This window comes from Rhipicephalus microplus, unplaced genomic scaffold (genome assembly GCF_043290135.1).
Source record: "Rhipicephalus microplus isolate Deutch F79 unplaced genomic scaffold, USDA_Rmic scaffold_21, whole genome shotgun sequence".
In the NCBI taxonomy this organism is placed as follows: Eukaryota; Metazoa; Arthropoda; class Arachnida; order Ixodida; family Ixodidae; genus Rhipicephalus; species Rhipicephalus microplus.
In genome coordinates, this window is record NW_027464594.1 from 1,465,353 (window position 1) to 1,609,531 (window position 144,179).

At 46.7% G+C, this 144,179-nt stretch overlaps 3 protein-coding genes across 4 annotated transcripts; all 3 read right to left on the bottom strand.

Annotated features, from left to right (window-relative positions):
• Positions 1-11,501: 11,501 nt before the first annotated feature.
• On the bottom strand, positions 11,502-16,156 carry LOC142785359 (uncharacterized). Its single transcript, XM_075883835.1, has 2 exons — positions 16,062-16,156; positions 11,502-15,978 (listed from the first exon to the last, which is right to left on the bottom strand). Exon 2 carries the CDS (start codon positions 15,937-15,939, stop codon positions 14,281-14,283), a length of 1,659 nt encoding a protein of 552 aa, XP_075739950.1. The 5' UTR covers positions 15,940-15,978; positions 16,062-16,156; the 3' UTR covers positions 11,502-14,280.
• An 837-nt stretch (positions 16,157-16,993) lies between these two features.
• On the bottom strand, positions 16,994-58,835 carry LOC142785360 (sulfotransferase 1C2-like). Of its 2 annotated transcripts, none has more exons than XM_075883837.1 (3): positions 58,623-58,835; positions 44,895-45,231; positions 16,994-29,741 (listed from the first exon to the last, which is right to left on the bottom strand). In XM_075883837.1, exons 2-3 carry the CDS (start codon positions 45,224-45,226, stop codon positions 29,117-29,119), a joined length of 957 nt encoding a protein of 318 aa, XP_075739952.1. In that variant the 5' UTR covers positions 45,227-45,231; positions 58,623-58,835; the 3' UTR covers positions 16,994-29,116. The 2 variants fall into 2 exon arrangements, with proteins under 2 accessions (XP_075739952.1, XP_075739951.1); XM_075883836.1 differs by lacking the exon at positions 58,623-58,835 and adding an exon at positions 49,772-49,938.
• A 5,646-nt stretch (positions 58,836-64,481) lies between these two features.
• On the bottom strand, positions 64,482-77,498 carry LOC119170095 (sulfotransferase 1C2A). The gene is made up of 2 exons (XM_037421137.2): positions 77,382-77,498; positions 64,482-65,942 (listed from the first exon to the last, which is right to left on the bottom strand). Exons 1-2 carry the CDS (start codon positions 77,394-77,396, stop codon positions 64,950-64,952), a joined length of 1,008 nt encoding a protein of 335 aa, XP_037277034.2. The 5' UTR covers positions 77,397-77,498; the 3' UTR covers positions 64,482-64,949.
• Between the last annotated feature and the right edge of the window lie 66,681 nt (positions 77,499-144,179).

Consider the following 144,179-nt stretch of genomic DNA (forward strand, 5'->3'; position numbering starts at 1 on the left):
GGGCGAGGGCGAGCCAATGCCAAGCACCACCGAGCACAGGGGTATGACATTGGTGATGACGTCATCTCTGGTAAAAGGCGAGATGGTAGATCGCAACAGATAACGTATTTGAATCTTACTAAATGATGCACTATGCTGTGCGTTATTTTGCACTCCATCATTGAGGCATCCCATCAACACTGCTGTACCTTGCTTTTTCGACGTTGTCAGTTAAGACCGTGCTCATTTTTTGGTTAGTAGTTAACTTGGCGGAATGAATTCCTAGTACCATTGTGTTCTTAAGCACCGCAATCTTTGAGCTTTTGATTGAGTACGAATAAAACCAATGGTTGCCCCTTCTAAGACTGTTATTTGATTTTCTAAATGCCAATTTTACCGTTTTCATATCATTGCTCGGTGCTGAATGAAGGCACATCACTCGTAGCAAATTCTAAGGCTAGATTCTGGCCTTTTTAGAAGAGAAACACTCGTTAACATGTAAATAAGCGCTGCCTTTGTTGGTGCGCGGGACACGAAGGTGTATATTGTAAATATTTTGAGTGGTATTATGCCCTACTATTTCACTACGTCCTTTTGTTGTTGTACTTTTGTAACAGTTCTGTCGACAACGCTCGAGAAAACGCTTGAAAATAAGTTAGAACACTTATTGAGTCGTATTTTATTGCGCTAGCAGTTATTATGACAGTGTCGGGTGGCCTCTTGTCGTCGCTGCCGCTGCCAACGGCATTCACCGTACATGTATACTTATCTATATTTATGAAAATTCAAAAAAAAGCCCTTACGCTTGGTGTCCAGCTTGTGACGATCCGCCGACGCCCGCTTATCTTCCACGCCTACTTTGCCCCTTGAGGAAGAAGTGACGACGAAGTGTCTCTTCATAGAACGCTTCTGCTTTCGGCTCCGAGCATAGTTATCAAGTTTTTCGCTTTCTACGGGAGACGCTGCTCCCTGCCCCAAGGCGACGGACGCGGAGTCATCCACTGGTCCGCCCAGCCAGAGGTATGCTATGGCGAGCTCCTCGGTAAATCAGCGCGCCTGGCCCAGAACCAGTGAGGCCAACGGTGATAGTCACTGCATCATGGCTGTGGACGTGGAGCCTTCTGCGGCTCTGTCCGACCATAGACCACCTTTGGCAAGCTCGTCGCGGAAACGAAGCACCTGTTCGAGCACCAGCGAGGACACGGAACTGTACTCGGCCACTGGCGACGACTCGTCGGATGACGACTTCGAGACCGTAAGAAGCAGGAAGGCCAAAAGAAGAAGTATCAAGTCATCTTCACCAGCAGGGACATTAACGTCTCAGTCAAAAGGAGAATGCTGGCCGCACACCATCCTCTTCATGCCCGAGGACTCCACCATCAGCCTTCGAGCAGTAAACAGGCAAGCTCTCTCTATGTACTTTGAGGGGGTAGCACCAAACGACATTAAGGATATCCGGGTGAACACGCGGAAGAATATTCTAGCTGTGGACACAATGACTGCCAGCGCCATAGACAAGCTTCGCAGAGTATCAGATTTGGGAGGCATCAAAGTACGACCGGTTATTCCAATGGACGGTGCCTGCACGGCGGGAGTAATCTACGACATTGATTTGGCCATAGCAAACTCGGACCTCCCAACTCTCATAAAACCAGCGAACGAAGGAGTTCTCATCGCGAATGTACTTCGCCTCGGAAACACCCGATGTGTAAAGATAATGTTCAAAGGAGATTCCATTCCGTCGCATGTCAAAGTGGGACACTTCCGACATCCTGTCCGACCATTTGTCCCTAAACCACTCCAGTGCCATAACTGCATGAAAATTGGTCACATCAAGAGTGTATGTACAAACACCACAGTATGCCCCCGATGCGCTGAGCCGCACACTGCAGACGCATGTCGGGCAACAAGTCTGAAGTGCAGAAACTGTGATGGTCCGCATGATGCTACATCCAAGGAATGCCCTCGGATTAAGAAGGAAATCGCCATTATCAAACAAATGGTTAGGGACAATTCAACCCACAGAGAGGCTGCTGAAAGGGTACGGCGGCGACGTAGTCGCCGACGGAGGCGTGTAGGACAGAGTGTCGCGCATAACCCATTTCCTCCGAGCACGAGTGAAGTAGTAAACACGAAGCGAAATGAAGTGGAGAAGCTCACAGCTGCGGATGAGTGGCCTACGCTTCCGCGTACACAGCCTGCAAAGGAGCCTCCTGCGAGGCCTCGCCGCCCTACACCTTCCACCGAGTCTACTTCCGTTGAGGATGTGTCAAGGGTCGATCGACAGATCATCCCGATGTTACGATCCCTCGTCGCTGTCATGGCAGACATACTAAGAAGCCTGGGAACTCCAACCGCTCGAAGCGGGTTACAGGTGTTGGACGCGCTGAGCCCAGTCCTCGCCTCCCTCGCGTAGAGTCATGGCAGGAGATCAACAATCGTTCCGCAAAGACGTCAGAGAAGCATCAGTCATCCAGTGGAACGCAAGAGGACTTAGATCACGGATTTCCGATTTTCGTCAGTACGTGTTTTCTAACCGTTTCCCAATCATCGTAATATGTGAACCGAAATTATCAAACCCGATCAGGCTATCTGGCTACGAATCAATCCCGTCCAAAACCCGAAACGAAAACAGCAAGGTCATTGTGTATATTCGTCGGGAGCTTACTTACATCATTCAACCTGTGTCGCCTCATGATGAGAACCAATATGTTTGCCTGACTGTGAAGCAGAAAACCCTATCCTTCACATTAATAGGTGTCTACTTATCTCCCTCAGCCCGTTTTGATTGCCAAAGACTGGATGACATTCTTTCGAGCGTCCCGGATCCGTGGATAATTATAGGGGACTTCAACGCCCACCACCCAATCTGGGGAAGTTCAAAAGTCAATACCACGGGCCGGAGGCTGGCTTCATTTGTATCGACTCATGAACTGTCTCTACTTAATGATGGGAGCCCTACATTTCTGCGAGGATCAACGTACAGCAGCTGTTTGGACTTGACGTTCGTGTCACGTCGCTTCGCCACAAGCGTTAAGTGGTTTTTAGACATCGAGACACATGGTAGCGATCACATCCCCAGTTATCTCACCATCGAAGGCTTTGCTAGCGACCACCCGCCGAAAACCGTACGGAGGATCGATCTTTCAGCATTCACAACCAACATTGAACACGCTTGTGAAAAAGGCTTAACCTCTGGCATTGAGCAAGCGATCAAACAAGCAGCGCAGAGTGCGATGCGCACGCTGGCATATTCTTCAAGGCCCTCAGAAACGGACATGGAGTTAGAGCGACTCCGTGCGATTCGTCGGCGTGCGGAGCGTAGATATCGACGCACAAAATCCATTCAAGATCTACGGATGGCCAGGCGCATGCAAAAGAAGATCCAGCGTCGTATAGACAAACTGGAGTTTCAACGGTGGGCGAAATTTTGCGCGAGTCTAGACCCTCGCAAACCGCTTTCTCAAATATGGCGAACCGTGCGAGGCCTACGCACATTTCCCCAACAACGTTTTCCGTTTAAAGCCTTGGCCCTTTTCCAAAATAGAAGGGATATAGAGGTAGCGGAAGATTTTTGTAGGAAGATTGCGGGCCCGCCAAATTGCACAGAAGCCCTTACTGCTGATTACACGCCACATTCACTTGACCCGCACCTGGACCTGCCTTTTTCAATGGAAGAACTGAATGTGGCTCTTGCTTCATGCAATCGATCGTCATCGCCTGGGCCGGATGGCATATCATACCGCCTATTATACAATCTCGGTGATCGAGCACGAAGTGCTTTGCTGGAAGTATTCAATGAGTCTTGGAGAGATGGAACGGTCCCCAGAGAGTGGAAAACAAGCCGGTTGGTTGCACTTCTCAAACCTGGAAAATCGGCTCTAGAGCTGACATCATACCGCCCAATAGCGCTGGCTAGTTGCGTAGGGAAGCTGATGGAGCGAATGATCCTTGCCAGAATCGAGTGGTTCCTAGAACGCCATAGAATATATCCAGACGCCATGGCCGGTTTTCGTCGTCTTCGGAGCTCCATTGACAATGTCATTGACCTGGTGACCTACGTACAACACCAGAAAATGAGCAGACGGTTATCTGTCGCACTATTTTTAGATGTCAAAGGAGCATATGACAATGTTTCTCACGAAGCCATACTTGACGCCCTCGAGTCAGTTGGTTTGGGAGGGCGAGTGTACCGCTGGATCCAATGCTACCTACATATGAGATCATTGTTTATGCAAACTGATGATGGGCCGACTTCTGAACATTATACACACCGTGGTGTTCCTCAAGGTGGTGTATTGAGCCCCACACTGTTCAACCTGGTTCTGATCGGTCTCGTTGAACGCATACCAGATTCCGTGCAGATATCTCTCTATGCAGATGATATTTGTGCCTGGACATCAGGTGTAACACGTCCTCAGGTACGTGCGAGACTCCAGAAAGCAGCGAATTCAATATCGGCGTACCTTAGAGAACAAGGCCTCGAGATTTCTCCTGAGAAATCGGCGCTGGTCGCGTTCACGCGGAAGGCAATGACGTCATATCCCATCGCCATCGATGGACACAGTGTCTGCTACGCCAGGACCCACAGGTTTTTGGGGGTCACGATCGATCGAAATCTCTGCTGGAGTCCCCATGTGGCCACTCTAAAGAAGCGCCTAACGGCCATCGCACAACTTTTCAAGTTCCTCGGAGGCAAAACGTGGGGCACATCAGTGCACGCGATGTTGCATTTGTACAAAACGCTGTTTCTGGGGTACCTGCGGTATAGCTTGCCGGTTCTGACGAACGCTTGCAAAAGCAGTATACGCACAATAGAAAACGCCCAGGGCCAGGCACTCAGAGTTTGTCTTGGATTACCACGCTGTACATCAACAGCGGAAACCATCGCAATCGCCAAAGATCATCCGGCCACAGTGCACATTACTTTGGAGGTGCTTAGAGCTCATATTAGACACCTTGCTCGCGCCCCTGCCCACCACCTAGCTACGCTTCCAGAAGATCGACCGAGTGCCTCCTTCTGTAAGAGAGTACTGACTTTCCGTGAGTGCCTTCCAACAGTCTACACACCTCCGGAACGGATACTAACACCTCCTTGGTGCTTGGACCGACCAAAACTGCGCTTGACAGTGCCAGGGATTCGCAAGAAGGCGGAGCTCTCGGGGCCAGCTTTAAAGCAGATGATTCTACTCATGCTACACGAAGAATACAAAGATCATGTCAAACTTTACACGGATGGCTCGACAACTGTTGGAGGATCTGCAGGAGCTGTGATCTTCCCAGCAAGAGCCGAAACCATCCAGTTCAGAACGTCACACAAGACGACATCGACAGCCGTGGAGCTCGCGGCACTCCGCAGCGCACTCCGCAGGATTGACCAAGAGACACCACAAAAATGGAGCATTTTTACTGATTCGAAACCAGCTCTCCAATGTCTACACAATGCGCTACGTCGTGGACCTCAAGATCAATTGGCGCTCGAAATACGACAACTGTATCATCACCTAATAGACGAAGGACATGACATATCTTTTCAGTGGTTACCAGGCCATTGCGGCATCATCGGTAACGAGCATGCTGACAATGCAGCTAAGAATGCTCACGAAAATGGAGTGATGGAACCTATTCCACTATCAAGAAGCGACGCAGCAGCAAAGATTAATACGCTTGCGCAGGATGTCGCAAGGTCTATGCGGAATACGCCCGGTTTTCTCCACACCCGTCTTCACCGCCTGGACCCATGCCTACGACTTACTATTCCATCTGGCCTACCCCGATCCGAGACGACCCTTCTCTGCCGTATGTGGCTTGGGGTGTCTTTCACGAACGCTTTTGCCTGCCGCATCGGAATGAGAGACAGCGCTACATGCGACCATTGCGAAAATGACGAAACAATTGAACATATTTTATGTCAGTGCCCCCAGTACAGCTCTCAGCGACAGTCCCTCTCAGCAGTGTTTGCTCGCCTCGACGACCAGCCATTTTCTGAGCAGTCAATCTTGGAATGTCGGAAAGATCGAACTTCACGCAAGAAAGCAACTAAGGCGCTGATGAAGTTTCTGCGAGCGACCCGCCTCGTTGAACGATTGTGACACTACTGTGTGCGAGTGTGTGTATGTGTGTTTGTGCTTCTCTTCCTCCCTTTCCCCTTACCCTTTCCCCAGTGCAGGGTAGCAAACCGGACATGTTTTCTGGTTAACCTCCCTGCCTTTCCGCATTAAATTTTCTCTCTCTCTTGCCCCTTGACTGGGGCGGGGAGCAGGAGAGGTAGATATTTGTGTGCGCGCGCTTACCATTTGTTGGCGACAATCGTGTGCCTTTGGCTTTCTTAACAATTGCGGTCGTTTCCGGGATCACAAAGGTCACTTCGCTCGCTGCCTAGGCGCCGTTTCCGAAAAGTGCGCGCTGTTCATACACATTAGGTATAACAACTCGGACACTTGTCAGTTTGGACTCATCTGTACTTGTGATTACGTTTCGTGCATCGTTTTTTTTAAACAGCACGTCTTGTGTAGAGAGGTAAACGTTGTTAGTTCTCTCTCGTCCTTTCTATGTAGTTTTCGTGCGTCAATTGTGCGTGAGCAACGCGCTGCATGTTTTGATCTGCTTGCTGTTCGCAGCAATACAGTTTAAGTGGTTGCGGTCGCATTCATTGCTTCCCCTCAGCAACGAAAATGTAATTTCTTTAGCGGCGACTTCCTTACAGCGGCACCCGTTCGTTCCTCGTAGCCGTTGTATTATGTAACAAGTATAGCATTTTGACTTCCAAAGTGGTGCCGGTGAGAGATTTTTTCTGTGCGTTGTTGAACAATAAAAATAGTGCTCAATGTGCATGCCAAAGGCTGCTAATGGGGAATGAGAGACAGGAGCATTCGCCTTTTTTTTAACACGCACGCCGCGATCCCCATTAGCAGCCAATGGCATGTACATTTAGCACTAACTGATAAGGAAGGGTTGCTACGTTATACTTGCTGGTTGTAACCTCCTTAGTTTTAGAAACGTTTAGCGAGTGTTGAGCCGCAGTGCCATGAATGCAATGAACTAGTATATACCATGAATGAACTCGAGGTGGTTAAAGGTGGGGAGTAGGGTTGTATATCGCACGCAAGAAATGCATCGCGAAGGTCAGCTTCGGCGTCTGCAAGTCGCATGTGTTTTTCGACCACCTGGAAATTGGCCGCCATTGGCGTCGGCCACCCGTACGCTTGCTCATCGAGTGCTCGCCTGTCTTCGCCGCCGCGATGAGCTTCGGGCTGACGATGTTGGGCTGAGACCTCGTCGCTGTGTTGGGAGTCGTAGAAAAGACGTTACGGGTTCATGTAAGCGCTTGGTTGCAGTAAGTCGTGCGCTGTAAGTGCACCAGCACGGGCTGGCGGGGCTTTCGCTAGCGTCGGAACTCACTCAAAATTGGTCCCCATTGCAGTTGGCTTTCCCGCCAGTCGGTCGCAAGAAGTTCAGCACCGTTTGCTGGCCGCGGCGGCGGACTCACGTTTGCCTGCTGCACTCGCTCGAGTTTGTGGAAAATGGCCGCATTACCGTCGATTTATTCGGCGCTAGCTCCAAACTAGCTCGGCGCTGTTCGCGGTGGCGGCCAAGCGTACGCTCGCTCTCCCGTTCGAAGTTCGCTGGCAGCAGACACTCCACGTGCAGCGCCGTGTTTGGTCTCAAGTTCGCTTGCTCGAGCTGAACGACGTCGCTCGCTTAGAACTCGCCGACTTGTTAGCGGCAGGATGGTTTGCGGAGTTGTGACTGCGGCCGCCGCTCCTAAGCTGTTGCGCTACGGGGATCGAATGGAGTTTTTGACAATGTGTGCCATCACGGTGAAATTATTAGCATGTCATATCTCACATACGTTTTCATTTCACCTTGCACGTATTTCTCATATGCATCTGTATTCATCCTCTGTCACGTGTGAATTATTATTGTACATACTTATCGTGCAGCCGAGGGCACACACCATGCTTAAGACTGTGCGCTGGAGTCTTTGATGTCCATCATGCATCTCTTTCGTCAGAGCAGCTTCAGAAGGACTGTGCGAGATGTGAAGGTATAGTTATTTGTGTGTCATATTTTAACCCATGTTTTTATATTAATGTGCACGTACTTGTCATAAGCGTGCATCTTCATCTTCTGTGACGTGTGCCTAACTATTTTTACTTTATTGTTGTACGTGCAGCCGTGCGAACACAACAGGCAGAAAGCTGCGTGCGCTGGCGTCTGCAATGACTGTCATCCATCGCTTCCGTCGGAGGAGCTGCCCAAGGAGTGAACAAGGTTTGACAACGAGGCTGGACTTGTACACTTGACCATGAATTCTTTTAATAGAATAGGGAAACTTTATGCGTATGTAGAAAAATACAAGCTTTCGATGTCTAACTTTTGTCTTTCGTTGTTGCCGTGACTGTTAAAGCAGTTACAAATAGGTGGCTAACTACTTTTTCGCGTGTTCTTTTCTGCGGAGTTTGTTGCTCACTGCGCAGAAAAATAGGCGAAAAGAGTATTAGGCCTGGCAGGAAATAAACAAAAAAACAATGTTTTCAACTGGGGACAAAAATTCATCCGATCGAAGTATTTGAGTGGATCAACCGTTCGTCCAGCAAGGTGCAACTGTTAGGACTAACGGTTGCCCGGTAAGGTGTAAATGTGGTGATTAACAGTTGCTTTATTAGGTGCAAAAGTGACGACTAAAAGTTAGTCCTTTCAGGTGAACTGAGGGACTAACGGTTACCCACTAAGTTGTAAATGTGAGAACTAAATGTGAGTCGGGACTAACTGTTAGACCCAGTGCCGTTAGTCCTTAAAGGGATTAATGGTTGTGGCAGCCCAATTAGTCCCCAAAAGGACGAACCACACACCCTTTTAACACCCTTTTGCCTTAGAGTGTATATACCATAACTCGATGTGGTGAAAGTTGGGAAGTAGACCCGAAGCGCAAGTCGTAAGAAAGTGGGCGTGTGCCACCTCTCGTTTAGTCCTTAAAATGTCCGCTGGATGACGGTGCTTCTATATGGGGAATATATGATGAAAAGATGCGAGATGGTCGTACTTGGACATGGACGAACGGACAGACAGACGCATGGATGGACGCATGAACGGACGCAGGGGCGGATGCATAGACGAACGCAGGGCCGGACGCTTGAACAGACGCACGCACGGACAAAAGGATGGACGCATACACGGTCACACAGACGGACGCATGTACGGACGAAAGCAAGAACGAATGAACGGACGAATGCTTCGCCCCATTCTCCAACATTCACTCGGTGGATATCCTGCCAATTTTTTTCTTGTGCAAGAACACCAAAAAAACGTTTTGTTCCTTCGCTCTCTCTATCGTCTTTCGACGACATTTGCAGTGTATTATGCGGATACGGGGCCAATTTTCTGTTCTGTGTCGAAAATACCCTCTCCACAAGAATTATTATTTTAGAACCATGCCTCCTAGAAAAATTTTTCCGCCCACAGATCGCGTCCTCGTACACCGATGGTTGATTCAAAGTTGATATGCCATTGTGCCACCCAGGCACTCCTCGTCACTTTCTTTGCGAAATCAAGATGTACCTGAAATAACATTGTGATGAGTAAAAAAAACGACTACAACGATGGTGCAGAGGCGAGCACGTGTTTTTTCGTACCAAGTGTGTGCGTGAAGCTAGCATATCAGCCAATGACCTGCGATGGCCCATAAAGGTGGCGTGCCACAATCGGACCACGCGTGAGCATTTTGTGGTGGTAAGCTTCGTGGCTGTAGACGAGCCGAAGCTGCGGCAGACGGAAGACAGCGGGCCGGAGCCTCGGACGCAGATAATACAGGTTTCGGCCAGGGAACGTGGCTGCCCACGCTACTGCCATTCAACCACCAGCTGGGGCGGCGTTGCCGGCACGAGTACGGCATCTCGGGGCGCGGTCTGGCCTGCAGTTCTGTTCCTTGCCAAAAACATCGCGGATCTCGGAGAGGCGTCTCTGCGGTCAGCCGTTCTGCACGGCAATGGGCGTCCCCTGGCTAAAGGTCCGGGTTGCGCCGACCATCGCGCCTCGACGCAAGCTGTTCGCTTGCTCGTCGGGCAGGCCAGCCCCTGCATGGAGCATCGCGTCTCCGATGCAGATTAACTACTGTGTAGGCGGACACACGCGTCAAGCGCTGTCGCCACCAGAGTGTAGCACGTCTACACGTGAGATTGTGTCACAGCGCCTTTTAGGGGCGAAGCTCCTTAGGGCGTGGGCTGTGCGTCCCCTGTAGCCTGTATGTAGCCACCTCTAGTTTAGTTCTTGCAGTGTTCACTAGATGGCGGTACCGTTCCCTGTATGTAGCCACCTCTAGTTTAGTTCTTGCATTGTTCACTAGATGGCGGTACCGTCTCCTGTATGTAGCCACCTCTCGTTTAGTTCTTGTAGTGTTTACTAGATGGTGGTATTTGTAGCTGATGATGAAAAGATGCAAGATGTTATAAACTAGAAAGCGGTACTTGTAGTTGATGAAAGACGCGAGATCTTATAAAATAGGAATGATGTCACATATGGCACGTGTCATTGGTTGAAGGCAATCGTTCGATTTAGTGCGGCGACGTACGCTAGGAGGAGCGTTGTAATAAAATCCGTTCGCTGTTGGCGCGCGCTCGGAGTCGCCGGATGGATAAGGCTGCACAGCAGAGAGAGCGCGAGGCGGCAGCAGCGCGCGCTCGCAGACAGGTAGGTAGGTATAAACTTTATTTTTCCTTTGTAAAGGAAAGGTGCAATGGAAGAGAGATGAGGAGAGATTGCTACGCTCGATAGTCCTCCGCAACCCTCTCTGCCCAACCCAGGATGGCCTCCTGGACGTCGGGTTTCAAGCTGCGCATGGCAGCCTCCCACTGCTCCTCATTACTAATTAGTTTTCGAAGGGACGGTGGAGGGGGGTGCTTAGGGCACCCCCACATGATATGATTAAGATTTGCTTTCTGTGCGGGGCAATATTTACAGGAGGAGGACGGGTAAAGAGAAGGGTACATGAGGTGAAGAATGTAAGGAGAAGGAAAGGTGTGAGTCTGCAGCTGTCGCCACAGTACTTCGCGCCTTCGTATGGATTTCGACGTTAGCGGCGGTAAGGATAAACGACCAAGGCGGTAGTGACTACAGATGTGAAATGTTAAAAGGCGATCCCGCGCAGCAAACGGTGCCGTTGTCGAAACGGGGCCTGGCTCTTCCAGCGCCTGCGCCCGGAACGTAAATCCTCGGGCGCTGGCGTGAGCCGCCTCGTTACCGGCAAGGCCCGCGTGCGCGGGAGTCCATATTAAAGCCGTGTCTTGTTGCGGGGGATGGGCCAAAAGGAGGGAGAGGGCTGTTTTGGACACCCTACCCGCTCCAAAATTGTAGATGGCAGTTTTTGAATCACTAATAATAAGTGAATAATTTGGAACTGTAAGGGCCAGAGCTATGGCTGCTTCTTCCGCCTCCTCAGAAGAGGAAGCAGAAATAGAAGCAGCAGCAGATATCTGACCTAGCGAATTCACAACTGAGAGGGCGAAAAAAGGACGAGTACTGTATTCGGCAGCGTCAACGTAGAGCACTTCTTTAGAAGTAGAAAATCGTTTTTCGAGAGTTTTTGCACGCTGTCGTCGACGTTGCTCGTGGTGCACAGGGTGCATGTTTTTAGGGAGCGGCGGAATGAGTAGATTCTTGTGTATTTCACGCGGAATAGTGTGTTTGGCGTTAGTGGTTGGAGTTGGCCTGATACTGAGGGTATCGAGTATGTATCTTCCGGTCTGTGTGTTGGAAAGACGAGCATATTGTGAAGTTAAGTGTGCTTCAATAAGTTCAGTTAAGGTGTTCAATGTGCCTGTCTCCATGAGCCGTGCGGTGGACGTTCGAATGGGGACTCCGAGAGCGAATTTGTAGATTTTACGTAACAAAGTGTCTACGTTATTTTGTTCTCTTCTCAGAAGGAACAGATAAGGGAGAGAATAAGTCACTTTATTGAGGACGAAGGCTTGGATGAGGCGGAGGAGCTCTGCCTCTCGTAGCCCGCCATGCTTATTAGATATCCTGCCTATAAGGCGTAGAGTGTGGTCCACAGTTGTTTGAAGTGCTTTAATGGTGTGTGTGTTTAGTCGATTTCGTTGTATGTGTAGTCCAAGCACCCTGAGTCTGTCAACTTTAGGCACGGGTGTATTGTTCAGTGTTATTTGTATATCAGAGATGTGCTTTTCAGAGCCCCGATGGGCAGGAAGGAGGAGCAGTTCAGATTTAGTGGGTGAACAGGTCAGATTCATGTTACCCGCACAAACCACCACCCTGTCAGCAGCAGTCTGCAGAGTTTCCTGAATGTGACCATCGGAGCCGCCTGTCATCCAGAGGGTAATATCATCTGCATAAAGTGAAAATTTGAGATCTGATATGGATCTCAGCGTTCGAGCCAGCGGCATCATCGCGATGTTAAAAAGGAAAGGTGATAACACTGATCCTTGAGGTGTGCCGAAACTCCCCAAGGAGTAAGAACAAGAGTGTTCAGACCCAATGTAAATAGTTGCCGTACGGTTCGAAAGGAACGCAGATATGTAATCATGAATCTTTTTACCAACGCCTATAGCGCTCAGTTCACTCAATATGGCAGTGTGGCTGACGTTGTTAAAAGCCCCATGGAGATCGAGACTGAGAATTGCTTGAGTATCGAGGCTAGAGTTAGGGATAATGATGTCATGCTTCAGTCGAAGCATGACATCTTGACTGGAAAGGGATTTACGGAAGCCTATCATTTCGTGAGGGTATAAGTTGTGTTCTTCTATAAATTTGCTAAGGCGGTTGAGGATTACATGTTCAAGTGTTTTTCCGATGCATGAAGTGAGGGAAATCGGACGTAGGTTGGCTGTGTTTATGGGCTTACCAGGTTTTGGTATGAAAATAACTCTGGCGTCCTTCCACGCAGCCGGCAAGGTAGAAGTGTCGAAGCAGTGGTTAAAAAATTTAGTGAGGGCTATAATTGAGTTTTCATCTAAGTTGCGGAGAAGTTTATTATTGACGAGGTCAGGGCCTGGTGCAGATGAGGTGCGAAGGTTCGCAAGCGCGTGTCTAACCTCAGCCTCCGTTATGGGGCTACTGAGATCATCATTTGGTTGTCCGATATAGTCAGGTGCATCGTATCGATACGCGCTGGGTAGGTGTTTGTCGCGAAGATCATTAAAAAGAGTGTTTAAGTTACCTTTGTGCGAGTGAAGTAGTTTGTTAATGTGATGATTATTTGCGGTACGTGATATGGTAGGGTCTAATAAATGCCGCAGGAGCTGCCATGTCATCTTGCTGTCTAGGTGGCCATGCATGCTTTCGCATTTCTGGGTCCATTGTTGACAAGCAAGCTGTATGGCATAGTCCTGAATTTGCAAATCGAGTCTCGCAATTCTCAGTCTCAGTCGGCGATTATGTCGCCTCTTCTTCCAGCGTTTGAGGAGAGATTGCTTAGCTTCCCACATGTGAAGAAGTCGGGTGTCAACTATTGTAAAAGGCGTATCAGGTGGTAACATGGTGGTATGCGTTTTTGTGTCAGTGTGCAATTGCTGTACCCATTCCGAGATATCATCTATCTCAGTAGGCGCCGAGCAGTGACGGGCCTCGCGAAACTTGTTCCAGTTAATAAGGCTCAGGCGCTTGGGAGCTAAAGGTTTGTGTCGGAAGTGTATGGTAGTTTGAATAATGTAGTGGTCACTACCGAAGTTAATGTTCAGGTTGGTCCATGTGACAAAGTGAACGCGATGGCTGAGTGTAAGATCGGGAGATGTATCTTTAGCTACACTATTACCTAATCTAGTGGGCATGTCTATATTGTTGTGGAGGGTGAGGCGGTGATCCTGTATGTGAACCCACAAAGCCCTACCCTTGGGTGTAGAAACAGAGTGGCCCCATACTTGATTTGGTGCATTAAAATCACCAAGTATTAGGAGAGGGTGATGTTTCGCGGCCGCAATGGCTCGGGCAAAGAGAGTATTGAAGCGATGGTGTTTCGCCTGTGGCCTACTATAGACGTTTAATACGTATAAAGGCGATTCTTGAGTTTTACAAGGAAGGACCTCCAAAAAGTTGTGCTCCACATCGACGCCGTCGAAATTAGAGTGAGTTACCGTCAAATGTTTTTGCGTTAATATTGCAGTATCGGGAGAATTTAGAGATTTAGTTTGGTGTACACTGTAACCGGGAAAAGTTATGTTTCCGTGGGTCTCTTGTAGGGCAATGACTGCAGGGGGTTTGGGGCAGGAGGCCAAATATTGTTGAAGAGTCGCTTTCTTTTTGCGGAACCCCCTGCAGTTCCATTGCCATACTACAAAGTTCGAGCGATTAGGGTTTGCAGCCATTGTCGGGAGGGGGTGTAGGAGAGAAGGCGGGTACGGCTATATTTGGATTATTGGCCGTGACGGCCACAATCCATGCAGTGGTCTGCTGCATTTGAGTTTGTACAAAATCTAGAAACTTGTCAAGTTTGTCATTTATGGCAGCTTGGCCCGTCTCCTGAGCTGTGAATCTGCTCTCTATGTGAGAAATCTTACTTTCAATGACGGCGAATTTCTTCTGTGTTTTATTTTCGAGGGCGTTTATCCTATCGTTAAGAGTTAGAACTGTGTCGCTGAGAGATTCTTCTTCGCGTGGTGTGGCAGGGGTTTTGCGCTTATTTGAGGGTGGCAGCTGGGAGGTGTCTCGAGGCATTGTAGTGTCCATGTCAGTAGGAGGAAGAGGTATCGTGGGTTCAACAGCAGGGGGCGATTGAGCAGGAATGAAAGATCGTGGTTCGGAATGCTGCGAAAGATTGCTAAGGGGCATTCGGGATTGTAGCTCGAGCTTTAACTTTTGAATTTCTGCCTTGAGGCTAGCGTTTTCAGCTAGAACTTTTTCTAGGCTAATGTTTTGAGATAAGGAGCAGTTAGAGGAAGCTGCCTGTGCCCAGCTTACCTTTAATGGGTTTGGCAGATGACTGGTGGAATGGGGGTTCGTTGACTGGGTCGGGAAGTCAAGTTCTTTGGGAGTCGAGTTTGGGCCCCGCCTCTTGCTCTTGCTGCGACCCCGCTGTGGGCCACGCTCTTGCGAGCGATTAAGGCTCGGTGTCCGGGATGATGGAACTTCTGAGGGCTTAGGTGTCTGGTATTTAGGTGTCTTAGTCTTGTAACGCTGTTTGCACAATGGGGAACCGGTGATGTGAGCTCCACCACACACGACACAGACGGGTTCACATTCATGGTCCATTGAGGAATCCTTCAGTCCGCACTTGTGACAGATTGCATCGGGAGTAGAGGGGCAGACATCCTGGCGATGTCCAATTTTTCGGCAACGGGTGCAGGCTTCCACCTTCAGTCGGAATGGGCGGCAGCGAAGCGTGCAGCCTTCGTAGTTGATGTAAAAAGGGACGTGCGTGCCACGGAAAACAACCAAGATGGTTTCGGTGGTGCTCAGTCGGCGAGCGGCCCCAATGGTCATGGCTGGATTACATCTTTGGAGGGTTGGAAGGATTTCCTCGTCAGCGTAATCCAGAGGGAGATGAAACCTTCCACGACAAGAATCTACAGGGTCGGCAACGTGGGTGACGACTTCGTAGGGGACTCCGTTGAACTTTAAGGTCCGGATGTTGTGGTATAAATCTGCTCGGTCCATGCTTGACGTACTCACGAGCACTGTGTGACTGGTGGGATTGACCCTGATTTGATCAGGGCTGCTGATGGGAAGTCCAACTGCTTTGAGAACGAGTTGTCGTAAGACACAGGGGTGCAACTTGGTACAGTCGAGACCCCCGCGTATCCGAAGAATCACCTTGTAGTCCGCATCGGGCAGTGGTGGAGGTTTAGGCTCCCATGAAGATGGTTTCTTCAGATCCGCTGCGCAGGTGTCAGCCGATGAACCAGTGGGACGAAGGTCAGCATGTAGAGCACGCCATGAGCGAGCGGCGTCGCCTCCAGCAGCGACGCCCGCTGCGACGCTGGCCGCGTCGCGCTGGGCGCCTCCACTCATACTAGGCCGGCGGTTAGGCCTAGCGCGGAAGCGGTCGAGCTGAACAATAAACAGTCAGCACTGTTCTCAAGGAGCATTATCACATCCCAACAAGGTGTCGAATGGGTGCCAGGTCCACTTACAGTTGGTGTGATGTGTGATCCAGGGTCCAAGGACCTGAAGAGGTGGTCATAACACGGTAAGTAGCCGGAGCCAAACGTACACACGTCAGCGTTTGATCGGGATCAAGACGCGTCTCCTCGCAGACAGAATCCCGATGTGCGAGCGCGCGAGGCAAGGGACATCGCAAGCCATCCATCGTCTAAGAACAAATAAAAGTTGATTTGTGTATATACACACACAGCGTTTCTCACGTCTTTACATGATGATCGACTGGGCGAATTACACGGAAGATTCACAGTTTACCGATAAATCCCTCCGGAGCTTCGCCCATTCATCATCATTCACCCCGTGAATATGCCGTAATTTTTACCGCCTCCTGCCCTGCACCTCATCAGCGTCCCTCGTACCGCCAATCCTGCTTTCATGTTTTTAACGTTCTTCTTTGGACTCACGTTCATTGGTATCCTCGTTCGGTCAGACAGTTATGTTACTTATAGTTGCCTTAACGCTTTGTGTGATTCTGTGATATAGCTTTTTTGTGCGTTTATTGTCATAAACGTCGTGGTTGTCTTTTACCACATCATCTTAGAGATAATTTTTTTCTTCAGATGGCACGCACAAGAAGTGTTCACGAAACTTTGTACTGATGAACATTTTCGTTTTAATATATATTCATAGAGACAAACGGGGCGTAAATTCATTCTTTACAAAGATTAATCACCGTTGAGCCCGTGTCGCTGTATCAAGAGATATATTCCTGTTGAAGAAGGAGCCTAAGATTTTAACGTTAAGCCACTTTTTCATTACCACGCTCAGCGTCTGTCACTGCATCAATAAGTGAACAAACGAAGGCATAACTAAACCTATGGATAAGTGAATAAAACTACTTGATAAGACATGCGTGAGGCTTTGCATTTCTTCCTAGTGGGATTACACGAAGTGAAACACGATATGCAATTTCTCTACAGTTTATTGATAACAAGAAACGTGGTGTGGTTTTTTTCAGCGAACGATGATACACAATGTTGAAAACATTCAACGCCACACCAATACGTCACGTGTAATGTTCCTAGATGAGCAGTCTAAAACGTCTACCAAGTACGTCTCACTAGCGCCCTACAAAAGAAAAAAACCGCGTGTATACCTATTCTTTGTTCGCTTTATGCAGAACTCCCCGAGGTAAAAAATTTGTATCAAGGCGTTTTAATAGGCGAGAAAGAGGTCGACGTGTGGCTAGATTGGTATACTGCTTTATTAGGTGGGTCTTGCAAATTCTCGGCCTTATTTTTGACTGATGACTGCGTGCGATGGTACTCCACGCTTTTTTATTTTGCAGAGAAACAGTTAAAGCCAGCTTATTTGCCCTGATGTTCTAAGTTATGTGCCACCGAAATATGGTAAGCCCCACTACTCAACTTTAGGTTATTAGCTACCCACCACCGCCATGCTTGCCACATAGCCAAGGCTACGCATGAGTAAAGAGAGAGGGACAGCATGGCATAAGGCAAGCATAAAAGAATCCAAAAGCGAAGCGAGGGAGAATAGCAGTGAAATAAAGCAAAAAAAATCACAGCATATCCACGGAGTAAATGATGTTGAGTTGTGCGCAGCAGCCAACCGCCCGCCCATCCGTCAGTCCATCCATCCGTCCGGCGGTCCCTGTCTGTATGTCCACCCGTCTATTTCTATGTCTGAGTGTCTGTTCGTTCCTCAATCCGTGCGTGCGACCATTCATCCATCCGTGCGTCCATCCGTCCGTGCATGCGTCAATCCGTGTGTATATGTGTCTGTTTGTCTGGCGACGAGCGCGAACCACCGAGGTGCTCCCCTCTGCTTTGTTTATGCCCCACCAACGATCCGCCCCCCACATACAGCGATCATTTAGGAGGCTTAGAGAGGCACTCTTTCTTTCCTCACCCGGGCACTAACTGCACAGCAGACAATCAGAAAGTAGCGGTACGGCGCCATATAGAGTATACTGACTCAACTGCAGTTTGTGTGTGTTTCTATGAGACAGCGCCATTTATTACAGCGTTCGGGAGATGCTGCCTTTCTTTTTATTGTTTTTCTCGGTTACGTCTGATGCAGGACAATGTAAAACGAAAGGCAGCTCCACCCCCCCAAAAAAAGCATGGAGAGAGTAAAGCTTGACTATGTAGACAGATGTCAGGTATGGGAGGAGAGAACAGATGTTCAGGAGAGAAGCCGAGAACGGCAGGAGGTGAAGTAGAAAGGAGGTCAATAACGAAAATGAAGCGGTGGAGCAGGACCTGGGGCAAGGGGGAGCCAATGCCAAGCACCACCGAGCACAGGGGTATGACATTGGTGGTGATGTCATCTCTGTTTGGTAAAAGGCGAGATGGTAGATGGCAACAGATAACGTCTTTGAATCTTACTAAATGATGCATTAGGCTTTGCCTTATTTTGCACTCCATCATTGAGGCTTCCCATAAACACTGCTGTACCTTGCTTTTTCGACGTTGTCAGTTGAGGCCGTGCTCAGTTTTTTGTTTAGTAGTTAACTTCGCGGAATGAATTCCTAGTACAATTGTCTTCTTAAACACCGCAATCTGTGAGCTTTTGATTGAGGGCGAATAAAGCCGATGGTTGCCCCTTCTAAGACTGTTATTTGTTTTTCTGAATGCCAAATTTACCGTTTTCTTATCATTGCTGGGTGCTGAATAAAGGCACATCACACGTAGCAAATTTTAAGGCTAGATTCTGGCATTTTCAGAAGAGAAACACTCGTTCCCATGTAAATAAGGGCTGCCTTTGTTGGTGCGCTGGACACGAAGGTGTATATCGTAAATATTTTGAGTTGTAATATGCCTACTATTCCACTACGTCCTTTTGTTGTTGTACTTTCGTAAATGTTCTGTCGACAACGCCAGAAAAAACGCTTGATAAGAAGTTAGAACACTTATTGAGAATTATTGTATTGCGCTCGAAGTTGTATTAACAATCTCGGCTGGCCTTTTGTCGTCGCTGCCGCTGCCAACGGCATTCACCGTACATGTATACTTGTCTATAATTATGAAAACTGAAAAAAAGCCCTTACGCTCGATGCCCAGCTTGTGATGATCCGCCGACGCCCGCTTATCTTCCACGCCTACTTTGCCCCTTGAATGGGGCGGGGAGCAGGCGAGGTAGATATTTGTGCGCGCGCGCTTACCATTTGTTGGCGACAATCGTGTGCCTTTGGCTTTCTTAACGATTGTGGTCGTTTCAGGGCTGACAAAGGTCACTTCGCTCGCTGCCTAAGTGCCGTTTCTGAAAAGTGCGCGCTGTTCATACACATAGGTATAACAACTCGGACACTTGTCAGTTTGGACTCATCTGTACTTGTGATTACGTTTCTTGCATTGTTTTTTTAAACAGCACGTCAAGTGTAGAGAGGTAAACGTTGTTAGTTCTCTCTCGTCCTTTGTATTTAGTTTCCGTGCGTCAATTGTGCGTCAGCAACGCGCTGCACGTTTTGATCTACTTGCTGTTCGCAGCATTACATTTTAAGTGGTTGTGGTCGCATTAATTGCTTCGCCTTAGCGACGAAACTGTGATTTTTTTAGCGGCGAAGCTCCTTACAGCGGCACCCGTTCGTTCCTCGTAGCCGTTGTATTATGCAAGAAGTATAACATTTTCACTTCCAAAGTAGTGCCGGAGAGAGATTTTTTCTGTGCGTTGTCGAGCAATGAAAAATAGGGCTCAATGTACATGCCGATGGCTGCTAATAGGAAAGGAGAGACAGGAGCATTCGCCTTTTAGTTAACACGCACGCGGCGATCCCCATTAGCAGCCAATGGCATGTACATCTAGCACTATCGGACAAGAATGAGTTGATACGTTATACTTGGCGATTGTAACCTGCTTAGTTTTAGAAAAGTTTAGCGACTGTTGAGCCACAGTGCCATGAATGCAATGGACTAGTATATACCATGAATGAACTCGAGGTTGTTAAAGTGGGATGTAGATACGAAGCGCAAGCCGTAAGAAAGTAAAAGCCGAGAGCTCCTGTCTCTCATTTCCCATTAGTAGCCATTGGCATGTACATTGAGAACTATCTGACAGGAAAATGTTGCTATGTTATACACGCTGGGCGTAACCTCCTTGGTTTTAGAAAGGTTTACCCAGCGTTGGGCCGCAGTGCCATGAATACAGTGAACTAGTTCATTCTAAGGCAAAATTACCCGAAAAAGGAGTAACGGTGCCCAATAGGCACGCGCGATTAACGGATAGATCGTTGAGGAGCAACCACAGAGGGAAGCGTGGAGCGAGAAACCAAGGGATGAACCGCCCGGGCATTGCAGGCAGTGCGAAAAGCGTTGCCAATGTGTCCAGGCCTCCATCTCCTCCTCTGCTGGCTCAGTCTTTCCCCGTATTTTGCCGGCAACGGTCCGCGTTGCGTTGCACTTGGAGTGCTCGACCACGGCCGCATGGATTCGACGATCTAAGAATTACGACGTGGTGCTTGTGTGTACGCTTGGATGAGCGTGGGCTGTTGCTTTTGCGTTTCGCTGCACCCATGAAGTCTGGAGCAAGTCTCGACACGTCACCACGCCACGCTGTATATCTATGGCTCCAAGATATCCACGACCAACACAAGACAGCAATAGTTGGGAAGGCCAATATGGCGGACGAGAAGAACAGGCCTATCGGATAAATCCTTCAGTCTGACTCAGGGCAGAAAACAGCGCTGGATTCTAAGGCAAGTAGGTTATCATTCTTTCTTCTACTCTACTTGTCGCGTGTGCAGTACGGATCGCGCTTGCCGGCAACGGGCTCGGTCGTGTTGTATTTCGCACGCACAAAATGCATCGCGAAAGTCAGCTTCGGTGTCTGCAGTTCGCCTGCATTTGTCGACCACCTGGAAATTGGCCGCCATTGCCGTCGGCATTCCGTAAACTCGCTCATCGAGTGCTCGCCTGTCTTCGCCACTGCGATGAGCTTCCGGCTCACGATATTGGGCTGAGACCTCGTCGCTGTGTTGGGAGTCGTCGGAAACGCGTTGCGGGTTCTCGTAAAGATCTTGGTTGTAGTAAGTCGCACGCTGTAAGTGCACCAGCACGGGCTGGCGGGGCTTTCGCTAGCGTCGTAACTCCCTGAAAATTGGTCGCCATTACAGTTGGCTTTCCCGCCAGTCGGTTGCAAGAAGCTTGGCACCGTCCGCTGGCCGCGGCGGCGGACTCGCGTTTACACGCTACACTCACTCGAGTTTGTGGAAAAGGGCCACATTACCGTCGATTTCTTCGGCGCTAGCTCCAAACTAGCTCGGCGCTGTTTACGGCGGCGACCAAGCGTACGCTCGCTCTCCCGTTTGAAGGTCGCTGGCGGCAGACACTCCGCGTGCAGCGCCGTGTTTGTTCTCGCGTTCGCTTGCTCGAGCTGAACGACGTCACTCGCTTAGGACTTGCCGACTTGTTAGCGGCATGGTGGTTTGCGGAGTTGTGACTGCGGCCGCCGCTCCTAGGCTGTTGCGCTACGGGGATCAAATGAGTCTTTGACGATGTATGACCACACGGTGAAATTATTAGCATGTCATATCTCACATATGTTTTCATTTCACCTTGCACGTATTTCTCATATGCATCTGTATTCATCCTCTGTCACGTGTGACTCACTATTTTACATACCTATAGTGCAGCCGAGGGCACACACCGTGCTGAAGACTGTGCGCTGGCGTCTGCGATGCCCGTCATCCATCTCTTTCGTCAGAGCAGCTTTAGAAGGACTGTGCGAGATGTGAAGGTATAGTTATTTGTGTGTCATATTTTAACGCTGTTTTTATAATAACGTTCACGTACTTGTCATATGCGTGCATCCTCATCTTCTGTCACGTGTGTCTAACTATTTTTATTATATTATTGTACGTGCAGCCGTGGGAACACAACAGGCAGAAGGCTGCGTGCGCTGCCGTCTGCAATGCCTATAAATTATAATCATCAAACACCGGAAGAAGAAAAAAGAAGACTGCAGCCTGGAGCGAGCGCACGCTACTTCACTTCTTCTAATAAATCGTATTCGTTCGAAGCTGTCCCTGGTCTCGATCGTCTTAATAACTGTGCCGTGAACCAGGAGACTACCTCCTCACCGGCAAGAAAGGTCAACCTGCCACAGAGCAGCAGAGAATAAAACGGCGGAGAAGCAGAGGATCGACCTGGATCGAGCGACGAGACCTCGGTGGACAGTACGAGCATCTGAACGAACGATTGACAAGTAAGGAGTCATTGTTAACCACCTCAATATGAGCAAAGAAGTGATAACGAAGAAAAAGAAAGCGCTTCACTCCCAGATCACGCGACTTATTAACGCAGCCGAGCAGCAAATTAATGGTGGAGCTAACCTGGAGCAGCTGCTTACAACGCAGGCGCAGATTAAAGCAATAAGCGACAGTCTCAAGAGCGCGAACGAGCAAATGGAAAAGTTTCTAACAGAAGACAATGCCGAAGCTGAATTCGAAAGCGTCATAGAGTACGACATGAAATTAACGACGATCTTACCTGCGATAGAAATCAGACATCGACAGCCTGAACAATCGGATTCAAGCGATAGGACAAGGCAAGTGACGCCCTCAAGTACAGGACAAGAAGCAACGAAACTAGTTAGGCTACCAAAGCTTGAAATGATAAAGTTTGGGGAGAAAACTTTAGAGTGGAACTGCTTTTGGTCTCAATACGAGTCGGCAGTTCATCTGAGACCGAACATGAGCAAGGGACAGAAGTTCAATTACTTGTTAGCATCACTAAGCGGAAAAGCTGTGGCTGCCATTTAAGCACATCAGTACTCGGCAGAGAAAAATTATGATAACGCAATCAAAATACTGCAAAAAACGTTCGGCAATTGAGAACATTCCATTGAGATGCACATGAATGAGCTATTGAGTTTGAAGAAAGTCAGGTCTGTTCAATATACCGATGACTTAAATAGGCTAGTACAGAGTGCAAGGTAACATATTGTCACTCAAGTCACTAAAAGTGGAAACTGAAAGCAATGCGCCGATGTTGTTTTCGGTATTGAAAAGAGCAATTCCACCAGAATTATCAGTGCAGTTCAAGTCAAAAGAGGCTATGAGAAACAGCTCAGCTTAACAAAACGGCGAGCAAAACAACGCAACGGGAAAAGCGTGCGAGGAAAAGCTGGACAGGCTTATGTTATTCTTAAGAGAGCAAGCGGCTTTTCGTGAAGAAACCCAACATGAACAAGAGAGGATAAATGCAAAACCAAGAGAGAACCGCAGACGGATGCGCACATCTTCAAGCTTCTGTAGCTCAGCGGACAGAATATGCATATTCTGCAAGCAGAAAACCTACGCAGCCGAAAACTGTCGTAGGAGCATTCTAATGGATGAAAAGAAAGCCATGCTTACCGAAAATAGAACATGCTTCAGATGCACGCGACCAAACCACACTGCACGCATTTTCAAGGCCCAAGTAAAATGCAAGCAATGAAAGGGACGACATGCCACGTCAGTATGTAGAACGGTGATGCAGAAAACAAGGACAGAGCTGGGTCAACAGCGCGAGCCGAAGCGACGACATCTACGCTACACGCAACCGAAAATATCAAGCATAAGTTTGTGCTTTTGCAGACGGCTGTAGTGTGCGTAGAAGGAGAAACATGTGGCCGAGATTGCCGTTTGTTATTAGACAGCGGAAGTCGACGTTCATTTATTGAAGCGGGATTAGCGAAAGAAATATGCGCGAAGGTGTTGCGACAGGAAAGGCTGGTGATTGGTTCATCTGGAGGAGACGAAAAGGTCAAACTAATGAACGTGGTGCCAGTGACGGTAAAGTCACGAGAAACAAGCACGACAACAGTGATTGAAACGTTACAAGTCGACGTTATCTCGCACAGTTGTATACCCACTCCAACTAAGAAACTCAGCGAGAAAATGAAACAGCTAAATATGCAACTGGCTGATCGCAGGACCAAGACGACTGCAACAGATTCTGTAGAACTACTGATCGGCTCAGACTATTATTGGGAATTCTTTACTGGTAGAACTCAAAGAATCGAGGACAGACTGATGGCTGTAGAAACTATACTGGGATGTGTACTGCAAGGGCCGTCAGAGCAGAGCAAGACAAAACTAACACATAATCAAGCAGTCATGGTTCTGAAGGTCGAAGCTGCGGAAACAGAACTCCAGCAAGAGCTACAGAAGTTCTGGAGCCTGCAGTCAATGAGGATCACAAGAAATACTTTGGATAACATCAAAAATGAAGTGGTCGAAGAATTCGAGAGCAAGATTGTACAACAAAACGGTCGCTATGAAGTCAGCTTGCCATAGAAACAGGAAGTAAACTTGGAAGGCAACAAAGAAAATGTGATAAAAAGACTACAGCAACTGACTAAAAGGCTGCAGAAAAATGAAGACGTGCTGTATCGCTACGACTAAGCTATATCAGAGTATATGGCATTAGGAGTCGCAGAGGAGGTCCTAGAGCCATCAGAACAGCCAAATGCACTTTGCTACTACATGCCACATCATGCGATCATTAGAGAGGACCGAGCCACAACAAAGGTTCGAGTAGTGTTTGACGCCTCATCACATTCTCGAAAGGGCATGTCTTTAAATGAGAACCTAGAGGCAGGACCCAATTTGAATGAGGACATGCTATCACTGCTCATTAATTTCCGAAAAGAAAAGGTGGCGTTAATTGGAGATGTTGAAAAGGCATTTCTACAAATCTCTATACATGAAGAGGATAGAGATGCAATGAGATTTCTGTGGTGGAAGCATGACGCTGAAGGAAGGTTAATGAATGAAGTGCAAACATGGCGCATAACAAGACTAACGTTCGAAACAACACCAAGCACGTTTATACTGGCAGCTACAATTAAACACCATTTGAAACAAGTGGAAGACCAGTTTCCTGATACGACAACGACACTGCAGAAAGCGATCTACGTGGATGACGTCATTTTGGGAGCAGCAACGCTTGATGAAGCAGTTAAGTTGTACAAAGAGACAAAGCAAGTGTTCAGAGAGGCAGCGATGAATTCGAAAAAATGGACATCCAATGAAGAGCGATTAAACAAAATAATTGATGAAAACGAAAGAGACGATTCTCACATAGATATTCGATCTAGAGGATTTACAATGCTTCTGGGCTTGATATGGAAACACTCAAAGGACATGATTTTCTTCCCTATGGAAAAGTGGAATTTATTAACAGATACAACGCACTTGACAAAAAGGGCTGTGTTACAAACCACAGCGAAGATATTTGACCCCCTCGGTTTGTTGTCGCCATTCACAGTACGCGTGAAAACAGGACTGCAGAGACTGTGGAAAATGAACGTCACGTAGGACGACCAGCTCCCTGAAGATAAATGCGACAAATTGAAGAACCTTATGTCTGAAGCGGCGGACTTTCAAGTTCTAGAAATTCCACGATGCTACGCAAGCAAGAATCAACCAGTACAAGTATACAAGCTGCATGTATTTGCCGACGCGAGCCCATTAGCATACGGAGCGGCAGCATACTTGATAGCAGTATACCACGATGGAAGCAAAGAATCAAGGCTGGTAACAGCAAAAAGCCGCGTAGCTCCAACTAAAAAGCTGACATTGGCGCGACTTGAACTGATGGCAGCGGTGGTAGCATCAAGATTAGGCGACTACATGAAAGGTCACTTCAACGAAAGTTTCAGGAAATACACTGCTGGACGGACTCGATGATTGTGCTGCACTGGATCAAAGGAACAAGCAAAAGAGATCCGTTTGTTGCCAACAGAATCGCAGAAATTAGAGAAAAACACTTCAAGCAAGCTGGTCATTCGTTCAAAGTGACGACAACCCTGCTGACCTACTTACACGAGGTATAAGCGCAAAGGCATTGATAACGTCAAAATTATGGTGGAACGGTGCCGAATGAATAACATCACTGGAAAAGAACTTAGTAAGTATAATTGGCACAAATACAGACGTGGAAGACCAGCATAAAACACAAGGTCACCACTGCATGGGAAGATCCGAAATTGAGCCAACGTTGGAAATGGAAAGGTATTTATCATACGGACGGCTTATAAGAGTGACAGCATGGGTGTTCAGATTCATAAACAACACAAGAAAGGAAAATCACAAAGGGCTGTTGACAGGAAAAGAGGTAACAAATGCAGAGAAGTACTGGATAAGACAGACCCAAATATCACTGAGACAAACAAAGGGTGAGGCCTATTCAAACACTCAATCATTTGAAATTAATGGACACGAAATCTACCTTGATGACGATGGAATCATCAGACAGAAGGGACAATTGCAGTGAAGCCAAGAATTCAATAAGCACGTAAAACTAATTCCAAATAATGAGCATTTCACGGAACTGCTGATACGTCACGTGCATAAAATGGTATCACACGAGGAGTTCAAGTGACGCTAGCGCAACTTCAAACTAAGTTCTGGATATTGCAGGGTAAACAAGCAGTGAAAAGAATTATAAATGAATGTGTCGTCTGCAAGAGGCATAACACCAGACCGGCAACTCAAGACATACCTCCACTTCCTGCAGACAGAGTCACTGAAGCAGAGCCATTGAAAGTTATGGAGTTGACTTCACAGGACCTCTTCACGCAAAGGACAAGTACCAGATTGTGAAGCAATATGTACTGATATTCACCTGCGCGGTAACAAGAGGAGTACACTTGGAAGTTACCAACGATTTGTCATCGTCAAGTTTTCTAGAAGCATTCCTACGATTTACAGCTCGACGGGGAATGCCAGCAGTAATCTACTCGGACAACGCCAAAACATTTATAAAAGCTGGAAAGGAAATCAACAGAATGCTCGAAACAATTGAAAACGAGGTCTTAAAGAATTACTACAGTGGCCAACAAATTCAGTGGAAAACGATAGCCGAGTGCGCGCCATGGTAGGGAGGGTTTTACGAGTGCATCGTAAGAAGCTTGAAGACGTTGATGCGAAAAATAATATCGATAAGCACAGCTTCGGTAGAGGAGCTACGCACTATTGTAGCAGAAGTTGAAGGAACACTCAACAATCGACCATTGACTTACGTATATGGAGAACCTGACGAGCCAATGCCACTAACGCCGGCAGACATCATAGGTGGACGGCGACAGCTTCAAGACGGAAAAACAAGACTGTACAACGGTGACATTGAAAACGCATGGCGACGCAGATGCGAACTTGTGCGCGCTTGGTGGAAAAGATGGCATCAAGAATACATCAAGGAAATAGGAGCTACGGTCAAAGCCAAGACGCGGCAAGCAAAACCACTCTCACAGGGTGACATCGTGTTGGTTGAGGACAAGGCTCCAAGAACATTTTGGAAAATGTGAAGGATTGAAAACCTCTACCCTGGGCGAGACGGAATAACAAGAGCTTGTCTCTTTCGCACAGGCAAAAAAGAGCTTCTAAGAATATCGGTGAACCACATATACCCTATGGAAGGTTGTTTCAAATAGCCCGCGAGAGCTTATCAAATTTCAACTTGGGCGGGCGGGAGCCTATAAAATATCATCATCAAACGCCGGAAGAAGAAGAAAGAAGACTGCTGCCTGGAGCGAGCGCACGCTACTTCAGTTCTTCTAATAAACCGTATTCGTTCGAAGCAGTCCCTGGTCTCGATCGTCTTAATAATGCCTGTCATCTATCGCTTCCGTCGGAGGAGCTCCCCAAGGAGTAAACACGATTTGACAACGAAAGTGGACTTGTACACTTTACCATGAATTTACTTAAAAGAATAGGGAAACTTCATGTGTATATAGAACACTTAAAGCTTTCGATGTCTTACTTTTGTCTTTCGTTGTTGCCGTGACTGTGAAAGCAGCTACACGTAGGTGGCTAACTACTTTTTTTGCGTGTTCTTTTCTGCGGAATTCGTTGCTCACTGCGCAGAAAAACGGGCGAAAAAGTATTAGGCCTGGCGGGATATAAACAAAAAACAATGTTTGAATTGGGGACAAAAAGTTCATCCGATTGGAGTATTTAAGTGGATCAACCGTTCGTCCAGCAAGGTGCAACTGTGAGGACTAACGGTTGCCCGGTAAGGTGTAAATGTGGGGATTAACAGTTGCTCTATTAGATGCAAATGTGAGGACTAAATGTTAATTCTTTCGGGCAAGCTGTGAAACTAACAGTTACTCACTAAGGTGTAAATGTGATGATTAAATGTTAGCCCATAGAGGGGACTAACTGTTAGACCCGGTGCCGTTAGTTTTTAAAGAGATTAATGGTTGTGACAGTCCCATTAGTCCCCAAAAGGACGAACCACACACCCTTTTAACACCCTTTTGCCTTGAAATGCATATACCATGAACTCGACGTGGTTAAAGGGGGGAAGTAGTCCCGAAGCGCAAGCCGTGAAAAAAAGGGCGTGTGCCACCTCTCGTTTAGTTCTTGGAATGTCCGCTGGATGGCGGTTCTTCTATATGGAGAATATAGGATGAAAAGATGCGAGATGGTGGTACTTGGAGTGTTGAATAGATGGGCGAACGGACACACAGGCAGATGCATGGATGGACGCATGAAGGGACGCAGGGGTATATGCATGGACGAACACAGGGACGAACGCACGAACAGACGCACGCACAGACGGCCGGATAGAGGCATGGACGGTCACACAGATGGACGCATGGACAGACGGAAGCAAGTACGAATGGACGGACGAATGCTTCGCCCCACTCTCCATTATTCACTCCGGGCATATGCTGCCATTTTTTTTTCAATTTCCATTTAGCAGCAGCTTCAGCTGTTAGGAGAGCTACTTTTAAAAAACCTGCGGTCAAACAACACGTCTGCACCTGAAAATAAGTGCAGCTTTGATAATGCTTCTACAAAAGTAAATTTCCTAGTTGAGGTTGGTTGCGTGATGCGGCTACTTTAACTGCATAAATATTAAACGTCATCAACAAAAAAAGTAGCCTTGTAATACTGTTTTTCTCAAAGCTCTAGCTTTCTGTTTTAGTTTAATTTCCCTTAGAGAGCTTGCTCATGAATAAGTGGGCAACGTGATACGATACGCGTTTGCTTTCAACTGAAAGCTAATTTCGCTGCACGCAGAGCCTACAGTTCTGTGGATCGTGGGCTGCTCCACTCTTGATAGTTCAAGGACAACTACGTCGTCTGTGAGCCTGCTACTTGAAGCGCTTCCCCACGAATGTCAGCCCACAAATGCATAAATGATGCCTTTTCTCCTTCAGCCTTGATTTTCGCCTCGAAGCGCTCTAGCTGGTCGGGCTTGAAGTAGTTCTTCCAGTCACCAATCTGAGCTCTCCTTACTATGCCGTACTTGGTCGAATCCCCACCGTAACCGTTCTTGCAGGTCATGTTATTCCTTTTCGTCATGACTTCCCACTCCTTGCTGCTCAAGTTCATCACCACAACGCTCTTCATGCTTTCCGAGGAGGATCTCTCTAGAATTCGGTCCAGTAAGTCGTTATCCTCCCCTTCGAAAAGCCTTCCGTAGCTGTCACCGAGAAAGTGTGCGAGCTTCAGCACTGTAGCACGAGGCGCTCTCTTCAGTTGCTCGTACGTTAGAAATAGCACGTTCGGCTTATCCTTCAGGGCGTACCCCGCGGCAACGTGATCGAAGTAGGAGCCATAGCCAAAGTCTTTGTCTAGGAACCACTCGAAGAACTCGTCGAACGTGGCGTCCTCGAAGCAGTAGATGTTGAGGTTCGTGACCATGTGAAAGAAAGACACGCACACGTCCCATGGATTTCGGGCCACATAGACGTACCTGCATGAACAGAAACACGGGTGTTGTGAAATCAAGTTTCAGAAACCTCCATCGTCATGGTTACAAAGGCAGACGCGCTTAACTTGTTGGATATCAAACAACTTCAATAAATTTCAAAAAAAATGTTCACCGCATGCATACCAACATAATAAAAGCGATTGAACTTATCAGTAATATTGTCGTAACCGGCTTGCGCAGGAGAGAAAACAAATAATGAGGAAGGTAAGACACGGAGGTTAAGCAAATAAGAAAGGCAGTTGGCTGCCCTATACATAGGAGAAGGGTGTGTTATATTGAAATATGAAGAAGAAAGAGGAAGACAGCAGGTAACACAGCACAAGGATGATCACACATTCCATAGCTATTGCATGTTGTTTGACATCGCTGTCGCAGCCGCTTGTACGAACTGGCTTTTTGGTAGCATAAGCAATGCATCAATTAATTTGCGCGGATATCGAAAATGGGAGCAGTTTCCTTTCACAAGGTATCACCAGAAGCCCCTTTATTCAATAATTAAATACGCTTTGAGTGTTGCAATGATGCAGCATTAGTAGCAATGATATAAGGACAACACGATAGTTCTCGTAATACAACCATATTAAAATAGTAAGGCATAATGTTCGGCTTGACGGTCATGCGCTCAACAATTATTTCTTCAGTGACAGATCATAAAGTTGTATACTATATTTATACCTAACCTGCCCATTGCAATGTTGGGCATAAAGATTCACCGCCAGAAGTGTTACTTTCTTTCAAACCTGTAGTGAGACTAAGGCATAAAGAAAAGTTTAGCTTCACAAAAAATATGAAGGAGTTGATTTCTCATTGTAACCGTGTCAGTTACATTAGAGCCTGTGTTATAGAAGTCAATTGCTTCATGAAAGCAAATAAACTGGAAAGATATTTGGATAAGCCGGTGGGCCTAATGAGAACATCAATAAGAAAAAGCGGATAAATAAGAGAAAACAAGAAGAAAATGTCTTGCACACGCCTTGTGTTGTTCTCTCATGTCAAAGCAGCAGACGGTAGGGTGCATTCCGCGCAGTCCTCAATTTCCCAATTTAGCAGCAGTAAGGAATATAACTTCACAGGGCTAAGTATGGTTAGAATAGTTAAAACGTTTTGTTTTTTTGTGTTCCTACCAGACCCGACTGATTCAGCAGGAGCCACAAAAAGTTTGCACATAGTACCACACCGTATCAAACTTGTGAATCAGACCCGACTCCCTGTTATTTCTCTCTCTGCGTTACTGGAAACTTGACCAAAATATGTTTAGTTCGAGGTCATAGAAGTTGTGACGCCACAAATTTCGACCTGCTGTGGAAGGTGGCATTCTCTATACTTTTATAGGTTGAATTGCAGTTGAGCGCTTATATGCACTTTTTATTTCATTGAAAACGCCCCTACAAATGTCTCTAAAACATATCCTATGAATAACTGATCACAAGCCGCACTCATCCCACATTAATGAGTATTTATGCAGAATATTTAGACATGCAAAGTCCTCAGGAGGCTATGATCTACGTGATGTGCAGTGATTCAGTTGTTCGCTCGGAGGTGTATGATGACATCAAGGACTTGACGACTCTACATACATTATAACAGCAGAATTGTGAGAGCATAACGTTGGAAGAAATCTAAGTATACTTCGCGGAGAAAACACGGACGGGAAAAAGACAAGGATGAGCTCAGACTATCAACTAAAGGTTTATTGATTCTATATATATACATATATATATATATATATATATATATATATATATATATATATATATATATATATATATATATATATATATATATATATATATATATATATATAGTTATAAACTTCGAGAATAGTGCAGTATAGGAAACAATAAAATATTTATTTAATCCTAACAGTTTCGGCTGGTGGACCAGCCTTCTTCGGAGTTTTTCACTTACATCCTCCGAAGAAGGCTGGTCCTCCAGCCGAAACTGTTAGGAATAAATAAATATGTTATTGTTTTGTTTCCTATACTGCACTATTCTCGAAGTTTATAACTTTTATTACGGTAGCCGGAAGAAACTCTGATCATCTATTTCATCTATACATAAATATATATATATATATATATATATATATATATATATATATATTTATATATATATATATAAATATATATATATATATATATAGATATATATATATATATATATATATATATATATATATATATATATTGCGATATGTAAAGTTCTGTTTATGCTAAACAGCTTCGTCGCAGCTGATTCTCGCGTTCACTTTTTTATGCATAGTGTTCATCTCATGTGTTGAAATATTGCGAAGGCCGGTCCCACGGCCGAAACGTAAAGAAACATTTCTGTTTTTCGACGTGTCTTCTTTTTATTCATATATATATATATATATATATATATATATATATATATATATATATATATATATATATATATATATATAATTATATATATATATATAAGGGAAAGAAGTGTATACCTAAGGGCTCGTTTTTCCGTGTTTTACCAATGGAATGTAAATAAGAAATAAAGAAAAGTGGATGAAAAAATAACCAGCTGTGAGCAGGAATCAAACCTACGACTTTCGAATAACGCGTTAATATATATATATATATGTGTGTGTGTGTGTGTGTGTGTGTGTGTGTGTGTGTGTGTGTGTGTGTGTGTGTGTGTGTGTGTGTGTGTGTGTGTGTGTGTGTGCGTGCGTGTGTGTGTGTGTGTGTGTGTGTGTGTGTGTGTGTGTGTGTGTGTGTGTGTGTGTGTGTGTGTGTGTGTGTGTGTGACGCAGGAGACGGGATGGCTATACGTTGAACCATTTATTTGTCTTCCTCCTTCTCTACTATTCCACCAACACCGTTCTTGTGTGGTTCGTCACGCTCTTCCCTCCTCCCCCGAGAGAGACGTGTATGCAGGGGTGGGTGATATTGTTTAAGTCTCCTGACTTGAACGATGTCAGTCTGGCGACCGATTGGGGCCACGCTGCGGTCGATCTCGTAGTTCACTGCCGAAATCTTGCGTATGATCCTATAGAGTCCTTCCATGATTGCGCTGAGTTTGCCGCGGTTCGGGTGCCAGGGTGTTTCTTATAGAACAAAGTCTCCGACTCGAAGCTATAATGAAGGAAACGTCTTGTCATATGTGATCGTGTTCCTCCTTCTCTAATTGGCACCAACCTCTCCTTACATACATTTAATAATAATAATAATATTAATCGTATTTTTCTCGTGATATGCCACTGAATTTCGCACTGCGTTTGTACGAGCTTCTTGCAGATTTTCGGCAACGCCTGAATGAAGATAGGGACACGATGGTGTGCCTTACATAAGAAAGCAGGGTGGGTAGCCTGTGACTTCGTAAGGCGTTCTATCGTACTCGTCGACAACGTCAGAGAGGAGACGCGGCCACGGTTTTCGGGGTTGGTCGTTGATCTTGCATCGGAGGTGAGTAACGATCGTTTGATTAGTGCACTAGTTTAAGCCAGTACACTGCGGGCGTTGTGATCTTGTTAAAAGCTGATGAATATTGTTTTGCTTGAGGAACTGCTTAAATTTGCCGGCAGTGAATCCTGCGCCGCGGTCGGAAAGAAACTTCCGAGGCTTCCCAGCAGCGAAGATACTCTTCAGGCAAGAGATGTACGCATCGCAAGTCTCATTCTTTTGTGCGAAAGCCCAGACCTAACGGGTGGCATGATCAACGGCTAAGTGAATGAATCTTAGGGATGAGCCGTAGTTACCAAAACCTGTGATAGTGGCCATGGCCAGAAGATCAAATGGTTGTTCCGCTTGTGGCAAAGACTCCAAGGAACCAAAGCGTTTGGTCTTCGGTTTCTTGCAGCGCTAGCAAGTATCGCAGTGGCCTACGTACTCGCTCACTTCGGTGATGATGTTGAGCCAATAGTACTGTGGAGATAGAAGCCGCAACGTCTTCTTTACCCCGACATGACCGAAAGCGTCATAAGTTTTTGGAGAAGAGAAGGCCGGAGGGCGAAAGGCACATACGCTTCTCGTATTCCTTGGCGTGTCACTATACTCAGTCCGTTCTCAATGGTATGCTTTCCGGGTGGTTTGTTGTTTTGATGCTCTCGCAGTTACTCAGCAGATAGGAGTTGAACTATCGGGCTTCGAGATAGTGCATCAGCTTCAATATTGGCAATGTTTTTTTGGTATTTGATGCGTACGTCGTACATGGAGATTTTCATGGACCACCGGAAAAGTCGGCCTCGGAGACTATTGATGCTATTAAGCCATCGCAACGCTGCGTGATCCGTGATCGTAGTGAAAGGTTTCCTGCGTAAATAGCAGTTCCATTTATCAATAGCGTCCATAATTGCTAAACATTCGAGTTCTGTGATGACGTAATTTTGTGTTTTAGTAACTTCCGTGAATGATATACAATATGGTGTTCGTTACCTTCATCATTAGCCTGCTTCAAGACGGCGCTTGATACCGCTGTTGGATGCATCACAGTATAGCACACAAGGCTTAGAGGCATCGTAGATGTCAAGGATTGGCTCTTCTGTCACGCATTTCTTGAGCTGAGTGAAAACCAGTTCAACCTCCGAATGCTAGTTCAAGGTGGCGTCTTTACTGAGCAGGCGTGTCAGTGGGTTAGCAATTTGACTGAAGTGGTCGATGTACCGATGGTAAACATTGACAGTGCCGAGAAAACGCTGCAACTGTTTAGGACGTGATGGGGCCGGAAACTATAGGAATGCGTCCACGTTGCTTTGTTTTGGAGGGACGGTGCCATGCGAAACCTTGTGTCCCAGGTACTCAATGAAGGTTTGAGCAAATTGACGTTTCTTCGATTTCAGCTTGACGCATTCGCTTTTGAAAGCTTTTAAAACACCCTCTAGATGCCTCAGATGGTCTCGAAACATGTCAGAGCAGACAACAATGTCATCGAAGAAATTTCGTACGTTCTGCAAACGGTGTTTTGCCAATATGCATTAGACAGCCCATTCTAAGGTGGCTGGAGCATTCCGAAAACGAAAAGACATGACGAGCCACTCTAGTGACCGGTACGTGTGACAAACGCCGTTTTCGGAATGTCTTTAGGGTGAATCTTGAATCTGCTAGTAACCTGACGTTAGGTCTAACGTCGAGAAGTACATGGATTTTCCCAGAGAATCAAGAACGTCGTGGATATGAGGGATGGGCTGACAATCAGGCACCATCAATTCATTTAGCTTGTGGTAGTCAATACAGAAGCGTGTGCGACCTTCCCCTTTTTCCTATGCCAGAAGGGCCGGCGCAGTGAATGGGGAGGTAGATAGTCGTATGACACCTTGCTTGAGAAGGTCCTTGATTTGTCAATCCATTTTAACGCTGTCGGTGTCTGAGCATCGATAGGGAGCTTTACGAATGGGAACATTGTTGGTGAGATGAATGCGATGCATTTCGCCACTGATGCACACAATGTCGGTCTGTGACTTAAAAATGCCGTCGTGCTTGTGGATAAGCTGCCTCAATGCCAACTGTTGATTTTTATTTAAATGTAGTACATCGCAAACTTCAACACATCATAAAGACGCGGCCATGTTAGCCGTGGTATGGTTTTGCGTACGAGAATGGAGAATGTCAGTCTCTTGGCATAGAGTCATGGCGTCAAGGTCCAGTGACAAGTTAAATAGGCAGGCACTATCCAAGCCAAGAGCTAATTTGCTCTTCATGCCTTGTAGAAAATGAGCCTGAATTTTTCTTGTCCCTTTTCCTATCTGTATTTAGATTAACGCGTCCCAAAATTTTGGTAGATGATGTGACTTGTTCAACAGGGATGGGTGAATTCCTCTTTATTTGCAGGTGAAGTGCCTTCAGCACTGCTTCGCTGATACAGGTAATGGTAGCTCCGGTATCAAGAGTAGCGCTGACAGGTTACCCTATAATGAGGGCATCACACTCCTTTTCATGAACTCTGGGTCGCCCTCCTCGTTTCCCTAGTCGGTGGAAAGGGTGAAAATGCTTGCGCGTCGTGGGCATTCATTGTGTCCGTGAATCTGTCGGGGTAAGTCAGCCATGCGCAGTGTTCGCACTGGCGCACGGGTGTTCGTACCGGGGTATTATGTGGATGCTGCCTAATGCTGTCAATTGTTACGCTAGTCGGTGTATTCCGAGCTAGTGGAAGGCTATGTAACTTCACTTTCTGCATGGTTGACTCTACACGAAATGCAGCTGTAAGCCATGGCGCTGGTATTTACGAGGTAAGCCCAGCAAGCGCCACTTCCATATGCACAGGAAGGCCGCCGCCGAGCCTTTTTATAAGGTGCGCGTCGTTTAGTTCGGCGAGGCGTCCAAGAAACATTTTTTTTCATTATAGTGTACCTTCAAGCTCTGGCCTGTTCGCAACCGGCAATGAATGAATTGGCGAAAAGTATCCATGATGCCGCTCGTATAGCGTTCCTTCGTGCGTTCAGATAAGCTCTCCCAAGACGCGTCAGTGTCGAAAACCTCGGTGAGAAACCATCGGAAAGCCTCACCTTCAAGGTAATCGGAGAAGTAGCACAGCTTGTCTCGCTCCGTCTATGCTGCGGCCGCAGTCGTCACCTCAAAGAACTGGAGCCACTTGTCAAAGAGGACATCCTGAGATGCTCCCGAGTACTTCGGGCTGTTGATGACTTTCTTGGATGTCGCCATGATGAAGGGCACGGCAGATCCTGTCGACTAGTGTGACGCAGGAGACGTGATAACTATACGATAATGAATCATTCATTTTTCTTCGTCTTCATTCCTCCTTCTCTACTATTCCACCACACCGTTCTCGTGTGGTTGGTCATATTTATCTATCTACCTATATATATATATATATATATATATATATATATATATATATATATATATATATATATATATATATATATATATATATATATATATATATATATATATATATATATATATATCAAAATCAAAAGTGATGCTGGGTCCGGGAAAGATTATTGGTATAGGAAAGAAGACGCACGTACGAAGTTATTTTATTGACGTTTCGGCCGTGGGTCCGGCCTTCATCAGAATACAGTTTATGGCACGAGTGCTGTTTATATACTTGTGCATATCAGTACGATACAAATGTGAAAACTGGCATAGAAGGCGATCTATGGGCATATATATATATATATATATATATATATATATATATATATATATATATATATATATATATATATATATATATATATATATATATATATATATATATATATATATATACATATATATATATATATATATATATATATGTATATATATATATATATATATATATATGCAAGTCACACAATATGAAAAGCACCTAATCTACGAGTAAAAAGATATTGCTTCCATGCGCGAGCACGCTGTTTACAAATAAAAGATGAAACGCATAAAAGATAAAGCACATAACATGAAGAGTAGTCCGACCGGTAAAAGAAAGAGAAAAAAGAAAAATACTATAAAATAGTAATAAAAACGACAAGGACGTTAAAAAGCTGCTACGTAATCAACGGATACAGACAATGTAGTTCGACTTGCTGAGCAAGGTTGAAAAAAGATGGACAGGGTGATACAGGTTACGCAGATAGGCAACTAAGTTTTCCTACGTTTTCATTCAGACCAGATGCGACGGCGTTGAACTTATAGATGAGGAATGATTCACGGGCTTCTCTATCATAATTTGTGTGGAAACCAAATTCTAGTAATGTGACCTGTAGGTTTTCAAAAGAGTGGCCAGGGAGGTGCACGTGTCTTGAAATGGGCAAGTGGGGCAAGGGGTTAGCATCAGATTTATGGTTGTTAAAACGCAGTCTAAAAGGCGCTTCTGTTTGACCAATGTACTGTATTTCACATAGCGCACATTCTATCATGTATATCACGTTCTTAGAATCGCAGTCTAGATTGCCTTTGATTTTTAAAGAAAAGTTGGAATCAGTACTGGTGACCTGTTGGCATGTGTTCATGTAAGGGCATACTTTGCATCGCGGTTTTTGACAAGGATGGCACCCGATCGTGTCAGGACTGTCTGCTTTCGATGATGATGACAATGAGAGTATGTCTCGAATAGTTTTAGCTTTGCGATACACTGCTTTAGGTGGTTCGATGAAAATGTTTCTTAAGCGTTCACTTTGCATTAAAATATTGTGGTGCTTTCTCAGCACATTCGAAACACGCGGAACTGACGCAGGATGGGTAAGGACAAAGTTTGTCTGCGGTGAGGAAGTCGAGTTTTTAGCAGCGCACAACAGCGTTCTACAATTGTGCATGTCGGCACGTTTTATTGCATCATCAATTAATTGCGGCGGATATTTTTGTTTGACTAGAACATCCTTTAGTGTTCTGCAATTTTTTTGAAACTCTCATTGCTCTGAGCAGATTCTTTTAAAGCGTAAGGCCTGACTGTAAGGGATGCTAGTTTTGCACTGTTTCACGTGGCTACTGTCAAAGTGCAAATACTGTTGCCGGTCTGTAGGCTTCCTGTATAAAGCAGTGGATAGGTTATCATTTACAACTGAAATGCTTACATCAAGAAAACTAAGAGTTGGTGTGGAATAGGTATGAGAAAATGGTATGAGTGAACGCTTAAGAAACATTTTCACCGAACCACCTAAAGCAATGTATCGCAAAGCTAAAACTACTCTAGACATACTCTCATCATCATCATCATCGAAAGCAGACAGTCCTGACACGATCGGGTGCCATCCTTGTCAAAAACCAATTAATTCATTACAATATATATATATATTGTAGTGAAGAAGATGAATGCTACTCAGAAGGGCAGGGGGTATGACTCAGTCGGTGAAGAAGACGACGTTTTGGTTGGCTGGGGACTCAGGCTAGTTCCGCCATTACCACTTGACGTGTCGTGACCGCTCTCCTGTTTTATAAAAGAGTACCACTCTAAAACGCCTCATTATAATTGGTGGAGAGTGCTGGGTAACGCCTAATCCTGGAACTGCGAAACCGTACGTTGCCTCCAGTTGCTACGATGTCCACGGACGATGATCAGCAGTTGGCCGCCTCGGCTCCAACTACTGCAGCTCCTGTCTGTCTTGGCTCCTTTCGGCAACGCGATCCACCTACCTTCAGTGGAACCGATGACAAAGACGCGGAAGACTGGCTCGACGAATACGACTGGTTGAGCAAGCACAACAAGTGGGACGATGCACACAAGCTTACTGTCGTCCAATTTTATTTGACCGACGTCGCCAGTCTGTGGTACCGTAATCACGAGGGAGACCTCCCCACCTGGTCGGCCTTCCGAACGGCGTTTGCGGACTTGTTTGGCCATCCAGCACTTCGCAAACTACGGGCCGAGCAGCGCTTGCGTACCAGGGCTCAGCAGAATGGTGAGCATTACACCAGTTATATCGAAGATGTGGTCGACCTTTGCCGGCGTGTCAACTCGGCCATGACAGAAGCCCAGAAGATCAAACACATCTTGAAAGGCGTGACTGACGACGCAGGTCAGATGCTTGTCGCCAAAAGCCCGCAAACGGTAGCGGAAGTGATCCAACTGTGTCAGAGCTATGATGAGCTCTGGAAACAACGTGACACCACTCGTCGTGCCACCGCGCCATGTGCAACAATCTCCGCTTTAACGTCGGCTGGCACTGCTACAGACCACACCATTTTGCTTCTCGAGATCAAGCAATTTGTACGGGAGGAGGTCGCACGCCAGTTGTCCCTCGTGCCTTATACCTCCGAAGGTGCCCCATCTACATTAGCGCCATCAATACAGCGAGTAGTCCAGGGGCAAGTGTCCGAGGCGCTACCAACAGCTCACGCACCACCTGTGGCTGCTCCATTGACCTATGCCGAAGCACTGAACGGAACTCGACGTCCACCTGTCACGAACGGCCACGTTTCTTTGTCGCGAACGCCTACGTCCACGCGTCCCTTCGTCGTACCGACTGAGCCTATGTACCAGGCTGCCCGTCCTTTCTCCCGACCACCACCTCCACGCTTTCAGAACCCTTGGCGCACTCAAGACAATCGCCCCATATGCTTCGCTTGTGGAATTGCGGGTCACGTGGCACAATTTTGTCGACGGCGTGAGTGTTTCTTGCGTGACGACGTCAGGCCCAACAATTGTGATTTACCCCCACGACCGGAGCCGGCTGTATATGGCCAGACTACCACCATGGACACATTTGCACCTCGCCGGAACTTCAACAGACACCGGTCGCCTTCACCTCAACGCCGTTCCCTTTCCCCTATGCTCCGTTGACCTCGCCCTGTCCCTGAGGAAAACTAGGAGCTGCGGTTCCGGGGCAAGAACTGCGGATCTTTCGAACTCCACAAGAGCTTGTTTTTCGCCGTCCAACGTCGTTGCTGTCTCCGTTGAAGGTATACCTGTTTTTGCATTGGTCGATACTGGCGCCGCAATGTCTGTAATGACTGAAAAACTTTGCCGTCGACTAAAAAAAGTCACAATGCCTCTACACGACTTCGTTTTAAGCACTGCGAGCGAGCAATGAATTCGCCCTTTTGCTGCATGCACAGCACGTGTCATTATTGCTGACAATATGTATGTCGTCGAGTTCGTAGTGCTCCCGCAGTGTTCCCATGACATTATATTAGGCTGGGACTTTCTCTGCACTCGTCATGCCGTCATCGACTGTGCTCGCGCGGAAGTGCAGTTCGCGCCGTTATGCGACGCTGCTTCACTCGACTCGTCCCTTTCACCTGCAAAAGTTTTCGTTGCCGCCGACACTTTGATACCCCCGTTCTCGTCCGCCCTAGTTCCGCTTTCCTGTGACATCTCTAGTGGCTCAACTGTTCTTTTTACGCCTTCTGAAACCGCTGTTCGCCGCAAGTGCTTCCTGATTCCTTTCGCCGTTCTGAATATTCACGATGGATCAAGTGCAATTTATGTATCAAATCCGTTTCCCTCGCCTTCCAAGTTACTGTGCGGAGAGTGCCTGGGCTTTGCCGATGACATTGATCCCTCGAGTGCACGCGTAATTCCTGACCACTCGACTACGCTACCCATTGATGCTGTTGATTGCTGCGCGTCATCCTCTTCCCCATCATTCACCGACGCAATTTCGCGCTGCATCGACCCCAACCTTACGGCTCGGCAGCGCACCGACATCATCGCCCTCCTCGAGCGCTTCCGCGCCAGCTTCGACCACCAGCAACTGACTTTGGGCCGTGCTTTCACAGTATCTCACGAAATCGACACTGGCCTTCACGCTCCTTTACGTCAACGTCCGTATCGGGTATCGGCATCTGAGCGTCGCATAATCGCATAACAAGTTGACGACATGTTGAAGCGAGGTGTTATTGAGCCCTTTAACAGCCCGTGGGCCTACCCAGTTGTTCTAGTAAAAAAAAGGATGGCTCAATAAGATTCTGCGTCGACTACCGCCGGTTGAATAAGATCACGCGCAAAGATGTTTACCCGCTACCTCGCATAGACGATGCCCTTGACTGCTTACAAGGCACGGAGTTCTTCTCGTCACTAGATCTGCGTTCAGGTTATTGGCAGGTTCCCATGGCTGAGGCTGATCGCCCCAAGACGGCTTTTGTTACCCGTGATGGCTTATATGAATTTAACGTCATGCCATTTGGGCTCTGCAATGCGCCTGCCACTTTCGAGCGCATGATCGACAACATCCTCCGTGGCCTGAAATGGCAGACATGTCTGTGCTATTTAGACGATGTCGTAATATTTTCAAGCGACTTTTCAACGCACCTTCAGCGGCTCGAGACAGTGCTTACTTGCCTCACCGCCGCCGGTCTACAGCTCAACTTGAAGAAGTGCTCCTTCGGCGCTCGACAACTCCTAATTTTGGGCCATGTTGTATCTAGAGATGGCATTCTTCCGGATGCGACGAAACTCCGTGCCGTTGCCGAATTTCCCAAGCCGAAGACCTTAAAAGAACTTCACAGCTTCCTCGGTTTATGTTCATATTTTCGTCGTTTTATTCGCAACTTCGCCTCCATCATATCGCCCTTGACTGACCTTCTTGCCGGCAACAAAGACCTTTCTAGTTGGTCGTCAGCTTGTGATGATGCATTCGCCACACTCCGCCACCTTCTTACGTCACCTCCTATACTGCGACATTTTGATTCTCTTGCGCCGACGGAAATACACACGGATGCTAGCGGATTTGGCCTCGGTGCTGCGCTCGCCCAGCGTAAACCTGGATTTAATGAGTACGTCGTCTCTTACGCCAGCCGTGCACTCACAAAAGCAGAAGCTAACTATTCAGTCACCGAAAAAGAGTGCCTAGCCATCATATGGGCCATAGGCAAGTTTCGACCATATCTTTACGGGCGCCCATTCAGCGTGGTTACAGATCATCATGCATTATGTTGGCTCTCCTCGTTGAAAGATCCCACCAGCCGGCTTGCCCGTTGGGCGCTTCGGCTACAAGAGTACGACATCAACGTCGTTTACCGATCTGGCCGAAAACATTCCGACGCAGACGCTTTGTCCCGATCACCTCTACGACGTAGTGACAAGCCGCCGTCTTCGCCTGCCCCCGACGTATCTGCACTTAGTGTCAGTGACATGCAACAGGAGCAACGAAAAGATCCTTGGATCGCTTCACTTATCAACTTGTTAAATCGAACTCCCTCGCAAAATATCCCTAGAGGTATGCGCCGCCAAATACAGCACTTCGTTATCAGAGATGGTTTGCTATACAGACGCAATTATCTCTCCGAAGGACGCCAATGGCTTCTAGTCATTCCCAGAAGTCTCCGCTCAGACATATGCGCCTCCTTTCACGCCAACCCACAATGCGCCCATGCTGGAGTGTTAAAAACCTACACTCGCCTGTCCCACCGCTACTACTGGCGTGGAATGTATCGCTTCGTCCGTCGCTACGTACGTTCCTGTCTCGCTTGTCAACGCCGGAAGAATCCCACTCCAACTTCTCCAGCTCCACTACAACCCTTACTTTGTCCTGCCCGACCGTTTGACCGTGTTGGTATTGATCTGTATGGACCTCTTCCGATTACACCGGCTGGAAATCGCTGGGTAATCGTCGCTATCGATCACCTTACGCGCTACGCAGAAACTTCACCACTCTCTTCTGCGTCAGCCAGCGACGTCGGTCGTTTCATACTGCATCAGATCATTTTACGTCACGGTGCACCACGTGAACTCCTGAGTGACCGAGGGCGTGTGTTTTTGTCAGACGCTGTCGAATCGCTTCTCAAGGAATGCAAAGTCATTCATCGCACTACCACCGCGTATCATCCTCAAACAAATGGCATTACAGAAAGATTCAACCGTACATTAAAAGATATGCTGTCGATGTACGTCGCAACCGATCACACCAATTGGGACAGTATTCTCCCTTTTGTAACCTACGCGCATAATACTGCTGTCCAGACAATCACTGGTTTCTTACCATATTTCTTCCTTTATGGTCGCAAGCCCTCTTGCACTCTAGACACCATCCTTCCTTACCACCCGGATGTTGCTGAGTCGACGACGATGTCACAAGCTGCTAAATACGCGGAAGAGTGTCGTCAGCTTGCCCGCTCCTTCACAAGTGCTGAACAGCAACGTCAAAAACACTACCGCGATAGCCCGATGCCTCCGTCTTCTTATGCATCGGATGACCTCGTCTGGCTTCGCATCCCTTCAACCAGCCCTGGTCTCTCAACGAAACTGATGTACAAGTATGACGGACCTTACCGTGTGGTTAAACAAACTTCACCCGTCAATTACATCGTGGAGCCGCTTGAGCAGCGCTATGATCAACGACGCCGTGGACGTGAGACCATCCACATAGACCGCCTAAAACCGTATTACGATCCCTCTATTGTCTCCTGCCCATGAGTCGCCAGGATGGCTCTTTTCCGGAGGGGAGGAAAATGTAGTGAAGAAGATGAATGCTACTCAAAAGGGCAGGGGGTATGACTCAGTCGGTGAAGAAGACGACGTTTTGGTTGGCTGGGGACTCAGGCTAGTTCCGCCATTACCACTTGACGTGTCGTGACCGCTCTCCTGTTTTATAAAAGAGTACCACTCTAAAACGCCTCATTATAATATATATATATATATATATATATATATATATATATATATATATATATATATATATATATATATAAAATTGTCAAGTATATCTTTCGTTAGCGGTCACAACATGGTTTATTTCGACGTTTCAGCCTAGAGTCTGGCCTTCATCACGACTGAAGGTACAGTTTGTTGGTGCTCAGCTTTATACAATCTCAAATCAGGGGAAAAGAGGGAAAAAGACACAAAAAATAAAAAATAAGAAAAAAAACAAGAAAAAGGATCGTGATAGAATAAAGAATAGGGAAGGAAGAAAGAAAGCCTTCTGTTGTATTGGCACCATGTCTTTTCTAACATTTCGCCTGGTGAACCAGACTGAAGAAGTGATTTTCACAAAGTCTGGGCCACCAGACAGAGTGCTAGTGAATGTATAGGTCCAAACGTCAACAAAAGTCTTTATTACCTAATCATATATAAACAATATACATTGGGTGACTATAGCCACCTGTTATAGTCACGTAAGAGGGTGGCGCAAGGTTAGCCCCACACATTGACAGAATACAGAGAGGACACTGCTACTAGGTGGGGTGGGGGGTTGTTAAGGCAGCCGCATGTATTGACATAATAAAAGGGGAGGTCTCTAACACCCCCCCCCCCCAAGGACATCCCTGCGTATGAATATGATTACGGCTGCATGAGATATTTTTTACAGGCGTTGCACTGCTGGCGCGTGTCATTGGTGGCATTCTTGGCTGCTACATGGTCTGGGTTAACTTCCAATTAGAACCCTAGTTTTCATTGATTTATTTATTTGCTCGAGGCCATGAGAGATTTTCTACCATAATATATCTTTCTCAAAGCAAACGTATGTGGAGAAAGTTAAGACATTGGCCTTAAATTATTCTGTATGTTCTATTCATCTACATGCGTTTAAACTATGCACTCTCCTGGCTCTCTAATTTCTTCAGTTTCTAGTGTCCAACGAGAGCGCCTCGCAGATTTCACAAAGTATGTTTCTCAGAGAACCTCACTTCGGCGCTGTTCCCGAGGGCTGTGCAGCGAAACAATTCAGTCACTAAGCCCCATACTTCACAGCATTGTCTAGACATTAACTCAATAAGAGGAGAGGAGTAGGGTGCTCTGGGTGCCAGGCAGTTCTAGCTTTCCGCGATATGCAGGAATTAACCCCATACACCTACTCACTTGGCTTCGTCGCTGATGTTGTCTGGTTGGGGTGGCAAATGGGTTACGAAGCATCGCAACGCCAGCGTTGTTCTGAAGTCATCCAAGCCGACGTATTCCATCGGCCGTGTGTTTTTGGCGAAGTCCTCGTAGCTTTCCACGACTTCTCCTCTTTTAAGAATGAGCTGTATTACGTACTGCACCCAATGCGTGCCGCTCTTCGGATACGACCATTGCACGATATCGCCTTTGCCGGCCTTGAAATTAAGTGCTTTCCTCACCAGGATAGGGTCCACGTTAGGGCACCGTGGTATGCCATCCATTATTTTAAAAAAAGGGCCTCGTTTCTCCATTGAACCTGCAATGATATTAGGCATACTTTTCTCAAAAAGGTCACACAAGCAATTACACAATATTTAGGATTGTGATGATGATGCGTCAATGTGAGGGTCATGTCCCAGAAGTTTCTGAGCTGTCGTGACATATCTTGATGCTTTGGAAAATAGCTCATGCATGCTTCGTCACTGCATTATGTTACCTTTAGCATTGTGTTGGGACTGGAGTTTTTTCAAAGCCCACTGGGTGAGATGCGAGTAATTTTGAAAGCATGACTTATTTATAGATATCGGAACCCAACAAAAAAAAGGATTGTTGAATTGGTTGCTGAAGGACCACAAGATATGCAACAATATGTAGTAGCTGCATGACTTCCAACTCAGTAATAGGAAAATATATTCTCATTCACGCAAAATAGTTCTGGTATATCTATTGAAGAAATTTAACAAACTCAGTATCAGTCATCATCGTATCGAAACATTTCTAGAAATATAGTTAGAAAACTGGCGCTTCAACTTGACGTCTGCCTCAACTCATGCGCTTGTTTGTCCAATTTAATACGAAACAGCTAACACAGCTTCCAGAATTGTTAATAAATACATTCTGAAGCATTACTCTCCCAAGCCATAGCATCATTACAAAACCCACAGTGCCCAATAATTACGACAATTTCAATAGTAGGGCTTGACAATATCTTCGAATTGCTTAGCTTTATTCTCATAAAGTCATTGTTAATTCAGTATGAAGTTGAAGAATATTCTTGCTTCTACAACTTGCCACATTTTTAGGCACCAAACGAAAATTCATATATCCAAGATGTCGAATGTGAGTCGGTTGGAAAGTTTGGCTAAAAATAGACTTTCTCGTAAATTCAGAAAATAACCCTTTACTGTATTGGTTTTCAAATCATTAGTAACAAGTGTATCGTTAACCATGCTACAATAATTTGAAATCACTTTATATTTATCCTAAATTGAAGGTATTTTTAGAAAGTGTAGGCATTTAATTCTTATCTATCTATCTATCTATCTATCTACTTATCAATTTATCTTACTATCTATCTATCTATCTAATTTTTTTCTATCTATCTATCCGCATACGTCTTGGTACTCTCGTGATCACCTCCTTTACTTGAGGTAAACCAAAATGAGCATCTGAGAGTAAGACACTTTGACGAATATTATTATGAGGTAGATAACGTAAAAACCTCGTCGCGTACATCACGCAACCCTTGCTTCCAGACACGTGTGACACATACCCGTATAACACGGACCGTGGTATGCGGATATGCGCCACAGCTGATTGAAAGTCTATACATATACCCTCTTACCCCCCGAATTTGTGTTCTTGTATTAGTCTCCTTTTATATATACATTTACCCTGGAATCACAAAAACAGACGTTCGTAATTTCAATCCTAGAGCGTTAAGAGAAACATCATTCACCTGATAACTACAAAAATTAAATATCAGGGTCCCAAAAGGAACACAATCTTGCGATAGTGCATGGCCATCAAATATTTTACAGCAGAGCCACGATAGGTCTCGAAACCCCTTTGGAAATGGACCCTATCCAGGCGTAATGTTGGTGAAATATCAATAGTCGTTATAGTGCTGGTTACCTTATCAACATTACATATGAGCTTTTACACGGGTGTCACGCCTTGTGTATCGGTTGTATGTACTTTAACGCCATCCACTGAAAATGATCTTTGTATAACACTACCCAGAGCTACCAACTTCGCAAGTGAAGCCACTACTTATCCACTTACTGTTTTTGGTATTGTTAATACACATGTTGCTGTTGGCATCGTTACGCAACCAAAAACAACTACTTATATGAAACATACCTATCTAGTCATACTGCCGAGGCAAGTATTGCCGGCAATTGCAGATATACGCTACAGTCATACGGGTGATCAGTTTTTCAAGTTCAAAGTTATTCTAGTTGACTTCCTATATGAGCACCTTTAAACACGAAGCGATTACCTATATCAGCGTTCTTTTAAACGTGAGATGACTGTGGGTACTACATATATAAGTACCTACGGGAATTTGGCAACCAACCAATCATCTTGCCTAAACAGAAACACCGATTAGTGGGCAGTTCCACGATCAAGCACCAACTATGGTGTTCAAAGACTTTTCTGTTGTCTTCCCTCAACACTAAACAAATATAAAGTATACGAGATGAAAGCATTCGTTATGTTTCTAAAAACGCATTGCTTCAACTGGTGTTATAAATGTAAACCTTGCTTCCGTGCTCATTGTTGATTTTAGAATCTTGTTCGCCAAGCTTCTTATGGTCGTGGCATGTCCCTTGATTGATTTATTGATATGCGGGGTTTAACCTTCAAAAACCACCATATGATTATGTGAGATGCCGTAGTGGAGGGCTCCGGAAATTTCGAACACTTGGGATTCTTTAACGTGCACCCAAATCTGAACACACGGGCCGACAGCATTTCCGCCTCCACCGGAAATGCAGGCGCTGCAGCCGGGATTTGATCCCGCAACCTGCGAGTCAGCAGCCGTGTACCTTAGCCACCATACCACCGCGGCGGGGCGCATCTCCTTGGCGCGTACGCTATAAGGGCAGCTGTAGAATGTAACCCATACACGCCCACCACAACTGTCCGGAAGTAGGGAAGCACGCACTATGCCACTATGTCATTCGTAATTACGCCGATAAGAGAGACACCCGCCACACATACGTGAGGCGTTATGTGCACTTTGTGCGGCGACAAAGGCTCGTCGAGATGCGGACCCCGAAGTGAGAGCCCGCGAAGCAGAGGTGGCACGCAAGCGGTGGCACAAGAAGCTTGACTCCGGACCTTCTGTCACTTTCAACCAGAACCTCTAATTTATTACACCCTCGCCACATACTTCACTGAGCACAAAATTGTAATCACCAAATAAAAACGCGTTCCAGAAGTTTGTTTTTACTGATGTATTTCTTGTATATAATTACATGCATATGTAATGAATACATCTTGTATATATATATATATGTGTGTACAGGCAATCACCCTAATAACAATATGACACGTTTTTATCTGGTGGTAGGGGACTTGTACGGAGGATTCACGGCTTCAACAGAGCAGTTTTGAGTGAGCCCCTGCATCATCATTCACGTCGTGGAGATGGCGGGATTTTTTACCAGTTTGCTCTGTGTGTTTTTATCTCAATATTGCAACAAGTGGAAGTTCCGGTCAGTCATCGTACGGGCAGGTGAGCCTATACACAGCTTTTATCCCACTATCTTCACTGTTTATGTTTTGTACCTATGTGGCAACAAAAAAAACAAAATTGTGAATTCAAATATGCGACTCTAAGGTATAACAGCGTCCTACGGATAGCAACGAGCAACGACATAAGCTCTTTGTCATCCTTCTTTGCATTCTGTTCCTCGCTATTACGCCGTTCCATGCTTGCACTGCAAACACTTTTGATATGTGCTTTAGCCAACTATACCTAACAGCCACTTTTCTCCTGAAGTACTAACCAGTTTCAGTTCTCTGTGCATGGCTTAACCATGTCGTAAAGAAACGAACGACTGTGCACCAAACATTAACCAGTTTAAATAATAATGAATACTTACTGCAAGCACAGTAAGTGCCCGCTGCACTATAATTATTTTTTACAAGTCCTTCAAGGGCTCACCTCGTCTCCGTAGGGAAACACACAAGCTTGCGCAGCTGTACATTATGTTGATAATTTTGCTGCTCAATATGATTAAGTTTGTCTCAGTGCTTCGTAATTAGTGGGCCTTTAAAACGCCATCTCGTTGCTTAATTGACAGCTTTCGCCGACTGACGTGATTCTACGTTTCTCCTACACAATACCTGATGCGTTCAGATAACTGCCATTCATATACTGTTTTTTTTTTCCAATAATTTTCCAGAAATATCGTATGCCACGTAAATGGCCTGGGTTTCATGCTCACCCGGACGCAAAAACTTTATTATTGATTCACTAGCATCGTTTTCAATTTTTCGGTCATTGGCAAGATGATAATTTTTCACTCAAAACCAACAAGCCAACACTGACGCCGGCACCGAAAATTTCGCAAAACGAGCTTTTCAACGCTTCCGCGTAAAAAATTTACATCACATCAATTCCCACATGAAACCTTAATTATTTGTTTTCCCTCTTACAAAAGCAATTTAAAACTTTTTTTAACTGTTTGATGTTTGATATACTTGGCTGAGTGGGCTGTTGGTAGCTCTGCGGTTACACTCTCGCTGTACAGAAACAAATAACCGTTCATGCAGAAATCCTCACCAAACCACAAGCGATGCGAAAACCGCAAGCACAGCTTATGTCTGTTATTTGCTAGAGCCAGCCATGTGGTGTAGCTTCAAATCTGCCGCTCAAAGGGTAGCGGACTATGATGTGTATGCGAACAAACATTAGTTTGACTTGCCACTAACTGGACACGCCTTTTCCTCATTACGTCAGCAGCTACGTATGTACATAATAATTTCGCATTCCGCTAATGTTCATCAATGCTTTTCAATTTCATGGATACTCTAGGAAGTTTAGTAAACGGTTGCGTGCTCACTGCGATAATCCCTTTTTAGTGGTGATGTCATCTGCCGGTGTGTCTACCAGAGTCCGTCACAGCTGTTTGCAGTATTCGAGAACAAACAATCTAGTAGTTACAACTCCAATCGCTAATTAATTTTTTACTTGAGCGTGCACTGCTCGACCAACGACCAAAGCAGTGGTCCCGAGCTGCTATGGAAAAATACCCTTCATGCATGCCCTATAGCGGAAGAATGCAGTTGTGTAACTGCATAAGCGTACAAGGTCACCTGCTCGCAAACAAGTCAGCGTGCGGTCAGTGTGGGGCCTGCTGAAGGAGGTGACCTCACCGTCGCGTCTGCAACTGCTCCCAGTTCGGTGAGCTGAGCGTTGTTTGTTCTGCTTTTGCGAAAATGAAGTGCTCTTGTACGCCCGTATCTTTCCGGGTACTTTTCCAACGGAAAAAATCTCCGCAGTGTGTCAGATCGACTGTTTTTCGCGGGGCCTATTTCGGATCACGTACCACACTTGACCATACCTAGCTAAATGGGTGGACATTTCTACAATTTTACCAAAACTATTTTCGGGGTGAGATGGCTACTCCTTCGCTCTGCGTTCATAAAAATTCTTAGAGTTCACCGTCCCACGACCAAGATATGACAAGGAACACCGTGGTGGAGGACTCCGGCAATGCTCACCACACGGGCCTTCTTAACGTCATCCGACATCTAAGTACACATACCTCAAGCATTGTCGCCTCTATTGAAGTTGTGGCCGCTGAGGCCGGGATCTGATGCCATGACCTTTTGTGTCAGCGGTCGATCAGTATTAATATTCTACAATCGCCCGCATTTAACCAGCCATCTCAAGACTCCACTTACCGAGTGGGCTTGCTCAAAAAATCTAGTACGGGCTTATTAGGAGGCCGTTGTTGTGCTTTCGTTTTGAGAGGACCGTGTGCCCCTCGCAGACCTCGTAATTTTCACATCGTAAGTGGTTAAGAGTTCGTAACAATCACATCCTTTGGTGGCGATGTCCTTCCGGCGTCAAGTAATGAGCAACACGTGAATTTCATTAGCTCCTTTTGATTGTGAAGTCTGCTGAAGTAGTGAATATACCTACACAAGGAAGGGCCTTCAGTTTAAAAGTATGTAAATGCATTGATTATTCAGCACCCTAGACTTGAAACGCGCGGAATTGCTGCTTAACATAAAGTCGGAGTTGACATGCACGAGGTCATTTTATGAAGTTCTAAAAATATTAGGGTCATTCAATGTGCTTTTTACGCGTAGGACCAGCCTAGAAGAAACGACCTTCCAGTTTTTTTTTCTTTTTGTCTGTATGCTTTGTCGTAACACCGTTCTCGAAAACGAATCAATATTTTTCTGCCTCACAGTTACAAGAACGTGGCACTTTCTCTTAAATCATGTTCAGCGTACGTACGGTACGTGTGGATAATCGCTGAGGCTGGTAAACGTAAACGCAAGCAACGTATTTAGCATGTTCAGACGTTGTTGTTTTTAGCGTAAAATACATAACATTCGGCGGTAGATGTCGACAGACCTGCAACTTTTACAACAATTACAGATGAAGACTATACGTAAGGCAAGTGGGCGAAGCAGTTTTGGTTTTCATTTTCTTTTCGCGGGGCTTCCGGCCTCTCTACATTCCGCATTTCATGCCGGTCTTGAAAGCTATGCAGTGGCGTGCCTGTGCAGTTGGTTTCCCGAACTAAACGACTGCCGCGATGTGCGTAATGAGAGCACACGACGTGTCTCCCCTTAAGCTCAACAAAGCCAGTCACGGAAAAAAGAAATTGCGGACGTCACCCCATGAAGAGAACCCGGAGTGGTATGAGAAGCAACCATAGGTCGACTTAAAGGGCCACTCACCAGGTGTCGGCACCATTGGTAGTGAGCAAAAAATCATCCGTGAGTGAAAAATAAAGAAGCAAATAAAAGAAACAATGAAATTTTAGGTCCCATTGAGGATCAACAAGTTTCATACCACATCAACAAGTTTCATACCACAAAGCTACGACATTAGTTGCACCTGGTTTGGAAAAAAAACACTACATAAATGTAATGTATTGAAAAGATATATTTATCGCAATTTGTTTGATAGGTGTCACGACAAAAACGAGCCTATTTGGCGATTTGTAGGCGCATTTGGGGGCCATCAAACAACGTCAAAAAAGGCCGGGATAGTGTGGCAATCGCCGCTAAAAAGACACAGTTACTTTCAAACAGCTTCAAAAATGGATATCAATATCCATCCAGCGGAAAACATATCACGCCTTTTCAGAAGGCGTTGATCAAGTTGATCAAGCAAACAGCAAATGCTACATAATGTGCTGCTATCTGTGAGGCATTGTCAGAGATGGCGACCGCGCGGCGTGTATCTTGAAGGCCGGCCATGCGACTTTTGCTTTACATCAAAAACCTGTATGTATACTATTCGCGCACACGCGCGCGTGCGTGTGCGCCCGTGTGCCATCTGTGAGACATTGTGAAAAACGTGTCTCGACTACAGCTAAGCGATGTTCTAGCAGAAGGAAGTGGCCACATTGCACATCACTGCATTACTATGGATACGCCCCGCTTCCGCGTGCGCGCTTTTCTGTGTGTGTGTGTGCGGGTGTGTGCGTGCGTGCGTGCGAGCGTGTGTGTGTGTGTGTGTGTGTGTGTGTGTGTGTGTGTGTGTGTGTGTGTGTGTGTGTGTGTGTGTGTGTGTGTGTGTGTGTGTGTGTGTGTGTGTGTGTGTGTGTGACAGAACATATTAATAAGTATGCACTTAGTGGTTAGTGGTTGAATTACGCACTAGGGGCCAGATTTCACTATCGCGTTAAAACGGTTCAATTCTTAAAAGTGAAGCTTAAGGGTCCTCCGATTTTTCGAGTAACCACTTGATAGTTAAATTCGAGCGTCTGACTTACTAATGTGTTAAGTTTGAAAAACAACACATCAACAAAAGTATCCTCAATTTTTTGAAGATGTGATTCCAGTCCCAATTTATTCTGTGGAACATGCGCTTTATTTCATTCGCATTCAATTCCGGGGTAGTGAAAATGTGGAATAATTGCGGATTCATTCCGATTTACGAGTGGCAATTCCGCAACACTGCTCGAAACCCTTTCCGCTCCCCCACGCAGTCTTCGCGACCCAAATCTCTTCCCTACATTCTCCGGCATCTGAGCAAGCGGTCGTGTGCGCATGACGTGCTCGAACGAGCCTAACCCTCAAGCCCGCGAGCGGCGTCATTTTGTTCACCAGCGTTATTTTGTGGGCTACGGCGTGTTTCTGCGGGATGGCTTGGAAACGATAGCTGGGCCCAATAGATGGGCCCAATGATTGCGCGAACGCGTAGGCGTGTTACTTTCGCTTCCACGGCTGTCGTCTACTCGATGCTCTGAGCACGGGGACACGAACGCATGCGAAACGCCGGCTCCCTAGCCCTGCATTTCATTGCGATTCACGGAGAAAAATGGGGAAAAAGACGCGCACATTCACTTTCTGTGTCTCATTATTTACCTCAAGATTTAATTATTCTCTTTCAGCAACAATCTATATAAGTTATGCATGTCATGTTAAATAATTTTCGCCATGTCACATGCCACTGTTGGCAACGTCAAAGCACAGTCATCTACGTAGAAGACCAACGTAACTGCACTGCCGCGTGCGTAGCGCAATTCATACGGGCATGATATGCCCTCATTCTCTGGGCATGCGCCCGCAAAAGGAAGGAGAAGCAGCGTTCACCTTTATATTTGACCCATTTTAATGGCGTGTAGCATTGAAAATTTTTGCAGACAAGATTGTGAATGCTCCATCTACGCATTGCGCTTGTCAGCTCAAAATTGTCAAACATGGTGAGTGGCCCTTTAGAGTTCTGCAAATGAGTGCTCTTTATTTATCAACGTATAGACGTTCGCGGTTGCGCACACAACCGCTTCGTGAGCACTCACCTCAGCTGCACCTTTACTCATGTCGTTATTCAGATTACTTCGCTGTGTCTGTCTGAGAGAGCTGACTAAGCACTCTTATTACTCAGAGAAGCACTACAGCACCAGCTGTCTCTACTCATACCTGAGCACGCACAAGGGTAGAGCAAGCGCTCTACCACAGAACCATCTAGGAGGGGTAAGTGCGTTTATTGTACAGATCAGTAGAGCGCCATTAGTGGTCTCTACTCATACCAAAGCAGGTGCCGGAGTGTAGCGAGTACTCTGCCGCAGAGCCATCTAGTGGGTGCTTCGAGTACTAGCGAAGCTACGATGACGAGCAGCGGACAAGCGCAGACCATCGCACAAGCCCCGCTTCTAAAGCGCGAACCCTGCTAGGTTGCAACAGTCGTACCGTGGGTGGAACGCGAATTCGGTGGGGTGATCGGCGCGTCGTAAAAAATGTATTGTACTGAAGCATGTGAACATTCGCAAGTGCTATGTACTTGAACGGACGATACAGCTGTGGTGCGATATGACGCTTAGTACAGATGCAACTGTAATCTGAACCATGCTTTACTCGCACTTCAGGTGCGTTTTGCGGACCAGTGAAGCACTACGCTAATGCGCCGACGTCGAATCGTTTGGTCCGATCACATCGACCACAATGTCATTAGGTTAGCAAGATGGATTTAACGAGTTTCTCGTAGCAACCAATAATCTTGGCCCTCAAATCATCTAACCACATAGCCTTTCAGATTAGTCTCTTTTACATTTAGGAGGATATTGCTGGGATTATACGCGGTTGTATTGCTCTTTTCCTTATTTTCACACTTATGTGCAAAGTGTCTTGACTTATCATGTATCACTCATAAATTATAACAGTCTGACAGTGCTGCGCACTGTTGAACTGTTACAGGGGGCCGGCCTTAGTCAAGCTTCAGTAGGGGAGCGTTTTTCACACCCCATGTCCCTTTTCTGAGAGGAAATAAAGTTTGAATTGATTTGGTTATAGTTTGAGGGCCACTTGGGCTGTAGGCAAGAAGACAATAAATCAATCAATCAAACAATCAATTAGTCGGTTTACTGCGTGTAAACTACATAGCATTGTTGGTTATTAATATACAGGTAGGATCCGAGAGCCCATTGTAGGGCAGTTGCAGGGGTCCATTTTTAACAGTATAGTTATCTGAGTTAGAGGAAAAATATTGGATACAACTTCAATGTAAAACAAGAAATACGTACAATAGTTACATAGCAATTCAAAAACCACATGTCGATACAACAAGTCAGAATAATATTCATGAATTCAAGTATGTTTATTATAGTTTTGCGAAGAAATCGCGAAGAAATTGTTTATACTGATGAAATGACGAAGATGCTAAGATGGCACAAGGTAACGCGTTTCTGAGTTTTGATTTAATATAATATAATGAGTGTGATGCGTAGAGAGTCTTTATGTGGGGTATACATATCATCATCATTATCATCATCATCATCAGCCTGACTACGTCCACTGCAGGACAAAGGCCTCTCCCATGTTCCGCCAGTTAACCCGGTCCTGTGCTTGCTGCTGCCAATTTATACCTGCAAACTTCTTAATCTCATCTGCCCACCTAATCTTCTGTCTCCCCCTAACCCGCTTCCCTTCTCTGGGAATCCAGTCAGTTACCCTAATGACCAGCGGTTATCCTGTCTACGCGCTACATGCCCTGCCCATGTCCATTTCTTCTTCTTGATTTCAGCTATGATATCCTTAACCCCCGTTTGTTCCCTAATCCATTCTGCTCTCTTCTTGTCTCTTAAAGTTACACCTACCATTTTTCTTTCCATTGCTCGCTGCGTCGTCCTCCATTTAAGTTGAACCCTCTTTGTAAGTCTCCTGGTTTCTGCTCCGTAGCTAAGTACCGGCAAGATACAGCTGTTATATACCTTCCTCTTGAGGAATAGTGGCAATCTACCTGTCATAAATTGAGAGTGCTTGCCGAATGTGCTCCACCCAATTCTTATTCTTCTAGTTACTTCCATCTCGTGGTTCGGCTCAGCGGTTATTACCTGCCCTAAGTAGACATTGTCTTTTACAACTTCAAGTGCACTATTACCTATCTCGAAGCGCTGCTCCTTGCCGAGGTTGTTGTACATTACTTTCGTTTTCTGCAGATTAATTTTAAGACCCACCTTTCTGCTCTCCTTGTCTAACTCCGTAATCATGAGTTGCAATTCGTCCCCTGAGTTACTCAGCAATGCAATGTCGTCGGCGAAGCGCAGGTCACTAAGGTATTCTCCACTGACTCTTATCCCTAACTGTTCCCATTCTAGGCTTCTGAAAACCTCCTGTAAGCACGCGGTAAATAGCATTGGGGAAATTGTGTCCCCCTGCCTTACACCCTTCTTGATTGGTACTCTGTTGCTTTCTTTATGAAGCACTATGGTAGCAGTTGATCCCCTGTAGATTTCTTCCAGAATGTTTATATATATTTCATCTACGCCCTGATTCGGCAGTGTTTGCATGACAGCTGATTTTTCTACTGAATCCAACGCCTTCTCGTAATCTATGAAGGCTATGTATAGTGGTTGGTTATACTCTGAGCATTTCTATATTACCTGATTGATAGTAAGAATGTGGTGAATTGTAGAGTAGCCTGTTCGAAATCCTGCTTGTTCCTTTGGTTGATTGAATTCTAATGTTTTCTTTACTCTGTTAGCAATTACCTTTGTAAATAGCTTGTATACTACAGAGAGCAAGCTGATCGGCCTGTAATTCTTCAAGTCCTTGTCATCTCCTTTCTTATGTATTAAGATGATGTTAGCGTTCTTCCAAGACTCTGGTAGTCTTCCCGTCCGGAAATACCTCGTAAACAGGGTGGCTAGTTTTTCTAACACAATCTGTCCTCCATCTTTCAGCAGATTTGATGTTACCTGATCCTCACCAGCAGCTTTGCCTCTTTGCATGCTCTCCAAAGCTTTTCTGACTTCTTCTATCATTACTGGTGGGATGTAATCTGGGTTACTGCTAGTTCTTATAGTATTAAGGTCGTGGTTGTCTCGGCTACTGTACGGATCCCTGTAAAACTCCTCCGCTATTTTAACTATCCTATCCATACTGGTAGTTATTTTGCCTTCTTTGTCCCTTAGTGCATACATCCGACTTTTGCCTATCCCAAGTTTCCTCTTCAATGCTTTGACACTTCCTCCGTTTTTCACAGCGTGTTCAATTCTCTACATGTTATACCTTCTTACATAGCATACCTTACGTCTATTAATCAACTTCGAAAGCTCTGCCAGTTCTATTTTGTCTGTTGTACTTGACACTTTCATGATTTGACGCTTCTTAATTAGGTTCTTCGTTTCCTGGGAAAGCTTGCCAGTGTCCTGTCTTACTACCCTGCCTCCAACTTCCACTGCACACTTCGTAATGATATTCATCAGATTATCATTCATTGTATCTACGCTAAGGTTGGTTTTCTCACTAAGAGCCGAGTACCTGTTCTGCAGCGACACTCTGAATTCCTGTACTTTCCTTCTCAGTGCTAGCTGATTGATTGGCTTCTTGCGTATCAGTTTCTGTCGTTCCTTCTTCAATTCTAGGCGAATTCGAGACCGTACCATTCTATGGTCACTGCATCCTACCTTGCCAATCACTTCCACATCCTGCACGATTCCAGGGTGTGCACTTATTTTAAAGTCTATTTCGTTCTTATTTTCGCCATTAGGGCTCCTCCGTGTTCACTTGCGGTTTTCTCGTTTTCGGTAGAAGGTATTGAAAATCCGTAAATTATTGCGTTCTGCGAATTCTACTAGTAGCTCTCCTCTGGCGTTTCTAGTACCGATGCCATAATCTCCTACTGCCTGGTCTCCAGCCTGCTTCTTCCCTACCTTTGCATTAAAGTCGCCCATCACTATAGTATACTGTGTTTTTACCTTACTCATTGCCGATTCCACGTCTTCATAGAAGCTTTGAACTGAGGCGTCATCATGGCTGGATGTAGGCGGGTAAGCCTGTACTACCTTCATCTTGTATCTTTTATTCAGTTTAATTACGATACCTACCACCCTTTCATTAATGCTATGGTATTCCTCTATGTCTCCAGCTATGTTTCTGTGAATTAGGAACCCCACTCCCAGTTCTCTTCTGTCTGCCAAGCCCCTGTAGCAAAGGACGTGCCCATTCTGTAGCACCGTATAGGCCTCATCTGTCCTCCTAACCTCACTGAGCCCTATTATATCCCATTTAACACTCTCTAGCATCTCGAATGCGGCGATGGCGTAGTGGTTAGAGCATCCGCCTCGCATGCAAGAGGTCCGTGGTTCAAATCCCGGTACCACGCAGTTTCCAACCGGATTAAAAAAAAATCCGCGTGTTGATGGAACTGCCTTAAGAGGCCTGGGGTGCGGCCTCACTGGCAAACACCGCCGAGAACGCACTCCCTCACCAGAGAAGGATTGGCCACCCTGGTGCAGTATCTGGCCACTACCTCCCACATGCTTACGTCAAATAACTCACGGCCCTCAGTCCCCAGCAGCTGCGAAGCAACTGACCACGGCGGCGGTCAGATCTGCAACGCAGCAGAGGGTGCTAAGAATCTCTGGATCCGGACAGGCCGCCATTTGAACCTGAACTTGGCAACGTTTAACGCTAGAACCTTATCTAGTGAGGGAAGTCTAGCTGTACTATTCGGGTATACATATAAGTGTACTTAAAGTGGAGCGTAATGAATAAGTGGGCGTTTGAATTGTCAGTGTTACTGACAGGCACTCAACCACGTTATGCAGAAGTTGGTAGGCAAGTAATTACACACGACCATAATACACGACATCTTTTCTAAGCATTATGTAGCACAGGAGAGTTGGTGCTCTGTTGCGTGCTAGTATACGGAAATAATGATTTCATCACAAGGCAACATAAATATTCTGTAGAGGCGTAGTGCTTTCAGCTGTGTCTACTCACTTTGACTTTGGCGCAAAGAATGATCCAAGTGCACGCAGTAAAATAGTGACGTGTTTCACTGTTTTTCAATCGCGGCTGCTTTCGCCACTGACGTTCTTGAACGCTAAGTGAGATAAAAGTCCGAACTCTGCCGGATATCTTGCGTTTCCTGCCTCCCTACGCCTTATCACACTATGGTGCTTAGTCTTATCTCCTTTCCTGCTTGAGCTCTTGTCGTAAATGATGCGCTCTCAAAGGTCACAGCTCGAAGACAGCGACCCGTGTATTGAGCCCAAATAGGCATGGAAGCTTCGCTGGGAAACAGCTGCATAGCTGCGAAACACCTGTGACAGGCGGGCCTTCACTCGTTTACGCTCTCAAGGTGTATTTTACTATACTCGGATTTTCAAGCAGCTTTGAACTAATTCTTTTCGAATGAGGTGCTTTCAATGGCCGCTTCATGAAGGGAGCAACCCCTGTATTGTGCCATAGTAGAACGGAAGCTCCACTGGGCAAACCGCGGCAAACGTTACTAAATGCCTGTTACAGGCGGGTCTTTACTCGTATACGTTGTCTAAAAGTCTCTCGGTGTGCTCGATACTTTGCAGTGTACAGATTCCATGCGATAAACCAGGCTCTTAGTATTGCAATGGGAAGTGCGATGGTGGTCGTGAAAGGGTTGCTCTGAAACAACACGTGCTAGAAGTGGTTCCGGCTTTTGCCTCTGATTAAAATATGTGGCATGCCTTCCTTTGTTTCCTCGTGTATGCCGCTTTAACGTATGCTTCGTGATATCCGTTTCCAAGACTGTGGAAACTTTCTAGGCAGTGGCTTACCAACTCTTAATTATTTCTCAAGTGGGGGGCGGGGCGCAAACAACCTATCTCACTCCCTCACTCGTCAGGTGGGATATATATATATATATATATATATATATATATATATATATATATATATATATATATATATATATATATATATATATATATATTGTTACGTTTGAAAGAGACTGGTATACGTTGAAAGGGGCCGTTTATTAGGTCGTGAGGGGCAGCTCAGAAGCGGCCGACTGGTTTAAGATCCTCCTGATCCTCTTCTTCCTCTCTCGCTCTGGACGACAAGTGCGTTCACCGTGTACGCTTCTTTGTCTTAGTGCATGTACGGCCTCCGAGAAGTAAGCCAGGAGGAAATTGGTGACAAAGATTGATAGCTGGAGACCATGCTTTTTTCTGACTGACTCGTACGTGTACACTGTCCATTCTTGTTTTCGTTTTTTCTTCATTCATTTTTTTCTTTTCTTCCTTTTTCCACATGCACATACAAAGTGTTTTCGTTCGCCTACCACATGATGGCCATTGAAGGGAAACGGACGAAGATTAAAGGTAAAAAGAGCCGACCGACCCATTAACGGGAGACCCTTCCTTTACGCACGCCGCATGCCGACCGACCCATTACGGGGAAACCCTTTCTTTACACACGCCATCACGGAACCTCCCGACACCGCGGCGACAATCTTGGGTGGCCCGACACACGTCGAGAACTGAACAGCACGTGATAAGAAACGTATGTGGACGTACACGGACAGTTGATTTCGTTCTCAGTGTTGACAGTTGTTCTTCCTCTTTTTTAGTTTCTTTTTTTTCTAGTTCCCTCTCACTCTCGCAAACATGTTTCAAGGCGAGAGGGACGCGGCAGCAACGAAGTTTGGAAATTCATGTTAGTATAACTCATCCCCTGATGAAGGGAGGACCCCTCCCGAAACTGTTGGAAAATAAATATGTTTATCCTTGTTGAAAACGCTACCGTTGTGCCATATCCCATACCTTCATAAAGACTAACTGGCCCATTGAAGTATATATATATATATATATATATATATATATATAAATATATATATATATATATACATACATATATATATATATATATATATATATATATATATATATATCTTTTCGATGGCTGCATTGCATTTTTGATGGAGGTGAAAATGCGGTAGGCCCGTGTGTTCAGATTTGTGTGGTGCACGTTAAAGAACCCCAGGTGGTCGAAATTTCCGTAGCCTTTCGCTACAGCGCCTCTCATGATAATATGGTGGTTTTGGGACGTCAAGCTCCCCATATCAATCAATGGGCCAACTCACGACCATTCAGCCAGCATGCGCGTACACTAATCACTGCCCCACACCACGCTACAGAAGCGTTTGAAATGAAACGTAGCTACCGATGAGTCGTTTACATGGCGCGACCATTCCTGCAGTAACCCCAAAAACGGGTGCTTGACTCCACAAGAAAGAAAGTGCCCCGCCGCTGCTTTTGGTGCCGAGTGTGATCTTTTTCGAACATTTCGTCTTTTGGAGGTACAAAGAGCTCTATTCGCGATAACTGCGAAGTTGCTCTAGAAAACGTTTTAAAGTGTATGTGCTTTGTGTACAACTATGTGAGTTCATCCTTGCTGAGAGTAAGAGAACTAAGCAGTGCTGCGCGTGTGTGCTTCCCTTCTGTCAGAGATGTATTTTGGCTGTAAAAGACAATTCAAGTTTAGTGAAAACTAACTAGCGCGACTCCTAGTTAGGCCTTCATCGTGAAACAAACCACGGTATTTCCCGTTATCTCAGGTCTAGTGGGTCAAGCTGCGGGGTAAGCCAGAAGCTGAGCTTCCTTCCCACTGTACTCGAGTCCACTACTTTATCCTCTGCTACCTTGCAAGATGCTGCCATCGCTCCTAGTTACTGTAAGCAAGGGTGATTAGGTTTATCAGACACTAAAGCCAAACCTTTTTGTGGCACTTGTAGTACAGCAAAAGTGAAGCATTTAAAAAGGTTCATCACAATCATAGGCTCGCAGCAGCTTCAATAAAGCAGCGATGACGCTATTCCTTTTCGATGAAAGAAAATAACTTTCAGCAAACGCTCTGTCTGGTCCATAAACGATCGCTTGCTCCTATCCATAACGAAGCAAGTACAAGACGCTTTCGCGCCTTGTACTGTAGCCCGATTTGCTTTGCTACAATACAAGGTGTAAGAGTCGCTTTGGCGGCCCACACCGCAAAAAACATTCAAGAAAAATCGTCACAGCAGACATTTCGGAAAAGTTCACTACATAACAATATTGCCTGGTAATCTTCCTATTTCCTCGTAACAATATAATTGAGTGATTACTGTGGTAAAGGAAAAATTCGCCTCAAATGTTGGTTTCCCAAGCGTGAAGCCGACAGTGAAATTTCCAAAAGTGGTGGGGGGGGGCTCAGCCCTCCGACTTTTTTCAGTAAGTAGCTCGCGCCCCCCTTCCCCCCCCCCCCCTTGGCCTATACGCCTATGTTTTTAGGTGCGATGCAAACTATGTAATTGAGGCTCCCAACGCCGTCACTCAACATGGTGCCTCCTGTCATCGCCCGCCACGGTGAAGTATGTGACAAATAAAACAGCACCTTCACTCACGCAACACCTCTGTATAAAGGAGAAGTTGTCTAAGCGCACGCGCCGCCAAATTTTCTCGCGAGAACGCTTGCTGGCCTGCTTGAGGCAACGCCACGTTCACTTCTCCGAGAAACAAATAAGACTGTCGGTGAGGCCACCTGTAGCAATGAGATGGCACTGAACTATTCCTGCTGTTGGTGTGTCACTAAGAAAAACAGCGATGCATCGCGACTGCCCAGGTTTCGTCATACTAGAGCTGCTTATAGGCCCTTTCACTGATTACAAACACAGGCCATTGACGACATCCGATTTTCGCCACCGATGTCCCTCAATAGCATCGGTGGGCGAGAAGGGGGTTAGAAAATGGCCCACTGATTTTCTACACTTTCCTTCCTCTATTTGGCGAACTATACTCGAATAAATGTTTTTGGCCAATATAAAAACTACAAAGAATTGCCTTGAACATCACGCACATTCTTTTTATTTGTAAAACTAATAAAAGAATGTCCTAAACTTTGAAAAAACGTAAAAACGTTATTTCAGTTTCAACGATACGAGCTCGTAACTGAGGTGACTGGAAGTTTTTTGGGGGCTCAACGCCTGCAATCTTGAAACCGTCTATCAACATCATCATCATCATCGTCATCATGATGATCATCAGCCTGACTACGTCCACTGCAGGACAAAGGCCTCTCCCATTTTCCGCCAGTCAACTCGGTCCTGTACTTGCTGCTGCCAATTTATACCGCAAGCTTCTTCATCTCATCTGCCCACCTAACCTTATGCCTCCCCCTAACCCGCTTGCCTTCTCTGGGAATCCAGTTAGTTACCGTTAATGACCAGCAGTTATCCTGTCTACGCGCTACATGCCCGGCCCATGTCCATTTTCTCTTATTGATTTCAACTATGATATCGTTACCCCGGTTTGTTCCCTCATCCACTCTGCTCTCTTCTTATTTCTTAAAGTTACACCTGTCATTTTCTTTTCCATTGCTCGCTGCGTCGTCCTCAATTTAAGCAGAACCCTCTTTGTAAGCCTCCAGGTCTTTGAACCGTAGCTAAGTACCGGCAAGATGCAGCTGTTATATATAATCTTCTTGAGGGATAGTGGCAATCTACCTGTCATAATTTGAGAGTGCTTGCCAAATATGCTCCACCCCTTTCTTGTTCTTCGAGTTACTTTAATCTCGTGGTTCAGCTCCATGGTCATTACCTGCCCTAAGTACGCATAGTCTTTTACAACTTGAAGTGCATTATTACCTATTTCGAAGTGCTGCTCTCTTCCGAGGTTGTTGTACATTACTTTCGTTTTCTGCAGATTAATTTTAGGACCCACCTTTCTGCTCACCTTGTCTAACTCCGTAACCATGAGTTGCAATTCGTCCCCTGAGTTACTCAGCAATGCAATTTCATCGGCGAAGCACAGGTTACTAAGGTACTCTCCATTAACTATTATCACTAACTGTTTCCATTCTGTGCTTCTGAAAACCTCCTGTAAGCACGCGGTAAATAGCAGTGGGGAGATTTTGTTCCCCTGCCTTACACCCTTCTTGACCGCAACCACAAAATTGGCTGTTCCAGGAGAGTGCGGGGCGTCGTTCACGCCAAAGTAAACGCCTTCGGCTCTGAATAATTCCGTTCGTCGTGACATGTCACTTGAAAACTGGTTAACGTGGGCCTTGTTGAGCACTTCCCCACATGACTGCAATGCATTGCTTCCCCAAAACTCATAGGTAAGCGCGACAAATGTATCTTCAATTGGCCGAACACAAGTCTGTTCAATGAATGTAAAATGTGGGCAATTTTTGTTATTATTGCCGCGAGCTGACGCGTCCTAAGACAGCGGCATGTTAGGAACTGTGTGTCTACTGTAGGTGACTCGGCCTATCGCTTCGTAAAACCAAAAACCATTCAGAGACGAAGACGAAACACTCAGAAAAATATGTTAATCATTCCAAGACTCAGTTGTGACTGACTGTTAGCGGCAGCTCAGCGGCAGCTCAGCGGGAGCGTGCCTGTGTCCATTGTTCTCGTCTACCACCGGACGCTCACCGCTACCGCTCCCAAAGCGTATAAAAAATAACCGTTAACGCGCAGATGCCCGTAATGCTGGATTCACATGATGTACGTGATCGCGGACGGATCAGTGACGTGACATGTGACGTGTTCGAAATTTCTCCGCGGTTCGCATCCACACGACAGCGGATACGGTGGAGACGGATCGGTCCTACCCTCGCTCCCAGGAGCGTAGGCAATGGCACATTGCAAAACGCCGACACTAAGTATACTTATTACATGCGTGTTGTTCCAAGTAAAAGGCAGGGGCACCATCACCTTCTGATCTTCTGAACAAAAATCTATATACACAACAAGTGCTGACTCGCGACATGCACTTTCACGTGGCATAGAGTGACCGTCGAGCCCAAATTCTGTATTGAATTGTTTCACACACAGATGCTAACTAGAATCTTACTCATTAACCTTTATTATTAAATATCACGCAAGAGCGTTAAAACAGATTCTTAAGGCAAAACTCTATGTCAATCGAAACCCCCCAAGTTTAGCCGTGACAACTTTCCCACTAAATACAAGAGCTAATCCGCACGCACTTCATCCTTATGAACGTCCATGTGTACTTCGCACTCCATTCACACCTGTGAAGATGTAGGACAAGTTAACCGTGCAGTAATAGAGTCTTTTTTTATGCTGAAAGAATCGCTGCCTGCGTAGAACCACACTGAGGCACCAGGCAAGTAAATCAGTCAAATAAAAGTTGATACCACTACCTATCTTACTTTTTCATAAATGATGAGACACACTGTTATACAAGCTTACGAAAGGCTGCCAGTCGCCAGTCATTTGCACCCGAAGAATCCGGCTCTGCTTCTATATAATGAACATACATCACTCTTACATCCACTTTGTTGATATCACTGAGAGATATCAGACATCGCCAGTGCCTCTTCTCGGATGTCTTTCCACAGCTCCATAAAAGCAGCATTGTCTCCTTGTTCTCGAATCTTCTTCTCCATATGAGTGAGAAGCTCTGGTGTGAAGTACTCTTTCCAGCCACCAATTATGGCCGTCCTCACCATGGGAAACTTGGTTTTGTCGCCTCGGTGTCCTCGCTGACAGGACAGCTTGTTCCTAAGAAATATATTTTTCCATTCATCTGAATTGTTGTTCTGAAAGTCTATAACCAATACATCACGGGAGTACTCCGGTTTACTCAACTCTACAATCTTCTCGAGGAGTTCCTCGTTTTGTTGCAGAACATTAAAGTACTGCTCCCCCAAGAACTGTGACAATCGCAGGACAGCACCACGGGTGTCTCGTTTAATACTTTCGTAGGTTATAAACAGACAATTCGGCGTGTCCTTCAAGGCGTAGCCAGTGGCGACGTGGTCAAAGTAGGTACCGTAACCTAGATCAGTCTCCAGAAATGCGTCTACAAACTCCTCAAAAGTGCCATCTTGAAAGTTCCAGATGCTTACATCTGTCACCATGTTGTAGAACGAAACGCATACGTCCCAAGGGTTTCGGGCCAAGTAGATGTACTTGACTTCTTTGTTCATTTTGTCTTCACGAACCAGCAAGTGAGTGAAGAACAATCTTATAGGCAGTGCGGACTTCCAGTCATCGTGTCTCATGTACTCTAGGGCGTGAGTGTGGCTTGTGAACTCATTGTACGTCTTCACAGGCTCGCCATTCTTGAGGATGAGTTGCATTATGTACTGCACCCAGTATGTTCCGCTCTTAGGGTACGTGCATTGAATTAAATCGCCTTTTGCAGGTTGAAACTTCAAGCTCTCGCGGTAAATGTCAGCATCCAACCAGGCGCAGCGTGGTACGCCATCGATGACCCTATGGAACGGCCTTCGGGGTACCGCGCCGGGGATTTTCCCACTGGAAGCCTTCTTTATCTGAAATCAAAACAACACATTTAGCCTTGCAATATTCAGAAAGGAATGTATCAATATAGAATGTATTCATATAGAATGTATCGATGAAATTGCTTAATAAATTGTAGCAACTTTGCCATTATACGAAGTGCCAATACCAGCAGCTGAGTAATGACCTATTGATTCTTCAATTGCTTTGTACTACTTGGGACGTATATCCCGTATGCCTAGTGAAAGCAACAATGTATCAAAACGGGCAAGTGCAGTTCGTCAAGACAGGTAAGGAATGAACTAGAATTAAGCTGAAACATCAACAAAGGAAGTGATTGTGTAATGATCCTTTACTTCTTCAAAAATATTGTGGTTTGGGATTTTGTCAATCACTGAAACAGTATTATTAGCTCCGACACAGACACGTGCAATTTGAATGGCTCCTGGATATCCCAATACAGATGAAATCTAAGTGAAATCGCCGGTTCATAAGTCTAGACGACTTTACCAAACGCAGAAATTTTGAGAACACTAAGCCAGCATGAATTTGCTAGCCAATTTGTTTCTGTTGAAACGTGTTGCTGAGTGGAAAAGACTATTATGTGAGCTGCTATGCAGTGTAAATGAAGATGACTTTTTATCTTTTTATTACCCTACGCTTCCATGATAAGCGAGAAGTTCTCCGCATATCGAATGAGGTTCTATGCTGCAGCATGCATAGTAATAAAGGCTGTTTCTCGATTCACTCAACTGGACTACGTTATCACACAATCGCATTTCTTTACTCATTGCCAGCACTGCAGAAAAATAGGCAAGTAGACATTTCTTGGAGGCTAATTTCACAGCTCCAAGGTGTAGAAAAAACTTCGACAGATTTCACGTACCATCGCCATCGACCTTAGACGATGCATACGGTGGGATGGTGACTGTGTTGTAGCTTGCGAAACGTTACGAAATGGCACTAAAGATGTCTAATATTGCTGTAGCCATAGACATATCTTGAACAGTTGCATATGCGTTATATATTAAAGTGTAAAACACTAGTTCATGTAATTTACACTTCTGTAACGATGCTGATAGTAACATGAGTGTTAGCAACATCATAATTTGTAAGCTGATATGCAGGGCTAGTGCTAGCTAGGGTGGTAGTCTTGGACACTGCTGCAAAAATGAATTTTATTGGATGACGCTTAACTACAATTGACGCGATCCCAACTCGAAGGCTACATCATAGGAGTGCACATATGTAACGGTTATAAAACTGGATAGTAAGCAGTGCAACCACAATGGACGTTTTATCAGCTTTACACCTCAATGAAGTCTTTTCGCAAAGCAGTGTTAGGACCTATCGTGGCTCTATGATAGAATACTTGATATCAGGGCAGATTGCTGTCAGGGCCCTGATATCTTTTTCTTTCCCTTTGTCGGGTCAACGCTGCCGATGTGAACTATTTCAGTCTTAACAATCTCGCTTTGAATTACCAATGTCTGTTCTCACCGTTACCGAGTAGAAATAAACAGCCAATCACCGGTGGTCCATACTCGCATACCTCGGGCACATACCCACCTGTTGTATACGGGTATTTACCACGCATTTTTGGAGGAATGGATTTGATGATGTGCACAAAGGCGTTGTCACATTCTTCATGTCTTGACAAGCGAGTCATTTTCGTCAAACCATCTTTCCTCCATACTAATTTCGGTTCACCCAAATTCAGAGGGGTGGTAACGAGAGCACCCAGACGTAGGCAGATAGATAGATAGATAGATAGATAGATAGATAGATAGATAGATAGATAGATAGATAGATAGATAGATAGATAGATAGATAGATAGATAGATAGATAGATAGATAGATAGATAGATAGATAGATAGATAGATAGATAGATAGATAGATAGATAGATAGATAGATAGATAGATAGATAGATAGATAGATAGATAGATAGATAGATAGATAGATAGATAGATAGATAGATAGATAGATAGATAGATAGACGTTTATATTGCAGAATATATGTACAAGGATAACGATAAAGGGAAGCCCAATAAATATACCAACCACTATACGTGTACAGATCTGTCCTGTAGCCCCGCCAGATTATCAAGCCGAAACTATGATAGTACCAGCGATAGTGTGCATAGCAGATGTCCTCTATTTTGTGCATGTAATCCACTTGTCTAGTCTCACGTGTTAACTCAAACTGTTTATTTATCGCTACGTATATACTCTGCAGTTCTGCAAAATAAGCGTCAGTTGAAACTCAGCAATCCTTTCTACTCTGTCCCTTCATGCGTTGTCGCGCCGGCTCATTCGCCATCTAGAACCAATACCAACTATCCCAAGCTTCAACACTTGTAGGCTTTTTTGCTTGTGATAAACTTCTTCGCCGCGGGTAGGTGGCACAGCAACCAATAGGGCATGTTGGTTACGTCAATATCCATACACAAACCCACTGGTTATTCGGGAGGTTTCCATACCTAATACACAATAATACTGTATGCATATGGAATTTTTTTGTGGCGAAGCGCGAGTGTGCATGAAAAAGAACACGAAAGGCTGTCTCCACTCGGTTGCTGATTAACCGGTCACGCCTCAACTGTTTGATTTAGTATATATATTTTATCTACAGCCTCGTCTATGCAGCGCCTCGTCTCTCACGTAACATGTTTGGTGAATGTGTAGCGTTCACCGTCCTCGCCACGAAGCTTCGCATTTGCCCCACCGTTCAGCCTCCGGCCATAATTTCCAATGACAGCCACCCCTCACCGTCTGTACTGGCCGGGGTGCATGTCACTTCGTACCTAACGATGTCCCACCCCCGTGATCCGGGTACATTCTTCATGCAACCTCGCTTTGACATCGACTACTGGCTCCGCATGTACGAACGTGTTAGCCAAACTCGCCAATGAGACCTACCATGATGCTTGCCAACAAAATTTTTTACTTGTACGACACCCTGCGCGTATAGTTCGATGCTCGTGAGACCAAGTTCACGAGCTGCGACATGTTGAAGGAGCAACTACGCCACATGTTTGGTAACCCGTCCAGTCACCACATGGCCGCGCGAGAAAAACTCGCCACCTGTGTGCAGTCCTCAACCGAGTCCTATGTCTCGTACATATATGAAGTGCTCGCATTGTGCCGGAAAGTGGACGAGCAAAAGATTGAGAAAGACAAAGAGGGCCATATACTCAAGAGCATCACGGACTGTGGATGGTGCTTTCCACTTGCTTGAGTACACCAACGTCGCAAGCATTGATTTCATCATCAAGGAATGCCATCGCTTCGAAATCGCCAAAACCACCGCGTTCTGCCTCGATTTTCTCGGCAACCAAACACGGCTGTCACGTCAACCTGCACTGATCTCAGCACCACACCTCTCTATCACGAGAACGTGATGTGTATCGTTCGACGAGAGCTTGAGGCGGCAAGACTGGCGTTGTTTTATCCACCACCACTCTACAGTGGCAGAGCCCAAATACCCCCGGTGGTATCTGTTATTCAGGGTATGCCGTAAAAGATCGCAAACCTTGTTTTCTTGTCACCGACTCCACCTCCCAACCTAGCTCCAGACCGACACCTATGAATGCACCGCGCCATGACCCATACTTTCTCCCCAGATTCCAGGCATGGAGAACTGCAGACGACAAACCAATCTGCTTCCGCTGCCCCCGCGTTAGCCATGTCTCCTGATACAACCGCAGCACTTGAACGGCCCCACAATAGATCAAATATTGTTCTTATCCGTGCGCATACACTGATCCCGTCGATATTCGCCCAGTCGTGAGTATCCTGCTTTCCATGCGCTTAAAAGCCACTCTACCAATCGTTCAACCTGTCGCTCCAACCACGCCGCTATACATCGCCGACCAACTATGCATCCTGTAGCACGGAACACTAGATCATGCAGCTTATAGAAGTAGTCCTGCATCAAGTGCTACTGATCCAAATGCTCCGTGGACGCTCCCTATACTAAGAACTTGATTGAAGGGCAAATCAATAGACTTTCTTTGCTGCCATCAGTTGATTCTGGAGTTCAGGCGTCCATATGAGTGCTCCTCTCTGTCACAGCTTCAGAAAAGTACTCACGCCTGCCGCAACTCAAGCCGTCCGTGTCGCCGATGGTGGAACTGTGGCCATCATTGGAATGTTTACCACTCGTATTAGCCTTGCCGGCCGCCATGATACTGTTTTATTTGCAATGCTTGAAAATTCTCTCATGACCTCCTTTCGGGAAGGACTTTTTATCGGCGCATTCTACCCTGATTGTTTGTTCGACCACTACTTTCTCTTTAGAGCTTTCTATTCTTTCAGGTTCTCACCCGAAGCTCGCAAACAGCCTCTTTAGCACACACTTCATTCGGATACAAAATAAAGCCATCAGATAAGTTTAATTGGCAAGAGCCTTCCCGGGCTTGACGAGGATAATATCGTTACACCCATTCCTATTGTTCTCCCGGCACGCGAAATCGCTATGCCACACTCCGTAGTAACCATGGCTTTTAACCTTACATGTCCCCCTGTTATCAATTTCGATTTTACAAAGCAAGTACTACCTGAAGGTATGTAGGTCATGACACTGCGACACCTAATAGAAGACCACATCACCAAATTTACGGCATATGTATGCTTCGATATTCCACGTCGCCCGCAGGATGTCATATACCTCGATACCGCTTTAAGGCCTATGGTAGCCCAAATGAATATTGAAGCCTTTTTGAGCCCTTGGTGGTCTTCCGGTTTGTTCATTAAAAAAACCACAGGATATCAACAGAGGGAATGATGATATGTGGGGCGAAGCATCTATCCATCCGTCCGTGCGTCAAAATGAACGGAAAGATGCACAGACGCTCGGACGGACAGATGGACAGACAGGAGCACGAAGGCACGGACGGACGGGTAGACGGAAGGATCATGGATGGAAGCATGGATGGACGGACACACCGATGGACACATGCACGAATGAACGAACGCACTGACGAACAGACGGACAGACAGATGGATGAACGGACATACGGATAAACTTACTACGGACCGATGAACGAACGTAAGCAGGGACGGAAGCACAGACAGACAGGCAGACGGATGGACGATGAGACAGAAGCAGAGATAGAGAGACGGACGAACGGATGGAGGGATGGACTCAAGGATGGACTGACGAACAGACGAACGCAAACACGAATGCACAGACGGATGGATGGACGGGTGAACAGACGGGCACGCGGACGGACAGATGAATGGACACTTCACCCTAGTAATCCTCATTTTCTCCGTGGATGTGCTACAAAAAACCACTAACGCCATCTAGCTATATTGTTACCAAGGACATATACACTGATTTGAGCCACTCATAAACTAGAGGTGACATGCTAACTACTCCTACTTCTACTACAGTGGAGGGAACGACCCACGACCTAAGGAATTTCCCCCTGAAATGAGAGATGACACATGGCATTTTTGCTTTCATTACCGCTATCTTAATTGCATCACATAAAAGGACGCTTATCCTTTGTACCGAAAATTGTCTGAATAGTATGCACGGTGTGCCACAGTTTTCCTCTATATACCTATGTTCCGGCTATTGGCAGATTAAGGTGGACAAGAAAGAACAAGCAAAGAGTGCGTTTGTAACTCCCGATGGCCTATACTAATGCAAAGATAAGCCGTTTGAGCTATGGAACTCCCCAGCCACGTTAGAGATTATAAGTTACACTAGATCTGCTACAAAGGTTCCGAATGTGAAAGTGTCTTTGCTACCTGGACGATATCCTTGTATATTGGCTAACAATTAGGACCCACCTTCAGGTTTTTTCAGCTATTCTCGACAGCTTCCACACCACTGGCCTTCAACCTCGCTTGGCAAAGTGTCACTTCGGCCACCAACACAATACAGTGTTGGGCTCCCTTGACGACGCATGAGCGATATAGCCTGATCCGGAGAGAATTTGTGCGGTCCCGAGTTTTCTTGTACCACAGTCCGTCAAACACGTCCAGAGTTTCGTAAGATTTTCTTGTTATTTCAGAAGGTTTGTGAAAGGTTTTGCAATAATTGCTGGCGACTCACTGAATTTGTGAAGAAATACGTTATTTTACGTGGGGTTCCACTCAAACTATCGCTTTTTCTTACCTCCGCACGCTTTTGACGACTCCACATATATTGGCTCACTTTGACCTATCTTCTGCGACAGATGTCGGAACCGATGCTAGTGGTCACTGGACTTGAGCCGTCCTATCGCAATGCCAACGGGGACACGACCAAGTTATCGCCTACTCTAGCCGCCTCCTTATAGCTGCTGAGCGCAACTATTTCATTACGAAGTACGAATGTCTTGCTCTTGTGTAGGCAGTCTGCAAATTCTGTCCGCATTGATATGGCCCTGATGTTTCTGTTACAACTGAAGATTATGTACTATGTTGGCTTCTTTCTCTGAATGATCTTACTGGGCGACTTGGACGCTGGGCTCTATGACGTACAAGTCGGGACGCCTACCTCAGGACGCGGACTGTTTGTTTCGCTATCACGTCAATGAATCGAGCATATTTCCGACACCGTCCCCTACACTTTCGTCTGTTCCATTTCGCAACTGACTCCCACCACTGACAAGAACCGCGGTCACGTGTCTTTTAGTGCTATCATCGAACACCTCGAATCACCGCCTTCAAACCGGTCCCATCTCTCACTCGTCCTTCCCGATGTTGTTATTTATCGCCTATATTTTTCCCAGACGGTTCAGCCCTGCTGCTTGTCATTTCGACACACCTTCGCTCGGCAGTTCTGCACGAAATTTATAATCTTCTAACTGCTGTACACCTTGGTTTGTCTCGCACTTACAACTGGGTTCATTGATGCTTCCTTTGCTTTGGCCAGGGCTTTAAGCTGAGTCAAAAGACGCGCTGCGGCTTGTGATAATTCTCAGTGCCACAAAAAACTGTCGACGCTTCCCACCTTCAACCGCTTGACATTTCGTCAGAACCATTCTTCTTGTTGGCTCAGACCTACTTGGCCCCTGTCCCTTCTCTTCCTCTGGCAACGTTGCCCCGCCGCGGTGGTCTAGTGGCTAAGGTACTCGGCTGCTGACCCGCAGGTCACGGGTTCGAATTCCGGCTGCGGCGGCTGCATTTCCGATGGAGGCGGAAATGTTGTAGGCCCGTGTGCTCAGATTTGGGTGCACGTTAAAGAACCCAAGGTGGTCATTATTTCCGGAGCCCTCCACTACGGCGTCTTTCATAATCATATAGTGGTTTTGCGACGTTAAACCCCACATATCTATCTATCTATCCTCTAGCAACTGAAGCGCGTGGCGTAGTCTGCGCTGTGCGCGCAGACTACGCCACGCGCTTCTCCGTCACACGAGCTTTTCCAACAAGCTGCGCCAAGGATGTCGCCGACTTCCTCCTACACGACGTGATATTGCAGCATAAAGGTCCATGCCAGCTGCCTATAGAGTGTGGCAGCACCTTTCTATCGAAGGTCATCGCCGATATCTTGCAGCCATGTGAAACTAGGCACAAGCTCACGACGTCGTACCACTCGCAGACAAACAGACCCATGAAGCGTCTGAATCGAACACTTAAACACATGCTTGCGAAGTATGTTTCTCCCAACCACTGTCAATAGGACCTTGCATTACCATACGCCGCATTTCCATAGAATTTTTCCCAGCATGACACTGCTACTTACTCAAATTTTTCTGTCGTTTGGCTGAGAACCAACGTTACTCCTTGATGCTGCCACCCCGTCTCCCGCAGCACCGACCTGTGATTATGCCCTTGACGCGATCACTCGCACTGCCCATGTGCACGAAATCACCCCTACTCACCATCTGGCCTCTCAAGAGAACCAACGGCGTTTGCACGATCAACAGCATCGATACATGCACTCTTCCCCGGTTCTTCACTCCTGCTGTGGTCCCCGAACCGTCAAATCGGTTTGGCGGAAAATCTACTTTCTGGCTACGCAGGTTCATACCGAGTTCTTCGTGTGGTTATACTGTGACATACGAAATTGCCTGTGCTGCCTCGTGACCTTCATCTACCCCACAAGCCAGCGATATCAAACATGTGGCACGCTTGAAGCCATACCGCTCTTCCAGTGACGTTAACATCTAGATACGGCAATACAGTGCTTCTACCACCAGGGATTATGCTACATGCATATTACCATTTTTGAATGTATGCGGGTGTGCTCCTGACGAAGAGGACGAAGGGCTGTCACCATTTGGTCACTGAATAACCGCTCAGGCCGCAGCTGCTAGATATAATGGCGTCTCTTCTCTCCCGTTACAATATTTTAATGTGCAGGAATGCTGTGCACAAAAACGCGCATTCACTTTTTAAGCTATTCGGTTCACAAAGTTACCCAACCTCTACTTTCATACTCAAATTTTTATAAGCAATTCGTTTCATCCTTTTACCGTCTGACTTCATTAAAATTCTGTTTCGGTCTACTGAAAAAAACATATCGAGACTTGAATTAATGAATTAGTTTAAATACATCATTTTTATTGTCTTTATTTTGATGACAAGTCCGTAATGCATTGTCAGTGCGAGTATTAAAACAATGGTTGGATTGCCTAAAGTCTAGAGCGAAATATTACATATCAGTAATATAATTTTCACCGCCTTATACAATTGAAAACCGTGAAGTATTTTATTGAACATATCTGCAGTGTGCACTAAAAGAGCCCGGCTCTCAGTTCGATAGGGCTTCTGGTTATTGGCTACCTTTTTTGTTCATTCCTATATCTATTCCCAGATAAAATTTGAGTAACACAGTGTCAGGTGCACTGCTATGAATGCTGTCAGAATGTTGTTTGAAATAATCTGTGGGCATGTAACAAATCGCACCGATCGTAGGGAGTGTCTTGCCCTTCTTGTCCTTTTTGTCGTGCGCTACTTCACCATAATGAATAACCGTAATAGTTAAATCATACAATCATACCATCTGCAGCACTTTAAAGCGCACGTTTGAAACTGGTACCTCTTAAGTAATATCTAGCCAACCTGGCACCGCAGATAGCTTCTGACCACGTTTTATTGAGCTCACAGCCGCTCTTGCTCAGAGCTCAGGTACATCACCTGTGAACGCGGAAGATGCAGCTTCGATCCCTTACATGCGGCCAGGCCCCGCCGCGGTGGTCTAGTGCCTACGGTACTCAGCTGCTGACCCGCAGGTCACGGGATCGAATTCCGGCTGTGGCGGCTGCATTTCCAATAGAGGTGGAAATGTTGTATGCCCGTGTGCTCAGATTTGAGTGCACGTTAAAGAACCCCAGGTGGTCGAAACTTCCGAAGCCCTCCACTACGGCGTGTCTCATAATCATATGGTGCTTTTGGGACGTTAAATCCCACATATCATACATGCGGCCCAAATTCTAGAGGTCTGTATGCTGTGCCAACTTAGCGCTCCTTAATGAACTCCAGGTAATGGAAATCACCCGGATGCCTGCGCAACGGCGTCACCCTTGGCATGAGTCACTTCACTCAGCCATGAACTTAACTCAGCCAAGGTCGAGCTCACGCATTACGTTCGCTCTTGTTGTCTCCCCTTTGTTAATAGTGGTATGCTACGCGCTTTTGCAAGGAACAAACTTAAATTTTGTTCTGTAAGGCCAACAAGTTTCTGCTGATTTACATGCATGGCTGGTTTGGTACAATGTTTCCTGTGATGCGTTCTTCTGAGACATTTATACGCAAAGGACAGTGCTGCAAGTAAACCAGAAGTGGGAATTATTTGCATCCCAATATGTAGCTTAGATAGCAGCAGAAGGCAAACAATAAAAAAGGCAATAGCTGCTTTTAATCTTTTCGAACGTTGTGCCTGGTCTTACTACCTTCTCGGTCCCACGTCTATATTTGAATAATTAATTTTGTCTATTCCTAGAGTAATTTTTCCAAGAATACCTGGAATAAAACTAACACCACAAAGCCTAAAAACATTGTTTCATTCACCACGTTAGCTAGGATATTCTAGTATACGTAAAGCAATGTCAATGACAAGACTTCATTGATATCAGATGGCATGTATCAAGTTTACTCGTCTTAAACCACTGCACTTCGGCGCAATTCCACTTGTGCTGTCTGATGATGCATTGTGATGGCGAACTGTTGAATGTCACTACCTGGCGCAGGCTAGCGCTAGCGATTGTTGGCTTTTCGTAGCCAATCTTTGGCTTGTGTTCGTAAGTGGTGACTGATGTAGTCTCCAACTGTTAATATTAGCTAGTTTTCAGGTGCAATGGTGATTAGTACTTGCCAACTGTACCTGGTATTGAGTAAACGCATCACATATTCACATATAATGACTGTCAGAGTGACCACGACTGCTGGATGATGCTCGATGCCTTTGTCGGTAGTAATGCTAGCTGGTGGTTGGTTATAGTTTGTTTGCTTGTGCACGCGAATTCTGACAAGTCTTGTAATGACTATGACTGCCCTAAATCACAAGTTCCAGCTAGCTAAATTATGAAAGTTGGCAAACTACGCGTCTGTTTTGACTACCATCGGTCTGTGAATGGCGGAAAAGTCAGGGCATCAGGCAAACCACAGGTAATTTTGCTTGCGAAAGCGGGAAAACAACAGCGCAAGATTCACGCACAGCAGATCTGCATAAGACAGCCACGTTGTGATTATTCTTTATAATAATGGAAGCACAAACATAGTGCACTTTCTTACATGTTTTTACTCTTGTGCATTGGTCCAACTAGCTTATGAAATCAGACTGTTATACACCAAACAAAAACAACGAGGTCACACGACTAACCACAATGGATCATCCTCATCAGCCCAACTGTGCCCTCTGAAATACAAAAGACACAAATTTTTCGCCAACAAACACGAACCTGTGGTTACTGCGGGCAAGTTATTCGCGCCAACTTTAGATTTCATCTAGCCACCAACTTTACTGCCTCTCTTTCGCGCGATTGCATCCTTGCATTTTTAGAATCATTACTCATAATGACTTCGTTACTTTGCCTATGTGCAATATGCAGCGTCTATGTCTTCTTGTTAATTTCGACTAAGATTTCTTTGATACTGGCTTCTACCCTGTACCGCACTGCTCCCTTGTTATCCCTTAGAGTTACACCTACCAATTTTCTCTCCACGGCTCGCTGCGCCGCCTACAGTCTTAGTTGAACCTTCGTCTTGAGCCTCCTGATTTCTACTTCGTACAGTTATGATGGGACTCTTACTGAATTCATAAATTAAGAATGCCTGCCAAGTCCACTTCACCTTATTCTTGCTCTTCCTCTTACATTATTATCATGGTTCTACTACGCCGTCACAATCTTCCATGAGTAGACATCGTTTATTATTTCGAGGCCTTCGCTACCTATCGCAAAGCGTTGTTCGCTTCCAAAACACGAACATTACTTAAGTTTTCTGCATAATAACTTTCAGACATGCCACTCTACTTCCCTCGTCCGATTCAGCACACATCCTTACATGCCTAGAGCCCCTACGTACCTCCTGCCCAGACATCGCAAGTAGGCTGTTTCCACAGCAGCTGCTGGGTGTGTAACGCCGCCAAGCCTCGTAGACAACTACACACAAAAGACAGCTGCATGAGCATCAAGGCGTTTATTTTTTCCTTTTCTTTTTGAGTGTCTCGTCATCTACACGCCTCTTATGTCTGAATGTGTCAAGTACTGGGCTGTCGCAACCGCTCTGCTTGGGAGAGTAGCACGCCTGCCGGAAGTTCTTCAGTAGAGGCGATCTTATCAACCTGTACTGACCTTCTTTTTTATCCCAGTTTCTAGGCTGGCTGTCGGCACACAATACCGTGCCTAGAGATGCGTAGTAGCTGCTATGCACCATCCCATCCAGAACACAAAACACTTCAATAGCCTTGTGACTCGCCGTTTTATCGAGCACATGAACTTAGCTGCATTGTGCGAGCATGCTTCATGCCAGGCCTGTATGCACGCATAGTACCGTATAAAGGCGCTTCTTAGCTATGTTTTGGAGAACTGAATACAGTATCGTGAATTAGAAAGATAACGGCAAAATGTCACTCTCTCCAACAGAAAATTTATTCAGAACAAAATCATCCTGTGGATATGAATAACCGTCACAATGCGTTCAAAAGAAGGACACGTGTGCAGTCTTTCTGACGTTACCTTATCCAAGAAAGACGCTTCACACTAGAGCGATTGAAAGACGGGCTAGTTGGTAACTGGCATTCATTCACTGAACTGGGAACGCGGGACGAGCGAAGCACGATACAAGCACAATAAGGGTGAATTTTGAGTTGAGTAACACACTTACTTTCGTTTTCGTGGTATTAAGTTTGAGTGATACTGGTGTAATTTTGACTCGGTCGCCTAGAACAGAGCCTACGTTATCGTTAATGACTAGATTCGTCGCAATAATTGCTTCTCTCGAGCGATTGCACGTGGAGGTTTCTATACTGAAACTGTGATGTTGCGCTCAGAGTGATGAAAACTGTACGCCAAAAATCATTTCGCTTCGTTTTCATGATGGAGCTGCTTAAGCTCAGCAAGACTCCACGTAGAGTTCCAAAATGCGGGGATCATAATCATTCCAGGGCACTCATCCTCTTCTTCACGTTCTGCCACACTCCCCGAACACGTTCACCTGGTGCGTGTTCTGCTGCCGCGATGTGTGCGGCGCACGATGCAGTGACCTCCAATTGGCTGGGAATATATGTGTTTGTATATATATATATCACACAGAATAGGTGCCCTCGCAAGCGACTGTGAACTTCGTTCTGCCGAGCACCTCGCTAGAGGCCCGCTTGTACCTATTTAACAAGCATGCGCCTGGCGGCAGCAATTATCTACCTCCTGCAGCAGCGGCGGATGCTCAACTGTTTCACCAAAGCTGTGCAGAGTTAAGGTGCGCCCAGACGCTTTTGCGCTCGAGAAGCGTATAATGGGGGTTAGTTGGCAAGACATCTAGAAAAACCATATCTGCGCTAAAAAACGAAACACCAAAATGAACTGCGATTGTCCTGTCCACTTTGTTCTCGCGTCTCCTTCTTAGCGCAGTTATAATTTTCCTAAACGCTTTTACGCAGCTTAAGCGGCTAACTTTTGCACCCACGAATCAATGAACTCCAGGTTGGTGTACTTCCTTACCCATTAGGAAATACCAGTGGGGTCCGGTCGGCACTGAGAATTAAACGCGGTACCTCCCGCATTGAAAGTGGATGCTCTAACCTTGTACCCACCGCTGCGGTTATGGAATACTTCCTCGCCCAGCAGTTCATTCTTCTGAGTTCAATCAATCGATTCTTCCCTCTAACAAAAGTAGCCCGCACTACGACGACATCCTGTTTTACCATAAAGCTTCAACGCCTCAACAATAACAAAAAGCGTTTATATCGTTCAGAGGATAAGGACCACCTCTCCGATTCCTTGCACCGTTACAAGGTCTGCGATAAGCAATACCAGTCACTCTTAAAATCATCGAAACGACATTTCTTCGCTCATGACTTGTATTCCATGCTCACTAACAATCCTCAGCGTTTCTGGCGTGTAATAAACCCGAAGAACTACCCTGACATATCACTTGGTGATGAGCACGGCGATATGGTTCACCACTGCGAGTGTGCGGATCTATTGAATTACGCATTTTCATCCGTATTTACACATGAAGACGCCACATCATCACCCTCCCTTGTCAATCTCATCAACGTATCTATGGCTGAAGTAATCATTAGTGAGGCAGGAATTTTTTGTTTACTAAATAAACTAAAAACTTCTTCGGCATCTGATCACAATGGCATTGATAACAAAATGTTAAAAAGTTTGTCTCCTAGCTTATCACCTATACTGTGTGCACGCTTCTCGCAGTCTCTATCTTCTAACATTATTCCGAGCTACTGGAAAGTAGCAAAAGTCATACCCATATTCAAGTCCGGGGACCGCACTCACCCATTGAACTACCGCCCCATTTCTCTAACAAGTACTATTTGCAAATTACTTGAACACGTATTATACACTGAAGTCATTAACTACTTAGAAGACCACAACAATATTTTTGAATACCAACATGGCTTTCGTCGGGGTTATTCGTGCGAAACGCAGTTAGCCGGCTTTTTACATCACATTCATTCATACCTAGACCTAGGATTTCAAGTTCATGCCATCTTCCTCGATTTCTCGAAAGCTTTCGATCGTGTTCCTCACCATACCCTAATAGTAAAACGAATGAACCTGAATATACACCCAACTGTTATTGGATGGACTAAAAATTTATCACAATACACATCTGTTAACAACAGCACCTCCTCATCCACCAACGTAACCTCCGGTGTCCCGCAGGGCAGCGTTCTTGACCCTTTAGTTTTCCTAATCTATATTATTGACTTACCTAACTGCGTGTCCTCTCACATCAGACTTCTCGCGGATGACTGTGTAATTTATCGAATAATTTTATCTGACAATGACAAAGATATTCTTCAAGCTGATCTTAACGCAAATAATACATGGTGTTCAACATGGTTGATGGCTCTTAACACAGCTAAAACAAAGTTATTAACATTTACAAGACGCGTGCACCACATTCCGACATCCTATGTAATCAATAATAACATAATTCAACTGACAACTTCGTATAAGTACCTAGGTATTCACTTGCAGTCTGACCTTACGTGGCATCATCACATCCGCCTGACGTTGGTATCAGCTAACCGCTCATTAGGTCTACTCAAACGCAACCTCAAGCATGCTCCAGATAATCTCCGTACATCACATACATCACATTAATACATCACATTAATACGTCCTAAAATTGAATACGCATCTGGGATCCCTCACAAATCTACATAACCCAAGAAATAGAATCTTTACAAAACCGTGCAGCCTGTTTTATCTTTTCCGAATATTCACCCTATACTAGCATTTCAGCACTAAAAACTCGCGCTCAGCTTGACGTCTTATCTCATCGCTGCAGAACTGCCCGCCTCTCCCTTCTCCACAAACTATCATCACCCACACCTTCACCGCATCTTCGAAACACCAACAGTCATCTTTCCACTCACAGACCATATCTTCAAGATAAAACGGATAACTTGTCGCTCAGCTCATTATGCTAATTCCTTCATTCCCCGAACAATAGTTGCATGGAATAACTTGCCATCCGACATTGCCACTCAAGCAGATTTCGCAGCATTTCACGAACTTTTACTCAAGATTTCCGACCAGATATCCACCGCGCGTACTCTGATTAAGTTTTTTCATATGTACATCAGTGTTTAATTTTCTTGTTATCATGTGTTAATGTTTTTCACAATCATTGTACACGCTTGATTTGTATTATTTATGTAACTTTTGTATCTTAAGATCATGCCTTCGTTTTATTTTTTTCCTTGTATACTGTATTTGTTAGTGCCCTTATTTATGTTTACAGTATTCAATATTCTATCTCTACTTATTTTTCTTTCTTTCCAAAGAATCTGGTTTTTGTTGTTGTTGTTGTTTGTATTTAGCTTGGTTTCATTATTTTGTATAATCTCGTTTTTACATTGTATAAGCGTACAAAGATTTGTTTCATGCATTCGTTCCCCTATGTAATACCCCTTTGGGGCCATTTAGGGGTATTATGAAATAAATAAATAGATAAATTAGTTACATAGCATTTTCGCGCCGAACTCATGCGCGATATATCACCTATGCGTGGAGGGCAGACGGGCGTGAGATGGCCGTTCCTTTCTACAAATAGTAGCGCCACTGTCACCTTTTTAAAACATTTCTTTGGAATTTTCAGCTCACCGAATGTGAAGACGCCAACGTATACCCAAGGCTATTCCGGTGGTTTGCAGGAAGTAGCAAGAAAGCACTGCCAATCACGAAGACGAACACGGGAAAGTACTGAGCTCTGCAAGTGTGGTAGGTTTTTGTAGTTCCTACTCGTTATAACTTGTCGCATGGCACATTTATGGTTGTAGCCACTGTCAGAAACAGTAGCACTAGTAACGCTCACTAGGCTTCTGCTACAAGTTGTGGTAACCATAATTATTTATGCTTCTATGCTAGCTGGAAAACCACTGGAAGAAAGAAAGGAAGAGTAAACGTTTATTCGGACTTTTTTTACGTCAGAGCGACCGTAGGTGGGACCGTTATTCAAGTGCTGTACTGGCTATAGCGGCTCGCTGAATCAGGTCTATGGTCGCCAGTTAGTTTACCAATACATAATTTGAGAGCAGCGCCTCCCACGACCAGCGCGGTATTAAGCGTATTTTATCACCATGAAGTTTGCTGCAGCAGGACGCGAAGAACTGATTTATGTGTAGCGGCCTCGTTTTGGCGGGGCGCAAGCCGGCGAGCGTGTGCCTACAAGTGAAGAAAATAAAGGCGGCTCTTGGTAGTGCCACCTGAAGCTAAGAAAAAGATCTTTAGAAGCCCCATTGCAGAAGTTAGGAATACAAGTAAATGTACCAGTAGTTTTACCCCTTGGCGGCACTTCATTTGGTTACTGCCACAGCGATATATGCTCACTGCGTTTGACTACATCAATGCAACTAAAAGATTGCCGCGCACGTGTTAGTGAACCCTAACTTTTCATATCTTTAGTTTGTAATTCGTAGCTATGTATATCAGAAACAAGACCGCTTGCTCAGCAATCATTTTAGTTTATTCGCAGTTTTATCTCTACACAATTTTTTAGATTGGCTTTAATTTATTTTACTTTCATTGAAGTATTCTGCCGCCCAGTTCTTGACCCATTCCTCTCGGTGGGTGAGTGTCATTCGTCTGAGGTCATCAGCATCAGGCTGGCGTTCGCTGCTGGCATCAATTGTGGTTCAGCCGTCTCATTCCTTCGCTCCTGTTGCACAAGCCTACAAGTGGTGAGCTAGGACAATGACAATGACTGAACTGAAGGCACCCTCAACTGAACACGCCTCACGTTTGTTGGACGTCTCGGTGGTGCAACTGCATCCCTTATCTTTCTGCCCTGAGAATCTGCAAGTTTGGTTTCACCAGGTCGAGGCACCATTCTCGCTGTACCACATTGCTTCGGTAAGGACACGCTACTGCCACGTCGCCGCAGTCTTTCATCCTGATGTTGCCAGCGAACTCTCCGACGTCCTATCGGAACCCTCGGACAAACAGCACCTTAATACCGAGGTGCTGGAATGATTCATGCCACCAGAATGCTTCCGCCTTCAGCAGCTCCTTGCATAGGGGTACCTCGGCGACCGGCCCATTCAAGCTAATTCGCCAAATTCGATAGCTCTTGAGGAGCTAAACACCTCAACCCACTCAGGGTTGATTCGCTAGCTTTTCATCCAAAGTCTTTCCCAGAAATTCCGCCTCGTCCTGGCGACTGCCAATGACGTCAACCTCCACTGACGGCCGGAGCTCACCGATAAGGTTCATCAAGTGACCGCTCCTTCCCTGAACCGTGTCTCACCAATGGCAGACATGGCGATTTTGCACCTCGAGACCCGGATGCATGAACTCTCCACCTTAATTGCCGCTATTCGTTCCAGTTATCACCTCGCTCTAGTTTTGCCTCGTTCCAATCATCAAACTCTTCCACGCGCACGAAAAGCTCGGAGTTAAAGCCTTTCATATCTCCACTGGCCCTAACGGTGTTTCGCACGCCGAACCACGAAGTGCACACGCCAGTGTCTGTAGCCGGGAAACGCTCACCAGGATCACTGACAGTGCTTTGTGGTGTCCCTTCTCTTGCCAGTCGCCTTTTCATGGTAACAGACTAGCTATCCGGCGCTAGGTTCCTTATGAATATGGGCGTGGAAATTAGCACTGTTCCCCCCACTAAGTCTGATCATTCGAAGTCACCTGGGCAGTCGCTTCGTGCTGCAAATGTTTCGGCTATAGCGACGTACGTGCTGCAATATCACACTTTCGGTCTTGGCCTTCGCTGTATTTTCCGGTGGATTTTCGTCATCGTCGACATAGCTGAACCGGTAATTGTCTCGGACCTCCTCTTATGGGAGCATCGGGCAAACCTCTTGATGCCCAGCCAAAGGCAGTGACGCAATTCGGATTGTGTGACTCCTGGCTGTTCCTTTGGTGTTCTAAAACGCTTTAATACTCCTAATAATGCGATTATTTTCCCGACATTAGGCCTGCCTAAGGCTAGTTTAAAAGCTATTTCAAAGTAGAGCTGTGCGCAGCCACTCCGCGCTACTGCCGCCGCGACACAATAATGCGCGGCGCGCCATCGTTTATTCTATATTTAAGGGAGCAGAGAATATTGGCACAAAATTTTTCAATTCACTTTCTTTTCCGCAGCTTTTTAAAATCTGGGAGCGGCATTTGCGGTGTCTTGACTGCTCGTTAGTTTCCCTGCAAGCATGTTCTGTCTATAAAAGAGCTTTAACATAGCTTGTGAAGATACACAGTCGAGCGTGTTCTTCTCTCTTGGCGTTTCGCGGTCTTGTAACACCGATCGGGACGCACGAATAGTGATCCAAGTGGCATAATTAGGTTACATACTCAGGAATAGTCCATGCACGAGAAATATTAGTTGTAAAATATTTTCTACCCTGATTTGTCAAGCGTTTTCCACCGACAACCCCCGTTCTTCCTCGCGTCTCGCAAAATTATCATGCGCGATGAATTTCATTACGGAACTATAGTATAGGCTGGCGCAAGCTCTCATTGCCTTGGCGCCGTCTTACTCCAAGATCGACCGTCAGAAATTCGACATGCAGTTGCCTATGCTTTCAGATCTATCACTACTACAGAAAGACGCTACAGTCAAACAGAAAAGGAGACTCTGGCTGTCACATGGGCTGTCACCAGGTTTGACCAATACCTACGTGGACTCAGCTTTGAAGTCGAATGTGGTCACCTTTCGCTTGTAGCTCTCCTGTCAAACAAAAATCTAGACGTCTTGCCACCTCGAATTCAACGTATGCAGATCAAGCTGATGCGCTAACAGTTCTCCATCAAGTATGTTCCTGGAAAACTGCTAGCCACAGCCGACACACTATCAGGAGCACCCTGCAACTTCCCAACTTCCAAAGCAGTCAGCAGCTTGGAAGTTGATATAGGGGAAATTCTCAAGGATCTACCTCCACAACTGGCGAATCAGCTGGACGCGATCCGTCGTCTTCAAGCTAAAGATAGCGCGTGTTCTTCTACTACGACTTATTGTGATAAAGACTGGTCACCCAAGAAGAGAGTTCCGACCCATTTAACACCATAATTGAAGGAGCGAGAAATCATGAGTGTGTACGATGGGTTACTCTTACTGGATCGTTGCATTATCATCCCGTCAGCTCCACGCAAGGACATTCTCGCACTGCATGAACTGGACCCTTCGCTCAAGATAGAGCTACCATCACAACTTTCCCGCTCTGATGCGATACTGCTATGCTGCCTTTGGTTGGGTGTTGCATTCACAAAAATGTACTCGTTTCGCATCGGTATCGCAGACACCTCTACTTGCGACTCCTGCGAAACTGAAGACACTATCGAACACGTCCTGTGCAGCTGCGCTTGCTACGACACGCGGTGATGCCAGCTCCGCATGGTTTCGAAGCAACTGGACTTTAGACCATTCTCGGTGCAGAAAGTTTTGGGACCTTGGGCATTTGCCTCGATTGCGCAGAAAGCGACTAAAGCACTCCTACATTACTTGAAGACAACAAACCGGAGCGGCCCCGCCGCGGTGGTCTAGTGGCTAAGGTACTCGGCTGCTGACCCGCAGGGCGCGGGTTCGAATCCCAGCTGCGGCGGCTGCATTTCCGATGGAGGCGGAAATGTTGTAGGCCCGTGTGCTCAGATTTGGGTGCACGTTAAAGAACCCCAGGTGGTCAAATTTCCGGAGCCCTCCACTACGGCGTCTCTCATAATCATATCGTGGTTTTGGGACGTTAAACCCCACAAATCAATCAACAAACCGGAGCGACCGCCTGTAGACTGTGTGCTCCCACGAGTGTACTCGTGGTTGTGTGAACCTTTCTTATATCTCCGCAACCTCTCTTCTCCCCTTCATCGCTTCCATAGTGCAGGGTAAGCAAACCAGATGTGCATGTGGTTAACCTTCCTGCCTTTCCTTGCATCTTTATCTCTCTCTCTCTTTCTCTCTGCACGAAGGACATCAAGGTGTCCGCTGCTGTCAAAAGCGTGCCCACAAGTGCGTTTGGTGGCCCCATTGCAACCAGCTTATCAAGGACCTTGTGGCTCAATGCACTAAGTGTGCTGAGACCCGAGCCTTGCGTTTTGAGCCACTGACACCCATGCCTACACCGTAACGACCATGGCAACGAACGGGAATCGACTTGTTTCACTTAGAAGGACGCGAATATGTCCTCAGCGTGGACTACTACTCCAGATTTCCAGAAGTAGTCACACTCGGAACTTCGTCAGCAAAAGCGATGGTTGCTGTGGTCAAGACTTGGTTTGTTCGTTCTGGAATACCAGACATTTTGCGGAAGGACAATGGACCTCGATTCTCGCCCAAGGAGTTCGCTAACTTTGCAACTTCATATAGATTCTGCCACGAGCCCAGCAGCCCTCGATATCTTCAGAGTAATGGAGAGGAAGAGCGCATGATGCGTACCATGAAAGATTTGCTGAAGAAAAGCCTGGATCCGTACCTCGGTCTACTTGCATACTGACACACAACAGGAGTTTCGGGCGTCTTTCCAGCTCAGTTACTCATGGGGAGAAGACTACAAACTCGTCTTCCGGCTCTGCCTGAATGACTTCTTTTGGCCTTACCAAATCACGAGGAATTTCAAGCACAGAATACTGCAGCGAAGTTGCAACAGGCGAAGGACTACAATCACCGCCACAGTGCTACTCCTATGATTCCTCTCACTATGGGGGAGCACGTGTGGATAAAAGATTCAGGTTGCAGTGGTCGTGTCCTCAGCCCAGCTCAGCGACCAAGGTTGTACGTGGTCAAGACTCTAAGTGGTGTTGTCTAGAGGAACCGTTGTCATATGGTGCTGTTTGTAGGTGACATAAACGTCCAAGGACAAGCAACAACGGCTTCATAAGCAACACATGGAACCTTGCCATCAAGTCCGCCAAAGGATCAGCCTCGACCTTAGCGCCGGAAGCATCGTCTCCCAGTACTTCCTGCGCATCACCTGTGCCGCCTGTGAAGATGCCTCCCACGCCTGAACTGCAGACTCTACCTGTGCAAGCAAGTGTGCCTCAGTGTGGTGAAACTAAGCGTAGGCGTTCTGGCTATGCCGTGAAACCACCGCGCAGGTTGACAGATGTAACTTTCTTAGGAGCGAAGATGTAGTGGACGCTGAGTGCTATGTTGATCCTCTAATGGATGGCGCTGGGAGCATGCGCGCGCCACCCCACGTGGGGTATATGGCAGGATGGCAGTGGCGAATAAAGGGGCTTCCTGTTGTTGCAATGAGCCGTGCTCGTGTCTTAATCGGCGTCTCTGAACAGAGAGTGCTGTAGTTTTCCCCAGCCCTGGAACTGCGTAGCCGAAAGCTGCCATCCATCATGCTTGACGACGCTGTCTTCACACCCCCACTGGCTTGGCCACGCGGGGGCTATCTCGGTTCCCACTTCTTGGGAGAACCCAACATCTTCAGCGGCACCAACGAGAAAGACGCTCAGGATTGGCTGGAAGCTTATGAACGAGCCAGCGCTACCAACAAATGGAATGGTCACACGAAGCTTGGTACAGGAATTTTTCGGTTAACAGATATTTGCCGAGCTGTGGTACAGAAACCACGAGGCGGATATCCCCCCTTGGACGACCTTCGAAACCTGCATCACAGATGTTCTTGACGCCCTGGTGTGCGCGAACTTCACGCAGAACAAAGCCTACGAAGCTGGTGCCAACAAATTGGTGAGACATTCACCAGCTACATCGAGGACATCCTCGACCTCTGCCCGCGTGTCGACCCGACAATGGAGGAAACTGACGAGGTACGACATCTCGTGAAAGGCATTTTCGGCGACGCCTTTCAAATGCTGCGCTCGAAGAACACTGTCACTGTCTTTGAGCTCAACGAGCTGTGTCAGAGTTTCGACGAGCTTCGACGACAGGGTCTTCTCATGCGACGCCCTAACGTCCCGGATAACACGCTCTCAAGCCTGACTGCCACTTCTGACTTTCAGTCGGCAGATCATTGAAATTGTTCGGGCTGAGGTCGCTCGTCTACTATCGCTGCTATCAACAGCCGGCCAGCCACCATCCCCTCTGCCAGAAAATATTCGCCAGGCCATCCAGGAGCAAGTTTTTGCAGCTATGCCATCTGCACGTGACACTTCACCATTGCCATGCCCCGTGGCCTGTGCCAAGGTGAGTGCACCTCTAAGCTATGCTGAAGCTGCCGCTCGACCACCTCTTCAGACTTTCACGTCGCTTTGCATGGCTTGGCTGAGTGACCTACTCCTCGGTTGGCGTTGCCAAGCTCCATCCAGAGTAGTGGTCAATGGCGTACGCTCGACAATCAGCAAATATGCTTTGCCTGTGGCCTGCATGGCCACATAGCGCGATACTGCCATCGGTGCATCCCTGTCTATCACCAGAGCTACCACCAGAGCTTTCAGCCGGCCCCTTATGTGCCACCGCAGCCTTCGTTCACAGGCTCTCAGCACCACGACCAGATGTCATCGTACGCCGACCACCGCCCTCCTGTTGACCACCGCTCACCATTGCCTCGACGCCACTCGCCATCACCGATGCGTCGTCATCCTTCATCGCCGGAGCGGGAAAACTCATTGCTGCAGTTCCAGAGGCAGGAACTGCGTCACCCGAGAAAATACCAAAGCCTCTTTCTTGAAATTACACTGACGAATGTTCTCGGCGTATGTGTGGATGGCGTCACTGCACTCGCTCTTGTCGACACTGGTGCCGCAGTTTCCGTGGTCAGTGCCAGACTCTGCCACGTGCTCGCTAATGCACGATTTTGGACGGCGACTAGTGGTTTCGCAGGCACACGGCAATCACACCACTGCTCAGAGCCGTAGCCAGGGGGTGGCACACCAGCACCATGCCTCCCCCCCACCAAAATGTTTTGCCATATTATACAAAGCGCGAAATGTGTATTTACATGTCCGCGTCCCACTACATATCAGGGTGGTGCACCCAGCCCCCCTTAACAAAATCCTGTCTACGCCCTGCTACGGCTTGTCGCAGCTATGAGCCCATACAGGTCACAGATAATGAAGACATGAGGGTATTGTCGGAGAATTTTCCTCGACCCACAAATTCGATCGAGATCCTGAAGTAGTCCTTCAGTAAACTTGCGTTGGGTCTAGTTGGTACATAGCACAATAAGAAAAAAATTTTTGGCGCAAATACTACGCAACTATGAGATAAAGAAAAAGGAGGAGAGAAAAAAAGATTGACACCAACCTAACAATTGCTTTATTCTTCTGACAGCATCACTTATATATGCCAAAACCCACATACATTACATGGGTATGCACAGCTTTGTATTGCATACGTACTAACTGATAAAATTATTTAATACATCATACCTTAACACCTGTGTGTACACGCGTGGTGTCATATTCCACACGTCAAAGACGATATCCTAACCAAGATGTGCCCGCAAAGATCCATATCCCAAGGCATGCAAAGAAACGGAGGTATTGCTGCTACAATCACCTCCACTTTTCTTTTTGGGATGTGCTTCCAAAGCAAGCCTTGCATCTTCATTCCTGCTTCTACCTAGAATAAGCGTATCATGAAACCGCGGCAAGCAACCAAGGCAGGAGTTCAATCAATCAATTAATCAATCAATCATTTTATTTCTTTTAGATAAGGTGCAGTACAGGACTAAAAGCTCAAGAGCTTGACGAGGTCCTGACCCCGTTCACAAGTTGACAAAGCAGCAGGAATGGCAGTCAATCATGTACAACAAATATGAAATAAACATACAGGTACAACATCACAAAAAAGTAATACAAAAAGTTTATGAAAACAGCGCTAAGATAAAAAGAAAGTAGTTCCAATGTATGGTCATGAAGTGGCATGAACATGAAAAGCAATATTAAAAAGGAAAGAATGGGCATAAATTCTGAGAGATGTATCATTGAGGATAATGTATCAGTTGGGCAAAGTGTTTAATCTGACAGTTTTGTTTAGAGGAAGAATCGAAATCTTCGCGGTTAAAAAAATTTAACAAAGAAGGTAGTCTGTAGGACAATGATTGTTTGTCATAAAAGGTTCTTGAGGTGGGTACAGTCCTAATTCTTGGCGCCTGGTGAGTCGAACACTTGTGTTTACGCTAAGTTTAGCAAGATGTGTTGTGGTATTGACAAACTTTTTAGTTCAAGTGAGCAACAAGAAGTACCCCTTTATCTACTTTGTTAGCGATTTTCAAGCATGTTCTCTAAGACGATCATTTATGCGTCGTCCTTTTTACTCGGTGTAGAACCTGCCGCATACCAGAAGTATGGCATATAACACACAGGTGATGAGTGAGTGAGTGAGAACAACTTTATTATGGTCCATTGCAGACTCTGAGGTTGCCACGCGTCACCCGACTACTCCCACGTGGGCACCAGTAGGTCTAGCCTGGCGGCCCTGTCGCGGGCACACTGGACGGCCAGGATTTGGTCCTGAAGTTCTGGGCTGTGCAGAAGCGCATCCGACTCAAGTTTGCTGTAAGTCGGTACAAGCGACCAGCACTCCCAGAGCATGTGTGCTAATGCAGTGGTCTGCTTGCAAGCGGTGCAGGTGGCATCGGGGAGTTTGTGAGGATAAATTGCATTTAGGTACGCTAACGACGTGAACGAATGGGTTTGAAGTAAGCGCAACGAGACGGCCTGTGCTATATTGAGTTTTGAATGTGGCATGATGCAAAAAAATAAAGCAGATGCTGTGTTTTATTTGGCGCCCAAATAAAACATGGTGTCTTGTTCAGGCAGAGGCCTCAGGAAATTGCGGCCCCCACGTTTTTCAGGGGCGAAGCTTCTTTTAGCCTAACCTTGTCCTGCGTCAGGCGTAACCGGCAGTATCAAACAGACAGACAGACAGACAGACAGACAGACAGACAGACAGACAGACAGACAGACAGACAGACAGACAGACGGACGGACGGACGGACAGACAGACAGACAGACAGACAGACAGACAGACAGACAGACAGACAGACAGACAGACAGACAGACAGACAGACAGACAGGCAGGCAGGCAGGCAGATAGACAGACAGACGAACGGACACGTACGGACAGAAGCATGCATGAAAGCACGGATGAACGCATGGAGGGACGCATAGATGGATGGATGCACGAAAAAACGCACGGATGCAGGGATGGGCAGACACACAGACGGACAGGCAAACAAACGGACACACAGACAGACATAGACGGGCGGACGGATGAGTGGACAGATGGATGCTTCGTCCCTCTCAGCATCATTCAATCCGTATATGTGCTGTGATTTTTAACGTCCATTAATTCTATTTACATGTGCATGGGCTCTCAACATTTTCACCGTTATCGAAAATGCGGCCACCACGGCCAGAAGCGAGAACACGTTCAGATAAATGAAGTACTTGAACACATAAAATACAATTTATGCAGGTATAGATGTTGCTCGAAAGAATAGCGGAGTGGCATTTTCTTTCGCATAAATGCGATTTTGGCTGTGATGCTATATAGCTGGTATTCATCCTCGAACAACCCTGGGCTTCCGCAGCCTACGCTTCGGATATCTGCACAGCATGCGGGCAATGCGCAGAAGGCACTACTTCCGGCTGCCATGACTGGGGTCATGTACACATGTGTGTGCCTCTGCGTGATATCAAAGTTGGGCCGTTTTTCGCGCCCACCTCCGTTATCACGTTTGATCGTGCCATATTTGTGTGCAGTCATCGCACAAAATGGATTGATTGATTGATTTATCGGGTTTAACGTCCCAAAACCACCATTTGATTATGAGAGACGCCGTAGTGGAGGGCTCCGGAAATTTTGACCACCTGGGGTCCTTTAACGTGCACCCAAATCTGAGTACACGGGCCTACAACATTTCCGCCTCCATCGGAAATGCAGCCGCCGCAGCCGGGAATCGAACACGCGACCTGCGGGCCAGTAGCCGAGTACCTTAGCCACCATACCACCATGGCAGGGCTCGCACAAAATGGAAGAGTGACGAGCCTGAAAACTCACAACTGGTTAAATTTTATTCCTTGCTGAACATTATTCGCGGTCATGTAGCCATACCCGGCAGGTTGTGGCGAGGCATCGTGGCGAGTGATTCAGCGTCTCTGCCGGACTGATTTTAACGACGCGGAGGGGGGGGGGGGGTGAGTGCCTGAGAGTGGTTCACCTGCGAATGGAAACTCAGCTGAGTTCGGATTCTGCCAGCCTTGAGTAATTCATATGCGAACGAAACACGAAATACTAGAATCAAAATAACACAGTACATTCACTCAGTTTCAATGCTTTGGCAGAGACGTCTGTAAAGAGCACAACATAGCCTAGTTTTCAACGCTGGAGTATTTATTTTAATACATGCACGGTCCTCTGCGAGCCTAAATGAGAGGCACACGCTTTTGTTTTTCCTCGCTGAGGTGACCGGGCTCAGTACACTTGCGTCAAAGCACAGCTGGCTTGTAACCTTGGTCTAATGGATGTAATAGTGCTCCTGATACTTTTCATTTGATTGATCAAAGCTGTGCGTGAGCCATTCACGCCGAAATTTTAGTCTCGTGTACACTTTACCACAATCTAATCTGCTCCATGTAATGGGGTTTTCACGTGCAAGTTCGTAAACGCTGTCGAGCCCGCTGCTTCAACTACATTCGTAAAACATCGCACTAGTATTAAATTCATGGGGAAATAGACTTTAGAGCTTAAAGATAGAGCACAACGTCAGATTATCTTGCCTTTGCGCCCACAGCAACGCAGTCACCATGACTTTTCAGCTAAGGTTCGTGACCACTCGTAAAACATCGAACTATTTCTTGGCTTTGAGTCGTTCATGCGTCACAAAACTTGTCGTATATCCACCAATCAGTCCTTTATGTTTCAAAGTTCCACCGTCGAAACAAGTCTGGTGTCAAATACAGCCTCCTAACTCGTCAGAATAAGTGGGTCGACGCACACTGCAGACAGCCACCTTGTCCATGTATCACTGTTTAGCATCAGCGTCCAATTTCTCGTCGTACACGCTCACGCGAGCCCAACCCGCATTGCCCATGGCTGCAGCAGCTTCACAAATGGTAAATTTTGTACCTTCTAAATCTCAATAAAGTAAAACAAGAGCAACGTACACGCAATAACTTGTGTGCACCTGTTGGAACCGCCGTACTCAACTGCCCTATGCCACCGGCCGCCGGTATGGTGGCCTTCAAAATGGTTGCCACGCGGTTGCCAGCACAGCTGGCGCACTTTTCGCTGCCACGCCCACTAAGTTGACGTCACGCGACTCCAACCCATACAATACCGTATATCCATATACTACTGCCCATCCAAGCACTATTGCACTGCCGCGGACCTTCTGCCACCTGTTTTCATGGGCTAATGGTTAGGCCTGTTGAGCACACGCAGGGTTATTTACGCATTCATTTAGGTCTACTCGAAACCGAAAGCAAGCTTCTTTTATCCCTCCGCCGACCTACTGAAGCCCTACCACCACTCGAAAGTTTTCTGCACCTCACGTTGTTTTCAGGCACCTCGCTTGTCTTTGCCCTGCCTCCGTGATCAGACCACCTTTGATCCAACACCGTCACAAAATTCTTCAGGCCTCTTCACATGCTCCTTTCGCACCGTGCTACGTCATGCACATGGGTCAGTGGAACAACTGAAAAAACGTCTGGCCACACTGTAGTCTGGCTCCTTTCGGCGCGCTCGCCCAGGCAAGTCGGTGCTTGTGCGCCAAGCTGCTGTGAAATTTGTTTTTCGTGGCGTGCATTCGGGCTCAATGTGGTGTTTTCCGTGTCCGTGTGAGCGTTCTTTTCTCGGCATGCGCGTGTATAGATGTTTGGCGCGAATTGGAAGGATCACAACGACAGCAAGTCTGTGCACCATGGGCCGGTGTTGTGTTCCTTGGTATGGCAATGGGCCAAACTTTGGCAATGGGTCAAAATGGCGCTTCTTGTCATTCCAGGGGGATGAAGCGCAGAAACAAGCGTGGCTTTGGCTATCCCACGGAAGGGTTTTATGCCAACAGTGCATTCGAAGGTTACGAATTCTAGCATTGCTTCATCGGGTGTGTGAATTGTCTTCTTAACTGCAATAGCTGAAATTACCGAAAAAATACTCTTTGCGTACTGCGAATGCTTTAACACAACAAAGAAGAAGCGTGCGTTTCTCGGGAATATTCACTGATCAGTAGGGTGCGTTTGTAAATGAACATTGCTGAGAAGAATATCCTTCTCACAGTTTGTTAAATAACTTCTATTCTGTTATTACTGCCAAAAACTACGTCTGGTTTGGTCTCTGTGTTTTGTTTTCTGTATGTTTATGTGTGCAACCATTCTCCGATGAAGCGTGTTATGTAGCAAGTTATTGCAACAATAAAAATGTTATTTTCATGATGCGATGCAAGAAAAAATACAAAAGTAGTACAAAATATAGTTTCCTTTCATTGCAGATCTCGAAACCCGTCTTCGAAGTTGGTTTTATTTTTCCTCATCTTGCTTTCTTTATTTGTTATTAAATGAAGGACTGTAGGCATGGTACTTGCCCGGTCCATGGATAGCAATATTCATAGCGTCGCGTAAAAAAGAAATCTGTTTGCTATACAATACGCGTATCACTGTGCCATTTTTTTCAAAGACGATAGTCTTTCTTAGGGACCTTTGACGCAAAAGTTTTGGGTGTCTGTTGGTCTGTCTGTCGGTGTGTACACTTGTCCGTTTGTCCACCCCTAACAGTACTATAAACGGCACCAAATAGAACAAACGATACTCCCAACGGCCAACATCATTCGCAGCACCCACCAATATTGCTCAAGGTTCAGCGTTCATACTTGTGCGATTGTCAATTAAAAAGCAAATATTGCGCATATCTGAGGCATCATAACAACACGTCAATAATATATATGTGTACTTTTTACTAGAAAAAGCATACATAAGTAATTTTAAGGATTGTAGCCTCTATAACGCTGCACGGGCCATGCAACCTTTGCATGAAATGGCAAATGTTTCAAACGTTTTGCTAAGACGACACGGTGGTGGCACCTACCCGTCGCCTTGCGTTCTACACCTTATCACCTCAGAGACGGGCGCGCACGGCGCGCGACCCGTTTTTCAGCATAACTGCCAGCCAGCGCTCATGTCTCACGTGTGACGTGAGTTGATGAGTCCGTGCACCTCTGCTGCACACTTGAGGTACTCTAACCACAGAACACCTATACACCACTTAGAGAAAGAAACCTGTACATCCGACAGTGCAACGAAATAAAGGTAGCGGTGGCGTTGTGAACTTATCCGACCTAGAGATGGCGCTAGTAGGCCTGTCATCATCATTACGCTAGGGCAATATGGCGTTTGCTTTGGTAGCGGGTGCGTAGGGTCTCATTGCGAGCCCGCGGGTTTTCGGGCGTTTATTCGCTGCTTTTGCAGGGAGGTATTTGCGCACACAGCACCCTAACGTTACTATAATTGTTGCCGTTATGCCGCCAGGTGACCGAGAGGCATCAACTGGCAAAAAACACACTAAGCAGGTAAGCGCAATCATGAATGCTGCAGTATACATGTAAACAAGGAACATTGTCTCTCACAGAGATGAACAATACATGAAAAAATAGTGATAACCATCTGTTTAATAAAATTACCCGCTGAAATTGTGCAACTTTTTCTTGGCTCCATCAGTCAGACAACGATATTTACACTGGACACCCCTTTAACAGTACTTGGTACTGTGCTGATCATTGACTTTCTCACCACACATGCTCTCAAAAAGGGCAGTGTCAATACGATTAGCCCAAGCCGCAATATGATAATTGACAACGCATTGCCGAGCAGCACATCGCGTTGAATAAAAAGAAATAAAACAAATTCTCATCCGGAATCGGCCTCCTAAATGACAACATGCATCCTTGCACTACATTCAGAACGAATGGGAAGATCAAATATTTTCGTTGGGAACACTAATTGATCGCCTTACTGTCCTGTGCGAGCACCGTGTGATTGTTTTCTCTTCTTTGACTCGAAACTGTGGCTCGGGGTACGATTTGAAGGGAGTGAGTAATTCAAGATCACCGTTCACCACACGTTCAATAACCAAGCGGCAATCTTTTATTTAGATTCACTAAATAAACTACTGCGACGGTACGAGAAGCATTGAGAAGTTACCAGTGATTCTGTAGAAAAGTGAAGTAGTTTTTGCTAAACTAAGCCCACCAATAAAAACTTTCACTAATTATTAATTACTTGCTTGGAACCAAATGGCCCTTACTTTCTGAATGACCTTCAAAGTCTTTATGCTTTGCATTTACAGATAAATGAATGAGTTTTCTTCGTGCCAATGGTGCATAGTCATTAAAGACACTGCTCAAACGATGGACATTGGCAGAAGCCGAATTCACATTTTCATTCTTCACTACGTCCCAACTGTCTGCCTCACTCTTAACACGAGTATCATACAAAACTAGTCCTTTTGGCTATATATTTCACAGCAATACCAATAAAATAGCTGTTAGTAGACATTCAAATTATCAACATGTACAAAGACTGCCCAACTTTGATTATATCTACTGAGTGCAATCAGTCATTGTTCTTTTTTAAAAATTGCCATACCTTTAAAATGCCTTGTCATACATCAGGTATTTTACATAGCACAAATATTATCGCAGTAAACTATCGTTATTTGAACTTGGTTAAGTAAAAGCGCACAGTCCCGTGTATTTCTTTTGGGGGAAATCTCTCGACAATTTGTACACATTGGTATCCACAACAGCTGATTCAAATTGGGAGCTATCGGCCATAACATGCTGAATGCGCCGGTTCTCGTCAAACTGGGAGCCCCTTGTTTGGCTGCTCGCACAAGTCAGTCCAGAGTGATCACAACATTTTGCAAAAAGAAATCAAACTAGAGGAGGAAAACAACTGAACAGCAGCATTTCTCAGCAGACGAGATTTCTGATGCTGAACTGAAGCCCTTGGATAAGCTAGGAATGATGATCATGGAGTCACAGTGGAAAAAATGCAAGCGAATTCCAATTACTGATTACTTCTCATTTTGATTGCGTTAACTCTGTCATGAAAACAAACATGTTTCGAAGCACAATTATTGACAAATGTTTAAACACTACGGCTCACTGCTTGCGTGTATGTCGGTGCTTGTTTTTGGCGTATCAACAGCCTGATTACACCCACTGCAGGACAAAGGCCTCTCTCATGATCGGCCAATCAACTTTGTCATGTGCTTTCTGCTGCCACGTTATGAGTACCAACGTTTTAACACCATTGGCCCACCTAACCTTCTGTCTTCACTTTATGCGTTTTTCTTCTCTGTCAATCCAGTCAGTTGCCTTCAATGACCGGTGGTTATTCTGCCTGCGTACTACGTGCCCACCCCACGTCCATTTCTTCTTCTTGATTTCAACTACGATATCCTCAACACCGATTTGTTCCCTAACCCACTCTGCTCTCTTCTTGTGTCTTTTTTTCTTCTTGATTTGGACTATGATGTAATTAACACCCGTTTGTTGCCTGACCCACACTACTTGCTTTCTTCTTTTAAGGTTACACCTATCATTTTCTTTTCCATCGCTTGCTGCGTCGTCGTCAATTTAGGCTGAACCCTCTTTGTAAGCCTCCAGGTTTCTGCTCCGTAGGTAGGTACGGGCAAGCTATATTCCTTCCTCTTGAGGGTTAGGGTCAGATTATCATTCATGATTTGAGAATGCTTGCTGAATGTGGTCTACCTATTCTTATTCTTCCTTATTCTTCTAGGTGTTTTACTCTCGTGGCTCGTATCCGCGATTTCTACCTCTGCAAGACATGTCTTGCTTAATAAAGGCACGAGTTTTTGCACAGCTTTTTTTAGAACTTTGATAGTGTCACTCTGAACATGCACGCGGTATCAGTAACTGTTGCAACACTACTATAGCTGTACCTACCACTGCTTTGCGACAGTCTTTACCTTCACAGCAATCTATAAACAATGTAAAAAGAAGTGCTGCTGAATATGCAATACTACAATCATATTTGTTACCTACTAATATGTAATAAATACTCTATGCAAAGTTTGACACATAGAGTGAAGTACAGTACAGTACAGTATGTGCAGCCCATGGCATGCACTGTACGAGAATTTTCAAGCCTGCACATTTTCTGTAAACAGAGTGAATCATAAAGCAAGAAACAACAATCTCTGCGCCCAATTTCGTACAGCTTGAACATACCGTGCGCTATCACTGCTTTTCAGTATAAGGCTTCCATTTGTCCGCCTGGCATATTGGTGGCGCATGGAGTTGTCACTATAGCAACTGTAGAGCTTCTTACGACCGGATACATGTGATAATGGCCACAAAGCACAAACAGTTTGGCACTTGGTAGTTCGCACAGCAACTAATGTTGTCTTGAACAACTTCTGCGGGCTGAAAAATGACAGCATCCAAGGCAATGCGCAGAAGGCCACAGCCCAGAAATCAGCAACACTGAAGAAAAAATGATGATTTGACGGAATAAAACCTACCTTGTGTCATATGGTTTCTTCTTAAGAGGCTTAAACTACATGCAGAATGCTTCACTGTGGCCGAGAAAGCTTCTCAAATGCATGCCATGGCATTTAGCACCCATCACAGATTATTACAACACCAGTATAGGCGATCGGGACGCTCCGCAATACCGGAAAGCAGCGCCCGTACGGGCCCATAGGTGATGTCACGCAACCATCGAAAAAGGCCTTAGGAATCTAGAGGATGTTGTTTGATCAAGCTACGATGCGATGTGATGACATCATCATTTGACTGTGCAGTACGTGACGACGCTGTGGCGTCGCGACAGCACAACGCGTTTATGGCGATATGTGACATCATCTCATGGCGACTTTTCGCGTCACTTGTCCACGACAGCGCAAGACACGAGATGCCGCTGACGCGGGATGGCGACGGTCAAGTTTCGCGTTTGAAGAGGCGCCTGAGGCTTTCACCTTAATAAAGCACCCTGACCTGTAACGTTGAGAGCACCGTGCAGTGACCATTGAATAAATCGTATTTTAAATGTCTGATACCACGTAGCTCCTTCCCGTGATGACGACCTATAAAGTCATGTTAAATACATAAATCGGGTCGTTAGAGGAGAATACATAAGACCTATTGCACAGTGTATTATGTTTTATTGTACAATTGGCATACCTGTTTCAGAGCAAGTAAAACCCTCGAATTTAAAGCCTAAAATCTTCCAGCAATAAAGCTGACTACGGCGTCACGTTTACGAAGTTCAAATGGTAGCTTTTGTGAATTGGAGGTGATGAGGCTCAACGAATTGGGAATGACGTACGCGCGATAGCAATTTGAAATATATGACTTAGTATATGGACAACGAACATTCTATTTCTGACTTCCAATTGCGTGGCTGCTTCCTTTGCACGGTTGGCCTTTGCTTGTCTTCAAGGCTTTTCCTTCTTTTTAGAGCACACGTCCTAAACACCCGTTCCTGCATTGATCGGCGTCGCCGTCAGTTAATTTCCTCCTCTTTGAGTAGCTTCTACACTAGCTAAGAAGAGAAGATGTTTGAGGTTCAGAAGGGCTCCCCTCGAAGACTCGAGTGCACGGTGGCAGCGCGAAGGAGCCGCAGTCTGGTGAAGAGACGGTTTATTGCAGCACCCAGGCGTCTGCCCGAGTCCAAGCCCGAGCCTCCACTCTCTCATTTCAGATTCAAACATCCTCTTTTTAATCCTCAGTTGAATAAAGGGTCTTCTCAAAAGCCAATCACACGTGTGGGCTCGCACTGCCACAACCAATTGCAGAAACACTACATAATAGACACCACGTTCGTAAAAACAACGTTACCAAATACAACACGCAGACGGATAGGTTCTCCGCGTGTGACACTCTCTCCCATGCCAGGCCGTGCTGCCACCGTCGGCCGATTTCCGTCGGCGGTTGTTCTCACGCTCGAGCCCTGTCAGCTCTCTTATTAAATGTTGCATCGTAGAAGCCTCCTTAAGAGCGGTGAGTACTACACCGTTGGGCTCTGTGCGCTTACCAGGTGTGCATGCGAAAGCGAGGCGCCCCGACATCCTAACAGAACTCGGTAATGACGTACAGTGGGGGAGGCTATGCTCGTCTCCCTGCCGCCCAATGTCTCGGTCAGCCAAGTGGTCGCGTCCCCGCGTCATTCTCAATGGCACGCGTGCATGCCAACAATGGCTTAAACTCAGACTGTGGCGCCTGACCTGCTTCTTGCCCGACGCTCTTCCGAGTAAGCCTTCCCCTTCTAGTCCCAAACGGGGCGACCTTGACGGCTCCACTTGTGAACCGTGGGAACGAAGTAATCCCCTTTCTTTCGCGAGCTCGGGTCTTCCGCGTTCGCCTCCGCGGAACCGATTAGCTTCGCTAGCTCACGGGTTGGCAACTGGCTACGCGCTCTCCATCACCCGCATTAATTGCGCTACACACAACACGCCGGTAATTGTTGCCCCATACTAACTCCGTCATAGCGTGACGGACAGACATCAAAAATAAGATGAGATAAATGAAACAAATGTAGGGGGAGAGCCGGGATCACAAAAAAAGAACGAGAACAAAAAGAAAAAGGTGGCAGAGGAAGAGCAGTCCTAAAGAGTGTCTGGTGAATTGACGTTTTTGCTGTCGCATCCAAGACGGAGCCTGGTGCCTACTACTGGAGCCTTGGGATCGTCGAGGTACTCGAGCAGTTACTGCCAAAGCTCATTGGCAGCGTCGTCGGTGATGCGCACCGGTTTCGCCTAGGCCTTAAGAAAACTCAGGCGCCATTCCAGTGGGATGGTGGCAATGACCCCTTGCCTGATTCCTCTGCGTGGCAGTCTAGCATACTACCACAAAACACTGCTCGTGCTTGGAGAATAAGAGTAAAATAACAACCAGTCATCACACTATCCTAATCGCGGAACTAGTGGGGGGTTTATACCATCCACTTCAAAGTGCTCAGCCATAATTTTTCGCACCCATTAGCCACGCATAGCATCAACACAACAAAGTACACATAATACCTTACAGATATGCAGCGGGTCTGTGAATTATCGCCAGAAAAACAAATAATGCTGAAGTGGGATTAGTACGAAGGGGCTAAAGATTAAGAGCGTTGAGCTTCCAAACAGTGTGCGGCATGCTATTACGGTGTACCTCATTCCGAGAAACATGCACTGCTCACGCCTCCACCATCTGCGATACGCGCATGCGCACGTGCAAGATTCATGTTTTGTAGATGCTGCTCACTGTAAAGGTGACTCCAGTCACTTTGCTGCTAACGTTATGGACATAAAAAATAGAGTATTATCGGTAGCGTCAATCAGGGCGTCGTCAGCATCGAAGGCGCAGCAGCTGACCGCTGCTCCGTCGTTCCTTAGGTCGGACAGGGTAGCGATATATATGGACTTTTGGCCAGCACTTCGAGTTTTCTTGGCCGGGACTCTTTTTGAGGAGGTTGTTAGGGTACTAAGAGGTCAGGTGCTCATTCATCCCGTGATTACATAGTTCCCGGTGCTTGAGGACGCCGAAGCAGATTAGCTGGTCAATGATAATGACTTGGCCCATGCCCGGGCGCGAAGTCTCGCCGGTCACGCCAGGCATTGGGCATACCCGATGTGCCGGGTGGTTCTGATGACGGACTAGGTTGAAACTTTTTGGAAGTCGACCCACCCGGCTTCAGGGACATTCTCTCTACCTTCAACGAGGTCACTAGGCACTACCAAATGAGTCGCGTTGTCTCATCGAAATCTTGCGAAGCCCGAAGCCGTGACTGTTACGCTCTTGCATACAGTTATATCCCACACTCGCCAACAATATTCATCCTGCTTAGGTACACAGAGGTTTTCCCTCTTTGTCTCGACTATGATGTTCTCAGTGGTTTTAGGCACATGCTCTGGGTGCATCCGTTTGCACTTCAACACCAACAACAAGCCCTAAAGATCATGAAAAGAGGCAAAGCTGTTGGTGAGGATCCGGTAACATCTGATCTGCTGAAAGATTGAGGACAGATTGGGTTAGAGAAACTAGCCACCCTGTTTACGAAGCATCTTCTGACGGGAAGAGTACCAAACTCTGGGAAGAATGCTAACATCATCTTAATACATAAGATAGGAGATGAAAAAGACGTGAAGAATTACAGGCCATTCAGCCTGCTGTCCATCGCATGCAAGCTATTTACAAAGTTAATCGCTAACAGAATTAAAACAACATTAGAAATACATCAGCCAGAAGAACAAGCAGGATTTTGAACAGACTACTCAATAATCGACAACATTTATACTATCAATCAGGTAATAGAGAAATGCTGAGAATGTGGTCAAACGCTATGCAAAGCCTTCATAGATTACGAGAAGGCGTTTGATTCAGTGGAAATATCAGCAGTCATGCAGACACTGCGAAATCAGGGCGTCACCGAAGCATATGTAAACATCCCGGAAGAAATCTACAGCGGATCAGCGGCTACCACTGTGCTTCATAAAGAAAGCAATAGAATACCAATCAAGAAGGGTGTAAGTCAGGGGGATACAATCTCTCCAATGCTATTTACCGCGTGCTTACAGGAGGTTTTCAAGGCCTAGAATGAGAACAGTTAGGCATAAGAGTTAAGGGAGAGTACCTTAGTAACTTGCGCTATGCCGATTACATTGCATTGCTGGGTAACTCAGGGTACGAATTTCAACTCATGATTACGGAGATAGACAAGGGGAGCAGAAAAGTAGGCCTCAAAATTAGTCTGTAGAAAACGAAAGTAATGTACAACAACCTCGGAAGAGAACAGCGCTTCGAGATAGGTAATAGTGCGGGGAACTAGCTCACTAGATTCCCTACTGACCGATCGTACCCTCGCGATCTCCGACGTCAGCGTAGCTCTGGCCGACTGGGCTGGCCCTACGTCATCTCCTGGCGCCGATCTCTGAAGACAGCGTAGCTATGACCTACTGGACTTGCCCTACGCTGTCTCCTGACGCCGACAAGAGCTCTCATGCAAATGGTGCCCCGTCGTAGGGCGCCTATGACCGTGTTTCAATCTTTCCTATCTCTCCTATCCCTTCATATGTCCTCGCTCACTGTCCCAGCTAATCTCTCTCTCTTTCTCTCACTCTCTTTCTCTCCCTCTCTTTCTCTCCCTCTCTTTCTCTCCCTCTCTCTTTTTCTCTCTCTCTCTTTCTATCTCTCTTTTTCTCTTCCTCTCTCTCTCTCTACCTTTATTCCTATCTTTTTAATCTCTCCTCACCCCCTTCCTTGTGAGCAACTGTTGAGGTGTCGCACCCTGATGCAGACAATTACGGGGCTCACTTTTCTTTTCCCTCTTATAACCACTTCTAGGTAATAGTGCACTTGAAGGTGTAAAATAATATGCCTAATTAGGACAGGTAATAACCGTAAAGCCGAATCACGAGATTAAAGTAATGGTATGGAGCACATTTGGAAAGCACTCTAAAATCATGACAGGTAGATTGCCACTATCCCTCAAGAGGAACGTATATAACAGCTGCATCTTGCCGGTGGCTAGCTGTGGAGCGGAAACCTGGAAACCTACCAAGAAAGTTCAGCTTAAAATGAAGACGACGCAGTGAGCAATGGACAGGAAAATGGTAGGTGTAACTTAAGAGACAACAAGAGAGCAGAGTGCATTAGGGAACAAACCGGGGTGAAGGATAGCATAGTTGAAATCAAGAAGAGAAAATTGAGTGGGGCCGGGCATGCAGCACGTAGACAGGATAACCTCTGGTCATTAAGGGGAACTAACTGAATTCCTAAAGAAGGCAAGCGAGTTAAGGGGAGACAGAAGGTTAGGACGACGACCAAGAACGAATTGATGGAAGAATTACTTTATTAATTTCTCAAAAGCCGTGACCAATTTTACCACCTCCGGGCTAACGAGAAGGCCCACGATGTGGTGGGCTAGGCCATCCTGCCCAACGTAGAAGCGGCCCGCAGTCTTCCAATATATAAACGTGGTGAAGATCCTTCCACACCCGAATAAATGTTACTGAATATATATATATATATATATATATATATATATATATATATATATATATATATATATATATATAGATTGTAAGAATTCATTGGACGTAATCTTCCTCATCTGTCAATAACCATCATCAGTCTTCGCCCGTTCCTCTTCTTCATCGGCGCCACCTTGCTGTTGCTTGAATAAAGCGTCAGCTGAACCGTTGTATTTCAAGGGGTGGAAGGTGCTTCCCGATCTCTTCGACCTCTCTCCATCCAAAGCCAGCTAAGCGACGTCCCGAACGGAGCTCCTGGAGCTCCGTTCGGGACGTCGCTTACGCCAGCAGAGCACCATGGCACAAGAGCAAGCCCAACCGAACCACCCGCCAGCGCAACCACCAGCCGCCAACACTAGCCCGGTCAACAACCCCCCTCGGGAGCCTCCAATCTTCTCCGGTATGCCTGGCGAAGATGTCGAAGACTGGCTCGACAACTATGACCGTGTAGGTGTCTACAACAACCGGAACGAGGCATTGAAAACCGCACGCGCCCAGTTTTACGTCTCTCAGGTTGCCAAGACGTGGTTCCTGAATCATGAGAGCGACTTCCGCGATTGGTCTTCCTTCAAAGACTAGCTCAGACGCATTTCTCGGCACACCGACCGTTCGTTCAGAAGTTGCCCGCAAGAAACTGGCAGAACGCGTTCAACATTGCGGTGAGTCCTAAGCTTCCTATATTCAGGATGTGCTTGCACTTTGCCGCCGTATCGACGAGACCATGCCAGAAGATGATCATGTCCGGCACCTTCTGAAGGATATCGGACCTACCGCTTTCAACGCCCTCGTTGCGCACAACCCTTCGACGGTTTCTGACGTCGTCTCTGTATGCCAACGTCTTGATACCTTGCAGTCAATCCGCCTGCGACCCGACTTCTCTGAAAACCCCCTGGCAAACAGTATGAAGCTCCGATACATCATTCGAGCCATAATTCGTGAGGAATTGCAAGCCTACAGTTTACCTTCTTCTAATAACGTTCCCGCTCAACCCGCCTCTAGCGATCTGCGTGGCATTATTAGGTAAGAAATGTCAGCGTTTCAGAGCACCCGCCGTGCTCCACCATGCCCCCTACCCGCTTCGTATGCACAGATCGCTTCAATGCAACCCTCGCTGTCTCAAGTACCACCACCTGTGCCTGATCATGAACATCTCGCACCTCTAGTCGCCCGTCCACTGAACCCAACCTATCATTCTTCCTGGCTGACCCCACGGCCTATTTGCTACTACTGAGGAATTCAAGGACACATTTCCCGGGTCTGTCGACGTCCGCAGCAAGATGAACGTCGTGGTTATGCCGCTTTTGAACGAGACGACACATGTGCTCGAGGTTACTACCGTTATGCCGACAGTCGTTCCAACCACCGATCACCGTCTCCTGTGCGCATTTCCAACACGACCAACAATACACGTGCATCCCGACCACGCTCCCCTTCGCTACTCCGACGCTCTGTTTCACCACTTTGGCCTGTCTCTCAACTGGCTGCCCAGCGATCGGAAAACTAAACAGTGCAGTTTTTGGAGGGAAAACTGCATCGCGGCAAAATGACCCAAGTCCTCTTAAACGACCGTCAAATATGTTATTGGTAACTGTGCAAGGTGTGCGGGTGTTGGCTTTGGTGGACACGAGAGCAACTATTTCAGTTATGCATGCCGGCTTTTGTTCTTGATTGCGGAAAGTGAAGACACCCTACTTTTGATCATCTTTGATTGGGGCCAATGGAGCAATAGTTAGACCATCGGCCGAATGTACAGCGCGTGTCTTCATTGATGGTATTCGTCATCACATCACCTTCGCTGTCTTAATTTCATGTGCTCATGAGCTAACTTTAGGTTGGGACTTTCTCTCATCAGCATCTGCATTAATTTCTTGCCGTCAACGTGTAGTTGAAATGACCGAGACCGACCACTGCAGCGAAGGCGTTGACGAAAAACCATTGCATTTCTTCACAGCTTCCGAATCCATACTGCTCCCGGGTCAGGAGCAACACATCACCATCACTTCTCCGAATATTGCCAAAGGTGACGTCCTTATCACCCCTTCCAGCAGCTGTCTAGCTCGCGGCGTTGTAGTCCCCTCCAGCCTGGTGCGGTTCAAAGACAGTGCTGCGATAATCCTTGGCCTGAACCCTACCCCAGAGCCTGGCCTCCTACCCCAAGGTTCTGCGGTGTCATGTTATGTGGATACCCAACCGGTATTTTGGTCTCTCTTGACGCCTTGACAGCTCAGCCACAACAGGCCCAGTCTGTTACTTCTTCCTCCTTTGCTCCCGGGATAAATCCTGACCTTTGTGCTTCTCAACATGGGGCGTTGCTAAATTTGCTAACGAAACACCAGGCCTCCTTCGATGCCAATGCTTCGGCATTAGGACAGACCACAGTTGCGCATCATCGCATCGACACTGATGGTCAGACTGTTGTACGCCGTCGTCCCTACCGACTCTCCTTGGCCGAGCGCAAAATGATCGAGGAGAACGTGACCGATGTGCTAAAAAGAAACATCATACGAACCCCTACCAGTTCTTGGTCATCACCCGTTGTGTTGATACAAAAGAAGGATGGATTGGTACGATTTTGTGTTGATTACCGCGCGCTCAACAAGGTAACCCGAAAGGATGTATATCTGATGCCCCGTATAGATGATGCACTTGACTCATTGCAAGGTGCCCAATACTTCTCCACCCTTGACCTTCGGTCCGGGTATTGGAAAATACCGATGGACGAAGCAGACAAAGAAAATACCGCCTTTTCTACGCCGGACGGTCTTTACGAGTTTAACGTAATGCCATTCGGCCTATGTAAGGCTCCCGCCACATTTTAAAGGATGATCGACACTGCTCTTCGTGGCTTCAAGTGGAAAACTTGTCTATGCTACCTCAATGACATAGTCTTGTTTTTTCCACTTTTGCTGATCATCTGCAATGCCTAGATCAAGTGCTCACATGTCTCTCCAATGCTGGACTTCAATTAAACACAAATAAGTGCCATTTCGGCAACACAGCTATAAGAGTTCTAGGACATCTCGTTAGTAAAGATGGCATCCAGCCTGATCCTGACAAAATTTCCGCAGTCCTCAACTTTCCGCGACCCTTTCGCTCCAGAGAACTACGCAGGTTTCTTGGACTCGCATCGTATTTTCGCCACTTCATTCGCAACTTTGCCACTATTGCCGCTCCTCTCCACAAGCTCCTTGCCAGTACCGGTTCCTTCGATTGGAATGATCAATGCGAAGCCTCATTTCAGGAACTCAAGCAGGCACTGACATCCCCACCGGTGCTTGGTTATTTTGATGACAGGGCAGCTACGATATTACACACTGACGCTAGTGGACAAGGAATTGGCGCCGTACTCCTCCAGCGCGACCATGCCTTTCGCGAGAAAGTTGTCGCGTATGCAAGCCGCACTCTGACCTCTGCAGAGAAGAGGTACTCGATCACCGAACAAGAGTGCTTGCCTGTTGTCTGGTCTATCCAAAAAATTTATCCGTACCTACATGGTCGACATTTTACTGTTGTGACAGACCACCATGCCCTTTGCTGGTTGTCCACAATCAAAACCTTGTCGGGACGACTTGGCCGCTGGACTTTTCGATTACAATCTTATGACTTTGACGTCATCTACAACACTGGAAGACAACATCAAGATGCCGACGCTTTGTCAGGATGCCCTTTGCCACAGTTTTCGGCACACGTCACATCCCCTTGTCAAATTGGCTATATGGAGGACGCCTCGTTGATATCAGCCATTTCTTCCCTACCTTCATCCACCCGTGCGTCAGTACTTACTACTCACCAGCAAGCCGATTCTTACTGCACTGACATCATCGGTCGGCTTACCGGCGCTTCATCTTCTCCTAATGCCAGGCTCCGGAAACAGCACCGACTATTCAAGTTGGAGGACGATGTGCTATATCAATACATTTTTCACCCGGAAGGCCACCGATGGGTTCCTGTCGTACCACGCGCACTACGCACTGAAGTTCTGCGCACTTCCCACGACGACCCGACGTCAGGACACTTCGGTTACTACAAAACATACGAGCGCATCCGCAGTCGATTCTTCTGGCCAGGTCTTTCCACGACGGTAGCTAAATATATCGCCTCGTGCGCACTTTGCCAACACCGCAAGCGGCCCACAACTGCTCCAGTCGGGACCCTACAACCACTTCCTTGTCCATCAGAGCCGTTCTCTGTCGTCGGAATTGACCTCTTCGGGCCCCTCCCAACTACTTCAGACGGCAAGAGATGGATTGTCACCGCTGTTGATCACTTGACCCGGTACGCTGAGACGGCCTCGATCACTTCAGGAACTGCTTCGGAAGTAGCAACTTTCTTCTTGAATGCTATTTACCTACGTAACGGAGCCCCTCGGGTTCATTTGAGCGACCGGAGCAAGGCATTTCTTTCAAGCACGCTCAGAGAAGTTCTTCAAGCATCAAAAGCAGTTCATAAAACAACATCTAGCTATCAACCGAAAACCAATGGCTTAACGGGAAGATTTCATCGCACGCTGTGTGACATGCCGTCCATGTATATCCGACCGGACCATCGCAATTGGGATGCCGTACTTCCCTTTGTCAAGTATGCATATAATACGTCAGTTCAACGAACCACAGGCTATTCTCCATTTTTCCTAGTATACGGACGCCAACCGACATCACCACTCGACGTTTCATTCTTTTCTGGCCCCGTCAAGTCTTCACAATGCGTTTGCGACCAGATTCTGCCCCGTGTTGCTCGATGCCGTCGTCTTGCCCGTATAAACACCGAAGCTAGCCAAGAAGATCGCAATTATCGTTACTATGCCACTCACCGCGTCGTTCTCTACCGCCCTGGCGACGATGTACTTCTGTGAACTCCTGCGTGAACGCCTGGCTTATGCGAGAAGCTTGAGTAATGCTATCTTGGCCCCTACAAAGTTGTCGAACAGACCTCACCGGTGAACTACATTGTCACACCTGTTCATGTCCCCTCTGACCAACGCTGCCACGGGACAGAGATTGTGCACGTTTCGCGTCTCAAGCTCTATCGTATGCGTTCCCCAGCGCAATTCGCGGCCAGGCTGGCCGCTTCCGTCGACGAGGGAAATTAGTGTAAGAATTCATTGGACGTCATCTTCCTCATCTGTCAATAACCATCATCAGTCTTCGCCCCGTTCTTCTTCATCATCGGCGCCATCTTACTGTTGCTTGAAGATGCTGTTGCTTGAAGCATATATTTCAATATATATTAATATATATTTCTATATATATATACATATATATATATAGATATAGATATAGATATATATAGATATATATATATATATATATATATATATATATATTGCACCGATGCTGAGGCAGACAGGCTAAAAAAACAAGCAACTTTATTAGGGCGAACTTGTGCCCACAAGACTAATGAATATGGTCGTCGAGTCCGAGTAGCCGAGAGGCACAGATTCAACTACCTTCCTCTTCCTCGTTGTTGGAGCGCACGAACGCGTGACGCATGCCAGCCGGGTCTTGCTGGTGCTCTTGCCATGATGATTGCGGCGGCTACTTGAACGTGGCTAACCTGTCACGGCATTATCCCCCTCCTCAGACGCATCGTCCCGATGCTTGAGAGTGAAATGATACATGCGCCCTCTCGCTCATTTTCCGACGATCTGTCATGATAGGGCTTCATGCGGACTACGTGTACCACATCCATGGTATTGCGGCGTCTTGAGCTCACGTGTCCCACGGATCTGACTTCATAAGTGACGTCACTGATACAGTTGAGTACTTCATAAGGGCCGAAGTATTGACAAAGAAGCTTTTCAGAGAGTCCGTGGTGGCGCACTGGGATCCATATCCACACTTTGTCACCGGGATGATAAAGTGCGTCACTGCGTCGCTTGTTGTACCGACTAGAGTCGACGTGCTGTTGACGGCGTATTCGGTATCTTGCCATTTGTCGTGCTTCTTCGGCTCTTTGCAAGAAGTCATCTAAGTCAGGTGGATAGCTGTTTTCGTCCTGTAGTGGTAACATGGCATCCAGCGGGGTGGTCACTCTTCGACCGAATACTAGTTAGAAAGAGGCAACGTGGGTTGTTTCTTGAACGGATTTACTATATGCGAATGTTACGTAGGGTAATATTTCATCCCACTGTTTATGTTCAACATCGACATACATTGATAGCATGTCGGTCAGAGTTTTGTTGAGGAGTTCGGTTAAGCCATTTGACTGACGGTGATACGCCGTTGTTCTTCTGTGATCGGTATTTGTCATGCGCATCAGACATTGCATAAGGTCTCCAGTAAATGCTGTGCCCCGATCCGTAATAACGACGATGGGCGCACCATGTCTGAGCACTATGTTGTTCACAAAGAACTTGGCGACTTCGGCAGCTGTCGCACTGTACAGAGAGTCAGTCTCAGCATAACGGGTCAGATAGTCTGTAGCTACGACAATCCATTTCTTGCCTGCACATGATGTCGGGAAAGGTCTTAGGAAGTCCATGCCGGCTTGTTGGAATGGGGCATCCGGAGGGTCTATTGGGTGGAGAAGGCCGGCTGGTTTTACGGCTGGAGTTTTGCGCCGTTGACATTGACGACAAGTTTTCACGTAGCGCTGCGCTGATGCGAGCAACTTAGGCCAATAGTACTTCAGGCGAATCCTGGCGAATGTTCGGCTCACACCCATGTGACCGGATGTTGGCTCGTCGTCGCATGCATGCAGAATTTCCTGTCGCATGGCTGTGGGCACAACTAGTAAAAACGTTTCGCCATTAGGTTCAAAGTTCCTCCTGTAAAGGACACTTCCTCGAAGGCAGAACGTGGAGAGCCCTCTGGAGAATATTGTTACGGGGAATAAAGTATGCACTGGTGAGCAAAAACGTACTGGCGAATATACTGGCGAGCTAATGCGTACGACGCTGCTGCAGTCCGAGCACGTTCCCGTTCAGCACTTCGTCGTCGTCATCCTCAGGCATCTACTTAGCCCGTGACATTACCCGCCGGCGGCAGAAGCACCGTCCCGGTGCGATCAATCCTCGGGGCGTGAGAAGTATGGTTTAAGCCGTGAGACGTGCACTATATCGGTCGGGACTGAAGCTGGTACTGACGTGGTATGGAGAGGAGCTATCTCATAGGTCACGCTGGTGACGTTGCGTATGACGCGGTAGGGGCCAACGTAACGGGACATTAGTTTTTCGCTGAGACCAACACGACGTGATGGGAACCACAGCAAGACGAGTGACCCAGGAGATTACTGTACGTCGTGGTGCCGGCGATCGTAAGCACTCTTTTGGTTAAGTTGCGAGGCACATAAACGAACCCTGGCGACTTGGCGGACGATGTCAGCTCGGGCCAGGGCGTCACGAGCATAAGCAGTCGATGAGGGGGCGTCAGATTGGAGCATGGTGTCTATGGGCAAAGGCGGGTGATAACTGAACAGTAGGTCAAAAGGGGAAAATCCAGCTGTATCATGACGTGAACTGTTGTATGCGAAAGTAACGAAAGGTAAGTGGATGTCCCAATCTTTGTGATCCTTGGAGACGTACATCGCTAAACATATTCGTCAAGGTACGGTTGAGGCATTCCGTGAGGCCATTGGTTTGCGGATGGTACGCTGTAGTGAACTTGTGGTGGGTAGAGAAGGATCGCAGGAGCTCGTCGACTACTTTAGATAGAAAACAGCTGCCGCGGTCGGTGATCAACTGACGAGGAGCACCATGACGCAGAATGATGTCATGAAGAAGGAAATCGGCTATATCAGTAGCGCAGCTGGTGGGGAGGGCGCGTGTAACGGCATACCGCGTTGCGTAGTCGGTAGCAATAGCAATCCACTTATTACCGGTGGCCGACACGGGAAAGGGTCCTAGAAGATCGAGGCCGACTCGGAAAAATGGCTCATCTGGTACTTCAATGGGCTGGAGGGTACCAGCAGGTCTCATAGCAGGTGTCTTGCGGCGCTGGCAGAGGTCGCATGCCGCAACGTACTGTCGCACAGAACGGTAGAGGCCAGGCCAAAAGAATCGGCGGCGAATGCGGTCATACGTGCGTGACACCCCTAGGTGTCCAGCGGAGGGGGCATCATGCAGCTGGGCCAAAACGTCTGAGCGAAGATGCACAGGAACAACGAGTAAAAGCTCAGCACCATCAGGGCGGGTGTTGTAGCGTTGCAGGATGTCGTTGTGAAGAACGAAGAGTTGTAAGGAGTGGTCAGGGTGGGGAGAGTGCAGACCATTGATAATAGCACGCAAACAGGGGTCGCGGCGTTGTTCAGCAGCTATGTCGGTGAAGTCGGTAATTGAAAGAACGAGGGCCTCTTGCTCATCTTCCCTCGTGTCAGGGGGATCGACTGGGTAACGGGACCAGCAGTCGGCATCCTTGTGAAGTTGTCCGGATTTATAGGATACGGAAAAAGTGTACTCTTTTAAGCGCAGCGCCCAGCGACCAAGGCGACCCGTAGGGTCCTTGAATGAGGAGAGCCAGCAAAGCGCGTGGTGGTCGGTATTAACTGAGAATGGTCGGCCATACAGGTACGGTCAGAATTTCGCAATGGCCCAGACAAGAGCTAAGGACTCGCGTTCTGTGATGAAATAATTTTGTTCCGAGCGCGACAACAGTCAGCTTGCATACGTGACGACGCGGTGCATGCCTTGTGACCGCGCGAGCACTGCGCCTATGCCGTGGCCACTGGCGTCAGTACGAAGCTCCGTGGCGGCAGATGGGTCGAAGTGTGCTAGGACTGGTGGATTGGTGAGAATGTCAACGAGCGATGAGAAGGTGTTTGCTTGCTGTTGGCCCCAGGTGAATGCGACATCCGTTTTGAGGAGGCAGGTTAGAGGACGGGCTACTTCAGCAAATTTCTCGACAAAACGACGGAAATAGGAGCAGAGTCCCAGAAAACTTCGGACGTCCTTGGCTGAGCGGGGTGTGGGGAAGTCGCGAACTGCTCGGACTTTCGCAGGGTCTGGTTGAACGCCCGCAGCGTTAACAAGACGGCCGAGTACGCAGATTTGGTGTTGCCCAAAGCGGCATTTGGACGAGTTAAGTTGCAAGTTGGCACGTCGAAAAACATCAAGCACTGCGGACAGACGGGTAAGATGTTCGTCGAAAATAGTCGAAAAAACAATAACGTCGTCAAGATAGCAGAGGCAGATGGTCCACTTCATGCCTCGAAGGAGAGAGTCCATCATGCGCTCAAATGTCGCGGGGGCATTGCATAATCCAAAAGGCATCATCTTGAACTGATAGAGTCCATCAGGAGTCACGAAGGCCGTCTTCTCTCTGTCTTTGTCGTCCACAGCGATCTGCCAGTAGCCTGAGCGAAGGTCTATTGAAGAGAAATATTTGGCACCGTGCAAGCAATCGAGTGCATCAACTATGCGCGGTAGGGGATATACATGTTTCTTGGTAATATGGTTCAGATGGCGGTAATCGACACAGAATCTCCAGCTATTTTCCTTCTTTTTAACAAGTACAACGGGTGAGGACCAGGGACTAGATGAGGGTTCGATTATGCCCTTATCAAGCATTTTATCGACTTCTCGCTGTATAATAGCACGCTCCTGGGCCGACACACGGTAGGGTCGTCGGCGAATGGGTCGAGCGTCACCGGTGTCGATGCGATGGGTTACCACGGATGTCTGGCCCAAATTACGGTCGCCGAAGTCAAATATGTCCTGATAAGAAGCAAGCACACGGCAGAAAGCAGAGACTTGTTCAGAGGTGAGCTTGTCAGATAGCATTGGCTTGAAAAGGTCGCAACAGGAACGTGACGAGAACGACGTTGATGAAAAATCGGGTGGCGAATCGGTGGTTAGAGCGAAAACTGTGTGGTCGACCAGTGGTGTAAGATGCGCAAGTGACATGCCGCGAGAAATAACTTGCGCTGAGAGGCCGAAATTGAGGATGGGAAACGAATTTCGGTTGTCCTTAATGGTAACCACCGTGTTGGGGAGAGCAACATCGCGTGTCATTGTGACGTCAGAAATTGGGGCAGCAACATAATCACCATCGGGTACTGCAGGATATGGCGAGAGTTGGACTTGGACTGCGGCTTGCGGTGGAAGTCTAAGGAAATCGACAGAGCGTAGACGAGGTGGGCTAATAGAGACGGTCTCCGAAAAGGATGGTAGTTCGAGCCGAAGAAGACCTTTGGAACAGTCAATGAGCGCAGCGTGTGAAGTCAGAAAGTCGAGTCCAAGGATGAGGTCATGAGGGCAATTTTCTAGTACAGCGAACAGAACTGAAGTTTGATGCTCAGAAATTGTTAATCGCGCAGTGCACATTCCAAGCACAGCAGGAGTACTCCCATCTGCTGTACGAACGGTAGGTGAAATCGCAGGCGTCAGCACTTTTTGGACGCGGCGGCGGAGGTCTGAGCTCATCACAGATATTTGTGCACCGGTATTAATAAGAGCAGTTATATGTAAACCATCAACGAGAATTGTAAGGAGGTTGCACCGCTGGTCGGGAGTAATCAGATGATTTGCAGTCCGAGTCGTGTATGCAGCGTCACCTCCGGGGGCTGCACCGGCTAGTTTTCCGAGCGACGGTCGTAGGGAGACCGAGAACGGCGGGGTTGGGGCGAGCGGGACTGACGACGCATGGGCGATGGCGAGCGGCTGGTCCGACGTTCTGGATTATGCTCTGCACCTGTCTCAGCACGGTAGGACGGGGCATAAGGTGCACGTTCAGAGCGAGGCCGCCAATCATAGAAGCTCGGTCGAGGCGATGAGGTCCAACGGCTGCGGCAATGGCGAGCGATGTGTCCTATCCGATGGCACGTGAAACATATGGGCCGATCATCATGAGTGCGCCATTCAGCGGGGTTTCGTCGTGGCGTGAACGTGCGGTTCGGAGTGGCAGCCGCAACGACTGTAGCCGAGCTGGAAGTAGCAGGGGCATTTTGATGAGGTGGCTAAATGCCCATATTCGCGATCTCTTGGCGAACCACGGCCTGTACCATTGAAACAGCATCGTGGTTGTGTCCTGGCGTGCTGACGCTAGACATAGCGGGAGCCATAGCCTCGAGTTCCCGACGGACTATTCTGGTGACGTTTTCTGGCGCTGGTGGTTGGTGTAGTGTGGGCAAATCTTCGCAAGAGGATGTAGCTGCCGTGTTGGGAAGGTGGTGAAATCGGTGAACTATGCGCCTACTTTTTGCCTGTTCGAAGCGACGACATGCTTCGATGACCGACTCCACCGTCGAGCAGTCCTTGCACAGGAGAAAATTGAAGGCGTCATCCGCACTTACTTTCAGGATGTGTCCGACTTTGTCCTCGTCGAGCATGTCCTTGTCGACCTTGCGGCACAAATCCAACACGTCCTGGATGTACGCGATGTACGGCTCTGTGGATGTCTGGGCACGAGTCACAAGCTCTTTCTTTGCGGCCACTTGACGTCCGATGGGTTTCCCAAATAGATAGCGCAATTTCTGCTTACAGACGTCCCAGCTAGTCAACTCTTCTTGATGTGTCTCGTACCAGAGTTTTGCCGTGCCATGCAAGTAGAAGATGATGTTCGCCAACATAAGCGTCGGACCCCAATGGTTGCTGCTGCTGACGCGCTCATATTGAACCAGCCAGTCATCGACGTCTATGCCACTTGTGCCGTTGAATGGACCTGGGTCACGAGGTTGCACCCCAACGATCGGCTGCGGGGCTGACGGATCTTGTTGACATTGAGTAGCCTGGTCAGTCATCGTGGTAGCTGCAATACGCCGTCTACTTCGAAGATCCAGCTCGTTGGGCTGTATAGCGAGTGGTACCCCGCACCTTCCACCAATGATGTTACGGGGAATAAAGTATGCACTGGTGAGCAAAAACGTACTGGCGAATATACTGGCGAGCTAATGCGTACGACGCTGCTGCAGTCCGAGCACGTTCCCGTTCAGCACTTTGTCGTCGTCATCCTCAGGCATCTACTTAGCCCGTGACAATATGCGAGGAGCTTGAACGTCGAGACCCTGCAGGTGTTGTATAAGCGCCAGATTATCTGGGTCATCTCGTTGTTGTTGAGCGATTTCGGATGCGTCGACAACACCTAGAAACGGGAAGTCTTCCTCTTCAGGTACACTTGGATCGACGGGAGAGCGTGACAGGCAGTCCGCATCACTGTGTTTCCTTCCAGATTTGTATACGACCGTAATGTCATACTCCTGCAGCCTAAGGCTCCATCTGGCTAGTCGACCTGACGGATCTTTGAGATTTGCTAGCCAGCATAGAGCATGGTGGTCACTGACAGCTCTGAACGGTCTGCCATAAAGGTAGGGTCGAAACTTATTTATTGCCCAAATCACTGCGAGACACTCTTTTTCAGTAGCAGAGTAGTTTGCCTCAGTTTTGAGCGTTTGCGGCTGGCATAGGCTAACACTTTCTCTTGACCATTTTGCCACTGGACCAGGATGGCGCCGAGGCCGACATTTCTGGCATCGGTATGGACTTCAGTGTCGGCTGTCTCATCAAAATGGGCAAGTATTGGTGAACCCTGTAGCCGTTTTCTTAATTCATCAAAAGCTTTCTGTTCTTCGCTTTCCCATGTGAAGGGCACGTCGTCTTTCGTTAGTTTTGTAAGAGGTTCCGCAATCTTTGAGAAGTTTTCCACAAATTGCCTATAGTAGGCACATAAACCCAAACATCGACGCACTGACTTTTTGTCTTTGGGTGTAGGGAACCTCTGAACAGCGGCTGTCTTTTCTGGATCAGGACGAACACCGTCAGAACTAATGACATGTCCAAAAAATGTCAGCTCTTCGAAGCAGAAGTGGCATTCTTCGGGTTTGATTATCAAGTTTGCTGACCGGATGGCTTGTATTACAGTGCGCAGTCGCTCTAAAGGTTTGTCGAACGTTGCAGAGAATACCACCACGTCATCCAAATACACTAGCCATGACTGCCATTTCGATCCCGCGAGGACAGTGTCCATCATTCGCTGGAACGTCGCTGGCGCGGAACAGAGGCCGAATGGAAGCGCTTTGAATTCGTAGAGGCCATCTGGTGTTACGAATGCCGTTTTTTCACGGTCCCGCTCGTCTACCTCTATTTGCCAATATCCGCTTTTCAGATCCAAGGAGGAGAAAAAATTTGCGGATTGCAGCCGATCTAGTGTATCGTCAATACGTGGCAAGGGGTAGACATCTCGTTTAGTTACACTGTTGAGTTTTCGGTAGTCGACACAGAATCTGAGCGTGTTGTCTTTCTTCTTAACGAGCACTACGGGGGATGCCCACGGACTATTTGAAGGATGGATAACATCATCCGAAAGCATTTCCTCCACTTGCTTCTTAATGATTTCCCGTTCTTTCTGTGACACTCGATATAGATGCTGGCATATTGGCCTCGTGTCGTCTTGCGTTATAATTCTGTCTTTCGTAATTGACGTGCACTGAACCTTCGAGGCAATTGAAAAGCAATCAGAGAATTCTTTTACTAAGGCGTAAATCTGTTTCTTTTGACTGTCCGGAAGGCTCTGGTTGACGGTCACAAATGAGTCGATGTTGCAGGCCACTGGTCGAGTGGTTGACGTGGTTAAGCTGCATAATTCTGTCGCCATACAGAAGTCGTGTGAATAGGCAATAGCCGTGCCTTGAGCGATGTATTGAAGTTCATTGGAGAAATTCGTAAGTAGGACATCTGCACGGCCATTCGTCAAGTGAACAAGACCCCGAGCTACGCAGACACCTTTTTTAAAAAACAGCCCCACATTTGTATCCGCTATGCCTACGCGGTTGTAAAATGCGTCATTCTCTACGAGCACCATTATACTGCAGAATTGGCGGCACAGTTACGTCATCATGAACAACACGTAGAGCAGTTAGGCGTCGCTCCTCAGATTCCTCTACAGGTGTAGCTCGCTCAGTCGAAAACGACACGCTGGACCTACGCAGGTTAATTACGGCACCATTAGCTCGCAAAAAATCCATTTCTATAATGAGGTCTCTTGAACATTCTGGTAGCACAATGAAATCAGCAACGTAAATAAAGCCCCGTATTTCAAGTCTTGCGGTGCATCTGCCAAGGGACGTAATAATGTGACCACCTGCCGTGCGTATCTGCGGTCCACTCCGCTGTGTCACAACTTTGTTTAGCTTCTTCACCATCTTGTGACTTATCACTGAATAATCGGCACCGCTGTCGACTAAGGCATTCAGCTCCCATCATTCTATTCTCAACCACAAATCTGAAGTAACGCTTTCGTGGTTGCACCCATTTACCGGAAATACACCGTCGTCGCCCTCAAGCCATATTGGAGGATCTTCGTAATTGATGTTATCAGCGGCCTCACCTCCACAGGTCGCTTGCTTCAGTTTTCCGGGAGTGGACTTGGAGAGCGATGACCAGGCTGCCTTGAAGGTGCACGTGGGCTGAATGACCGGTAGCACATAGGCGATGGTGACCGTGACCGACGTTGGCGTAGAGGTGGTGAGTTCTGGCGAGTAGACAAGTACTCCACAATCTCCGCTGGTCGTTCGCCGTTTCGGGGGCACGATGCATACGACGGGAAGCCTCTTAATCCAGCCTGTCGGTAAGGGCAGAATCTGTACAAATGACCCGCTTCGCCACAACGGAAACAAAGAGGCCTGCGCTCGTGATCACGCCAGACGCCACTTTTCCTGGGCCTAGGCTCCACATAGCGATGCGTGCTACGTGCTCCTGGGGGCAGATAGGTAGCCGTTGGTTCCCGTGGACGAGGTGCGCTGCGTGCTGTAGATGGAAGAGGAGTCGCCGCCATCGGAACTGCTGCATTGTTGTGTACTGTGGGTTGTCGGAGAACTTCAGAGTACGTTTGGATAGGTCGAACCGGCTGCAGCTCACGCTCTGGTTCTCTTATGACCTGCCTTAGTTCGTCACGAACAACGTCTGTAGCAGATAGTGCAGTTGGAGTCTGGGGCATTTGCAGTCTGCTCAGTTCTTCCCTAATAACTGACCTAATCAGCTCTCGCAGGGCTTCAACGTCGTTTCGCACGCCTCCAGAGAATACCTGTGCAGATGTGCAGTTAAGATTCCTGTTGTACTGCCGAGCGCGCTGTTCTAGTGTTTTTTCGATGGCCGTCGCTTCCGAATAAAACTCAGCAACGGTGCTTGGAGGGTTGCGGACGAGAACGGCGAACAGCTCTTGCTTTACTTCGCGCATTAGAGGGCGCACCTCCTTATCTTCAGCCATGTTGTAACCCACACGCTTGAACAGACGGACCATGTCCTCAATGTACATGGCAGCACTCTCGTTTGTGAGATGGTTCCTGGATTGAACAGCAGCTTCCACTTTTTCTTTTCGGTCTATGTTCGCGAACGTAGCCACCGCTTGTCGTCGAAATACCTCCCAGGTAGACAACGAGGTTTCATGGTTCTCAAACCATGTCTTTGCGAAGTCTTCCAGGGCGAAGTATACGCGACGGAGCTTCTCTCTTTCGTCCCATCCATTCAAGCTCGCCACTCTCTCGAACAGGTCCAGCCAATCTTCAACATCCTCGTACGAGTCGCCATGGAATACTGGCAGCTGGTGCGGTTGGCTAATGAACACTTGTGCCGGTGTTACCTGGTTAGTCATAGTGGTGGCATCCATAGTTTGAATTCCCCTTGGTGTGAAGTGAAGAGGACCGAACTCAGGTAAGTCACCTCGAAGACGGCAACTTGCCCTCTGGCGTACAGGAGTCACTTCCACGGGGTTGACACGCTGGTCGTCGGGGCTACGCTGTCTTGAGCTCGTGGGGATTCGATTAATACCCAGCACCTCCACCAGACATGTAGCGATGCTGAGGCAGACAGGCTAAAAAAACAAGCAAATTTATTAGGGTGAACTTGTCCCCACAAGTCTAATGACTATGGTCGTCGAGTCCGAGTAGCCGAGAGGCACAGATTCAACTAACTTCCTCTTCCTCGTTGTTGGAGCGCACGAACGCGTGACGCATGCCAGCCGGGTTTGCTGGTGCTCTTGCCATGATGATTGCGGCGGCTACTTGAACGTGGCCAACCTGTCGCGGCAATATATATATATATATATATATATATATATATATATATATATATATATATATATATATATATATATATATATATATATATATACATACCTGTCTGTCTGTCTGTCTGTTATTGTGTCTATTTATCTATCCATCTATCTCAGGTGTAGTCGATACTTTGTGAAGAGCCAATACTTCAAACACAGTTGGCCTCGCCCCAACACTGAGCTGCGTTCAGAATTTGCATTAGGCAGTATAGCAATCGCAGTGACCTTTGTTTTGTTTTTTAAACAGGTTGCTTAGCGCACATGCGTTCGGTATTTTCAACAAACATGCTAACATGACCATTTCATTTGAAGATGATTTGATTTGTCGGGTTTAACGTCCCAAAATCACCATATGATTATGAGAGACGCCGTAGTGGAGGGCTACGGAAATTTCGACCACCTGGGGCTCTTTAACGTGCACCCAAATCTGAGCACACGGGCCTACAACATTTCCGCCTCAATCGGAAGTGCAGCCGCTGCAGCCGGGACTCGAACCAGCGACCTGCGGGTCAGCAGCCGAGTACCTTAGCCACTAGACCACCGTGGCGGGGCATTTCATTTGAAAATAATATAGCGATTGGTGTGCAGCAGCCCAAGTTCCACATTTTTTTCACTTCGATTGGCGGTTCGGCGTGTAAATCGGAAGTAGCTTGACATTTTGTTCCTGTTTCGACATGTGTATAAGATGACCCCGATGGCAGCCTTCCCAATATCTTTGGTCACCTGAACGAAGCAAGCCATTCATGTTTTATCATTGGGCAAGTTATATAATGCCATGTAAGTGACATTTAGTAGAATGTTGCGGAGCTTCATTGTATACAAAAACAAGTATCAGTATTTTAATGAACGAGAGAAGACCAACGCCCATTGACTGTGCTGGCTGCTCTTTATCTTTCTTCTTCTTTTGCTTCGCTTTCGCTGGCCACGCACCCGAGCCCCGGTGTCGTTCGTCACCTCCTAGGAGGTTTTAAAATATTGCTGGAGCGGAAATTCTTGGCCATGAGTGAAGCCTTGCCAACCGTAAGATAGTGGTGGTGGCAGCCATCTTACTAAAAGCATGATGAGCTGCTGGCATTCGGTGATTGATAAAGACAGGGAAGTTTATTGCAAACTGGTAACAACATTTAAGGTAAGTACAGCTGTCTGGTGTAACAAAATCACTTCAGTGGTGCGTACAAACAAAATAACATAGACAAGATGTAACACACAGCACTACAATATTCTCACAACTCACGAATCACTCAAAAAAAGAGAAGAAAAACGCAAAAAGCAGAGTTGGAACAGATTCACTATTTACGTGCTCCAAGAAGAAATTTTTCCCCTTTTTTTCGAGTTAAAACGGCAGTAAAGAAAATTAAATATTCCCATTCCGAACTCTAAGAAAACGTGTATGTCACCTTCTGATAAAGGCTTCTTCATGCTGGGTTTCATCTGTTCGGTAAGGTACGGCACCGTGATCATTCTAATCTTCTGTAACGCTGGGTATGCAGCTCATTGGGGTCCTCGCCATGCTTCGGCCATACAGCGGCTACGCCACAAGACGAACGTTGTGACGTACAGTACGAGTTGTTCAAATAAGCCGCTTTTGCGCAGTTGGCCCGAAGGAATTGACACTCCGAATGGATGACGCGCGACGTGCCACACGCCTTTGGCCACTACGCATTCAAACATCGTGTTGTGGATTGTTTCTCTTTTCCCGCAGTTTGAGCAGTGGTCATTGGGAACGACGCCCCACTTTGACAGTCTCTGACGAGTGGGCAATGCGTCCCATCGTCGCAGCCAATCAAATTTTCTAAATATTTCCGGTACGTGGTTGTTCCGCCATTTCTTCCACTTGCTCGGCCTCATCTGTTTTTCCTCGTCAGTAATCGAGCGACAGAATAACATTTCGCTAATGCGTGTGGATGCAAGCTTTGCAAAGTATTCTTCGGTGGCCTCGCCGTCAACCGAACGCTTGAGGCCCTCTGCTGCTTTATAAAAGGCATGTGGGTGTTCTGCTTGAGGTCCCCGGTACCTTTCCGACGTGAATGCGACTCCAAGAGTTCCGGTCATATAAAGCAATAAGCTACGACCAGGATAGTCATTGTCCTGAAACAATTTGTGAACTGTTCTGGCTGCAAGTGCCTTTGTGAATGTTGCAACAACTGGCAGACTGAGTCCTCCACAACTTTTTGGGAGCTTCGGGAACTTTTGTTGACCTTTCGGTGTCATCCCGTCCTATAGGAAGGCTCCAACTAATGACGCAAGGCGGCTCGCAAACCGTTTGGGTATGAGTGCAATGTGCCCGATATAAAAAGCATATGCGCATGCTTTGGTTTTCACCACCGTCACTTTGGCATCAAGTGCCAAGGTCAAGTAAGTGGCATCCACGAAGACCTGCGTGGCTCTATGTACGGCTTCCTCCTAATTCCTTTTGGCCAATTCCCTTTCTTGAAAGTATACCCCGAGAACATTTACGGCATCCACGTATTGAATACCACCCGGCAAAGAGCCCTGGAAGCCACCGAAACGAAGGGCTTAGGTTTTCTCCGCCTTCAGGCAAGCACCCGCTAAACTGGCATATTCTTCGAACAGCTCCAAGAAAGCGAGGCAACTGGCTTGGTTTCGCACGAACACAGAGATGTCACTCACATAAGCGGTGATGCTGACCCCAGATCTGTCATTGTAAAGCTCTGAATATTAGGGCACTTTGCCACTTTCCTAAGGAGATGATCTATGAAAATGACAAAGAGCACCGGTGCGATTGGGCATCCCTGGTGAACACCTCTTGTAACTAGAAAGCTTGTTGTCTCCACGCCGTTGATCAGGAGTCGACTGGTCATGTTGGTGTATAGAAACTTTATACAGTGGACGTACTGCTCAGGCAAACCAAACATTCCAAGTACGCAGTATAGGTAGTCATGGTCGACCCTGTCGAAGGCCTTAGCTTAATTCAATGACACGAAAGCACCACTAACGTTTTTGGCGTTAGCATAGTAGAACAAATCTCTTATCAGAGTAAGTGTTTGAAAAATTGACTTACCCGGCACTGAACACGTTTGCGTGGGTGACACTATATCGGGCAGAAAAAGTTTTAGCCTCAAGCCAAGGATCGTAGCTAGAAGTTTGTAGTCCGTGTTAAAGAGGGTAATTGGCCTCCACGACCGTGAATCGTCAGGATCCACGCCTTCGTTTGGCAGCAAGACTACACGGCCTTAGCTGAAAGACCTCGGTTTTTGCCCATCAACAATGAACCCGTTAACCATGTCAGTAAGTGCGTCGCCTAGGCCGTCGAAACAAGCTATGTAAAACTCCGTCAGTATTCCGTCTAGACCTGGAGCCATGGTAGTGTTCATTGTCCTAAGGGCTTGCCAAACTTCATCATTCGTCGCCTAAGCGCAGAGCATATCAGACGCCTCAGGACACAGCGTGGGCAAGCCTTCACAAAAGTCTGCGATTCTTTGATGCTGGTTGCTGTCTTTGGAGCGATGAGTGTAGAACGTTTCAAAATGTGCCCTAAAGACCTCCTCGGTTGATTTTATATCTGTGACGATGCTCCCACGCACTGTCCGTGCTGCATCAATAATACTGGGCTGGTGTCTCCTTACTCCTACTCGCTGTGCGTATGCCAAGTTACCTAGTTCATCCGTAGGCAGGTGCAGTTCCTCTGGGCGTTTAAAAGCTCCGCAACTTGCCCTCGACAAGAGAACGTACTTAGCCTTTTTGGCCCCAATGTACTCTTGCATTGTGCCGGGTAAATTACCTGTGCGCTCAACGATTTCAATACGCCTCAAAGTTTCATTCATTTGTGATGTTAGACGTGAATGACGCAATTTCCCTGCCTCCTGCGCAATCACACGCCATGCGGCCTTCAAGAGATCCCATGCTGTCGGCGTAATTTGCGGCGTGTACTCCAAAGACGCATAGATATTCATGCGCGTTTCAGATAGCGAAACTTCATCATTTAAAATTGATGACTCCATTCGACACAACTTGAAGCATTGCCTTCCCAGCTGGGCCTTTAAGGTGAACAGCACTGGCATGTAATCGCTGAGCTTGTGTTGCCCAGGCACTAAAGAAACGACATCGCATGTCTCTAAACTTGAACGAGTTCGTTAGGGATATAGACTCTGTGAATCCTGCTGTGAGACGTACCCTGAACGCGCGTGGCTCCAAAGGTGTTCCCGCGAAGCGATGTCCATGCATCGAGAAGCTTCAACTTTCTACATATTTTGTGCGACACTTTCGAATAGAGCCCCGCCGCGGTGGTCTAGTGGCTAAGGTACTCGGCTGCTGACTCGCAGGTCGCGGGTTCGATTCCCGGCTGCGGCGGCTGCATTTCCGATGAAGGCGGAAATGTTGTAGGCCCATGTACTCAGATTTGGGTGCACGTTAAAGAACCCCAGGTGGTCAAAATTTCCGGAGCCCTCCACTACGGCGTCTCTCGTAATCAAATGGTGGTTTTGGGACGTTAAACCCCACAAATCAATGAATCAACTTTCGAATGGAATGTGCTTCGTCGTTGACTAGAGCCTCGGACATCTCGAATTGAATCAAAAACACAGTTGAAATCACCTAACAACACGCACGGTACTGAATTTAGCAGGAATGACCTGGCCCCTCTAAAAAAGTCGTTGACAACAGACCTATTCACGGGCGCCTGAAGGTTACTGAATCAAATTTTCTGGTCATTTATCCACATGTCCACCGCAATAACACGTCGTTTTGCATTGAAGAGGCAATGCGCACCCTGCCTGAAGCTCGGATTGAGAAACACGACACCAGTGCCACGTGACTTCGTCTGCGTTAAGGAAACAAAGGCTTCAACCGAAAATCTAGTACGAAAGGTCATAACGTCGTGCCGCGTTTGAAAGTTGGTCTCTTGCTGAAAAAAGCACGTCGACCTCGAGCGAGCGCGCTAGGCGCTAGATTTCCTATCTCCCGTTGTTTTACATGATCCTTGAAACCACGAACATTGAAAGTCATGAAAGATAGCCTATCCATTTAAAATAAATTTAGAGGGAAACGAAACAATCGGTTTTTTTTTTCTATGAGCGATGATTCAGGGGACGCCACGGCTTCTCCTGTGTCAAGCGGCAGTAGATAAAATCACCGTGATGATACTCGAAGGACTGGCGCTGCGATTTACTCACGCGCACAGATAGAACGGACCCAGTAAGCAACACCAATAATAACAGCAATAGTACACGCAGCTTGAAACGTAACTCACATGATGCAATTACCGTAACAGGGCATTGTCGCCACAGCATAGAACTAACAAATTGGCACATGAAGGTTCCATCATGAATGACAGTAACATATGAAATACTAAACAGTTTGCATGCATCAGAGACAACAAATGCATAGTGGTTGTATGGCTGTGAAGCAAGTGTTTCAATGGTACAGGTAACTGGAAGCGGAAAGAATGGATGTGGGCAGCACAAATTAAAAAACATTGAGTCCTCACCCGCATCAGGTGATGGATCTCGGTTTGGCGAATCCACTCGGGGCTGTTTGGATGTTCCGGGGGAGGGGAGGGGGGCGCCGTCACTTTCACTGCTTGAGCTGCCAGGCTTGGTGTGACGCTGAGAGTTTGTGGCTCTAGACAACTTGTCGGGAGAACGCGTATTTTCAGGAGACGAAAATACCGAACGTGAGGCTTGCGAAAATCTGTAACTTCCTAATTCTCGTGATGGTGACCAGCTCCTACAATGTCTGGATGTCTTGTCGGACGCTTCTTCTTGGACCTGTACAGCGTGTGTGCGAGGCGTTTTAGGTTTCCTTGAAAACTTGGCCTTTACTTTTTTCGTGGGCGTCCTCTTCACGCTACCTTCCAGGTCCACAGGTGGCCGTTCTTGGAGCTCGTCACTTGTACTTGTTGTTTCGGAATTTCGGAGCAATTTTCCCGGTTGGCCAGCGCCCAAAGATGCTTGGAACGCTTTCTTTAGTAGTTATGTGTTCGAGGATTGTTCGTTTTTTGTGGTCATGAGTTCCTCTGATGAAGACGTCGCAGACGCACTTGGCGTCTCTACAGCGTTGCTGGGCTCCTCTGACGACGTTGTGGGAGATGACAACGCTGCGGTGTTTCCAGTCAGCGCAGAAACGTCGTTGTCACTCGTTGTGCATGGCGACGCGGCATCAATGCCGCTCGCGTCTTCTGTCTTGGCGTCATGAAATTCGGTGTTGGTTGTGCTGTCTTCATCCCAATAATCTGGAATCTTCTGTTGCTGTGGCTTGGTCTTGCGTTGCAAAACTTCCATGTGCATGGGGGTTCCAATTATGGTCGCTCTCTTCAAAGCAGACTCTCAGAGTTCTGGGAATTCTTTCAGTGACTGTGAGGTGCTCTGCGCTGCGTCTGCGTATGACTTGGGATGAAAGCAATCTTTCGTCGCGTGGTCCCCATTACAGCGCTTACACTTGGACACACAATTCTCAGATGTATGGCCGAAGGTGCCACATCGTTGACAGAAGGGTGTTGTGCAAGTAGCCCCAACACGACCGCTTCTGCTGCAGCGCGCGCATACTCTGCGCATACCACGATACTTGAGGATCACGTGGTGACCTTGAATTGATAGGAAGTTAGGGGCGGGCTTGGCCATCTCGATTCGGACGATGCGGGTACCAGTGTACGTTGATTGATGTATTTGCAAGGTAATAAATATGATACCCTTCACTTTTCCGTATGGCTGAATAGCTGAAATAACTGCGTCATCTGACACGTACGGCGGGAGGTGGAACACATTGACTTGTACGCTTGGCGCCCCAACTGCTTCAACTTGTACCTTCTGACCTTGTAACTTGAAACCTCGGTTTACCATCAACTTTTTTGCTTGTGCAGTCGACCATGCCGCAACTAGGAACTTCGAGGCTCCGAGGTGTTGCAGGAACAGCACCCCTTCACTCCCCATTACGTCTTCTAGGCCATCGATGATCTCGTCGACGGACGCCGTCCCCTCCGGGACGGTAAAGTTTGATGAGTGCTCCTTGAGAGGGGGGTGGGGGGCGCCGCAGGCCTTGACGCCGTCCTCGCTGGTCCCGGCAGGGGCCGACGACGATGGGATCAGGCCTCAAAAGAGCTGGCTGGCAAAGTCGCGAGTTGACACCCGGCAGCAACGCCGCCGCAACGCTAACCGCGTTGAAGACTGGAACGCCGAAAGGAGCACAACAAAACGACGGAGCGTTTTCCTCGCACGCCCATTAAAATTAACGTCGCCACCTTTTCGGGTCAGATAGTGATAAAAGTGCGTCGTTGTGTTACTAGATTTTTTTAGTAAGCCTCGAATTCAACGCAAATATTATTGGAGATAAACTCACCAATACTCCTCTCTGCAGATAATTTCTTCGGAAACAACTATCTCTTATTTATGTATACAGTAGCCTTTAGACTATCAAATCAAAGCTACTTGATGTCTAAGCGGGCCCCACCACCAAATAGCAGATTTCTGAGATCTTTGGAAGGCAAAAGCTGGCGTCATACTGCTGGAGAAGTATTGCGGAAGCTTCCGCTTCAGCAATTTTTTTTAAATCTCCTTGATCGTCTCTACACTCGGCCATGACTGCGCACGCAGTTTACCGACAATATATTTGTATGGCGGCACTGGCTTCCTTGAAATGGCCGGGCACGACCACGCTGTCATTAGGTGTGAAATGTTGCCATGGTCAGTCGCATTGTCGCTGTAGACGCCGGGCCTTGGACTGCACCTTTGTCAATAATGACAATGGGGAGCGACATTGATTGTGTCGAGGTGGTCTGCTACCTCGACCATGCTGCGAATTTGAGGCAAGGCGGTACCACTTTCGTCCGATGAACGGAATGGGCAGTGTCCGGGTAATTAAAGTTGCCTGTAAAGATGCGCTTTGGCGGGACATTTTCTTGGCAGTCTGTCTTTACGACGCTGCAACTTGGTTTGGAGGACATGACCATCAAGCGACGTGGATCCACGTGCGTTGCATTTATCACTTTCTTGTTCTTTGGTCTTTACTTCACCTGTATATGCGCGGACACAATCATTGTTGGATCCCATGCCGACTTTATTAGAGTTGTTCGACGGAACCTCCTTCGTCGAGCTAGTCGCTGTCCGCATGATCGGTGGTAATTCCTACGCTGACAACAACGGCTTCGAGGTTGTCCGCGCAGCTGTGAAGTGGCTCACCGGAAATCATAATGTCTTGCACGTCGTCGTCCAGAAGCTCGCGCACCATGTGGACGAAACGGCCTGTACTGGCTCTCTCAACTTGGGGAGCATCGATGGAGCTTGCACTCTCAGCATATGAATGCACCGACGTCCATAGATGTGCCAGCGGCCGGTTTTAGAGGGTTTCCTTGTTTCTCGAGGGCAGCTCTGGTTGGGTTGTGATGATGGCAGGCACATTCGACTATGGAAATTCATTCTGGCTTCGGTAATAGATATTAGTGGTGACGACCTTCAGTCGCGTATCGGCAACGATTCGAAAACCTCATGTAGTGAACTCCAGCGAATAACTGCAGCCTCGAGGTTGAACCCCTCCTGAGCTCCATTCGGGGTAGCGGCCAGGTTACACTCAGCAACTATAAAGAGACGAGAGGGTGTCTGGCCAAAAGCGACATTAAACTTGAAGCTTCATTCTGCCCAGGACTGCTGCTTGCCGCCTTCATACTAGTGCGACTCTGCTGCACCTGCCCGAAAGCCGTCTATGGTGGTTCGTCCAGGCCTCAAGGACAGCTTGCGCGTTGACGATTTTTACCCAGCTGTCGGTGTCATTCTGGAAACTGGAATTCTGGTAGCTCACAGACGTCCAGCGATAGAGGTGCTGCAGGCGAAAATGCAGAGATCACCAATACGAAGCAAGCAAGCTCGTGCGCCCACTGCAAGAAGGCACAGTATGCACATTATGGAGGGTCGTATGAAAAAGAAAATCACCCAGGCTTCAAGGTTTTTCATTGAACTATGTCGAAGAGGCACAATTTTGCATAAAGATGTTCCATGATTTCTACACCCACTGCTTCAATAAAACCAAGTTTTTATTCCTAACAACGGAGTATTGCTTAATAGATGAGCTATTTGAGGAAATTCAAAATGATTATTAAAGACGATAGTCTTTCCTGGGGAACTTCGACGCCAAAATTTGATTCTGTCGGTCTGTCTGTGCGTTTGTCTGTTTGTCTGCGGTAACAATTCTTTTGAAGTCACCAAACCATACCTTAAACGGCCAACATATTCCGCAGCGTCCACCATTGTTGCTAAAGTTTCAGCATTCATACCTGTGTGGTTTTCAATTAAAAAGCAATTATTGCGCATACTGGAGGCTTCCCAAGTGCCTTTATACTAGGGAAGGCACACATAAGTAATTCTAGGAACCACAGCGTTCACCACGCTGCGCTGGCAGTGCAACGCTATGCTCAAAAAGACAAGTGTTTTGAAAGTTTTGCTAAAACGAAACGGTGGTGGATGCTGCCCGTCGCTTTGCCTTCTACACCTTATCGCCTCCGAGACAGGCGCGCACGCCTTTCTTCGTTTTCGAACGTAACTGCCAGATGGTGCTTGTGCATAACGTGCCTTGATGCGCTCGTTCGCCTTCACTGCACGGATCGAGACTTTCTAACGCAGTGCTTCCACACCACAATTCACCGATTTTTTCGCACAGAACATCAAATAAACGTTTTGTTCACTCTCTCACACGCAATACTATCGTCTTTCGACGACATTTGCAGTGAAACATGCAAATACGGGCCCAATTTTTATTAGCAAAACAACACAGCTCAGATTTTCTAGTTCACAAAATTACGTTACGTTTTAGAAGAAATGGTTTCAACTTCATACAGTGATTGCAAAAAATGCCATTGACCTGTGATGTAGCAGCACTGCTGTATCATGGTTAAAACTCTCAGTTTTACCACGCTATACCTTAGCAAGATCTAGTTTGGCTTTCAGGTGTACAGTTCAACACTCAAGCACATCAGTAATTTTCCTAATAAACATTACAGATATATGCGGTGAAAATGCATTGTGAGCACTTGAACATTGACAGTTGATCACACGGGTTGTCAGAAAATTTCTGAAGAAGAACGTAATCGCTCGCGAAATAACGCGGCCAAGGAAATGCGCTAGCAAATAAAAAGAACAACTAAAGAAAAAACTAATCAGCGGATAGACACGAGAACAGTTATTACGGCTAGATGTCTCATCCGGTTTGTCGTGTTATAAGCAATAGTGGCGAAGGATGTTGTCAAAACTTTTTCATTCATCACCAGTCACTCGGGTAAGTATATAGGCTCGCGTTCAAAAACAACGCTGGTTACAGGCGAGAAGCAATAGTTTCGGGGTGAGTGTTCTTTCAACATCGCTCAATTTCTATGGGGAACCTGTGGTGTAGTTTGCGCGGGCATGGAGCGCCGCCCTGTCGAGTGTGGCCGGAAATATTTGGGCATAAAAAGAAGTATTACATGATGACGAGACGAGTAAATACATGGTGACGAGATGAGGTGCTGGGCGGTGAGACAGCAGCACCTGGGAGATGAGCATAAGTCCCTAGGGACTCCCAGGGGAGCTTGATTCTTGCGGTGGTGAAGCGCAGGGGGTGGATATAGTTGGCGACCAATTGACGCCCTTGACCTCAACTCGCGCCGCGCAACGCTGAGGTACGACGCTCGGTACCAGCCACCCGACTGCATCCAACCACTCACACCACCTGCCCCTTCCTTTTCTTCTCTTTACCGCACGTCACTCTTCGTGTCCACGCCTATTAAGCGCGGGCCTCACGTCCTCGTTGTCTTTTTTCCTTGCCGTGAACACAGGTATAATTCGACATGTATAATTCGGCAGGCGCGGGGGTTTACGCTAGAGAACTGTGGGACATTTTACTTTTTCTGTATAGGACTTCAGCGGCGTTGGTAATTACTGAGGCTTTAATTTGGCAGAAAACAACTGTTTATCTTGAGAGCTTCAAAATATTCAGTGGGCGAATTTGTATTATTGCAGTCATCGTGCCCGGTACGTGAAGCAGCTTGCACAGCACAGCTTTGCACTCCTTTCTACACCGCGCTACGAATGATCGGAGTACAAAAGAACGCAAGGGCTTGCGCACATCAACCACCTTAAAAAAAATTGGCAGATTCCACGTGCACTGGGAATCGATGATATGTGGAGCACTAATAGGAAATGTTGATAAGTTACTTTAAAACAGCACAACTTTAAGGAATGGAGATAAACGATGCCGTACATGACATAATTAACATGTTTGGATGTTTCGTTTACATTCGTCATCTACTCACGTCACGTGATACCAAATTTAGTATATGTAAAGCTAGAAAAAACGGCCACAAGCACGCAATGAGCATGGTATGTTGTCCTGTTCTTACATTACACCCTTGTCAGGATTATCATGTTTCGACCAGTCATATTTTTCGTCATCAATTGACGTCACGTAACACAAACTTTGGTATATGTGGAGCTAGCAAAACGGCCGCGAGCGCATAATGGAGGAACCAATAAACTCCAGTGTAGCGTTCACGCGCACACATGCTGACCACAGCGACGCTACGTTATCAAAATGCGAGCAATCTCTTGTCTGACGCCAGGCGCGACCAGTGTCCGTCGGCGCGGCCCGACGGCAACCGGCGCGAATTGCGACAGCCTGCATTTCGCGCCGGTGCTTTACCCAGACAACACTGCGTCTCTTCCTTTCTGATACAGAGTGACGCCGAATGTGCTGAAACGCGCATGCGTCAAGCAACGCAGCGCGGCTCGCGTCTGCGAGTATATGGCAGGACAGGACAGCCGCCTAGCGTGACAGCGCCGGCGTGACGCGACGAAATGAACGCCGGCGAGCACACGCACCGCGTCACGTCGAAATGTATTGGTGGCTTGACTGTGGCATCTAGTGATGTTCTCACATAACACACATCTCATGATTATCATGTTATAACCAGTCACATACCCTCATCATCCATTGGCATCACGGAGTACCAAATTTGGCATATGTAAAGCTAGCGAAACGGCCGCGAGTTCATCATGAGTGTGGCATGTAGTCATGTTGTTACATGACATGGATTTCGGGATTATCATGTTTGTATGTGTAATTTTACTATTTCGTCCGTTCAGGTCACGTAATACCGAGTTTGATACATGTGACGCTATCGAAACGGCCGCGAGCGCATCATGAGCATAGCGTGTGGTTATGTTGTTACATTACACGCATCTCATGTTTATCAAGTTTATACCAGTATCATATCTTCGTCATCCATTCACGTCCCGTAATACTAAATTTGGTATAAGTGAAGCTAGCGAAATGGCTGCCAGTGCATCATGAGCATGGTATGTAGTCCTGTTGTTACATGGAACGTATCTCATGATTATCATGTTTGCACTAGTCACATACCTTCGTCATCCATTCACGTACTGGAATACTGAATTTGATATATGTGACCCTAGCAAAACTGCCACGAGCGCATCATGAGCGTGGCATGTAGTCATGTTGTTACATGACACGCATGTCATGATTTTCATCTTAAGATCTGTCGCTTGTTTTCGCCATGTGATCATGACATACCATACCAGTTTCGCAACATGTCATGTGAACGAAACCACCGCAAGAGCTGCAGAACCACGAAATGTATGACATTTCATACATGAAATGTATGAACTATGACATTTATGACATACATGTCATGATTTTCATGTTATAACTAGTCACATATGTTCTTCATACAGTCATGTTGCGTCACACGAAGCTTGGTATCGATACCATTATTTAACGGCCAAGAGAGGTGAAATTCGTAGATAGATAGATAGATAGATAGATAGATAGATAGATAGATAGATAGATAGATAGATAGATAGATAGATAGATAGATAGATAGATAGATAGATAGATAGATAGATGAATAGATAGATAGATAGATAGATAGATAGATAGATAGATAGATAGATAGATAGATAGATAGATAGATAGATAGATAGATAGATAGATAGATAGATAGATAGATAGATAGATAGATAGATAGATAGATAGATAGATAGGTAGGTAGGTAGGTAGGTAGGTAGGTAGGAAGGTAGGAAGGTAGGTAGGTGGGTAGGTGGGTAGGTGGGTAGGTAGGTAGGTAGGTAGGTAGGTAGGTAGGTAGGTAGGTAGGTAGGTAGATAGATAGATAGATAGATAGATAGATAGATAGATAGATAGATAGATAGATAGATAGATAGATAGATAGATAGATAGATAGATAGATAGATAGATAGATAGATAGATAGATAGATAGATAGATAGATAGATAGATAGATAGATAGATAGATAGATACGCTCAAAGTCGCCGAAGTTCGCTGAGAAATGCTTCGCATTTTTAATTGATAATTGTTGGGTTTAACATCTCAAAACCACTATATGATTATGAGAGACGCTATAGTAAAGAGCTCCGAGAATTTCGGCTTCCTGGGGCTCTTTAACATGCACCTCAATTTAACCTCACAGGTCTCAAGCATTCTCGTCTTCATCCAAAATAATGCCGCCGCGGCTGCAATTCAGACGCTATAGTAAAGAGCTCCGAGAATTTCGGCTTCCTTGGGCTCTTTAACATGCACCTCAATTTAACCTCACAGGCCTCAAGCATTCTCGTCTTCATCCAAAATAAGGCCGCCGCGGCTGCAATTCAATCCCTTGCTGCCGAAAAAAACAATCAGTAGTAGTTAGTAACGCCGTCTAAGGGTGGAAGCATTTCGATCAGAAGATGGAGTTCGGTTTCCGGAAGAGTGGAGAGCAAGTCTCCTCAAATTTCTATGGGAGCCCATTGCGTTCGTGATGATTGTTGATTTTGCATTGTAACCTGGCACCCTCTAGTTCCCACTTTCCACTACCACCGTAAGCGAATACTCAGGACTATCTGGTTTGATATCCTCTTTGTGTTTTCTTTCCCTTTAACAGGAAAGCGAACTGCGAGGCAGTGGCAATGATACCTAGAAAGCCTTACACTCAACTCATTGATTGCGTACCACGAGACCCTAATTACGATGCCGAGTTATTCCGGTCGAGCATAAATTTCCGGGCTGAGAGTGGGGACTTGGTCCTGCACACCTACCCGAAGAGTGGTACGCACCTGCTGCTGTACATCACGCAGTGCATTCTCAACAAAGGCTAAGGGGCCCGCACCTACGAAGAATTTGCAGAAAGCACGCGACTGCTAGGAGGCATGAATTTCGCCGACTGGCGACCACCTCTTCCCCTGCGCCTTTTCTCGACTCACCTACCACCACAAAGGAGCGCCATAAATGAGCAGGCGAAATACGTCTACTTTGCTCGGAATCCGTGGGACGCTTGCGTTTCCCTATTTCACATGGTAACGGACTTTAGCACGTACCGCTTTCAAGACGGCACGTTCGATGAGTTCTTCGACGATTTTCTGGAAGGTGACGCTGCTGGTCACGAGTGTTACTTCGACCACGTGGCGTCCGGGCACGCCCTAAGGCATGAACCAAACGTTCTATTTGTCACCTACGAGGAACTGCTCAGAGACACTCGGGCGGTTGTCATGACGCTTGCTCGGTTTCTCGGCGAAGAATATGCTGCAGATTTACAAGCTAATGACTCCATATTTCAAAACATTCTCGCAAGCTCCACTCCGGATAATATGAGACGCATCCTCGTTCTCGATTTCACCAGACCGTCAAGTGCTTTGTTTACAGGCGAGTCACGTCACGGAAAGGTAAAATTCAAGGTCGGTTACGAAAGTGACTCGCAGAAGTACAGCTTCGTGAGGAAAGGCGCTATCGGCCGTTGGAAAGACCACGTTTCTCCTGGCCAGTTGCGTCGATTGGAGGCTGCGATAGAGCAGGTCGAAAAGAAAACGTCTGTGATGGACCTCTGGAGGGACGTAAGAAAAGAAGCTATAGCAGCCGCTGAAACCGACAAAAGGAAAAAATTGCAATCTGAAGAAGATCGTTTCGAACCAGATGCATCTCAAGGTTCAAAATCTACACGTAAAAAGAACTGAATGTAACAGGCAGGATACATAACTCATTGCAGATATATTAGCGTAGTTGTAGTTAAAGTCAAATTAAGTAATTAACCTCGCTGTTTGTGATCTTTTGTCTGGATCTGTTCCCGTGGAAGACACAATGGGCGTATTTTAAAGTGTATAATTGCCTTAAATTGTTTATGATGGCCAAGCCATAAAGACACAGACAGGTCAACTCGTCAAAGTAAGAAACGTTAAGATACGCGTAATCTAAAAAAGTTAAGCATAAAAACAGAAAAATAAGATAAAATATATAAAGGAGCCTACGCCAGGGTCTGTTGGTCCAGTGCCACCAGACTGACAGGGTCAGTCTTCTCACAAGCAAATTACACCGAGCACTTGGTGCGGAGCGCACATGCGCCTGCCTTGGCTGCTTCACCTTACAGCCATCGTGGATGTTCGTACATTTCACCAATGTTGTCAAAAGACACGCAAGTATTCTGCAGATATTCATGCCATGCATGCCCATACTTTCTCATTACACTAGTGGTAAAAAGGGTAGAAGGCATGCTTTCAAATATTAACGAGTCAGGCTCGATTTACAGTTACGGCGGTAAACCATCTTCTCTCTTCTATTGACAGTCAGAACCACCATGTGGCGCTCAGTGCTTTACGCATACCTTGCAATACCATGGTGTGCTTAGTCTGCTGGTATACGATTGTAGAGAAATTGGCATGACTTTTTTAAATCATGTTCCTTGTAATTAGGCTATGACTTTTATTTTGTGTTTTGATAACTTATATATGTCTCAGCAGTGATACCTGCTTAACTTTTTTACTGAGGAGCTTGAAATTATAAATTTTTATTACCAGAATTTCTATTTCTGCGGTGAAGATATTGCCACAAGGCAGTAGTGGGATTGGGGCATAAAGCGGAAGAGGGTCCCTGTCTGAAAGAAAAGACTACGAAGCGGATAGAGACTGGTCCCAACCTGCTAGTGTGCCAGGCATTGCCGTGCCTGTAGTCATCGTAAATATCTGCAAATATACGTTTCCTTGTAAGACTATTGGTGGAGGTGCGGGGTACGCTTACCTGGCTTTCCCGGCAAACCAACACGGAACTTCGAAGTGGTCGCCACCTTCATTTTCCTGCAATGGCTCAACAGGCCCACCCACAAGATCAACAGTAACCGCAACAGCAGCAGCAGCAGCAGCAGCAGCTGCTGCCTCCTCTGAATCTCCTGCCTCCACGAGACCCCGGAATTTTCTCGGGCACAGGCAAGGACAAGGTGAATGTTGAAGATTGGGTCGCATTGTATGAGCGCGTGAGCGAATACTATAGGTGAGACCCTCCGTTGATGCTGGCCAACATTGTATTTTACTTGCGGGATACAGCGCTCACCTGGTATGAGACGCGTGAGTCAGAGTTGACCAGCTGGGACGTTTGCAAGTTGAAGCTTGTAGAGTTATTCAGCAGGCTGTTTGGGCGACAGCAGACCATGAGGAAAGACCTGAAATGTCGCGTGCAGACATCGACAGAAGCCTATGTATCTTACATACAGGACGTATTGGACCTCTGTCGAAAGGTGGACGAGAACATGAGCGAAACTGACAAAATCGCTCACATATTAAAGGAAATTGCCGATGACGCCTTCAATCTGCTGATCGTTAAAGATTGCGCCACTGCCAACGCGGTTGTGAAAGAATGTCATCGCTTCTGAGCAACACCGCGACCCGGATTTACTTCCCATCATAGAAAGCCTGAGTTCCGCTACTGCACCCACTTCTTTGAACTTCTATTTCCTTCATGAAGGTGTTCTCTACCGCCACAACATGCGCCCTAATGGTCCTGACCGCCTTCTCGTCGTGCCTTCCCATTTGCGTGTAGATCTTCTCCGACAGCTTCACGATGAACCTGCCGCTGGTCACCTGGGATCCACCCGCACTTATGATCGCGTCCGGCGCCGTTTTTTCTGGCCACGCCTATATCGCTCTGTGCAAAAGTATGTCACCAGCTGCGACCTTTGTCAACGTCGAAAACGACCAACATCGCTTCCAGCTGGCCTTCCTAACCCTATTGAGATCCCTGCTGAACCATTCTACCGCGTAGGGCTCGACCTTCTCGGGCCATTTCCCACTTCTACATCCGGGAACAAATGCGTTGCCGTGGCGACCGACTACGCGACACGTTACGCGGTCACCCACGCTCTTCCAACCAGCTGCGCTACTGATGTCACCGACTTTCTACTGCATGACATCATATTGCATCACGGCGCTCCTCGACAGCTTGTTACCCAAGGCCGATACTTTTTATCTCGCGTCGTCCAGGATATCGTACGTTCCTGTTGCACAAACCACAAGTTCACAACGGCATACCATCCACAAACTAATGGACTTACAGAGCGCCTGAATCGCACTATCACGGACATGTTGTCAGTGTATGTTTCTCCAGACCACCGTGACTGGGACGCAACGTTACCCTACGTCACCTTCGCTTACAACTCCTCCAGACATGACACCGCAGGCTACTCGCCGTTCTACCTTCTTTATAGACGGGAACCCTCTCTGCCTCTTGATACACTTCTTCCCGCTGGTTCAAGCTCCCCTGTCACATACGTCCGCGATGCCATAGAGCGAGCCGACGCAGCACGAAAGATTGCCCGAGAACGACTCGTACTTTCTCAAGCCTCTCAGAAAGATCGATACGATCGTCACCCCCGCGAAGTTTTCTATGCACCAGGTTCTCTCGCACTTTTGTGGACCCCATGTCGTCACATCGGCCTCTCAGAAAAACTTTTATTGCGCTATGACGGACAATACAAAGTCCTGCGCAAGATCACCAACCTCACCTACGAGATAAAGCGAGTCGTTCTGGTCACCGACGCGTGCAATTCCGCTTTTGGTCACCGACGCGATAAAGCGATTCTGCTTCTGGTCACTGACGCGTGCGGACGCAGGATGGCAGGCTCGTCAAGAGCTGTTACAGCGGCCGACGCTGGCCGCGGTTTCTCGTGCACATCACTTCCCAAGGACTACCGTTTAATTCTGCCACCTCTGCCCACAGGAGAAGGACTCAGACGCACGTTGGTTCTGCACTGCGACATCGCAGTGCGTCCGTACGGGATTAATGACTTCCGAAAGCCGCTCAAGGAACTAGGCATCATTCAAGAGGTAAGCGGCATAGGAGCGTATCAGATGTCGCACGTCTGGCTTCTTAACATGAAGACAGATGAAGCCAAGAAGACACTTCTGGACGCTGGCCTACTCTCCGTGGAAGACCGGCCCTGCGTCGTCGTCGACCCAGAAAGGCGAGAGGTGCGTCTCAAGTTGCATTGGGTAGCCTTTGACGTCAACGCAGAGAATGTACGACGTGCTTTCGGGGAATACGGTGAAGTGAAAGAAGTTATCAGCGACAAGTGGAGAGACGAAGACTTTGAAGGAGTTAAGTCAACCACAAGATTCGTTCAACTACTACTTAAAGAAGGTGTTACTACGGATCGCATACCCCACCAGATGCGTCTCGGGAGCAGCATGGCACTGGTGGTCGTGCCAGGAAGAGCGCCGCTGTTCCTGCGTTGCTGGAATACGGGACACATTCGTCGCGACTGCAGGTTGCCCAGGTGCGCTGGTTGTCGCGCTTTTGGGCATGAGCAGGCGGACTGTACTCGCTCCTATGCCAGTGCAGCAAGTCGAGCAACAAATGCCGACCACAGTGAATTGCTCATGGATGAAGAGGAAGCAGAGAGGGCTGCGGCGTCAAAGGCAGGAGTGGAGGCGTCTCATGCAGTCGCGACCAGCGAGAGAAAGATGGAGACACCCAAGCAAGACACAGATGATAATACAGTTATGGGCTCTCCAACGCAACGGCGTTCGACTCAAATGGAAGCCAAGCACAAGGCTGAACCAGTCATCGAGTTCGACGCTACTTCGGACATGGATACAGTTGAAACTACGCCAGTAAAGCGACGCCTGAATGAGGGTGATGCGGCGTCCCAGCAGCGTCTGACCCAGGAAGATCAAGGGAAGTGGCGAATGGCTGGCTCCAAAAAGTTTCGGGGTGCTGGCCGCCTCCGTTCGTCGTCGCTTTCACGCGGCGGCGATGGGACGACGCCATGAGCGCCGGCCGGACAGTGGTTTAGGTGTTGGTAAGGTAAGCGTCTTTCGCTCGGCTTTCTCTCATCACGATGGCGACGATTAGATTGGTGACGCTAAATGTACGTGGGCTTTCTGCCAAACGGCGGCAAAACCAGCTTTACCGCCTGATTATAGAACAAGATATAGACATCGTCGCTGTACAGGAAACTAAAGTCACTCTTGAAGAGCACGCTCAGCGAACGGTGCAGCCTTTCACGAGACTGTTCGATGTGTGCGTTTGTCGCACGGTGGGTACATCTGCAGGTTGCCTCTTGTTAATTCGGCAGAGCCTCAATGCGAAAGTGGAGTCTGTAACTACCTGCGAGGCGGGTCGTTTTCTTATATGTGATTTATCCTTACCAAGAGAAAAATGGAGAGTAATCTGTGTGTAATCTGTGTGTGTGTACGCACCCACTGTGATTCAAGATCGAAAGGAGTTTTTTGAAAAACTTCATGTGTATTTGAAATGTGAACGTAAACTAATTTTGGCCGGAGATTTCAACTGCGTTTGTTCGAGTATAGATAAATCAAGTTCGAGGCCATACAGAGATTCAAGCACTGCCGTTCTACTCGATATGGTGGCGAAAGCTCAGCTAGAGGACGTGTGTGAATGTCTTTGCATTGGAAAAGGGGTTACGTTTACCCACTTCCAGCATTCAAGCCATGCTAGACTTTACAGAGTATACGTGTCCTCCGAAATCATTCCTTCGTGCCATGATTACAGAGTTACACCTGTTACGTTCAGTGATCATTGTTTGGTTTCATTCTCAGTGGGTAAACATAAAAGGAATAACAAGCATTTCTCTTGGGACCTCTGGAAATTCAATGTAAAGCTACTAAAGGATGAAGAGTTTAATCGGATTTTTCTAGAGGGCATAGAAGACTTAGCAAATAGAACACTTGAATCTTGGGGACATAAGTGGGAAATATTTACACAGACCATTAAACTGAAAGCATTTGAGAGGGCCAGTATCCTGAGACATGCTGAAAAAGAACTTGAAGTGCGCTTGCGTGAAAACTTGCAACAGTTAGTAGCGGATGAATGTACTCATGCCGGAACATTTTCAGATGAGATAAACATAACTAAACAGAAGCTTGAGTTGATAGACCAAGAGCGTTATCGTGGAGCATTGATTCGAGCTCGAGCGGAAAACTTGGTAGCGGGAAAAATGCCAACAAAACGAGCTCTTGGAGCTGAGAAGAGACATGCCTGTAAAAATGAAATAAGAGAAATATAATATAAAGGAACAAGGTGCCATACGAAAGAAGCAATATCCAGTGTTTTTTTTTCGAATGTTACAAAGAGTTATTCACACCAACCAGTGTACACGCAGAACGTTTCAATAGCGATTTCATTTCATTATTGCCAAGACTTGATGATGAAAGAAAGGAAATTTTAGAATTGCCTGTAACAGGGCGAGAAGTTGAAAAAGCAATTGATAAGTTAAACAATGGTAAGTCTCCAGGACCAGATAGCCCGAGTGCTGCAGTGTACAAAGAATTCAAACACGTAGTTTGACCTATTTTGAGGGAGGTATTTTGAGGGAGGTATTTTGAGGGAGGTATTGTAAACAACTTCCACCATCGTTTTTGTCAGCCCACACGGTCTTAATACCTAAAACAGAAGATCCCGCGAAGTTAAGAAGTGTTACTGCATATAGACCAATTAGCCTAACTAATGTTGACTATAAAATATTGATGAAAATATTGGCCAGAAGACTCCAGACAGTTATGACAAAACTGATTGGGCCCCACCAAACTTGTGGCATAAAGGGAAGGAAAATAATGACCAACATAAACAGCACGATCAATCCTAGAAAGTTGTGACGCTATGCATCTCAATGTTGCCATGCTTCAAATTGACCTCGAAAAGGCATTTGGTCGCGTGCCGCACGACTTGCTCCTTTCATTACTTGAGCACATTAACGTAGGGAGTTTGATTAGCGACGGAGTGCGCATGGCTTACACTGGATACACGACGAGATTGGTATAAATAAAACTGCGGGTGAGCGTATACCTGTGCTGCAGTCAGTGAGACAGGGGTGTCCACTATAGCCCCTGCATTTTGCTATTTTTATTAAACCTTTCTGTTTAAGTGTAATTAATAACCCTGCAATAAGCGGCTTTAAATTGCATGAAGCTGAGGTTAGCCTCCTTGCATACGCATACGACATTGCAGTTTTCTGTACAAATTATGAGAGTATATTGCATGCTGTAAATACCGTGAAAACTTTTTGCCAGTCGAGTGGTAGTGCCGTGAACTGGGATAAGTGCCTTGGCTTCTGGCATGGGGAATTGGACGTCACGCAAAGAGTATTTCTAAATATTGAACGGCCGGAAACACCAGTGAAGTATTTAGGAGTGCCGCTGGAGTTCTATCATGACAGTGAACCGTATTGGAAAAAAGAAACACAGGCATTGCGCAATGATGTAGAAAAATGGAAAGGTTGGGGTATTTTGATATTCACACGGGCCACAACGTGCAACTTGTTTCTGGTGAGCAAGCTGTGGTACGTAATGCAGGTTTTGCACTGCAGTAAAATAAGTGTACAGAAAATACACAGAGTATTTACAATTTTCATATGGAGCTCTGTATGGGAGAGATCAAGCCGCAAAAACCTGTTCAGAAAAGTTAGAGATGGCGGGCTCGGATTAGTTCATTTGTACATAAGACAACTTGTCAATCGTTTCCTTTTTCTGCGTGATGTAGATGACCCCTTTTTGAGAACCGTTATACAAATAAGGTTATCTAGATTGCTACCGGGATTTCTCGTATCATCATCAACTACGCAAGGACCAATACAAGGGCCTTTAAAGGAAGTTGTTTCGTCTTTCCGCTTTTAGGGGCGAAGCTCCTTAGGGCGTGGGCTGTGCGTCCCCTGTAGCCTGTATGTAGCCACCTCTAGTTTAGTTCTTGCAGTGTTCACTAGATGGCGGTACCGTCCCCTGTATGTAGCCACCTCTAGTTTAGTTCTTGCAATGTTCACTAGATGGCGGTACCGTCTCCTGTATGTAGCCACCTCTCGTTTAGTTCTTGTAGTGTTTACTAGATGGTGGTACTTGTAGCTGATGATGAAAAGATGCAAGATGTTATAAACTAGAAAGCGGTACTTGTAGTTGATGAAAGACGCGAGATCTTATAAAATAGGAATGATGTCACATATGGCGCGTGTCATTGGTTGAAGGCAATCGTTCGATTTAGTGCGGCGACGTACGCTAGGGGGAGCGTTGTAATAAAATCCGTTCGCTGTTGGCGCGTGCTCGGAGTCGCCGGATGGATAAGGCTGCACAGCGGAGAGAGCGCAAGGCGGCAGCAGCGCGCGCTCGCAGACAGAATCCCGATGTGCGAGCGCGCGAGGCAAGGGACATCGCAAGCCATCCATCGTCTAAAAACAAATAAAAGTTGATTTGTTTATATACACACACAGCGTTTCTCACGTCTTTACATGATGATCGACTGCGCTAATTACACGGAAGATTCACAGTTTACCGATGAATCCCTCCGGAGCTTCACCCATTCATCATCATTCACCCCGTGAATATGCCGTAATTTTTTTGTCAGTGAGGTTTTCGTTAGAGTATCTGGCTGAAGTACCACGTAAAAAATTGTATAAAGACCTTGTCGATGTTTTACTGCCTGTACCATTGTATCGTCAGCTATATTGTGCAGGCCCAGGACAGGATGTTCTGGAACGTGTTAAAAGAATGCTTGTAGCACCAGGGGTCAAAACTTTTTTTCTTTAAATTACATACTGCTACCTTACCAGTTAAAACGTGGTTGCAGGGTAAAGGAATATTTGTACCATGGAGCACGAATTGCCACTTGTGTAACAAACCGAAAACAATTGAACACGTGTCTATAGATTGCTGGAGCGGGGTCTTTTTCTGGGACATACTGCAAAGAACCTTGAAAAAAGAATTCCCGTTAAGTCCACATGGCATCCATTTTCTTTTTCGGTTAAAAACGAGGCAAGTGTACCTTATGATCTTATCATGCTTCTGGGCCTGCACAGTATATGGAAAACCCGATATGCCTTTGAAAACGCCGATGTAGAAATTCTAGCTGTGCGACAATATTTTTGAAAATCTGTGTGCCATTATCTTGAAATGCTGAAAAGCCAAGAGAATGTGCCAGACTGGCTTGGGGGCATTGAGCGATTGTTACGAATGCCCAAGTATTGATTATTGGTCAGCCAAGAGCTGACGGTACCTCAATGAATTCTGTGGGTGTATTTTGTGACGCACTTGAATTTGGACCAATATGTAAATATGTAAAATGTGAACAGTCATGGTATGCAATGCAATAAAGCAGACAAAAAAGCCGCTGTGGTAGCTCAGTGGTTAGAGCTTCGAACGTGTTATTCGAAATCGTAGGTTCGATTCTTGCTCACGGCTGGTTATGTTTTCATCCACTTTTCTTTTTTCTTATTTGTATTCTATTGGTTCTAATAACTTCCCTTGTACATTCCTTGGCATTACTGTCTGTTAGATCTCATTAATATTGGGTTAAAACACGGAAAGACGAGCCCTAAGGTATACACTTCTTTCCCTTATTTTATTGAACGAGGGTCTCGTACTGGCAGACTTGGTTTGTTTAGGTTGTATAAGAGGGACAATTAATCAGCTGCCCACTCATAATAAGTTCACGTGCTACGTGACGCCAAACATGCGCATAAGAGTGTTTTCACACTCGTCGTCTGGCTTATAGATGGCGCTGACTGTCACTCCTATTTCTAAATTCACATATAAAGCCAAACAAAAGTGAATGGAGGGAAAGCCACTGTGTTAGCTCAGTGGTTAAAGCATCAACGCGTTATTCGAAGGTCGTAGGTTTGATTCCTGCTCACGGCTGGTTATTTTTTCATCCACTTTTCTTTCTTCTTATTTACATTCCATTGGTTCTAATAACTTCCCCTGTACATTCCTTGGCATTACAGTCTGTTAGATCTCAATATATTGTGTTAAAACACGGAAAAACGAGCCATTAGGTATGCACTTCTTTGCCTTATTTCATTGAACGAGGGTCTCGCACTGGCAGACTTGGGGTGTTTAGATTGTATAAGAGGGACTATTAGGCAGCTGCCCGCTCCTAATAAGTTCACGTGCTACGTGACGCCAAACATGCGCATAAAAGAGTGTTTTCACACTCGTTGTTTGGCTTATAGATGGCGCTGACTGTCGCTCCTACTTCTAAATTCACAGATAAACCCAAAAAAGTGGATGAAGGGAGGG

What these genes read in the sequence shown, in the direction of transcription:
- LOC142785359 (XM_075883835.1), bottom strand. Translation starts at nt 15,939, where the DNA reads ATGAGTGGAGGCGCCCAGCGCGACGCGGCCAGCGTCGCAGCGGGCGTC.
- LOC142785360 (XM_075883836.1), bottom strand. Translation starts at nt 49,802, where the DNA reads ATGACATCACCACTAAAAAGGGATTATCGCA. An exon ending in ACTAAAAAGGGATTATCGCA is followed by an intron (nt 45,232 to 49,771) that starts GTGAGCACGCAA and finishes ATATCATTGCAG; the next exon opens with GTTCAATGGAGAAACGAGGC. An exon ending in AACATCAGCGACGAAGCCAA is followed by an intron (nt 29,742 to 44,894) that starts GTGAGTAGGTGT and finishes CTGTTCATGCAG; the next exon opens with GTACGTCTATGTGGCCCGAA.